Source organism: Nelusetta ayraudi, unplaced genomic scaffold (genome assembly GCF_046127955.1).
Source record: "Nelusetta ayraudi isolate G7.1 ecotype Tasmania unplaced genomic scaffold, CSIRO-AGI_Nayr_v1 ptg000137l, whole genome shotgun sequence".
Classification (NCBI taxonomy): Eukaryota; Metazoa; Chordata; class Actinopteri; order Tetraodontiformes; family Monacanthidae; genus Nelusetta; species Nelusetta ayraudi.
Window position 1 is genome coordinate 67759 of NW_027466187.1, and position 144179 is coordinate 211937.

The 144179-nt window shown below is 44.5% G+C and overlaps 1 protein-coding gene and 1 long non-coding RNA gene across 2 annotated transcripts; both read left to right on the forward strand.

Moving 5' to 3' along the window:
- Positions 1-26852: 26852 nt before the first annotated feature.
- On the forward strand, positions 26853-93535 carry LOC142879621 (NLR family CARD domain-containing protein 3-like). The gene is made up of 2 exons (XM_076013003.1): positions 26853-28711; positions 93328-93535. The coding sequence occupies exons 1-2, from the start codon at positions 27114-27116 to the stop codon at positions 93533-93535; spliced, it is 1806 nt and encodes a 601-aa protein (XP_075869118.1). The 5' UTR covers positions 26853-27113.
- Positions 30822-38799, forward strand: LOC142879626 (uncharacterized). The gene is made up of 3 exons (XR_012925329.1): positions 30822-30883; positions 37996-38173; positions 38562-38799. It is a non-coding gene; the product is annotated as an uncharacterized LOC142879626 (long non-coding RNA).
- Positions 93536-144179: the final 50644 nt, after the last annotated feature.

Below are 144179 nucleotides of genomic sequence, written 5' to 3' on the forward strand. Positions count from 1 at the left end.
CCCCCGAGCGAGAGTCCCCCCTGGTTCCCCCTGTGTCCTGTAAAAGAAGAAGATAAATAATTAAAAAAAAAAGATAAAATTAAATATTCAATCCGTGGGCCCCCGCCCACCATTGTCAGACCCCCGTGTCTCAGGTCGTCGCCGCCCACCCGCCCCCGAGCGGCGCAAGGGGACCACCCGGGCAGCGGCCCAGTCCCGGGATTGGGGGAAGGGGGACCCCGCCACAAGTGGCAAGGTCCCCATAAGCCCAGCCGGTCTCGCACCTCGGGGGCACCGGACTGCACAGGGCCCATCCAGGGTGGGAAAGATGTCGGGTCCGGCCCCCACTAGCAGGCCGACCCCACTGTGTGTAGGAGTGTCAGTGTGTGTATATGTGCACTTGCTGGTGTGTTGGACTATAGTGCGTTTAAAATGGAGGGGTGGTAAGGCCCTGGGGCAACCACACTGCTGCTGAGCAGGGCGGCGGCCGCAGTGCACGAACCCCCCCCCCAGGCCCTAAGTGTCTATAATGTTATTAAAATTGGAGAGGGTCTCGGATGGAGCGGTGGCCGACCCTCATCCAAAGCCCTAGTGATAATGTCAGTGGGTCGTTGGCTGCGTGGGAGCCAGGTCCTTGCCAACGAGGGTGCAGTCGGTGCCCCATGCAAGGGCGAGGAGACCGCACCGGGGGGAGGCCCACCAGGGACCCGGTCGCTGCCCATATCGAGTCCCCCGCGGTGCCCGGCCAGAAGGCCGGGCAGCGACCACCCAAGACACAAATCCCCAAAACAGAAGGAAAAATAAATATATAAATAAATAAATAAATAAATAAAAATAAAAATAAAAATAAAATAAAATAAAATAAAATAAAATAAAATAAAAAAATAAATACACCCATTATGTGACCAGGGGGGACTCCCGGTTAGGACGCCCCCTCAGCGACATCGGGGCCGGGGACACCACAGGGATCCAGGAGCCAAAGGGGGGCCACCCCCCACCGCCCGAGGGCCCCGGGGCAGCGGCAGCGACCAGGGAGACGGAGGGCGAAGGTGGGGCAGAAGGCGCCACCCGGGCACACAGGAGCGGTAGCCGCCGGCCGCGCAGCCCCACCCCAGGCATGTGACCCCACCGTGTACGATCCAGCGCCAGTTCCCAGACACAGGGACGGATCAGTCCCCCCACCAACAGGAGGGCCCCCGGCCCAGAGCCAGGGACCGCCGCCCACCCACCCCAGCCGCCGCCCCCCACCCCGTGGCACCCCCCCCCAACCACCAGGCCCAGCCCCCCGCGTGGAAGACATCCCCCGCCGGGGCGCCCAACCCCCGACCCCCCACCAACCCGCAAGGCAGCCGAGCACCCCACGCCCAGCACCCCCCCCCCAGACCGCACCCAGCCCGCGGCAGCACGACCACGGCCGCCCACATCAACCAGCAGCCTCAGCTATTGATTGTTTATTGCTTAGTTATAGGATGAAGCAGACATTCCTACCAAGGAGGTGTGGTCTAACAGTAAGTTCCTATATTGTGCAATGTGCAGGTGTTGCTTTGTTTTCCAGTTTATGAGGATTGTTTTCTTAGCGATAGATAAGGAGGTGATCAGCATGCGAGATTCTGCCTTATCTGAGGTGATATCACTAAGGTCTCCTAAGAGACAAAAAGAAGGAGTGGCTGTGATGGTGTAACCGACCTGTGCTGATAGATCATTGCATACTATGTGCCAGAATTTATTTACTGGTGGGCAATGCCATACAGCGTGTAAGTAATTATCTGGAACATTAACTGTGCAGTGTGAGCAGGTTTGAGTGGTGGTCATGCCCATCTGAAACATCCGCTGTCCAGTGTAGTGGATCCTGTGGAGTACTTTAAAATGTATTAATTGTAGATTAGGTTGTTTTATCAGTGAAAAGGTGTTCAGGCAGATTGTTCTCCAGAAATTAGAGTGGGGCTGGAGAGACAGGTCTCTTTCCCACTTAGCAATGGGGATAGAAATAGTGCGATCTGTGTTTGTAAGGATTTTATATATCTTGGAAAGTAGTTTAGGAGGTGAGAAATTAAGGACCGACTGTACAGCCGGAGAGACCTCCATGTCTCTCAAACTTGTGTGTTCAAGTTTGAGTTTATTCTTAATTATGGACTTAATTTGCATGTATTCTAAGTAACAACTACTGTTAATTCCAAACTGTGTCACAAGCTCTTGAAATGGTCTAAAATTATTATTCTCTCTTATGTGTTTTACGTGAGTTATACCTTTATCTGCCCAATGTGTGAAGTTAAGTGCTTTTTTATTTTGTAGTAAATCAGGATTGTTCCAGATGGGCATACGACCGCACGGGAGAAGGGAAGAACCTGTGATTTTCAGAAATTCCATCCAAGCCGTCAGAGAGTGACTTATATTAACGCTTTTCATGCAGCTGTGGTGTTTTGGTGTGCTGATAAATGGCAAGTCTGCTAACTGAATATCACCACAATAGGCTTGTTCTATGACATGCCAGGATACATCATGTGGGCTAGGGTTGAACCACTTATGAATATACTTTATTCTGTTGGCAATATAGTAGTAATAAAAGTTTGGCAATTCTAGTCCCCCAGCATCTTTCGCTTTTTGAAGCGTCTTCAGACTGATACGGGGTGGTTTGTTTTTCCATAGAAATATTGTGACGTTTGAGTTCAGGGTTTTAAACCACTGAGCAGGAGGTTGATAGGGAATCATTGAGAAAAGGTAGTTTAGTTTAGGTAAAACCATCATTTTTACTGTTGCAACTTTCTCTAAAAGAGATATGGGTAAGTTTCTCCATCGAATTAGATCATTTTCTATTTTCTTTAATAGCGGGATGAAATTGAGTTGTATTAAGTCTGATAGGTTGGGAGAGAAATTGATACCTAAGTATCGTATGTTACCGGCTTGCAATGGTGCTAGAGTGGTTCGTTTAAATTTACAATTAAGCGGTAGCACCGTGGATTTTGCCCAATTTATTGAATAGTCTGAAATACAAGAGAAATTGTCAATAAGGCTGATAACTTCAGTAAGTGAGGATTGTGTATTTTGAAGAAATAACAATACGTCATCGGCATATAAGCTTATTTTATGGTCAGATGTTGAAGTTTGGACTCCTTTGATATTATCATTTTGCCGAATTGCAGCTGCCAGAGGTTCTATGAACATTGCAAATAGTGAAGGGGAGAGAGGGCAGCCCTGTCTGGTTCCTCGTTGCAGATTAAACCTTTGAGAGGTCTGGCTGTTCGTTCTGACTGAGGCGCACGGAGAGCTGTATAATGTTCGTATCCAGGATATAAATGAATTCCCGAAACCAAATTTTTGTAGTGTTGAGAATAAGAAACTCCAATTGACCCTGTCAAATGCTTTTTCTGCATCTAGCGAAACAATTGTTGTTTGTAGATTGTTGGCGTTAGTATAATCTATCAGATTGATAAATCTACGTACGTTGGAGGTTGAATCTCTACCTTTAATAAACCCTGTTTGGTCAGGATGGATTATATATGGAGTAATTTTTTCTAGTCGTCTAGCTATTGCTTTACAAATAATTTTAAGATCGGTATTGATTAATGATATTGGTCGGTAGCTAGTCGGAAGCGATGGGTCTTTGTCCGGTTTGAGTATGAGGCTAATGTTAGCAGAATTCATGTTTGATGGGAGAAGTCCAGTATTTAGGATCTCTCTAGCCATTCTATTATAGGTCGGACCAATAGTAGGCCAAAGTGCCTTATAAAATTCTACTGGGAAGCCATCAGGTCCTGGGGCTTTATTTACTGGCATTTGTGCCAAGGCTTCTTCAAATTCCTCCTGAGTGAGATCTGCGTCCATTGTAGTAGCCTGTTCCTGATTTAATTTAGGGAGCACAATACTATTCAGGAAGTTATCTATTGAGGCTTCTGAAGGATTATTATCGGAGGAATATAATTTTTTGTAGAAATCTCTGAAGCATTGGTTAATTTCTTCTGGGTTATGGGTTAGTTTGCCATCCAGGTTTTTGATGGAGGAGATTGTTGCTTTTTCTCTGTTTGACTTTAGCTGGCTCGCTAAGAATTTGCTAGAGTTATTATTGCATTCAAAGTTTTCAAGGCGTAATCTTTGCATTTGGAACTTGGTTTTTTTATCTGTCAGTTTGGCTAATTCTGTTTTTAGTTTGCATAGCTCTTTCCATACGTCTTCTTCCTGTTGGATGGCATATGAAGATTCTAATGTTTTAATATTATTAACTAATTCAGACTCCAGAGCTAATTCTTTTTTTTTTTTGTGGCATGAATAAGATATTATTTTGCCCCGCATTACTGCTTTAGCTGTTTCCCATAGAACATGTACAGGAGTTTCATGCAAGTCGTTAATTTGTAGGAATATTGTCCACTCCTTATTAAAGTATTTTATAAAATCTGAGTCTATGAGTAATGACGTGTTCAGCCTCCAATTCCAGATCGGTGCTCTAGGTGCCTTTGTAGAGACGGAGATAGAGGCAGGTGCATGATCACTAATAGTGATGGAGTGGATCCGGGCTTCCCGGATATCTGCCAAGAGTGAGTTGCTGGTGATAAAGTAGTCCAAGCGTGAGTATGAGTGGTGAACAGAAGAGAAAAAGGTGTACTCTCTGTGAGTTGGGTGGTTTGAACGCCAAGGGTCTGATAAACCAAAATCACTCATATACTGTTTTAATGTGTCTGCAGCTAATGAGTGTCGTTGGCTAGCTGAGGTGTTGGATCTATCAATATCAGAGTTTAACACTAGGTTGAAGTCACCCCCTACTATGAGTGTTGTGTTTACATGTGCAGAGAGTGATAAGAAAAAGGCATGGTAGAAAGAGGGATCATCCACATTTGGGCCATAAATACTAGCAATACAGTAATCTTTATTGTCAATGTTAGTGTTGATTATTATATATCTTCCATTAGGGTCAGATATTGTACTATTTATAATGAAATTAAGTCTCTTATTGATCAAGATAGCCACACCTCTCTGCTTCGAGTTGTAACTCGCCGAGTAGATGTTTGGAAAAAGGGTCGATTTTAGATTATGTGCTGTAGTGTTTGTTAAGTGAGTTTCCTGTAGTAGGGCAATGTCGGCTTCAAGAAAATTCAAATGGTTGAGAATTTTAAATTTTTTGTCCCTGGTACCTATACCCCGCACATTCCAAGTGACGAACTTAAGGGAGGTCATGTTTACTATATAGACCTAGAGTGGTGTATGTGTTAGTGTGTGTGTTACGTGTGTGTGTGTGCGTGCGTGCGTGCGCGCGTACAACTGCCAATGTAAACAAACATCGTTGCAATCTGTCACGATGAACATTGTTACCAGAGAGAAAAGAAGTGAGGAAGAGACATTAGTGCAGTTTGAGGGGAGGGATATTGAGGGGGGAGAGTCAGTTTGAAGCTGAAAAGTCATACTTTGACTGAAATGGCGCTTACGTGATTATCATTGACAACAATATTGGCATAAGCTGCGTTAATACGATATTACCTGTTGTCTTGAAGCCTGTGGAGAGAACGGTTAGTACAACCACGGAGTTGACTTGCTATCGCGGTAGAGCTGACCGTTGACAAACAGTTTGTCTACCGCGACAACCGCTTTAGAGCCTTCAGCGAGGAACCTTTTCCGGATCGGGAAGAGGACTCTTCGTCGATCCAGAATCTCCTTTGGAAATTGATCGTTCACTCCAAAATCGGTTCCGCGAAGTTCCCGTCCTCGGCTCTTTACCAGCATTTTTTGCTTGAAATGTTCAAATTTTACCACGATGGGTCTCGGCCGGCGGCTGTCAGGTTTCTTCCCTCCAAGACGATGTACCCGGTGGAAGGTGATGTTCTTGACGGTCTCCGTAGGAAGCTTCAGATGCTTCGTTAAGAAGTCCGCTACCGTCTTCTCCGGGTCTTCTTCCGCCTTTTCGGGGATCCCTGAGAACACCAGGTTGTCTCTCATGCTGCGCGCCTGGAGGTCTAGGACTGTTTCTTTTAAGTATTTATTGTCTTTAGAGAGTTGGCTCATTCCCTCAGTGAGAGATTTAACCGACCCTCGCAGCTCCTTGTTTTCTGCGGCTAGTGAGACAACCTGTTGCTGGCTGAATTCCAGCGACTCGCGCATCGCCTGGAATTCCTTGTGGAGTGTTTCCATTAAGTTTAACCTGGCATCAACGCTGGAGAGCCTTTGTTCGATCGACAATAATATGTCAATCGAGGAATTGCCGGGTGGTGAAATTGTTCCGGGGGAGTCTTCGGGACGGCTTCGCTTGGAAGACGGCGTTGACGTTGGCGTTGGCGTCTTGCCCGTCTTCCCCATAACTCTTCGGTCGAAGATGTCGTCCAGATATTTTTCCAGATCGGCTAAGCTCTCCTCGTCCTCCAGGCTTCTTATCTCTTATAGTTTTTAATCTATTTTATAAATATATGTAATTCGGCAAAATAGTCAGGTAAAGTTTGTTTACTACTGACAGGGTGTCGCCATTTTGGATTGCGCCGACGGTCCGAGAATCTCACAGCATCACGCGAGACCCGTCTTGATGTTTCGGACAGGCTCTGACGAGGTGTCCCTCCGCCCCACAGCCGAAGCATTTTACCTCCGATGATGTGGCAAACAGAGTATAATCGAAGTCATCCACTCGTACGATGAATCGATAGTTGAACTCTTGTGCCCTGTTATTTAATATCATGTAAACCTGCCGCCTGTGCGACACCACATGGCGAAGCAGCGGAGATTTACACCCAGAAAGCAACTTTCTGATCGGGGAGACCACCTTACCGTGCCGGGACAGTTTTTGGAGCAGGAACTTGTCGCTGATGAAAGGGGGGGACGTTGGACAGGGTGATCCGGGCTGCCGGCTGTGTGAGCGGCTGCACCGCCTCGAACAGCCCGATCACCGTCACCCCGGTCTCTACCAGCAACTTTACCTGCTTCACCTTCTCTAAAAACAGGACCACAGCTCAGTTCATTCGGGCTGCCGACTTCACCGAGCTGTGTCCGATCCGCTCCCCGACGGCTAACGCTACATCTTCTACGTTGCACGAGGAGCCGGCACCTAGTTTAATGCCGTGCTTCCTTGACAGGGAGGAGAACCCTGCGGCCGCCATGACGGCGCACCTGGTCTCCTCCTCCCGACCAGACGGCGTCTGGCTGCAAAACACGACAAAACAAACACTAAAAACTAAACTAACTCACACTAAAATAAACTACACAAATACACAAAAACAACCACCAAAGTGTAAAGAATAGAATAAAGTTATAGGTAGCGCAATCGCTTTCAATTTTCTCTCTCCCTCTCACGCTCCTTCCGCTCAGAAGGAGAAGAAGAAGAAGAAGACGACGGAAAAAAAAAGTCCTCTGTCGCTACACAACGATGTACACAAGTAACGTGAAGCCGGGACCGCCAGTCCGGTTGACAAACATCGTAAAGTAAAAAAAAAAAAGTTACGCAACAACGATGTCAATAATCCATAAAAAAGTCTTAAACTAAGACAATAAAATGGTTTCGTAATATTTATATCTTTATTAACTAAGTGTAGCAGTATGAACCCAAATAGTGCGTTGATTACCCGTAATGCCATTGGTGGCAGTGACGGGCCAAGCCGTATAAAAACGCCCATCTTCGCCAGCTCTTGGTTCTGCGCCTTCCGTCATTTGGACGTCATTTCCGGTCGGGGTTTTAGTTTGGATGCTGCAATTGTGACCTGTGCATGCTGCCCGGGCTTTGTGAATTTCTGGAGCTCCCGGCGGTAAACGCCAGTGTTGGAGATTGTCCCCTTAGATTGTCCCCTTCCTGCCTCCTCCTGCATGTGCAATAGAACCTTACTGAGAGGACTGGCTGCAATCACCCCAGTTTCTGCTGCTCTGTCTACCGTCCTGTCAACTGTTTTGTCGACTGCTCCGTCGAGCCCTGTGTCCCGACTCTGTTGCTTCGCCGCTGCTGCCTCGCCGCTGTGCCTCACCGCTGCTGCTGCTGCTTCACCGCCGCTGCCTCACCGCTGCTGCTGCTGCTTCACCGCCGCCGCCTCGCCGCTGCTGCTGCTGCTGAGCCGCCGCCGCTTCGCCGCTGCTGCTGAGCCGCCACCGCCTCCCCGTCGCTTCGCCCAGTGTATTGTGTGTGGGTAAAAGAGAGAGCGTGTGTTCGTGTGAGAGAAGGTGAGCGATTGTTAAAATAAGTTGCCATTGTTGTTCGTTTTTATTGTATTAATTGTTGTTTTTCCTTCTTTTAGTTGTTGGAGACTGGTGGTGGCAGTACCAGTGTGGTGGTGGTGGTGGAGACCCTCCACGTTTGGTGTGCTGTGTCTTGGGAGTGGTTTCCTTTTGTTTTGTGCACAAGTATAACTTTAGACTTTGTTTTTTTTGGATTTGTTATTATTTGTTATTTTCAGCTTCACCCCTCACACTGGTCCATGACCATTCAACCAGCTCCAGCTTTTGTTTGTTTTTACTCAAAAAGAAAAGATTTTATTCACTGTCTCTTGTATTCAATAAAAGTTGTATTTTTCATTATCTGAGAACCACATCCTGCATCCGTTACCGGGTAGCAAACCTGTGTGTCTTTTTTAGTTTAGTTAATGCCTGGGTGAAATTCCCAGGGTGGTGTTGTCGGTCCCCATTTCTCTTGTTTTGCTAATCCATTTTATCATTAGTTCTATTCTGTTCAGTTCACCCCTACCCTCGCCACAACTTGGCGTTGTCGGCAGGATTCTCGGTTTAAACGGTCAAGACGTGTGTTCTCTGTTTGTTTTTTTTGTTTGTTTTGTCTTTCTATTTTTGGGGGGATTTTCTTTTGAATGTGTTTTTTACTTGTATTAATCCTGTTTCTTATTGTGTGTAGATTGGAGCATATTGGTGACAGAGCAGCAGTGACTTCTTGAGGACCCTCGTGAATGGTGGTGAGGTTTTATTCTAGGTGTAACTTTCCCCCTTTTATCTTTTGAGTGCTATTGCATCATAGCAATTGTTTTTGTTTTAGGGAATTCTTTTTTTTAGTCATGGAGGAGGGAATACAAGAGCTTAGGGACTTGATCGCACATTTAAAAGCCGATAACGAGAGGTTGTGAGGGGAACAGGCTGGCCCTAGTGGTTTACCGTCCACCTTGTCTGCCCAACCAGGACTAATTTTTGTATCTAGGGATAGGAAGTGTCCCATTTTTAGGGGATTGTCAGGTATAGGTTTGAGTGAGTGGGTGGAGGAGGTACAGGCGAGCATGAGGGCTCTGCGCTTATCCCGATCCTTCCAGGCGTTCTTCCTGTTTGACCATCTGGAAGGGGAGGCTAAGGAGGAGATACGGTACCGCTCTGCCGCTGAGAGGGAGGATCCTGCAAGAATACTTGCCATTTTAGAGGAGCTCTATGGGTGCACAGAGTCTTATGTGGCACTGCAGCAGGCCTTTTTCTCCAGAAGACAGCAAGAGGGAGAAACTCTTCAGGAGTTCTCTCTTGCCTTGATGGGTCTCATGGGGAAGGTAAAGCAGTGTGCCCCTACTGCCATGCCCAATGCTGAGACGCTTTTGAGAGACCAGTTCGTTGAGCATGTCCTGAACTGTTCCTTGCGGCGTGAGCTGAAGCAGTTGGTGCGTCGGCAACCCGATTCCACTTTGTTGGATGTAAGAGCTGAGGCCATCCGCTGGGAACGTGAAGGTTTGCTTGGTGGTGCGAGGGGCCGCAGTCAATCAGTTTCCACTGTGTATGGTGTTCAGTATGGCGTTTCTGGCAGCCCCCAAGCTGCTGCGCAGTCAGAGATGAGTGAAATGAGTGATATGCTACGGCGTCAGCAGGAGCAGCTTAATCAGCTGATGGCCAGTATCGCTCAACTGCAGAACTCCAGTCAGCACCGCCGTCCACCCCGATCCGGACCTTTAGTATGTAGGCGTTGTAACCAGCCTGGGCACTTTTCGCACGAGTGTGATGGGGTGCGTGTTCCGCCTCGTTCACAGTTCTCTCTTCGACCTCAGTCAAATTCTGGTCAGCAGTCTCAATCCCCTTCTGTGGCGGAAAACTAGTGCCCGTCAAACTGCAGAGCCACAGTTTGGACAGGGCCGTTACTGGCTCACAGGCTGTTTTATCTGACGTGGATGCTTCCGGATTAATTTCATCTTGCTCTCATTTAGATGTGAACATGAGTGGCGTTAGGGTCCCTTGTGTTGAGTGTTTCTTTCCGCCAGCATCTTGAGCCTTTGGGCCAGGAACGCCTCCGTGGCCGCCATTGGTTAGAGGTCAGGGCTGCCAATGGCCTGACTATCCCTTACCTCGGGTACTTGGAACTGGATGTGCAACTGTGTGGTAAAACCATGCCCCGTTGTGGTGTCCTGGTCGTGAGGGACCCACCTGTAGTGATGGTCCGCTGACACCCGAGGCTCCGACACATGCGCTGTTGCTCATGAAGCAAACGTATCGAAACACTGTGCCGAGGTGCGGTTTGGTCACGTGACTAGTGACGTCCGAAGCAGTTGAGCGCTTCGGACGTCAAATGAATCACCTGATTGGTTTGGTTTGTCATGTGAATCGATTGTGTTTAGGGATAGGGCATCCCTATTTAATGGCGCTAATTTCAAAAAAAAATTGCAGAGTAGGTTGGTTTTGTTGCTGTTGGTTGTCAGTTTTTTGAGAGTTAGTAGTAGATAGATCCATATATACACCGTGTGCACAATTATTAGGCAAGTGACTATTTTGACCATATGATCATTTTATCCTTAATTTCCAACCCCAAGCTGTATAAACTTGAATGCTAAGAGGATATAATGCATATTAGATGATGTGTATTTGTATAACGAGGGAGGGTGTGGCCTAAGGACATCAACGCCCTATATCAAGGTGTGCATAATTATTAGGCAGATTCTTCTCCTCGGGAAAAATGGGCCAAAAAAGAGATTTGACTGACTCTGAAAAGTCAAAAATTGTAAAAAGGTCTTTCAGAGGGATGCAGCACACTTGAAATATCTAAGATATTGGGGCGTGATCACAGAACCATCAAACGTTTTGTAGCAAATGGTAAACAGGGTTGCAAGAAACGTGTTGAGAAGAAAAGATGCAATTTAACCGCAAAAAATTGAGAAGAAACAAACTTGAAGCCACCAGGAACCCATTATCCTCCAGTTCTGCAATATTTCACAACTGCAACCTACCTGGAGTGTCAAGAAGTACAAGGTATTTAGTTCTCAGAGACATGGCCAAGGTCAGAAAGGCTGAAACCCGACCACCTCTGAACAAGACACACAAGTTGAAACGTCAAGAATGGGCCAAGAAATATCTGAAGACAGATTCTTCAAAGGTTTTGTGGACTGATGAGATGAGAGTGACTCTTGTTGGAAAGGATTGAAGGGCCCGTGGTTGGATCAGTAATGGCTACAGAGCTCCACTTCGACTCAGATGCCAGCAAGATGGCGGTGGGGTACTGGCAGAGATGCCCACGAGTCTTTGATTTAGAGTCCGAGTCGAGTCACGAGTCTTCGGCCTCGAGTCGAGTCAATTCTCGAGTCTTTGAGGGGCAAGACTCGTCGAGCCGCGAGTCTTTGATTTAGAGTCCGAGTCGAGTCACGAGTCTTTACACACACACACACACACACACACACATATATATAAAATGACATAGCCTCTGGCTGAAATACAGTATATCCAAATTTTTATTCAGACTTTTTTAAAAAAAAACACAAAAATAGATGGCATTTATAATAATAAATAATATTAAATAATAAAATAGATAAAATAAAGTAGTAAAACTGTCTGTCCTTTCCATGGGCCTTAACTATTACTAAACTAACCCATGTGTGGAAAAAAGAAAAGAAAGAAAGCCTCCAAGAAGGTGAACTTAGTTACATTTAAAAAAAAACATTAGGCTGCCTCTCAGTGGCCGAAAGACTGAAAAATTATACAACTGAACTTAAGTTACATTTAAAAAAAATATTAGGCTGCCTCTCAGTGGCTGAAAGACCATCAAAATTATGCAACTGAACTTAGATACATTTAAAAAAAAATATTAGGCTGCCTCTCAGTGGCTGAAAGACTGAAAAATGATGCAACTGAACTTAAGTTACATTTCAAAAATTATTAGGCTGCCTCTCAGTCGCTGAAAGACCATCAAAAATTATGCAACATGCTTGTTACATTTCAGAAAAATTAAGCATGACAGGTTTGTTGCACTAAGCCTGGCTCTGTGCGGGCGCATTATAATACTAATACCTCCGTGAATAAATACCCTCTCTACTGGTGCACTGGTAGCAGGGACACTAAGCACTCTCATAGCCACCCTATGAAGTCTGGGGAAACCCTTAGTATGTCGATTCCAGAATTCCAGACAGTCTGTTTGCGTTTCTTCTTCATCGGCCGCAGTGGACTCCGAATTCTGGATGTAGCGCTTGAGTTCAGCCCTGACAGATGAGGCATGGTCTGGGTTCTTCTTGCTTTTCTTCCGATAGGCTGAGAACAGGCGAGGAACTTTGGCAGGTGTCGGTGACTGCTCCTTGTCATCTTCACCACCGCTGCTGTTCTCTTGACGTACAGTGACTTGAGAAGCATCAGCCAAGACATGATCTGAAAAATGTCCACAAAAAACATGGTTAGTTACATTATGTTCATCAGATCATGATCTTAGTTATACAAATAGTGATGATTAAATTAAGGAATATATAAGTTAAGGAATCTATCACAAGTAAACTTACCCATTACCATCTCCTTCACATCACTCTTGACATCATTTGGGATGGGAACATCATGCTCCAGCCAAAAGAGGCAGTAGTATGGGTCCAGTAGTGCAGCCATCATGTAAACCTTATCTCCAAAGAGCAGGTCTCCTGCAGGCTTGTCCGACTCCTCCATTCTGACATTTACGAACATCCCCTGAAACAAAATCAGATCATCAAATTCAGCTTTACGGTCAGATCACAGGTTTACAGAAGTAAAGAAGTGGGTGAAAATGTTTTGTTTTTATAGCTACCATCATACCTGAAAACGGCGTTGGAGGGACTGCTGTAGGGCTTTCACTAAACCGTGCAGGTAATGAGCTTTCTTCTGCATTCTGTTGAGGTGGCTGTTGAGTGATAGAATGCTAGGGAGAGCCGCATTGAGAGTAACCACCTTCTCTGCTTGTGTGAGATCTGTTGCTTGAAGAAACGGGCCCAGAATTTCCACAAGCTCTTTCCGCTGGCTCAACTCTCTGCCTGTTAGGCACAGGCTTTTGTGTCTTTCATCTTCCAGGAGAGTGTTAAGGCTTTGGGGATCAAGGTCAGTGACTGCCTGTACAAGGCGGAGAGTCGAGTTCCAACGAGTTGCTACAGCAGAGGGGATGCTCCGATTGGCTCCATACGTTTTCTTAAAAGCTTCCTTAAGTCCACAAGTTGTATGAAGTAAACTGCAGAATTTTGTCACCTTTGCCAATGCACAGTTAATAATTTTGGTCTCTTTCAGTCCATCTCGCACGACGAGCTGCAATGAATGGGCAAAGCACTGCAGCCGCTGTTGCCGGCAGCTACTCTGGATGGTGTCCACATCTTCTTGGAGGCTTTCACCTGTATCCTCCCATAAGTCATCATTTTCTAGCTCATCATCATCTTCTTCACCCTCGTCATCCAACTCATGCCTCTCAGCTCTAGTTGTTGAGGGGAAACAAACTGTAAAGGCCTTCTTCATATTTGAAGCGTTATCACTGATAATGTAATCTAATTTGTGTTTTACATTAAATTTGTCACATATCTCCTCAAATTGTTCACTGATTCTGATTCCAGTGTGTGAACCTGTGAATCTATCACAACTTAAGAGAACTGTCTGCAGTCTTGAGACACTGTTCTTCTCCATTTCCATGAAGTGGGCCGTTACACCTAGAAAGCCTCGCATGCTCCTGTCAGTCCAAATGTCCACAGTCACAGACACAGTGTCTGCTTTTTGTAATTTGGATTTGATCTTGTACTCTTTGTCGGATGCTAGATCACTCAGACGTCTGGTAACGGTGTTTCGACTTACTGGGCAGTATTTTTCATCCACCACTGACATGAAGTTCTGGAAGCTGGGTATGTCAACCAAGGACAGAGGAAGGTTGCATGAGATGATGAGGTCATGAATTATGGAGTCAGTAATGGTCTTCTGTCGGGGATGGCCCTGGCTGTATGTTTTCACTCCTTGTTTTAGTCCCACAAAGGAATCGAGGCTGCTCTGAGTCTGACCCTCTTGGGCTTCTCCACAGGAAACTTTTTTGGCTGCCTTATATTCAGCATACCTGTAGATGAACAACATGGGAGGTTGCTCATTTTTGTAACACAAACACTAGTAGGGTTGCCACCTCCTAGAGTTTCAAATCCGGGACATGGGGGGGAGGCGGAGGCATCCCCGAAATATACGGGTAAAAAGTGAAGTGCGTATATTTACGGGAGGGTTGGCAACCCTATCTAGACCACAGACGGAAATCAAATGAGGTTTTGTCATTTTCCCTAAACAACGGGACAAATTGTGTCCCGGGAGAGATTTTATTTTTCCCGGGACAGGTGGTTAAAAAAGAGAACAATTCTGGGAAAAACGAGACGGGTGGCAACCCTAAACACTAGTGTGATAAGCTAGCGCAACAAGCTAGCGCAACAAGCTAGCTTGTAAAACGGCGGTAACCAAGCCGTGGTGTTTGTTTAACGTTACACTGCGGTCTCGTTAAAACACCACGGCCCGACCGTTTCTTCTTGGTAATGCACTAAGCTAAACAATAACTAGACAATGTATGCAAAAACACTATGAGTACAACTTACCTTTCCTTGTGCACCTTTTCAATGTGCCGCAGGAAGTTGCTGGTTGTGGAACCTTTTTCTTTTATTGTCCTTTTGCAGCATTTACATTTTGCAGTTCTGTCTCTGCCGTTCTGTTTGAAGTTTGTGTAGCAGTACGTTAATATAAAGGGTAGCGAACCTGGCGGTGGACTTTCTTTAGCAGCAGCTGCTCCACTTGCACTTGCCATGATGACTGATAATGAAGGAGAGAGGGAGGGATGTGACGCGATGCGTCGCGCATCGGAGGTGGTTTTGTGAAAAATAAATAAATAAATAAAACAACAAAAAAATTAAATTAAATTAAAGATTGCCCACGAGTCTTTGATCTCGAGTCGAGTCAATTCTCGAGTCTTTTAGGGTCGAGTCCGAGTCGAGTCTGGAGTCTCCAAAAATGCGACTCGAGTACGACTCGAGTACGAGTCTTTAACTCGAGTCCCCATCTCTGGGTACTGGTATGGGCAGGTATTGTTAAAGATGAGCAGTTGGACCTTTTTGGGTTGAATATGGACTCAAAATCAACTCTCAGACCTACTGCCAATTTTTAGAAGACACTTTCTTCAAGCAGTGGTACAGGAAAAAGTCTGCATCTTTCAAGAGGACTTTGATTTTATGCAAGACAATGCTCCATCACATGCATCAAAGTATTCCACTGTGTGGCTGGCCAGTAAAGGCCTTAAAGATGAAAAACTAATGACATGGTCCCCCTTTTCACCTGACTTAAACCCTATTGAGAACTTTTGGGCCGTTCTTAAGCAGGACATTTAGAGTAAAGGTAAACAGTGCACCTCTCTGAACAGTGTTTCGGCAGCTGTACAAAAAGTTGATTCTGACCAGATCAAGAAACTGACTAAACTCCGCGAATGGAAGGCTTGTGAATGTTATTGAAAAGAAGGGTGGCTATACTGGTGACTGTTTTTTTTATTTTATTATTATTAATATTCGGGACTGAGCCTCAGCGAAGGCCTGCTCTCATTATTATTATTATTATTATTATTATTATTATTATTATTATTATTATTATTATTATTATTATTTCTGAAATGTTTATTTGTTAATTCTGACTTTAACATGTAAAAATAAACAAGTGAGATGCGAAAATCTTTGTTTTTCATTTAGTTGCATAATAATTGTGCACACTAATAGTTTCCGAATAATGGTGTACATAAAGATATTCTCATAAGAAAGCCAGAACTTCACTTTTACTACTTAAATGTTCAGGTTTGATGGTTTGTTCACATTTTGGATAGATCAAAAGCACTCTAGATGTACAATAGCAAAATTAATCCTCAAAAATACAACTTGCCTAATAATTGTGCACACGGTGTAGACGGTACCGCTGCGGTTCCGACCCGACTCTGTTCATGACAGACAGAATCTTCAGACATCAAGAACCTGATTCTAACTCCACTGGTAGTTTGGTGGCCTGCAGTGCTGGGATGCTTTGTTTTGTCTGTCACTGTGGTCCATTGAAGCAGCTCCAGAGAGTTCTTCCTACACACAGAGATGTGAAGGTGTGAATGGTGTTAGTGAATGGAACTCACTCTGCTGTAGGTAGTACATGGTGGCGACGCCTCCACCAGTCAGCACAGTGGTGAAGATGGTGAGCTGCTGCAGCTGAGAGGTAGACACCCTCATCTTCTGCTTCCTCTGCAGACTCTTCCAGTGAGCTCACAGGACAAACTGTTGCACAGAAGATCATGTGGAGATCCACAGTGGGACATTTCAAAGAGATGGTTGCTTCTTCAAGCCCAGGCCAAGACCATGGTGCTCATCAACAGACACACTACACTATTGATTTTATTATGTTAATGACTTTGTAAAGTGTCTGAGGTTTCTAAAATGTGCCATACAAATAAAATGTATCAATATCTATCTATCTATCTATCATGCTTGATTACTACTATTACTGATGTACTACATCTGCTGAAGTTCCACAGGCTGTCTAATACATTCAATGAGTGTTTGTGACCAGTGTATTCTTTCTAATGATCCATGAAAATACGTGTGAACGAAGTGAAAATACACCAGGCCAGGCAGAAAGTACCGCGCCGCACCGGTAGGGGGCAGTGACGTGCCGGGAGGCTGATGACTAACTGACTGACAGCGCTATCAGGTGCAGTCAGGCACAGACGTAATAAATGAGTGAATGACGGTGGCCAACAGAGGTACAACACCGCCCCCAAGTGGTGAGCACTAAACAACACATGTGTGGGAGCTTTCTGACAGTGGCCACCTCTCTTTGAGCTGCAGCCAGTGATGGTCTTCATCCTCTCCCACACCTCCCTCATATTGTTGTTCTGCATCCTTTCTTCATTTTTCCTTCTGTGCTGCTCCCTCGCCTCCTTGACTTGGACTCTGAGTTCCCTCTGGACCCGCTGGAACTCCTGTCGCTCAGCATCTTTGAAGATCTTCTCCTGGTTCAGAAGGTCCTTGATGTCGCTGGTTCTCCAGGGCTTGTTGTTGGCAAAGCAGCGTCCAGATCCAACTTGAACAACAGCGTCCATACAGAAGTTTCTAAAGTCCGTAGTGCAGTCAACCATCTGGTCCATGTTGTGGTTGTGAGAGCCCTGCAATGCGTCCCAGTCTGTGGAGTCAAAGCAGTCTTTCAGAGGCTGCTCCATGTGACCAGCCTCTCTGTCGTGCCTTGTCTTGTCCAGTGGGTGAAGGGCCTGGGTTCTGGTCCAGGGCCTGGTTCTGGTACTCTCTTGTCCTGGGGGTCCCCATCCATCCGGGGGCCAGGTTGTGCTTCCTGTCCTCCATCCAGGGGTGTCTGCCTCCCAGCCCTCTGGTCCTGGCTCTTCGGGGGGCTGGTGGCCTCTGGCCAGGGGGGCTCACTGCTCTGGACCTCTTCCCCACCAGCTCTGAGTTCATCTGTTTACTATTTGAATGAGTTCATTTTTGGATCATTAATTATGTAAACTAATATCTGTTGTTGTTTGGACACAATACCTGTACATTGTTGCCAGTTGCTCTCCCAAGCCCTCACTTCCATCCAATTTTTTCTCTCTTTTTCTCTCTCTGTCCCTCCCTCAGTCCTGGCCACAATATCACTCATCCATCAAAATAGAATCAAAGCAGTCATCAGGTCCTTCCTGAACCCACCCGTGTCATTCACACCCTGGGCTTGTAGGGGAGGAAATATCTAGACACAAATAGTAATATCTCCCCAATACGTATTCCGTCGTTCCGGTGTCAAGGTGAGGATTTCAAAGTAAAATACATAATAATTAATTTAATCTGACTCCATTTGATAATAATAACTTTACTTTTATACATTGATTGAGATAAAGACTTGATTAACAATTAAGAATATAGACTCAATAATAATAAACTTCTCGTGATCTGACATTAGTCTTCAGTTCAGGGATGGCTTCTATAAATTAACAAAACTATTCAGTTTGTTCATTAAACATGGAAGAATAGAACATGATACCCAATCTTATCTGACCAACTCAGAGGTTAAGGGTTTGAATAATGTCCAGTGAAACTTACCATTTAACTAAGGTCTTTGGGATTCTGATTAATCCCTATCTTAGTTCAGTGATGGCAGATATAGACAAAGCACTCAGTGACCTTCTTAACATAGAAGAACAGCCCAGACATCTAGGTTGAGATGTTCAGAGGTTTATATCTTCCAACTCAATAGTTAGAAAAACATGACACTCAATCTTTTCTATTCAACTCAGAGGTAAAGAGTACAAGCATTACTCAAATGAATTTACCATATAACTGAAGACTAAATCAATATCTGATGTCAGATTGCTCTCCACATAGAAACAAAAGTCTCAACAAGTTAATATTGAAGGGGAATGGATAACATACCAGTTTATTGCGATGTCCAGAGTAAACATGCAGCAAAAATGTAACAGACCGGTTGTGTAAAAATGATGGTAGAAAAAATCAAGAAGTCAAAGAAAAAGAAGAAGAAGAGAGAGAGAGAGAGAGAGAGACAGAGAGAGAGAGAGAGAGAGAGAGAGAGAGAGAGAGAGAGAGAGAGAAAGAGAATCAAGAAAGAGAGTGGGTTCCAGAAAAGGAGAGGAAAAAAGAAGAGAGTTCAGATTCTTGTTCCTTCCCTTCAATATCCTCCCAGAACAGAGACACTGCTAAAATGCATATTTAAAAGATTCAAATCAAATCTACTCTTCCTACTCGGGAACCTTTTGGTCATCAGGGGTAATTTTCCACAGCAACAATAGATCACCAAGACCTTCATACCTCTCGCACTGACACTCACAACATTTCAAAGGAAAGTTCTAAACAAAAGGCAGAGACAGTCCCTGAATGCAAATCCAACAAACACAAGGAGATACCTTTTGGCCCTCTGGGGTTCCTTTCCCGCGACATGTAAATCATGTAAGTTAATTACAATAGGTGAGATTGATACAGTTGTAACCCCTGTCTTTGAAGAACTTCCATTGTTTGAGAAAACACTTCAGGATGTGGATTTGACTGTCTTACAGGCTCACAAGCTCCGCCTTTGAGAATCAAATCTGTCAGCCATCATGAAGACATTCAGACACACTTCTGCTGCTCATGATGGCCAGACAGGACAAGGGAAAAAAAAGATTCCCCTCTGTCATTGTCAAGAAACATTTGAACATTGACACCATCACCTACCCTCACATATATTTGTATTTGTATTGATTTATTGAGCACAATTTAAAACAAGGAGGGAACGAAGCCCAAAGGGCTTGAACAGAGTTCTACTCCCATCATCTACAATCAATCCAAAGTCAAATGTCAACATAGGAAGAGAATCATTTCAAACAACAGACAACAATATAGAATACATTGAACAGTTCAAACATAAGGAGATGTTTTTTCAGTCAGTATATTTGCAGAACACACACAGTGTGTGTTAAGGCCAGTCAGGTTATTGATTCATACACACTCATCCTTTCATTGTTTGCTGAGGGCTTCTGTTAACTGCTGTCTCCCTCCTCCACAGTCACTGGGTCGGAACCAGAGCTGCTCTCAAGTGCTGCTGATAGAGCTAACAGGAAGTAGCCATCTGCACAGGGCTGCTGCTGATAGTGGAGCATCACGTGTGCTTCAGTAATCATCCAATCAGGAGTGTTGTGCTACGACTTTGAGGTTGACTTGTCAGGGGGAAGCAGTGGAATTGTGTGTATTTTTGTTTTGCTTGTGAGAGTGATGGTAGGGAGCCTCTAATGTTGACTGAAGGCCTTCTATTGGCTGCTTTTGTCATTTGCCACTTCATTGTGGGTTGGTCCAGAGGGAGGGGCTTGCTAGTTAAAAGCTGACCACCAAGGCTCAGGTGGTTGTGATGAGGCAATTCAAAGCAGAAACAAGGCATTGAAAGTCTTCAAACAGAATCTTAATGATCAGAGTCTTATTGTATATCAAAGATCACAAGCCAGGGTAGGAAGAATCATAAAGTGTGCAAAGAAAGAGTATTGGCAAAGGTTTTGTCACTCAGTAGGGACTAGTGTTTTCAATTCAAGAGGAGCAATTTGTCATCTCAATTGAAGCATCCAGTATTCAGAGACATTTTGCTTTTCATGCTGAGCTACGTGAAAACTCTGAAGTCACTTCTACTGATCTTTTGGGGCTGTTGGAGTCTCAGTCCATGGTGGAACTCGAACCAACAACCTTGTGATTCAGTTAGTTGTCTTATTAACTGAGCCATCTGTGGGCTGATGGGATGCAGCTCCTGGAGAACTGATTGAAGCTCTTCTCTGAACAGTTGAAAAAATCTGCATACAATGTTGTTTTTTTCCAAGTACAAAGAATTTTAAATACTTTCATTAAAAGTTATTAAAAAAGTCCTGTGGTAGCTTAGCACGAGACGGCGCTACTCCAAGCAAAATCTCAACATGTCTGAAAACCAGAAAAAAACACATGCTATAGTATAAAGTACAAATATACACAGTAGAAACCTGGTCATGTGGTACCAAGTGGGATTTGAAGCCACATCTTCTACAACCACAGCGAGAGATTTAGCCTACTGAGCTAACCACCTTGTTAGCCTGAGCACTGTGGAGGTCAATCGGTCACCCTGTTCATACATCCTATTATACAGCCCACTGCTTCTGGTAAACACGTGACTATAAACTGTGTCATTATATCATATAGTGACCTATATATGATTGATTTGATGCTGATGATCTTCTATTATTCATCACTGATGAGGAAATGAGTTGAAGAATCTTTGGTTTTGGCAACTTGTTGTCCTTTGTTGTGTGTCTGTGTCGCTGCTTGTCAGTGTGTGTCAGTGTGTGTGTGTCAGTGTGTGTCAGTGTGTCAGGTGAAGCACTGAGGCCTCTGTAGTTCTTTGCTTTCTCAGCGCTGAAGACGGTCTTGTGGGGACCAATGCTGACTCCCAACACGGAGCTCCCCCTTCCCTCTTTTCAAACTCTGTTTGAATTCCATTTTCAAAGAGTGAGGAGAATTTTCTTTCCTCTTCATTGTATCTAAAAGGCTTCAGCTCCACTTGTTGTGTTGCACTTGTACAAAGTGACTGTGGCTGTTTGTTTCTCCTGCAGAGTCCAGTGTTGAAACGCACCAATGTCAAGTCACTGCTGTCTATTGATATAGTGACATCCCTGCACAGACCTCAGGAACCTGCTTAGCAGCTTAGCAGCTTAGCTCAGTGGGTTAGCCTGCTTACTGTGGTGCTGAAAACCAGGGTTCCAATCCTGGTTGTTGGTTCAATTCTGAAGCAAAGCCTCTTTTGTTCTCTTGCTACTTTGAACCAAGCCCAACTCCAACACTAAGTGAGCCTCTAATCTGTTTGACTGGTGGGCCATAATGGCTTCCACAATATGACAGAGGGGCCGCTTTCTCATTGGAGGAAGACATATATCAGGGGATGTGTAGACAACATGTTGCTTTAATGGCAATTAAATAATGAACACAACAAAATAATTGTTTTCATTGTTTTCTATTTCATGACTTAATGACTATTAATATAATTCCTTCAAGTTTGGTCGGCCGGATTGGAGAGTGTAATTGGCCGCATATGGCCCCCGGGACGTAGTTTGACTTCAAACCTGGATCCTCTGACATAATTCCTCCCTTCTGAACAGGCCAGAGGAGGAATCATCTTTATATGACCTTCCGTTCCTGAAATACACGTCTTTGACCTATGAATTTGACCTTTGACCCGGTTCCAACCGTCTGACCCCTGATTCAATTGTTCCGTTACAATCAGGCTCCCTGAAACTGGGAGGGTGGGCGGAGTTTCAACTCAACAACAGGAAGGTAAAGTCAGTGAATGTGGATTTGAACAGTGCCACTGATCCCTCTGGCCCTGCGCTTTTCAAAGCCTCCACTGGGGGGCGCCAGAGGACTGCAGGGGAGGCGAGCGTGAAAAGTGCGGCATCCTATTGAAAGTGAAGCCAAAGTTGAACGATGAAGCGGCGGGAAAAGCAACAGTGTCCATAGTGATGATGAAAGTCTCTGACTACAGTTGATGTGTTGATGATTTGATTGGAGGAATTGCACCAGCAGCCTCAGAATGAAGACATGAGTTGACTGGAGAACTGGAGGAGCTTTCAATGCATTGAAAAATATGTTGAAAAACACTGCAATATTTATTAGAATGTGTTTCAAAGAGATGGTAAAGCATGCAGATGATAGAATGTGTTGAAAAAAGACATTGAAGATCAAACACAAAGGATTATTAAAATGTTATTGAAATATACACGTTCAAGAACATACACATGTGAAAGATGCTTACAAAAATACACATGTGTACAACATTTATTGTTGAAACCTTTTTTTAATTAACAAAGCAATGAGAATAACAGTAGTAATGGACCTACCTTGACCTCTGACCCTTGACCTTTGACCCTGAGAGAGAGAGAGATTATTTCAAGTCGAGGCTTTTTAAGGTCAAAGGTGATCAGAGCAATGATACTTCAGCATCAAAGCTTCTCTACAATAAATGCAGCATCCTGAATGCTGCTCATTGAGATGTGTGTGTGTGTGTGTGTGTGTGTGTGTGTGTGTGTGTGTGGCCAGCAGAGGGCAGTGTTACTGCAGCTTGCAGTCATTTGCAGCCATTTTCAAGCAGTGGCTCCAGTGCTTGGATGTTTCCCACAAGCTTCATTTGTCCATCACTACTTTGTCCTGCAGTGTGTTCTGCTCCTTGTGCAGTTTCTGCCACTGTTTTCCTGCCACTGCTTCTGACACAATGTTTGCTGCCCTTGTCTTTTGATGGAGTGAGCAGCTCCTTGAGGACCAGACCATCTTCACCTCTTGCACTCCAACTGCTCCTGGGAGCCACAGCCACACTTGATGCACCCTGGCAGAGAGAGAGGGGCGTGGCTGCACTTCAGCTCAACACAGCGTCATGTGATTTCAGGGAAGTGGGAGCAGAAACACTGATCAGAGAATCTAAGAATCAGAAAATATCCCAAGAGCACCTCAAAGTCCAAGTGCTTCTCCGTCTGGCTGCATGTTGGCTGGAGGCAGCAGCAGCAGCAGCAGCAGGAGTCCTCCTCTCTGTTCACAGAGGGTCGCTCTAGGTGGACACAGGTGGCTTCTTTCACTCCTCTCTTAAACCATCTGTCTTCTGTGTCTAAAATCTGGACCTTTGAGTCTTGGAAGGAGCGGCCTTTGTCCCGGAAATACAGATGAACCGCTGACTCAACAGAGCTGTTGATGACAACACCTGCTTGATCATCAACACCTCATGTTGAAAAATCAACACCTTGCTATTGGTCGGTCCCATCAGCCTTGGCCCCACCCACACCTTCACTGGTAATCTGATTGGATGTTGGTTCTGGGATTGGATGGAATCTTGGAAACGGGTTGAAAAGGGAAAGAAGGATTCTGAAATGGGATTAGATGATGTAATCCAATCCTAATTTTAATCTGGATCAAAGCTTCAGTTTGTGTTGTTGAAAACATTTCAGTAGGATGTGGAGAACTTTGATCCAAAAAGAACTGTATTATCCTGATCCCAACTGGGGGTGGGATTTCAAGGTGAATTTCAGGAAGGAAATGAGCAAAACTTTAACATTGGTCAAATAACCAATTTGTATCATTTTAGCAGAGGCCCTTCAGGCAGGCAGGCAGCAGTCATTCAGAGTTGGAGCATTTCTATCTGGCTGTACCCCAGAGAAACAATGGAAGGCCTCAGATGACTGGAGTATTGATTTGAGAATCCACGTATTGGACGGATCAATATTTTAGTCCTGATCTGCTCAATAGTGTCATTTCCCATCATGCCCCTCTCACCAGTCAAGCCGTCCCGCTGCCAATACTGGTAAAGACACGACATATAAATTTAAATATTGAAGTTTCACATAAAGTATCCAGTTTTTAACGTAGGATTTTACTTATTTGATCATCCAACAGCATTGTTAGATGGCGAACCAATGGCTTGATACTATAAAAACGTCACTTCCGGGGTTGGCCAGCCGGAGGGAACGGTGGTGACGCAACGAGGAAATACACTGAAGGCTAGACCGTCCCCAGTGGTTACCGGGGAGGCGGGGTTTGGTCCGTCCTTCTAGGCTGGGTCCTCGAAGAACGCTTCCTTCAGACGGCGGACACTTGGACTGAAGGGTGCACACCCTGAATTGAGACACAGCACATATGTGACGGAGAGTCTGCTTCTCATCAGCAGTGAATCCATCATCTTCACTCAACAGCAGTGAATGTCTCTGATGATGCGTTCAAGGACTGAAGTGTGAGTGCTGACTTCTGCCGTCTCTTCTTCTCTCCTCACATGGAAGTGATGTGTTCACGTTGAGGGAGGATCACTTGGTCCTGAGGATGGGGGGAGGGCTCTTCCAGAGTGCAGCCAGTAGGGGGCATTAGAGGCTCGGCCTCCTTGTTGTCCTCAGGAGCTGACAGGAAGTGTCACATCCCTCAACAAGTGTCCAGTCTCATCACGTCAGGGAGAAACAGGTGCAGCTCTTCAAAGAGGAAATCACATTTTTCTCACCGTCATCATGGACTGCCAACAAGTGATGGCAACTGTAGTTCTGGAAAGAGCCGCCAGGGGGCGCCCTCGAGTCAAAACTACCTTCTACTGCAGACTTTACAGAGAAATGAACACATGCTGAAAAAATAACACATTGATTAACAGGCAGATATTTCAGACAGGTCACTCTATAATATGTCAATAAGAAACACAATGTGTTCAAATGTGGCCTTGAACCTTCAAACCTTCCTATGACGCGTCGGTCCTCGCAGCTCCCAGTTCTGCCACTGAGGGGCGCTGTTTGACCAGTTTTTGCTTGTTTGGTTTTGTTTGGAGCCACAATGCAACCATCAGTTGTATCATACTGGGGAGTTGATCTTTCTGCCTGGCAACAAGACATTTCCAGCCAATAGAAAAACTATGTCAACATAATAATACTGCTGAAAATCAATCAATCCTCTCTCTCTCTGCCCCCCCCCCTCTCTCTCCCACCCACTCTGTCTCCCCCCCCCCCACCCCACCCAACTCTCTCTCTCTCTCTCTCTTACACACAGCATCATGTGACTTTCTGGAAATGTGGGAGCAGTTGAGGCGGCTGGATGGGAGGAGCCACAGTGAGCAGCAGAAACAGGAAAGCCTGAAGTGAAAGTTGTTCTGTGTCAGGCTCCATTTTGAAGCATAGCAGCAGCAGCACCACCACCACCACCACCAACAGCAGCAGCAGCACCACCACCACCACCAACAGCAGCAGCAGCAGCAGCAGCAGCAGCAGCAGCAGCAGGTGAGTCCTGACTGACTGAATAACTCATTCAGTGTGACGCTAGTCAACAATGTGACTTCAGTCTGGTTGATTTCTTCCTGTTCTCTCGCTCCCAAGTGGAAGTCAGAGTGTTCTGAGCTCACTGCCTCACTTCCTGTTTGACCTCCAGCTCAAGATGAGTGTTCGAGTGGAGGAAGAGGAGGTCGGAGCAGCAGCGTCTCCAGGGTCCAGTGGGGTGTCTCTGAAGAGTGACAGGTCCATGGAACTACCTGCAACCTTCAGTAATGAAGCTGGAGCCTCTGGAAGACAGTAAGAACACTAATGTCCTTGTTTCTCAGTCTAATTCTAGTTTGATTTGACAGTGATAAATTCCTCAGAAGGTGAAAAGGTGTCAGATGTTGTGGTCAGTGGTCAAGAGAAGAGAATCTTTGACATGGTCACATTCATCATGTTGAAATGCAGCAAAGCCTTTTTGAGACTCAACTTTATGCAGTGGCAGGAATGTTTGATGCTCTGTCATAAAGTGCAGCTCAACTCCACTGAGATGAATTTCAATCCAAAGTTAAGTGCAATGTGACTCCACTGTCTCTGTCTGCTGAGAAACAAAGGACCAGTTCCACAGAGCCACTGCTCAACCAGAGCCCACCAGGTGTCAACCACACCAGATAGAAAATATACATTTGATAGATGAATATGTCATCTAATAATATATTAGATGATGTGACAAGACCAGCCTAGAAAACAGCTACAAATCCATGACGGGCGCAACGTGGTGGCTAAAAGACGGCGTCATTAACGGCTGCGCTCCATTCTTTGTGGCTCAAATTCTTTGATTGTGAAGCTGCATGAAGGGATTGAATTTAGAAAAGAGAGCAAAAGACAAGAAGTGATTTGTGAAGAGCCCACTAGGAGGCCAGCAGGCTGTCAGTTAGTGTTGATGGAGACAATGATTCCATCCAACTAATGATGGAGTCAGAAAAACAGCTGACAAGTGATGGACACCAACAACTGATCCACTCACTCAAAGCCAAAGTGTCTCCACAGGAAGACGGAGGGGAGTCCTGGTGGTGAGAAGCAGCAGCTGAAGGAGCTTCTACAGCGGCAGCAGCAGCAGCAGCAGCAGCAGCAGCAGCAGCAGCAGCAGGCCAGGATGAGCTGGACGTCCTCGTTATACAGAAGGTTCATTGGCTCATTCTGGGACCGGTCTGCTCCATCAGGTGAGTCCACGTGTCTTCAGTGTGGAGCAGCACTGCAACCTGCCAGTCACAGCCAGACTGATCACAGTAAGACTGTCCACCGGCACCTCCTTCACTTCTCCCTCTGAGATCACGTCAGGACCTCCAGTGAGAAGATTCACTGAGGGACGTTGAGAGCAAACAGTCACACAGCAGCTTCACCACAGCAGCTGAAAAGTTGTGGAGAGAAAATGATGCTCACACTGTCACACTGATGTTTTCTTCTCCAACCTTTTCTCTGCTCCAGAGGCTGATGATGTCTGCAGTAGCTTCTACAGCAGCAGAAGATCAGTCTGGAGAGGAGATGTGAACGTGCGACTGAAGGTGAAGAAGCAGGAAGTCAAACCCTCCTCAACAGCATCTACACTGACCTCTACATCACTGAGGGACTGAGTGAGGAGGTCAACAGAGAGCATGAGGTCAGGCAGCTGGAGACCAACAAGACCAAGAAGACCACAGAGACCAAGAAGACCACAGAGACAAAGAAGACCAAGAAGACCAAGAAGACCAAGAGGACCACCAAGACCTCTGAGACCATGGAGACCAAGAAGACCAAGAAGAGCCTCCACGACCGTCCAATCAGGTGCAGCCAGATCTTTGAACCCTCACCTGAGCAGCAGGGACTCAGAGTCAGAGTGGTGCTGACCAACGGCGTCGCTGGGGTTGGAAAAACCTTCTCAGTGCAGAAGTTCACTCTGGACTGGGCCCAGGGCCTGGAGAACCAGGACCTTCATCTGGTGCTTCCTCTCTCATTCAGGGAGCTCAACTTGGTCAAAGAGCAGCGCTATAGTCTTCTGGAGCTTCTCCATGTTTTCCATCCAACGTTAGAGAAGCTCACAGCAGAGCAGCTGCATGTCTGCAAACTTCTCTTCATCTTGGACGGCCTGGATGAAAGCAGACTGGCTCTGGACTTTGAGAAGAACCAGGTGGTGACTGACGTCACTAAGAAGAAGTCAGTCAGCGTCCTGCTAACAAACCTGATCAGAGGAGATCTGCTTCCCTCGGCTCTGCTGTGGATAACTTCCAGACCTGCAGCAGCCAATCAGATCCCTCCGTCATGTGTGGACAGGCTGACAGAAGTACGAGGCTTCACCGATGACCAGAAGGAGTATTTCAGGAGGAGGTTCAGAGATAGAGGAGATGTGTCCAGCAGGATCATTTCCCACATCAAGGCCTCCAGGAACCTCCACATCATGTGTGAGATCCCGGTCTTCTGCTGGATCACTGCCACAGTTCTGGAGAGCATGTTGAGCTCAGAGCAGAGAGGAGAGCTGCCCAAGACCCTGACTGACATGTACTCACACTTCCTGCTGGTCCAGACCAAGAGGAAGCAGCACAAGTATGGAGGAGGTCCACAGGAGCTGACGGAGGCTGACAGGGAGCTTCTTCTGAAGCTGGGCCAGCTGGCATTTGAACATCTGGAGAGTGGAAACATCATGTTCTACAGTGAAGACCTGGAGAAGTGTGGTCTCAGTGTGACTGACGCCTCTTTGTACTCAGGAGTTTGTACAGAGATCTTCAGAAGAGAGAGTGTGATCTTCCACAAAACCATCTACTGCTTCGTTCATCTGAGCATCCAGGAGTTTCTGGCTGCAGTCTTCAGCTTCCACTGTCACACCAACTGGAAGAGGACAGAAGATGGTCACTCTGGAGAATCCCTGGATGAGTTCCTTCAGAAGATGATGAAGAAATCCCTGCAGAGTCCAAACGGTCACCTGGACTTGTTTGTTCGCTTTCTCCATGGACTCAGTCTGGAATCCAACCATAGACTCTTAGGAGGCCTGCTGGGTCTCACTGACAATCATACAGGAACCTTGCAGAAGGTCATCAACAACCTGAAGGAGCTGAACAATGGTGATGTTTCTCCTGACAGAAGCATCAACATCTTCCACTGTCTGCTGGAGGTGAAGGATCAGTCAGTGCATCAGGAGGTCCAAGAGTTCCTGCAGTCAGAGAACAGATCAGAGAAGGGACTCTCAGCCATCCAGTGTTCAGCTCTGGCCTACATGCTGCAGATGTCAGAGGAGGTTATGGAGGAGTTGGACCCCAGCAAGTACAACACAACCTGGGAGGGAAGATTGAGACTGATTCCAGCTGTGAGGAACTGCAGGAAGGCTGTGATACGTTCAGTAAGGTATGTAAACACTGTGTGTGTGTGTGTGTGTGTATGTGTGTTGAATTGTGAGTCAATGATGAAGAATAATGTCAAGCATATTTTGTTGAGTTGCACTTCTCTTTTTTTCCTTTTTGATTTTGTCTGACTAATTATTCCAGCTAATCTTATGGACTGTATAGGACAGGCAAGAATCAGCTTGGGCTTCAGCCTGCTGCTTTTTCCTTCACACAGTTGTTATGTTTTTGTTGTTGTGAGTCTTTATAATGTGCACATTTGTTTGGGAAGCTTCTTTTTCATTGTTGTCAGTTGATTGCACAAGATTGATTGAATTTACACTGTCAACCAAAATCAACTCTTCAATCATTCATGATGAAGATGATGGTGATGGTGGTGTTGATGATGTTGATGATGATGATGATTATGATGATGATGGAGGTGATGATGATGTTGATGATGATGATGATGGTGGTTATGATGGTGATGGTGGTTATGATGGTGATGGTGATGATGGTGATGGTGATGATGGTGATGGTGATGATCGTGGTGATGGTGGTGGTGATGATGATGATGATGATGATGGTGGTGGTGATGACGGTGATGGCGATGATGGTGATGAAGATTATGATAATGGTGATGATGATTATGGTAATGATGATGATGATGATGATGATGATGATGATGGTGGTGGTGATGACGGTGATGGCGATGATGGTGATGAAGATTATGATGATGGTGATGATGATTATGGTGGTGATGATGATGGTAATGATGATGATGATGATGATGATGGAAGCAGCAACTTCTCATTCTGCTCTCCTTCATTCAGTGTTCAACTCTCAGATCTTCACTGTGCCAGTGGTGTCTTCAGCTCTGCAGTCCAGCCCCTCCCACCTCACACTGCTGGACCTGAGTTGGACAATCCTGAAGGATCCTGGAGTGAAGCTGCTCTGTGCTGGACTGCAGAGTCCAAACTGCAGACTGGAAGTTCTCAGGTCAGTTCCTGCTTTCTACTGGTGGACAGTGTGTGTCAGCAGATGACAACTGGTGTGTAACGCTGCTCAGTGTGAAGACTTTGAAGCAGATATTAAAGACTCATCTAGACAAAGTGGATGTTGTTGATATTTTCATGTCAACAATCTGCAGCCAGAAAAGACTTTGGATGGTGGAAGAAAGTGTGGAAAATGTCTCCAGTCACTTTGGAGCTCAGCGGAAGTTGTTGATTGGTGATGAAGGTCACATGACTGAGCAGAAGATCCTGTGAAGAAATATTAGAGGCAGATTAATAGTGCAGCAGTATTTCTTCATCTTGTCCTTTGAATGTGTTTGACTTGTAACGAGACTCTGATGACTGAAAACAGCCACAAGCACACAAAGGACTCACTGATTATTTTCCATCTTCACTGCTGATTGGCTGCACACTGACTGACACACTGCTGTTGTTATTGTGTTGACAACACACTGGCACAATGACTCCTTTGAGGGAATGACTCAGTGATCCCAACAGCCGCACATCTGGATCATCAACAGGGAGGAATGACTCTGAATATGACATTTACACCATGGAAGGAATCAAATATTCATTCTTTATTCAGGTTGGAGAGGTGAGTGACAACCAGCTGCAGGATTCAGGAGTGAAGGAGCTGAGTGGTTTTCTGCAGAGTCCAGACTGTAAACTGGAGACTCTGAGGTCAGTTCACCCTCTTCACTCTACAACTTCTATCACTCTTGTTATTGTTGTCATGATTTTCACTTCACTGCTGTTGGAAATTCAATTTGCAGTCACTGGTTTGTGTTTGAAATGAGTGAAACTGGGTTTAAAGGTCCAGTGTGTAAAATACTGCAATCTAGTGGTCAGATTTCAGATTGTAGCGCTCACTCACTCACCCTCTCTCCCTCCCTCTCTGTTTCTGTCGTGTCAGATTCTGAAGTCCACATTTCACTTTGATGTTCAGAGTGATGACACCCTGGAAAAACTCTCCATCATTATAAACTCTCCATCATTTATTCTACATTCAGGTTGGAGAGCTGCAGGTTGTCAGCGCTCAGCTGTGATTGGCTGCTCTCAGCTCTGAAGTCCAACCCCTCCCACCTCAGACACCTGGACCTGAGTCTCAACCAGCTGCAGGATTCAGGAGTGAAGGTGCTGAGTGGTTTTCTGCAGAGTCCAGACTGTAAACTGGAGACTCTGAGGTCAGTTCACCCTCTTCACTCTACAACTTCTATCACTCTTGTTATTGTTGTCATGATTTTCACTTGACTGGGCCCTGTTGCAGGAAACAAGGATGAGGGATTAAGCCGGGATATCTTGGTTATCCTGGATCAATTGATGTTTGATGTGGTTGCACAACAGTGGGATAGGTGGAAGTGAGATATGTTCTGCTAGAAGTTACCGTGGAGATTTATTGTGTGGAGTGAGCTGCTCCAGACCAGGCTGAGTTCCAGGATCTATTTCATCCTTGTCTCAGTCAACAGTCACCACCAGTGGAAGGCAGTGCTTCTTCCACTCAACACTGCACATTGTTATCACATTCATCTCCAGCCACTGTCATTATTTCAAGCTTTGGAATCATTTCATTTCAATCATGATAAAGAAATGAGTTGAGATCATATTGCAATCATTGGATAATTTCTAACATGACTTCTACTTTGCCATGCATCCTATATAAAAATACACATCCCATAGAAAGATGAAGACACATCAAAGAGTAACATGAGGTTGTTGTTGTGACAGTGGACGGTCCTGTCACTATGCCTCCAATTGATCATGCGCCCTGGCTGCTTGGCCAAGGGAAGATCCCTTTGGCTGAATGCTTGGTGCGCATGACTATGACCTGGGAGTCTGGGCTTCCAAGCTCGCGAGCTTTGAAAGTTCGAGAGTCTGGAGACTCATGGAGATGGCAGCTCGATAGAATGGCTCCCGAAAGAACCGAAGAAATCACAGACCTACCCCCATCCAGTTGAGTAATATAATTTCCACATACCACGGTAAACATACAGAGGGGGTAAGACGACAAACGAAGCCCCTGCTTCTATATAACAATCGGCAAGAGAAAGGAAGTAGTTACAGCTGACTCCGTGAAGCCACGGGCTAACGAAGAAGCGAGGGCGAGATGGCTAGCTTAGAAGTGTTACTAGAAGAACTGAGAGGTTTCCGTCAGGAAAACAACAAACAACTGAAGTCTATCAAGGAGGAAATTAATAAAACGAATGCAAGAATCAGCGAAGTGGAGGAGCGGGTGGAGAAAAATGAAGAGAGGACTCTAAACACGGAGGAAGTGTTAACCGGGCTGCTAAAGTTACACGTGAAGCTGGAAGAAAAGCTAACGGACCTGGACAGTCGATCTCGTCGGGAAAATGTCAGGATCTACGGTGTTCCGGAGGGGTCCGAGAAGGACTCGGAGTCGATGACTACATTTGTGGAGACCTTACTGAAAGAGGGGCTCGGTCTGGTCGAGAACGCGGCAGACGTGCGGATAAAAAGAGCACATCGGGCGCTGGGACCGCAACCCCCGAAGAATGTATCACCACGTTCAATACTTGTGAGGTTTTCGAGCTTCAAAATGAAAGAGTCTGTACTGCGCAAGGCTTGGCAACAAAAGGGACTCTTTTGGCGTGAAAAGCGAATAAATCTCGACCACGACTACCCACCAGCCATTCTCAGAAAACGACGAGAGTATACGGAGGTTCGTAGGGCTCTGAAGGAGAACGGGGTCTCGTTCCAGACCCTTTTTCCGGCGAGATTGCGAGTGACATATGAAGAAGGGCCCAGAACCTACGACAACATAGAGGAGGCTACGGAGGACATGGTCAAAAGAGGTTACAAAGTGAAAGTCATCAGTTCACCTGATTCCCTGAAGGAGCAGATCGAGCGGCTGACCTGGACTAGGACAGGAGGGAGAAGAGAGAAAGGCGCCTCCAGCTCTTCAAGAGAAGTCAACTACAAAGAGAGGCTCCGGGCATTTAGGAGAACATCACCACCAGCTCCTTGAGAACTGAAGGATACCACGTTTTTCCTCTTGAGGTACACTTCTCAGATAGAAATTTCTACATAGGCTAAGTTAAAGATGATAGTTTCACAAAAAGGTTCGTCAGGGTCCATCCGGAACTGTGCTGCTGCCACCTGAAGGGCCCTCACCAATAGATTTGGGAGGACATTCCCTTCCGGGCTGTCACCAAGAAGCTCAACAGGGTCTAGGTTATGGACCCCTGTTTGGAAGCCGAGCTTGTTTTGTTTTGTTTTTTGTTTTTTTGTTTTTTCATTGTGCAGTGAGTATGTATATTCTTGCTTTATCTGTTCATGTTCTTTTAGTTCTAGTGGGCTTGAGGGGGCTCTCCAATGTGATTGGTGAAATGGAAGACATCACTTAAATGGAAAGAAAACAACTGAAGGTGGTTTCATTCAATATAAATGGTATACATAATCCGATAAAAAGATGGAAGATTTTATCTAGAGAAAGAAAGAAAAGGTCCAAATAGCTTTTCTGCAGGAAACCCACCTAGACGATTCTGAACATGCCAAGTTGAATAAGATGGGATATAAATATGTGTATTTTTCTTCCCATGCTTCGGGGAGGCGAAGAGGGGTGGCAACTTTAATATCAAGTACCCTGCACTATGAACATATTGCAGAACATAAAGACAAGGAAGGCAGATTTGTTTTGACTACAGGGAAAATTGATGGCGTCCTGATAACTCTTATTAATGTTTATGCTCCACCTGGTAGCGACTGGACCTTCTATAGACACATATTTGAAATGACAGTAACAAAAAGTCAAGGGGTATTGATATATGCCGGGGACTTTAATGTTAGATTAAACCCGAATTTGGATTTGTCTAATGGAAAATCTAATAAACAAACTATCAGTAAAAGAATCAGAAACATGTTAGAAGAAACTGGATTGGTGGATGTATGGAGAGTTAAAAATCCATGTCGTCGGGATTACACGCATTACTCCCCTCCATACAAAGTATACTCACGCATAGATTATTTTTTCATGCTCAAAGATGATATTCATAGGATAGAAAAATGTGAAATCGGCCAGAGCCCTAACTCGGACCACAGTCCAATTTATATGTATTTTTTTCTGACTAAGAAAAACAGATTCACTCTCTGGAGGTTTAACACAAACTTGCTGAAAAATAAAATTATTAAAAAATAATTTGAAAGATGAAATTAAAAGATACTTGGATGAAAACGACAATGAAGAGGTGGGGCCAAGTATACTCTGGGACGCGTTAAAGTCGGTGATCAGGGGTAAAATAATAGCAATCTCCTCAAATGAAAAGAAAATGAGATTACAAAAACAATACAAACTGGAGGAGGAGTTAAGGAAACTCCAACAGGAGCATTCTAAAACCTTCTGGGAGGTAACAAATATTAAAATCAAGGAAATGAAAAGAGAATTGGATGAGTTAAACACACTAGAGATACATTATAGAGCCTTTGAGCCAAAGGATAAGGCAGAGGCCTGACATAACAGGAGTTGCGATGGCCTCTGGTGAACAAAAGCTATCCCTGTTCGCTGATGATTTAATACTAACTATAACAAATCCAACTAAAACTATACCCATATTAATGGAGATGATTGCGGAATATGGTTCATTGTCGGGTTACAAGATTAAGATCAACAAGACTCAGGTTTTAACACTGAATTATGTCCCTCCAAACAAAATTAAGAGTTTGTATAGATGGAATTGGGAGGCGGATTCCATAAAATATTTGGGGGGTTTTCTAACAAAAGAATTTTCCAGGACTTTCGATGCCAACTATGGCCCCCTAACATCAAGACTAAAAATAGACATACAGAGATGGAATGTGATCCCTTTTTTCAATTTACACTCCAGAGTTGAGTCAGTCCACGCTTGTTATATCTATTTCAGTGCTTACCTATCTTGATTCCGGAGAAACAATTTACAGAATGGGACAGATTAATATCACAATATATCTGGCAAGGGAAAAAGGCCAGAATAAGGTACAGAACACTGCAGTTGAAGAAAGAGAAAGGGGGGTTGGGTCTTCCCAACCTACAGGAATATTATCTTGCAGCTCAACTGAAACCATTAATCTATCTATGCTGTCCACAATACAATGCAGGATGGAAAGACATAGAGAGTTCCTCAGTGGAAGGTGTACCTCTCTTATCGATGTTGATGGACAAAGAACTACAAGATGATTTGATGATACCGCATGACTCGATGTTATACACAATGCTAAACTCTTGGAGAAGAATAGTGAAAATTTGCCATTTAGGTAACCAGATCAAAATGTTCAAGTGGTGCGCTTTTGACTCGGCTTTTAAACCAAACAAGAATGACGGGAGATTCAAGGGATGGATCTCAAAAGGATTAACCACCTATTATACATTTATCAAGAGGGGGGTGTTTCAGAGTTTTGAAGAACTTCAAAGGTCAAATGGGTTGGAGAAGGATGACTTCTTCAGATATCTGCAGGTTAGGTCTTACTATAATCATAATCTACAAGAAACTTGGGAAACAGCTGGACCAGGATTCTTAGAAGTGCTTTTGTCATTGTTGAAATCAGGTTCCTGTACTAAAGTTGTCTCCAAGTTATACAATGGTATTCAGCTGTTCAAACAAGTTGACACAGACTACATAAGGAATAAATGGCAAAAAGAAGGAAATTTAATTATTTCAGTTGAAAGCTGGGAAAAGATTCACAAATTTCAATGGAAGACCTCAAGCTCCAATTCATGGAGGGAATTCTGTTGGAAGAACATTGTTAAGTTTTTTGTAACCCCTGCCCAGAAAAAACATCACAGCAACAGTGCTACCTGCTGGAGACAATGTAAGACAGACAAGGCAAATCATTACCATATCTTCTGGGGTTGTCCGGTGATCAAACCATTCTGGGATCAACTGTGCATGCACTTAAATAACATTTTTGTTGAGAAAATTCCTTGTAAATGTGAAGTCCTGTACTTAGGAGACATCTCATGGGATAACTGGAATTTGTCAGATAAAAAACTCATGGCAATGCTTCTGGCAGCAAGCAAAAAAACTATCACAAGAAAATGGTTGAGGACTGAAGCACCTACAATTGATGAATGGATTGATATTGTTCAGAATATTTACATTCTAGAGAAATTGTCATTCTGTCTTAAAGGTTAAAGAGACTCCTTTTTCAGGATATGGACAAAATGGACGGAATATATAAAAGCTGTAATTTCTGTAAACTGAATTTGACTGCTCTGTAAAATCATTGTCATGATACACACTGCTAGACTGGTTCATGAGATGATACACATTTTACTGTGTTTTTTTTTGTTTGTTTTTTTTTTCTTTCTTTTTTATGTTAAAAGGAATGGAGTATTATTAGCAATTATATTTTCATATCCACACTTGATGTGGACTTTATATTGTACGCAAGAGAAATGTCTGTACACTTGCTTCTCCAAATAAACAATAAATTACAAAAAAAAAGAAAGTTCGAGAGTCTGAATCCCCGTCCCAGGCGCAAATCCTCATGGAGGCTTATGAGGAGGTCAAAGATGGCCAATCCGTTAATCCCAGCTCCATAACCGGGGTCTATGGAAGGAAGCCGCGTGCATGGCGCACTGATCCAGGATAGCTTTCACCTGGCTTGATGAATCCGTGTCTTCTCATCCTGGATGGCTTTTAGTGCAACCCATGAAGCCTGGACACACGTGTTGTGGATTGGTTGAACGCTGAAGGCTTAGTGACTCATCTTGGATGACGCAATCCTACTTTGGTGCAAGGGGGCCCAGACACCAACATCATCAAGAGCCAGTAATGGACTCCACAGTGCAGCACTCGTTCGCTCACCCTCCCTCTCCCATTTTATTCTGTAGAGTCAGATTCTGAAGTCGATTTCACTTTGATTTTCAGAGTGATGACACCCTGGAAAAACTCTCCATCATTATAAACTCTCCATCATTTATTCTACATTCAGGCTGGAGAGGTGCAGGTTGTCAGAGCTCAGCTGTGATTGGCTGCTCTCAGCTCTGAAGTCCAACCCCTCCCACCTCAGACACCTGGACCTGAGTGACAACCAGCTGCAGGATTCAGGAGTGAAGGAGCTGAGTGGTTTTCTGCAGAGTCCGCATCACAATCAGTCATAGTCACAGCAGACAGTCCAGTGCTAGCATGATTTTCAGCTAGCGCTAGCATTAGCCACCTGTATGAGCACTTAGATACTGTAGATAGATCCAGCTGGACTCAGCAGAAGGTCAAGGGTCAATGCAGGTTCTATCATCTCAGTCAGTTCAGTATTGATGAGCAAGATGCAGAAAAGATTCCACTGCATTTCAGTCACTTAATAACCATTTGTTCTCAGCACTTGCTTTATTAGAGGATTCCAGCCTCCAACCATCAACATGAAACTGTCTCTCAAACTCATCTTCCCAACCAGCCGCCTACAAACATGGCGGTGCAAGATGGCCACGACCTTTGACCTTCTGTCTGTTTCTAGAAAGAAGCATTCTAATGGCAGGAAAAGCAGAGGACTTTTATTTTCTACTAATCAAAGACTTCAAACTATATTGACGGTTGTATATGAAGCTTTCAGCAATAAATCTGCACTGATTTTACACACTGAACCTTTGAGGCAAAATGAATCAATGAATTCCAACATTGTTAACAGCTGATCAGTGGTCACATGACTAAACAGGTTGATATAAAATATTTTATTGTGGTGATTCATTATTTCAGTATTATTGTTGTGCTTCTGATTGGTTTAATGGACATTACAGTGTTATAGACATTCATATTTTTAATTTCATATAGTGATGAAAACTCCACTCACTCCATCATTTATTCTCTATTCAGGTTGGAGTTGTGCAGTTTGTCAGAGCTCAGCTGTGATTGGCTGCTCTCAGCTCTGAAGTCCAACCCCTCCCACCTCAGACTCCTGGACCTGAGTTGGAACCAGCTGCAGGATTCAGGAGTGAAGGTGCTGAGTGGTTTTCTGCAGAGTCCAGACTGTAAACTGGAGGTTCTGAGGTCAGTACTGGTTTGGAACCAGTGGATGATGGTTTCAGCACCAAACACACTTCATCACACATGTTGAATAAACATTGAACTGAAGGTTGATTCATATCAAAATGACATCCAGAAATATGAAAACTTAATTCTGTTCATCAGTGGTCATGTGACCAAACATCATTTCAACACACATTAGTTTTGGACTGAGGATTTAATTTCAAGGTGACATTTTCTGTAGTGTCAGATTCTGAAGTCGACATTTCACTTTGATTTTCAGAGTGATGACACCCTGGAAAAACTCTCCATCATTATAAACTCTCCATCATTTATTCTCTATTCAGGTTGATTGACTGCAGTTTGTCAGAGGTCAGTTGTGATTGGCTGCTCTCAGCTCTGAAGTCCAACCCCTCCCACCTCAGACACCTGGACCTGAGGTTGAACAACCTGAAGGCTTCATCAGTGAAGCCACTGATGGATCTTGTCCACAGCAGAGACTATCAACTGCAGACTGTGAGGTCAGTACTGGTTTGGAAGCAGTGGATGATGGTTCCAGCACCAAAGCCAGTTGATCCCACAGCAGAGGTCCAGTGTTCCCAGTCACAGTGTGAGAGGAGGATGGTGTCGTCCAGCTGCTCCTCATTCATCCAACATCTGCTGCCAAACTGCTTCTTCTCTCAGTTCACCCCTCAATTATTGATCAGTTCATCTTCATCAGGCCTCAGTATCAGTCCAACACTCCATGGTCACATGACCTTCATATGTTCCACACTTGACATGTGACTGAGAGTCTGCTTCTTCTCACCAGTCACTCCATCATCTCCATCAACAGTCAACGTCTGTGTGATGATGCGTTCAAGGACTGTGAGTCCTGACTCCTGCTGTCTCTTCTTCTCTCTGCAGGTGGGAGAGGTATTGAGGGAGGATGAGGAGGAGAGTGAAGAGGAGCGCTCCATCTAGTGGTGGCTGACAGAACTGCGTGTCACGATCTTTGACCCCAGTGGAGCCTGGTGGCTGGCGGACTGCTTCTCCCTACAAGCTGCTGTGGTTACTGGGAGAGACGTCCCAGAAGCCACTGGTGGAGCTGAATCCTCAGTGGAAGAAGCAGGACTTGGAGCAGCTGCTCAGTGAAGGCAGCAGCAACACAACCACTGCTTCTGCTCTCATCATCCACGGCTGGAACATCTCAGCATGAAGGTTCCACACATCAACAACACACTGCTCTGCTCTCACTTCAGACTTCTATAACATCTTCATTTTCGAGGTGAAAAATACTTTTCAAGAGACTTTATTTCTGCTGCAGGTGGGAGAGGTATTGAGGGAGGATGAGGAGGAGAGTGAAGAGGAGAGCTCCATCTAGTGGTGGCTGACAGAACTGCGTGTCACAACCTTTGACCCCAGTGGAGCCTGGTGGCTGGCAGACTGCTTCTCCCTACACATTGCTGTGGTTACTGGGAGAGACGTCCCAGAAGCCACTGGTGGACCTTGCAGTGCCACATATGGACTCTTGGATTGTTCTTGGCCTTCCAGTGAAGCACTGCGTGAGCACTGGAGGTCAACCATGACTGATAGAGGTCAAAGGTCAGAGGTTTGACCAATTACAAAGACCATAATTAATTAGATTATTTTCTTTAATGGAGTCCCAGCACTAATAAATATATATTTGTATGCGTACCCATATAAGTCCATCAATGTTTAATGCACCTTTTTTCTTGAGCAGTATCTTTAAATCTCCACCTGCTTGTGTTTGCATGTTCAGGTAGATTAATGTGTATGTAGATCTATGTTAGTAGCTTCAATGTGCTGTGAAATGTGGCATCTTCACCAACACTTGTATCATTTGACTCAGGTGTCTCAGTGTTTGCAGAGTCATTGCAATAAAGCGCTCAACACCCTGGTGGTTCTAGATTGTTCTCGGGGGTTCTAAGAGCTAAACACCCTGGTGGTTCTGGATTGTTCTAGGGGGTTCTAAGAGCTAAACACCCTGGTGGTTCTGGGTGGTTCTGGATGGTTCTAGGAGCTTCTAGGGTGTTCTAAGAGCTAAACACCCTGGTGGTTCTGGATGGTTCTAGTACAGACATGGGCAAACCCCGTCCTAATAGAGTTGCCGTATGTGACGTCATTGGCAGTGGCCTCTGTCCGGTGGGCGACTGCCAATGACATCACATACGGCAACTCTATTAGGCCAAACTACATCGGTTGATTAAGGTTATCTTTTTTTTTTCTGTCAATCCCTGGTGTATTTACGGTACTTTGTTTGTATTAATGTTGTATACACAAAATTCTCTCTCTCTCTCTCTCTCTCTCTCTCTATGTATTGTTGGATCAGATTTCCTTGTGCCGTGCTGCTGATCCGCGTGTTGGTTGAATGAAGAGTCACAGGAGAAGAATGCCAATTTAAATATGTCTTTAGTAAAGAAATCAATTGAGGGTACAACTATACAGAGCTCTGGGCCCAGTTCAGAACCCTAGCAACACCAAAGTATTGTCAGGGCATGAAGTCTGACTGCTCTCTGTCCCTTGACCCAGTCCTTTTATACAGAAAGAAAACATGCAAACACTCCCAGGTGTTGTCCTCTTCTGACTGGCTGCCTGGTCTCCAGACCCAAGCCTCATTGGATGTTGGGGCAGCCTTTGATCCAAGTCTCTGATTACTGAGTGCAACAGGAAACAAGTCCTTATTTGGCAGGGAGCCAAATGATCCATCATTGGTTCCAGCGTGACCTGTTGAAATAATACAGTGCACAACATGCCTGAGGTCACAGGCTCCTCCCCCCCGTGCCTCCGATGGATCATGAGTTCTCCCCCCTGTAAATGACCGGGTTATAAAGTCTTATGGTGGTCGCAAAGTCAGTTAGCTCTCTGTCCATCCTCTGGTCCCCCATGGTCACCCTCTGCTCCCCCAGGGTGATCCGGTCCCCCAGGGTCACCCTCTGGTCACCCACTGGTCCCCCAGGGTCACCCTCTGGTCTCCAGGGTCACCCTCTGCTCCCCCAGGGTCACCAGTTAGTGAGGGATGTTCTTCCCTTTGTTCCTTCTTGAGCTCTTTGTGTGACTCCTGCAACAATGCCTTTTCTCTATGAGTAGGTCAGCCAAATGATTAAACAGCTTTATATTAATAATCATGTTATTATAAACAAACATCTAAACTAATTATATTATTCAACACTAACATCTAAACTAAATATATGATTCCAACAGTATAGATATACATACAAGGTAAATCAAAATACAGTGACGAATGTATGTATTCAACACACACTATCTATCACCGGCGAAATAGCGTTTTGACCGCCATCTATCCATATATCACGTTCGACCGCGATGTAGAGGTCTGTCCCAATGGAGTTGCCCCCCCCCCGTCAACATAACTTCGGTGGCCCGCCGACTCGATGCAGGTCTGTCATGTCACCCCTGTTCTCGTAGCTCAACACCCTGGTGGGGCTTCACAGACACTGACTTGGTTCCATTGACATTACAGCAACACGTTTTCTCCATGATATCCCAGGATACATTGTCTCCTCCTATGAGGTGGCTCACCAAAACACTGCATCCATCTGCTGCTGCTCCGCTACCCCCCACCCCCTCTGTCTAGTAAAGCCTTCTCGTGTGTCACAGTTCCACTCATAGCAAGGCTCCATCAGGGTTAGGTAAAAACAAACCCAGTGTTTGAACAAACTGAGTGGAGCTCAGCAGTGACAAGGTCACTACTGTCCTTTGTCAAGGCCAACGTTGAGCCTCCTACTCCCCCTACAGCCACAAGGATCCAGGACTTCCTCTGGAAACACACCAGGACAAACAGCCCACATCAGAAAAACACATTTCAGTCCATAAAATGTGTGTATTTATTGATCTATTTGTAGTAGTTGATAATAGTTGATACAACTCACTGCTGACAAGGTTTACACAACACAACAAACCGTTGAGTTCAAAACCCAAAGAATAATTGTGTACTTTTCACACACATCCCCGCGCCATGTTCACTGGTCAGTGAACGGGTCACGTGACCCCGTACGTCACCAGCAATCCATGGCTGTGTCTCAGTTCAGGCGCTGCATCCTTGGAAGGCTGCAATTTGAAAGGAAGTTGCGTCACCGCACTGCGCTGAAGGCTCCTCCCAATTCCCAATAGTCAGAACGACGCTCCAAATGCTCCCTACTGTTAGCACCAAGGCTACACCACTACTATCCTTCCCCCTACTTCTGTATCCCAGGATGCTTTGCGTGCTGCTGCTGCAAAGCATCCTGGGATCCTGGGAAGTCAGCTGAAATTAGCGCCATCTACTGGCAAAGACACCGCGTATAAATTTAAGTATTGAAATTTCACATCAAATCTTCAGTTTTTAACGCAGGGTTTTTACTGATTTGAACATCCAACCAACCAATGGTGAGCTTGATGCTATGAAAACCACACTCCGGGTTTGGCCAGCAGGAGGGAACGGCGGTGACGCAACCAGGAAGTACGCCCAAGGCTAGACCGTCCCGTGAGGTTACCGGGGAGGCGGGGTTTGGGTCGGTCCTCCTGGGCCGGGTCCTTGGGAGGACGCTTCCTTCAGACGGAGGACGCTTCATTCAGACGGAGGACGCATCCTTCGGACGGAGGACGCTTCCTTCGGACGGAGGACGCTTCCTTCAGACAATGGAGGCTTCCTTCCAAGGATGCAGACCCTGGATTGAGACTTAGTCCATGAACTGCTAGTATGTTTTTCTAGATATACAGCGCTTACTGTCTTGGTGGGAACAACTGGCTGTGTGTGTGTGTGTGTGTGTGTGTGTGTGTGTGTGTGTGTGTGTGTGTGTGTGTGTGAGACGGGCACTAGTAGACAGAGTGTGCGGTCCTCTGGGACGTGGTCCTGCTGCTCTGGCTGCTGAGGCTCATGTGCTTGTGGAGGCACGGCAGCTTCCTGGCCAGCAGCTTTCTCAAGTGGCTCTGGAACTTCTTGCCCACAAACGTGTAAAACACGGGACTGACGCAACAGTACACGTAGGCCACGTTCTGCGTCACGTACAGCGCATAGTCCGTGGCATCCGAGGCGGCACACGATGAGCCGCCCCCCCGGCTGGGGCCGGAGAGCTCGAGGGCGCGCAGGAAGACTATCACGTTGTAGGACGTCCAGCAGAGGAAAAAGGTGAAAACGGTGACAAAGATGAGCTTGACGGTGCGGCACTTGTTCTTCAGCCGAGTGGACAGGACGCGGACGGTGATGCCGGTGTAGCAGTACATCACCATGAAGAGCGGGCGCAGGAAGAAGAGCAGGAACTGCTGGTAGCACGGTGCTCTCGGGGTACCCGGCCTCCTCGCACATCAGCCCGTCGAACGGACTCTCCCACACCGTCTGCAGGACAAACTCCTTGGCGCTGGCCGCCACGCTGACCATCCAGACCGTCAGCGTTCCCGCCACGGCGTTCGCCCTCCTCCTGCTCTTGGCGGCCGGGACCGCGTGCACCACGGTCAGGTAGCAGAAGCCAACAGAGTAGGCGCCGCTGACCAGCTTGCACAGCGCCTCGCCGAAGATCCACTCCGAGAGGTGGTAGGTGGCCCAGAAGGGGAGGCTGGAGGTGAAGAGGACATTGGACAGGACCAGGTTCAGGAGGAAGACGTTGGTGGCGGTGTTGAGCTTCTCGTACTTGTAGATGACAAAGAGCACCAAGCCGTTGCCGAGGTAGCTGAGCAGGAAGTTGACGTAGTAGAAGACTGGGATGATCCTGGCGCCAAAGTGGTTGACGCCGGTCCTGGGACACAGCTGGACCGGGTCGCTGACCACGTAACCCGGCTCAGAGGTGTTGGCGGTGTCGTTGAGAAGCTGCTGGAAGAGCAAGTACTCGTCGTCGTACTCCTCGTAGTCCATGACCCGTACCGGACCTGTGGAAGACACATTACAGACGGTAAGTCTCAGTGGATACATATATATGTATATATATATATATATATGTATATATATATATGTATATATATATATCTGCAATTCATATTTTAACGGTTTATATAGACCCCTCAGGCTCCATTCAAAATGGGGGTTATTGTAGGAGAGTTGCAGTCAACTGAGATTTGGAGAGAGTTTGGATTACTAGATTTTGGATAGTGTTTATAGTTTGGAGTGTTTGAGACTAGATAGCGTTTAGTTTGGAGATAGTTTTGAGAGCTTAGGGAGAGAGTGAGGAGAGGAGAGGTGATAGGATGGAGCCCCCTGTCCTGTACATCAATGTCCATGTTACACAAGCATCTATGCCAGGGGTGCCCATTACGTCCATCACGATCTACTGGTCAATTGCGAAGGGAGTTTGGGTCGATCGCATGGAGAGAGAGAGGGAGAGAGAGAGTGAGTGTGAGAGAGAGAGAGAGAGAGAGAGAGAGAGAGAGAGAGATCCGCGTCAATTACAGCAGGTAGAATCGTTCAGGCAGGATTAGAAAACACGTTCATTCATTCATTTTCCATACCCGCTTAGTCCCGAACTCAGGGTCACGGGAGTCTGCTGGAGCCTCTCCCAGCTGTCTTAGGGCGAAGGCAGGGGACACCCTGGACAAGGGTGTCCAGGGTAAATGTGATCTATGCCCTTTTCCAAGTCCCACAATCACTTTCACTGTCATCTGCCTGATTACACCCATGCCATTTTCAGAAAAAAATTGCACAAACAGAATACATTCAAAAAATGTATCATACACATAGTTATCAAGTCAAGTTATTTATTTATTGTCATTGTTGAACAAAGTTAACAACAAAATTTGTTTGGAGCATCCCCATAACCACTGGCATCAGTACCCATAAAAATAATCATAAATAAGTGAGAAAAAAACCAAAAATATATATATAATTTATGTACAGAAATTATTTGGTCATTCATTTTTTGCAATTCATAGTCATTCCCAACAGACATAACAGACACAAAAATTCAATGCATCACAAGTGGTTCAGACACAGCTTGCCTGTGATTGTACATTTGGCCAGTAGGTGGTTTCGTGTGCACATGAAACTTCGAGAAATGAACCGTTTCTCGAACCAGTTGGCTCAAGTGGTTCAATGCCTCATGAGGCTTCACCTCACCATCACTGCAGTCACTGCATCCTGAATCAGTCACACTCAAAGTCGCACACCACCTCTGCTTTGTTCTGGACTGTGGAATGGGCAATATTAATTTAATCTAATTACATTCTGTTTTATTACTTTATGTCTATTTTAATGCTCTTTATTGGTGCTGAATGGAAGTGTGGTTGTTGTTTTATGAGCTAATGGATAGACAAGTGGCCTATAACATAAGACGCTTAAATGAAGTGAATAGGATATGTCCACAATGTCAAGAAAGGAAGCAGGGTGTCTTTAAAATCGATAACATTTGAATAAGTATTAAAAGTTGAGTTGATGTTATACTTGTATTGACATTATGAGTAATTTATACAACTTTTCCCAGGAACTTTTCCCAATGATGAGGTTGAGGGCCCATCATCTGCAATTCAGCATTCTGCAGGTAGTCAACACCAAAACAAGCGTATTCAGCTGTCATAATCCTGTTTGTAAATAATACATATAAACTGTGTACTTGTAATATAAGTCAAACTTTGGTAACTTGAATATAATTCTCACAAAGGGATTGTTCATGTGTATGCCCCTTGTACCTGTTATGAATTTAAAAAAAAAAAACATTCATAACTAAACTCAGTTGTTGGTTTCCATCTCTATAAGTTAACAAAGATACATAGATACCTATGAAACACTTGTTTATCTTGCTGAAACTAATACTAGGTTACTAGTACTAGATACACCAGTATACTCTCCCGGAGCACAGATCAACCCACTCAAACAAACAAAAAGCATTTTACTCAGTCAGATAAGATTACTAAATGCTGGATGATACACTGTTTTGTGCATTATTTGGGTAAATAAAATAGTTCTATTATTCATACCTCCGCCTACCATTTATTATTACCTAAGGCATAGGACATTTAAAAAAACAAAACAAATGTCATTCCGGTGTGCCACCCGTCTGTGCCCCGAGCTTGCCCCCTCAAGAAAAAAATTCTAGGACCGCCCCTGTTTCCAACACTGTGGATGCTCGGTTGTTTATTGACAGATAAACAATTAAACGGCTAAAGCCATCTATTCCACCGTGAATGACAAATCTCCAGCTTTTGGTAAAAAAGGGAGAGAAGATGGAAAGAGAAATCTAAAATATATAAGGCATCAGATAGCTAATTGAAAAAGGTTCATGCACAGCTTATTTGACACAAAAAAGGTATGGTACAAAGATGAAAAGATTTGGAGTGGGTAGAAAATCTCAATGTTTCATTTGTTCAAGTATTTAAAAACAGTTTTGAAAAATACCGTATTAATTTGTGGTTTCCATCTATGTGCCACATTGCATTTGGTGCAGGAACAGAATACTGCCTCCGTCTTAGTGTGCGATTGGCCAAGGCTCGCACTTCAGTCCCAATTGGGTCCACTCTTCTTAAGGAATCACATACTCTTTGAACTACAACAACAGCAAAAAAAAAAAGAAAAGAAAGACAAACTACATAAAATATTAAAGGCACAAATCCGTGTTAACACAGATAATGCTGACAAAAGGTATGATTTCATTTATTAAATACCCCCCCTTTCTTTTTTTAAAATATACCGCCATTCTTTTTTTAATCATCCATGTAAGCACTTTTAGCTACATTTTGTACGGAAAGCGTTATACAAATGAAGCTAATTATATTTGTTTGTTTGGGTTAAACTGATGCACAATACAGATTACTGAATACATTCATGTGGGGATCAACTTCATATCAAACTTACTTTGCACTCGTAATCCCCTGGCATGAAGGAATGCTCTCATCATTCTGTACCCTGTGTTTGGGTGACTGAGTTGGATTTCTGCAATGACGGCATCCAGCTCTTCATCACAAAGCGCTGAATACATGTCCGACATTCTAAACAAACAAAGAATAATTCCTGAAATTTTACTTGGCAAGAGCCAAAACATATATGATTAAAAGCATCCATTTTCACTGCAACCATTTTGACGTGTATTTGTTGTATCATTAGTGTTATTAGGTACAAGTGTTGCTGCGTTCATTGCAAGGTTAACGTCATTTGCGTCAATAGATATGGAAAACAACTACACTTAAGTTTAAAAGAAATGTGCACGTTTTGTAAATGGCAATTTCTTAATATTATTATTATTATTATTATTATTATTATTATTATTATTATTATTATTATTATTATTAGTGTTCTGTTAAGGTGAAACAACAAAGAAGCCTTTAAGTCTAAATTGTTTAATAAATAGGTTAAGAGCAGTTGGTGTAAGTATGAAAGTCATTTCATTTATTTGTTGCATTAAGAGAAGCATTTATAGAGCGTCGTTGCCACCTACTGGCATCTTTCGGTAGTATTTCTGTTGTAATTTTGAAGCGAACTTTATACCGGAAGTAAGACACGGGAAACACACTGCCAGCGTTTTCTAATGAGCACCCGTTCCTGTAAACCAGTGTTTGTGTGTCGCGAGATATTGTCAGGTGTGCCGTGGGAAATTATCCCATTTGTGTGCCTGTGCAGTCTAGCGCCTGGCAGAGTAATCATGTAGTACTCTTCCATACAAGTAGGTGGCAGCAGCAGGTAGCTAATTGCCTTGCGCTTGGAGACAAGGAGAGAACAATTCTGGGAAAAACGGGACGGGTGGCAACACTACGCTGAACTTGTGGCTAAATCAAAAAAGTCCCACACTGTGGCAGAGCAATTAATACTTCCCGCCTGCAAAGCCATTGTAAATGAGACGCTCGGACCCGAAGCGGCTAAAGAAATAGCCAAAGTCCCTCTCTCAGATAACACAATCTCCAGACGTATTAATGAGATGTCTGCAGACATCGAAAGTGTGGTTTTGGAGAAGATCCCTATCAGTAAGAAATTTGCCTTGCAACTTGATGAGTCTACTGATATAAGTGTTGTTGCAGATTCTGAAGTGGACATTTCACTTTGATTTTCAGAGTGATGACACCCTGGAAAAACTCTCCATCATTATAAACTCTCCATCATTTCTTCTCTATTCAGGTTGGAGTATTGCAGGTTGTCAAAGCTCAGCTGTGATTGGCTGCTCTCAGCTCCGAAGTCCAACCCCTCCCACCTCAGACACCTGGACCTGAGTGAGAACCTGCTGCAGGATTCAGCAGTGAAGGAGCTGAGTGGTTTTCTGCAGAGTCCAGACTGTAAACTGGAGACTCTGAGGTCAGTTCACCCTCTTCACTCTACAACTTCTATCACTCTTGTTGTTGTCGTCATGATTTGCACTTGACTGCTGTTGGAAATTCAATTTGCAGACACTGGTTTGTGTTTGAAATGAATGAAACTGGGTTTAAAGGTACAGCGTGTAAAATCCTCCCATCTAGTGGTCAGCTTGCAGATTGCAGATTCTGAAGTGGACATTTCACTTTGATTTTCAGAGTGATGACACCCTGGAAAAACTCTCCATCATTATAAACGCTTCATCATTTATTCTCTATTCAGGTTGTGGTGCTGCAGTTTGTCAGAGCTCAGCTGTGATTGGCTGCTCTCAGCTCTGAAGTCCAACCCCTCCCACCTGGACCTGGATGGGAACCAGCTGCAGGATTCAGGAGTGAAGCCACTAATGGATCTTGTCCACAGCAGAGACTATCAACTGGAGAGTGTGAGGTCAGTACTGGTTTGGAACCATTGGATGATGGTTCCAGCACCAAAGCCAGTTGATCCCACAGCAGAGGTCCAGTGTTCCCAGTCACAGTGTGAGAGGAGGATGGTGACGTCCAGCTGCTCCTCATTCATCCAACATCTGCTGCCAAACTGCTTCTTCTCTCAGTTCACCACCCAATTATTGATCAGTTCATCTTCATCAGGCCTCAGTATCAGTCCAACACTCCATGGTCACATGACCTTCACATGTTCCACACTAGACATGTGACTGAGAGTCTGCTCCTTCTCACCAGTCACTCCACCATCTCCATCAACAGTCAGCGTCTCTGTGATGATGCGTTCAAGGACCGTGAGTCCTGACTCCTGCTGTCTCTTCTTCTCTCTACAGGTGGAGGTGAGGGAGGATGAGGAGGAGAGTGAAGAGGAGCGCTCCATCTAGTGGTGGCTGACAGAACTACAACAAGTGGAGCCAAACAGCAAGCTGTGTGTCATGACTAGTGATGGTGAGGTGAAGCCTCATGAGGCATTGAACCGCTTGAGCCAACTGGTTCGAAGCTTCATGTGCACACGAAACCACCTACTGGCCAAATGTACAATCACAGGCAAGCTGTGTCTGAACCACGTGTGATGCATTGAATTTTTGTGTCTGTTATGTCTGTTGGGAATGACTATGAATTGCAAAAAATGAATGACCAAATAATTTCTGTACATAAATTATATATATATATATATATATATATATATATATATATATATATATACATATATATATATATTTTTTTTTTCTCACTTATTTATGATTATTTTTATGGGTACTGATGCCAGTGGTTATGGGGATGCTCCAAACAAATTTTGTTGTTAACTTTGTTCAACAATGACAATAAATAAATAACTTGACTTGATAACTATGTGTATGATACATTTTTTGAATGTATTCTGTTTGTGCAATTTTTTTCTGAAAATGGCATGGGTGTAATCAGGCAGATGACAGTGAAAGTGATTGTGGGACTTGGAAAAGGGCATAGATCAGGGGTGCTCACACTTTTTCAACATGCAAGCTACTTTTAAAATGAGCAAGTCAAAAAGATCCACCTCCTATAAAACAGGAAAAGTCATTCAGAAATATATTTGTAGTCTAATGATAAAGAAAGAAAGGATTAAATGGGTCAACATGTTCCCATGTGCATTTATGCTCATCATTGCACAGAAAACTCATGGTTTAAAATTGTTTAGGTTATATCTGCCTATGTTTGATTTTATCAATAAAAGTGTGTTTACGTTAAGATGTTTTGCTGTATATTTTTGTGTTTTCCAGCGCATAGGTTAGGGATAATTGGTGTGTGTGTGTGTGTGTGTGTGTGTGTGTGTGTGTGTGTGTGTGTGATGCAGACGTTTTGCCAGCAGCATCTCCCAGGATCTCCGGCGCGTCTGCAGTGCGTGCGCACTTTGAAGCGCATTTTCCGAGCGAGGCGTCTCCATCAGTTTACGCCAGGATTGCAAGCTCACGCGACAACCCCGGTAGTTTTGCGTGTAAAACAACAGCGAAACTCTTTTTCCTGTCCCTGTCTGGTCTTTATTTGATCTGAATAGTGCCGAAGCCGATACGTCACATTTACGTTTCATTGTAAAGCACAGCACATATAAGAAAAAAATCCAGCACATCGTACATTATGACCAAAATCAACCAGATCCACCGTGTTTTCTAATCCTGCCTGAACGATTCTACCTGCTGTAATTGACGCGGATCTCTCTCTCTCTCTCTCTCTCTCTCTCTCATGCGATCACCCAAACTCCCTTCGCAATTTACTGATCAATAAATGTTTTTGTTGAAAACCGCCAACTGCCGTGAGAAATTAATGAGGCTTGGGAGTGGGGGAAGGTGTCCCACATGTTGCGTCTCGGTCCCCCTAGACGGGACGTAACACAGAATTTTCACCGTGACAGCAGGTTGAGCTCCTACCGTTTTACAAGTGACGTCGTCACGTTAGCCTGTTCCATCCCTGCTAAATTCTTCAAAGAACTACCGTTAGTAAACTTTTAAATTATAATACACTCTACACTAATTGTAATTTCCTGCCCGTGGTTCTATATTGCAACAGTTGACGGCTCATATCAGCAGATAAGCAGCAACAATCTGGGCATTGCGGGTGATTCATAAATATGTCATTTCTTATTAATTAGCCCATAAGTGTTGTACACCAGTGTGACACCAAATGCTTGTTGCTGACAGCAGTGAAGAAATGACACTCTAGTGGTTCTGCACATTAGTATAAATAGAGTGATTCTCTATCATTACATGACAGGACGGCGGCACTCTGACAGATTCCATGAACCTGGACACTGATGATCCAGACTCCGGTCCAGATGAGCCAACAGGCCACAGTGGAAACGGGTCAGAGCATGGACTGGCTGCTGAAAGGATCCAGGTAGGTGGCGCTGTCATCCCAAGGTGTGTGGTGTGGAGGATCAGGGCCAAAGTTCCAGATGCTCACAGATGTGACTCTGGATTCAGGAGGAGTGTTTGAAGGCTGGACTCCCAACAGTGATTGGCTTCTGAGGACCTCTCAATCACAATCAGGTTTTTTAGAGATTGAGATTGAAAGTGAGATTGCATTGTCCAGGTGGGAGGACAGCAGTCAGCCATGTTTCACCTCCAGTCAACACGCAGTGGTTCACATGAAGGTCCAAGAGGCCTACAGACCTACACTGAGTCTGGAAGTGGCAGTACAGTTGGATCATTGTCTTTGTTGTGTTGTTTGGTCATTGTGATCCAATGTAATGTGAGAGAAGGACGAGTGCAGTTATATTGGAGTGAGTTATTTAGAGTGTAATAGAAGTTATAATGCAGAGTCTGTTTTTATGAAATGTTCTATCACCTGGCATCCATCCATCCATCCATCCATCCATCCATCCATCCATCCATCCATCCATCTTCTACTGCCGTGTCCGGAGTCAGGTCTCGGGGGCAGCAGCCTCAGCAGAGACCCCCAGACTTCCCTGGACCCAGTCACCTCCTCCAGCTCCTCCAGTGGGACCCCAAGGCTTCCCAGTCCAACCCAGAGACCTGGTCCCTCCAGCAGGGTCTCCTCCTGGTGGGACATGCCTGGAACACCTCCCCAGGGAGGCGTCCTAAACAAGACCCCGAGATGCTGGAACTCCTCCCCCTGAGGCAGGGCCTCCCCACCGACCCAGAGAGGGCAAACCACCTCATATCCAGCATTGATTTATCTGTTGGTGATTAATTATAATGTATCATTTATTTTATTTAAATTATATTTGAACTGAATTGGATTTGTTTGTAAAAGTGAGATTTATTTTCATTGATTCATGTGGTTTATGTTGAGACCTAGTGGAGAAGTGGGTATGGCCTACAGAAGGTTTGAGTACACAAGTTATTCAGATACAGAGAATCCCCATGGCAGGACTTCAGGAGATATATAATCAAAGTGTTAAAGCAGCAGAAATGAAACGTCAGTTTTTTTTTTTTTTTTTTTTTTCCCTTGTCCGGTCCGGCCATAATGACAAGCAGAAGTGTCTCTGAATGTCTATGATGGCTGACAGATTTTATTCTCAGAGGTAGATCTTGAGAGTGTGAGCCACGTGGGTGGTTTCAGGAGCTACCTCTTTAGTGGTTTTATTATAATGTTCTTGGTGACATTCTGGCCATGACCGGACTGAGGGGGATAGATAGGGAGGTGAGTAGAGGGGAAATGAGTGTGTGGGGGGGGAGGAGGAGGGGGGATGATGAGATGATGAGGGGATAGAGAGAGAGGAGTAGAGGAGGCAACTGGCAACAATATACAATTGTGTTAAGAGAGAACAAAACAGATCGTAAATATGCATAGCTAATTGTCAGATAGTACATATATACCCATACAAACATACATGCGAGTTCATTCAGTGATGTTAATAATAATAGCGATGATAATAATAGCAACGTTAATAGTAATAATAATAATAATAATAGTAATAATAATAATAATAATAATAATGTTGATAGTAATAATAACGATGATAATAATCTACTCATGGATCAATAAGACAATAAGCTATGCAATAGTGTACAACAGTGTACCCGCGCTTGTGAATATTTGTGTGTGTGTGCGTGTGTGCGGGTGTATGTGTATATTTGCATGTGTGTATACTTGTGTGTATGTGCATGTTTGCATCTGTGTATACGTGTGTGTGTGTGTGTGTGTGTGTGTGTGTGTGTATGGATGTGGTGGTGTGTGTATGGATGTGGTGGTGTGTGTACCTGAATGTAGGGGTGGGTGTGTTTAAGTACGTCACTGGAAGTAGGCTGCCAATTAGTGCGGTCTCCGAGGCCGCAACCGCCCCACGCCAGCGACGAGCCGGGGGGGGGGGCCCCGGACACGACATACCCACCGCAAAGCCGGCCAGGAAGAGGCCCGGAGCAGCAGGCCCCCCGGCCGGAGGGCACCCGCCCCACGAGGAGCCAGGGCAGGATGACAGGGAGGCAGATACCCCAAGGAGAAGGGACACCACCCAGGGCGGACAGGCAGCAGAGCCCGGCCCCCGGACGGGGGCCCCCCAGGGCAAGCGAGACCAGACCCATCCCCATGACAGGACCCAGCCCCTTCACCCACCGGGAGGATCGGTACCCAGGGCGGGCCCGGGCACCCAGAGGCCCCCCCCCTACGGACCCAGTATGGCACATCAACCGGCCCCCTCCACCCCCCACACCCCCCAGCCACCCCCACCGCCCCGGGACCCCCCGGCACCAGGGGACAGCCCCCCCCCGGCCCCCGGGGCCACAGCCGTACCCCCGCCCCCAACGCCGGCAAAGCGGGCCCCCGAGCGAGAGTCCCCCCTGGTTCCCCCTGTGTCCTGTAAAAGAAGAAGATAAATAATTAAAAAAAAAAAGATAAAATTAAATATTCAATCCGTGGGCCCCCGCCCACCATTGTCAGACCCCCGTGTCTCAGGTCGTCGCCGCCCACCCGCCCCCGAGCGGCGCAAGGGGACCACCCGGGCAGCGGCCCAGTCCCGGGATTGGGGGAAGGGGGACCCCGCCACAAGTGGCAAGGTCCCCATAAGCCCAGCCGGTCTCGCACCTCGGGGGCACCGGACTGCACAGGGCCCATCCAGGGTGGGAAAGATGTCGGGTCCGGCCCCCACTAGCAGGCCGACCCCACTGTGTGTAGGAGTGTCAGTGTGTGTATATGTGCACTTGCTGGTGTGTTGGACTATAGTGCGTTTAAAATGGAGGGGTGGTAAGGCCCTGGGTCAACCACACTGCTGCTGAGCAGGGCGGCGGCCGCAGTGCACGAACCCCCCCCCCAGGCCCTAAGTGTCTATAATGTTATTAAAATTGGAGAGGGTCTCGGATGGAGCGGTGGCCGACCCTCATCCAAAGCCCTAGTGATAATGTCAGTGGGTCGTTGGCTGCGTGGGAGCCAGGTCCTTGCCAACGAGGGTGCAGTCGGTGCCCCATGCAAGGGCGAGGAGACCGCACCGGGGGGAGGCCCACCAGGGACCCGGTCGCTGCCCATATCGAGTCCCCCGCGGTGCCCGGCCAGAAGGCCGGGCAGCGACCACCCAAGACACAAATCCCCAAAACAGAAGGAAAAATAAATATATAAATAAATAAATAAATAAATAAAAATAAAAATAAAAATAAAATAAAATAAAATAAAATAAAATAAAATAAAAAAATAAATACACCCATTATGTGACCAGGGGGGACTCCCGGTTAGGACGCCCCCTCAGCGACATCGGGGCCGGGGACACCACAGGGATCCAGGAGCCAAAGGGGGGCCACCCCCCACCGCCCGAGGGCCCCGGGGCAGCGGCAGCGACCAGGGAGACGGAGGGCGAAGGTGGGGCAGAAGGCGCCACCCGGGCACACAGGAGCGGTAGCCGCCGGCCGCGCAGCCCCACCCCAGGCATGTGACCCCACCGTGTACGATCCAGCGCCAGTTCCCAGACACAGGGACGGATCAGTCCCCCCACCAACAGGAGGGCCCCCGGCCCAGAGCCAGGGACCGCCGCCCACCCACCCCAGCCGCCGCCCCCCACCCCGTGGCACCCCCCCCCAACCACCAGGCCCAGCCCCCCGCGTGGAAGACATCCCCCGCCGGGGCGCCCAACCCCCGACCCCCCACCAACCCGCAAGGCAGCCGAGCACCCCACGCCCAGCACCCCCCCCCCAGACCGCACCCAGCCCGCGGCAGCACGACCACGGCCGCCCACATCAACCAGCAGCCTCAGCTATTGATTGTTTATTGCTTAGTTATAGGATGAAGCAGACATTCCTACCAAGGAGGTGTGGTCTAACAGTAAGTTCCTATATTGTGCAATGTGCAGGTGTTGCTTTGTTTTCCAGTTTATGAGGATTGTTTTCTTAGCGATAGATAAGGAGGTGATCAGCATGCGAGATTCTGCCTTATCTGAGGTGATATCACTAAGGTCTCCTAAGAGACAAAAAGAAGGAGTGGCTGTGATGGTGTAACCGACCTGTGCTGATAGATCATTGCATACTATGTGCCAGAATTTATTTACTGGTGGGCAATGCCATACAGCGTGTAAGTAATTATCTGGAACATTAACTGTGCAGTGTGAGCAGGTTTGAGTGGTGGTCATGCCCATCTGAAACATCCGCTGTCCAGTGTAGTGGATCCTGTGGAGTATTTTAAAATGTATTAATTGTAGATTAGGTTGTTTTATCAGTGAAAAGGTGTTCAGGCAGATTGTTCTCCAGAAATTAGAGTGGGGCTGGAGAGACAGGTCTCTTTCCCACTTAGCAATGGGGATAGAAATAGTGCGATCTGTGTTTGTAAGGATTTTATATATCTTGGAAAGTAGTTTAGGAGGTGAGAAATTAAGGACCGACTGTACAGCCGGAGAGACCTCCATGTCTCTCAAACTTGTGTGTTCAAGTTTGAGTTTATTCTTAATTATGGACTTAATTTGCATGTATTCTAAGTAACAACTACTGTTAATTCCAAACTGTGTCACAAGCTCTTGAAATGGTCTAAAATTATTATTCTCTCTTATGTGTTTTACGTGAGTTATACCTTTATCTGCCCAATGTGTGAAGTTAAGTGCTTTTTTATTTTGTAGTAAATCAGGATTGTTCCAGATGGGCATACGACCGCACGGGAGAAGGGAAGAACCTGTGATTTTCAGAAATTCCATCCAAGCCGTCAGAGAGTGACTTATATTAACGCTTTTCATGCAGCTGTGGTGTTTTGGTGTGCTGATAAATGGCAAGTCTGCTAACTGAATATCACCACAATAGGCTTGTTCTATGACATGCCAGGATACATCATGTGGGCTAGGGTTGAACCACTTATGAATATACTTTATTCTGTTGGCAATATAGTAGTAATAAAAGTTTGGCAATTCTAGTCCCCCAGCATCTTTCGCTTTTTGAAGCGTCTTCAGACTGATACGGGGTGGTTTGTTTTTCCATAGAAATATTGTGACGTTTGAGTTCAGGGTTTTAAACCACTGAGCAGGAGGTTGATAGGGAATCATTGAGAAAAGGTAGTTTAGTTTAGGTAAAACCATCATTTTTACTGTTGCAACTTTCTCTAAAAGAGATATGGGTAAGTTTCTCCATCGAATTAGATCATTTTCTATTTTCTTTAATAGCGGGATGAAATTGAGTTGTATTAAGTCTGATAGGTTGGGAGAGAAATTGATACCTAAGTATCGTATGTTACCGGCTTGCAATGGTGCTAGAGTGGTTCGTTTAAATTTACAATTAAGCGGTAGCACCGTGGATTTTGCCCAATTTATTGAATAGTCTGAAATACAAGAGAAATTGTCAATAAGGCTGATAACTTCAGTAAGTGAGGATTGTGTATTTTGAAGAAATAACAATACGTCATCGGCATATAAGCTTATTTTATGGTCAGATGTTGAAGTTTGGACTCCTTTGATATTATCATTTTGCCGAATTGCAGCTGCCAGAGGTTCTATGAACATTGCAAATAGTGAAGGGGAGAGAGGGCAGCCCTGTCTGGTTCCTCGTTGCAGATTAAACCTTTGAGAGGTCTGGCTGTTCGTTCTGACTGAGGCGCACGGAGAGCTGTATAATGTTCGTATCCAGGATATAAATGAATTCCCGAAACCAAATTTTTGTAGTGTTGAGAATAAGAAACTCCAATTGACCCTGTCAAATGCTTTTTCTGCATCTAGCGAAACAATTGTTGTTTGTAGATTGTTGGCGTTAGTATAATCTATCAGATTGATAAATCTACGTACGTTGGAGGTTGAATCTCTACCTTTAATAAACCCTGTTTGGTCAGGATGGATTATATATGGAGTAATTTTTTCTAGTCGTCTAGCTATTGCTTTACAAATAATTTTAAGATCGGTATTGATTAATGATATTGGTCGGTAGCTAGTCGGAAGCGATGGGTCTTTGTCCGGTTTGAGTATGAGGCTAATGTTAGCAGAATTCATGTTTGATGGGAGAAGTCCAGTATTTAGGATCTCTCTAGCCATTCTATTATAGGTCGGACCAATAGTAGGCCAAAGTGCCTTATAAAATTCTACTGGGAAGCCATCAGGTCCTGGGGCTTTATTTACTGGCATTTGTGCCAAGGCTTCTTCAAATTCCTCCTGAGTGAGATCTGCGTCCATTGTAGTAGCCTGTTCCTGATTTAATTTAGGGAGCACAATACTATTCAGGAAGTTATCTATTGAGGCTTCTGAAGGATTATTATCGGAGGAATATAATTTTTTGTAGAAATCTCTGAAGCATTGGTTAATTTCTTCTGGGTTATGGGTTAGTTTGCCATCCAGGTTTTTGATGGAGGAGATTGTTGCTTTTTCTCTGTTTGACTTTAGCTGGCTCGCTAAGAATTTGCTAGAGTTATTATTGCATTCAAAGTTTTCAAGGCGTAATCTTTGCATTTGGAACTTGGTTTTTTTATCTGTCAGTTTGGCTAATTCTGTTTTTAGTTTGCATAGCTCTTTCCATACGTCTTCTTCCTGTTGGATGGCATATGAAGATTCTAATGTTTTAATATTATTAACTAATTCAGACTCCAGAGCTAATTCTTTTTTTTTTTTGTGGCATGAATAAGATATTATTTTGCCCCGCATTACTGCTTTAGCTGTTTCCCATAGAACATGTACAGGAGTTTCATGCAAGTCGTTAATTTGTAGGAATATTGTCCACTCCTTATTAAAGTATTTTATAAAATCTGAGTCTATGAGTAATGACGTGTTCAGCCTCCAATTCCAGATCGGTGCTCTAGGTGCCTTTGTAGAGACGGAGATAGAGGCAGGTGCATGATCACTAATAGTGATGGAGTGGATCCGGGCTTCCCGGATATCTGCCAAGAGTGAGTTGCTGGTGATAAAGTAGTCCAAGCGTGAGTATGAGTGGTGAACAGAAGAGAAAAAGGTGTACTCTCTGTGAGTTGGGTGGTTTGAACGCCAAGGGTCTGATAAACCAAAATCACTCATATACTGTTTTAATGTGTCTGCAGCTAATGAGTGTCGTTGGCTAGCTGAGGTGTTGGATCTATCAATATCAGAGTTTAACACTAGGTTGAAGTCACCCCCTACTATGAGTGTTGTGTTTACATGTGCAGAGAGTGATAAGAAAAAGGCATGGTAGAAAGAGGGATCATCCACATTTGGGCCATAAATACTAGCAATACAGTAATCTTTATTGTCAATGTTAGTGTTGATTATTATATATCTTCCATTAGGGTCAGATATTGTACTATTTATAATGAAATTAAGTCTCTTATTGATCAAGATAGCCACACCTCTCTGCTTCGAGTTGTAACTCGCCGAGTAGATGTTTGGAAAAAGGGTCGATTTTAGATTATGTGCTGTAGTGTTTGTTAAGTGAGTTTCCTGTAGTAGGGCAATGTCGGCTTCAAGAAAATTCAAATGGTTGAGAATTTTAAATTTTTTGTCCCTGGTACCTATACCCCGCACATTCCAAGTGACGAACTTAAGGGAGGTCATGTTTACTATATAGACCTAGAGTGGTGTATGTGTTAGTGTGTGTGTTACGTGTGTGTGTGCGTGCGTGCGTGCGCGCGTACAACTGCCAATGTAAACAAACATCGTTGCAATCTGTCACGATGAACATTGTTACCAGAGAGAAAAGAAGTGAGGAAGAGACATTAGTGCAGTTTGAGGGGAGGGATATTGAGGGGGGAGAGTCAGTTTGAAGCTGAAAAGTCATACTTTGACTGAAATGGCGCTTACGTGATTATCATTGACAACAATATTGGCATAAGCTGCGTTAATACGATATTACCTGTTGTCTTGAAGCCTGTGGAGAGAACGGTTAGTACAACCACGGAGTTGACTTGCTATCGCGGTAGAGCTGACCGTTGACAAACAGTTTGTCTACCGCGACAACCGCTTTAGAGCCTTCAGCGAGGAACCTTTTCCGGATCGGGAAGAGGACTCTTCGTCGATCCAGAATCTCCTTTGGAAATTGATCGTTCACTCCAAAATCGGTTCCGCGAAGTTCCCGTCCTCGGCTCTTTACCAGCATTTTTTGCTTGAAATGTTCAAATTTTACCACGATGGGTCTCGGCCGGCGGCTGTCAGGTTTCTTCCCTCCAAGACGATGTACCCGGTGGAAGGTGATGTTCTTGACGGTCTCCGTAGGAAGCTTCAGATGCTTCGTTAAGAAGTCCGCTACCGTCTTCTCCGGGTCTTCTTCCGCCTTTTCGGGGATCCCTGAGAACACCAGGTTGTCTCTCATGCTGCGCGCCTGGAGGTCTAGGACTGTTTCTTTTAAGTATTTATTGTCTTTAGAGAGTTGGCTCATTCCCTCAGTGAGAGATTTAACCGACCCTCGCAGCTCCTTGTTTTCTGCGGCTAGTGAGACAACCTGTTGCTGGCTGAATTCCAGCGACTCGCGCATCGCCTGGAATTCCTTGTGGAGTGTTTCCATTAAGTTTAACCTGGCATCAACGCTGGAGAGCCTTTGTTCGATCGACAATAATATGTCAATCGAGGAATTGCCGGGTGGTGAAATTGTTCCGGGGGAGTCTTCGGGACGGCTTCGCTTGGAAGACGGCGTTGACGTTGGCGTTGGCGTCTTGCCCGTCTTCCCCATAACTCTTCGGTCGAAGATGTCGTCCAGATATTTTTCCAGATCGGCTAAGCTCTCCTCGTCCTCCAGGCTTCTTATCTCTTATAGTTTTTAATCTATTTTATAAATATATGTAATTCGGCAAAATAGTCAGGTAAAGTTTGTTTACTACTGACAGGGTGTCGCCATTTTGGATTGCGCCGACGGTCCGAGAATCTCACAGCATCACGCGAGACCTGCACTGCGTAACTCCTCCAACGTCAGTTGAGGTTCAAGGTCACACAGGTCAGAGCTTGTGATGGCTTTTATTGTCAGAATATTGAATCATTGAAATATAATGTTTGAGCTCGTAACAAAGTTAGGATGATATAACATAATCACATAAAATAAATGATCTGGTTTCCTTCTGATTCATTGACGTCCTTCTGAAATCTCCACACAAACATCTGGCAAGCATCAAAACCATGAATTATTTTGAGGGAATCTTCTTTTGTCTTACTTATAATTCAATTATGATTTGAGTTCCCATCACAGGTGTTGTGAATCACTTTATCTTTTCCACATGATTTCCTTATTTAAGATCATGAAGCAGAAATAAAGTCTCTTGAAAAGTATTTTTCACCTCCAAAATGAAGATGTTATAGAAGTCTGAAGTGAGAGCAGAGCAGTGTGTTGTTGATGTGTGGAACCTTCATGCTGAGATGTTCCAGCCGTGGATGATGAGAGCAGAAGCAGTGGTTGTGTTGCTGCTGCCTTCACTGAGCAGCTGCTCCAAGTCCTGCTTCTTCCACTGAGGATTCAACTCCACCAGTGGCTTCTGGGACGTCTCTCCCAGTAACCACAGCAGCTTGTAGGGAGAAGCAGTCCGCCAGCCACCAGGCTGCACTGGGGTCAAAGGTCGTGACACACCCACACAGTGTTGGTGCGTGCAGCTTGCTGTTTGGCTCCACTGGTTGTAGTTCTGTCAGCCACCAGTAGATGGAGCGCTCCTCTTCACTCTCCTCATCCTCACCACCACCTGCAAAGATAAGAAGAGACAGCAGGAGTCAAGACTCACAGTCCTTGAACGCATCATCACAGAGACGTTGACTGTTGATGAAGATGATGGAGTGACTGGTGAGAAGAAGCAGACTCTCAGTCACATGTCAAGTGTGGAACATCAGAAGGTCATGTGACCATGGAGTGTTGGACTGATACTGAGGCCTGATGAAGATGAACTGATCAATAATTGAGTGGTGAACTGAGAGAAGAAGCAGTTTGGCAGCAGATGTTGGATGAATGAGGAGCAGCTGGACGTCACCATCCTCCTCTCACACTGACTGGGAACACTGGACCTCTGCTGTGGGATCAACTGGCTTTGGTGCTGGAACCATCATCCAATGGTTCTAAACCAGTGCTGACCTCACACTCTCCAGTTGATGGTCACTGCTATAGACAAGATCCATCAGTGGCTTCACTGATGACTCCTTCAGGGGGTTCATATTCAGGTCCAGCTCTCTGAGGTGGGAGGGGTTGGACTTCAGAGCTGAGAGCAGCCAATCACAGCTGAGCTCTGACAAACTGCAGTCAATCAACCTGAATAGAGAATAAATGATGGAGAGTTTATAATGATGGAGCGTTTTTCCAGGGTGTCATCACTCTGAAAATCAAAGTGAAACGTCGACTTCAGAATCTGACACTACAGAAAATGTCACCTTGAAATTAAATCCTCAGTCCAAAACTAATGTGTGTTGAAATGATGTTTGGTCACATGACCACTGATGACCTGTTTTTCCTTTTCCTTTTTCTTTTTCTTTTTTTTTTTTTTTTTTACTTCAAACATGAACAGAATGAAGTTTTCATATTCTGGATGTCATTTTGAGATGAATCAACCTTCAGTTCAATGTTTATTCAACATGTGTGATGAACTGTGTTTGATGCTGAAACCATCATCCACTGGTTCCAAACCAGTACTGACCTCAGAGTTTACAGTTTACAGTCTGGACTCTGCAGAAAACCACTCAGTTCCTTCACTGATGAATCCTGCAGCTGGTTCCAACTCAGGTGCAGCTCTCTGAGGTGGGAGGGGTTGGACTTCAGAGCTGAGAGCAGCCAATCACAGCTGAGCTTTGACAACCTGCAATACTCCAACCTGAATAGACCATAAATGATGGAGAGTTTATAATGATGGAGAGTTTTTCCAGGGTGTCATCACTCTGAAAATCAAAATGAAATCGACTTCAGAATCTGACACTACAGAATAAAATGGGAGAGGGAGGGCGAGCGAACGAGTGCTGCACTGTGGAGTCCATTACTGGCTCTTGATGATGTTGGTGTCTGGGCCCCCTTGCACCAAAGTAGGATTGCGTCATCCAAGATGAGTCACTAAGCCTTCAGCGTTCAACCAATCCACAACACGTGTGTCCAGGCTTCATGGGTCGCACTAAAAGCCATCCAGGATGAGAAGACACGGATCCATCAAGCCAGGTGAAAGCTCTCCTGGATCAGTGCGCAATGCTCGCGGCTTCCTTCCATAGACCCCGGTTATGGAGCTGGGATTGACGGATTGGCCATCTTTGACCTCCTCAGAAGCCTCCATGAGGATTTGCGCCTGGGACAGGGATTCAGACTCTCTACTGTCCAGTGTCACAACAACAACCTCATGTTGCTCTTTGATGTGTCTTCATGTTTCTATAATAATAATAATAACAATAAACTTTATTTATATAGCACTGCTCATACACAACATGTGCAACCCACAGTGCTTAACAAAATAAAACAAAACAAAACAAAGAAAGGTAATAATAATAAGAAGAAGAACAACAATCATAATAATAACAATGAGAAAAAATAAAAAGCTCCACTGCCCCTCCCCCCACCCCATACGGACCCACCCCTGCCCACCAACGCACACAGACAAACGCCCACCCCCATATTCACACAGACATTAGATAACACGGCTTGGCACTGAAGAATCTGATGAGGAAAGGCCACTATGGGGAGCCGTCCACACAAGGGGGCACCATGGCCTGCAGCGCGTTACACCTGAAATCATTGACGATCTTTAAAAGGGCTGTCTCAGGACTGTGGTTCTTTCTAAAACCAGATTGATAATTCTCTAAAATATTGTTTGTATTTAAAAAGTAATTTACTTGGTTAAAAAACAGTTTTTCTAAAATCTTACTTAAAAACGGTAAGTTGGATACAGGTCGGTAGTTATTAAAAATGTTTGGATCCAAGTTGCTCCTCTTCAAAAGGGGCCTCACCACCACCGTTCTAGAGGCAGCAGGGAAAACACCCGTCTGAAGAGAGCAATTGACAATATATAAAATCTGCTCCTCAAAGAACCCATAAAGTGACTTTAAGAGTGACGTGGGAATTGGGTCTAAAAGGCAGGCTGTGGGCTTTACTTGGGAGAAAACTCGACCAAGTGTCCTTGCATCAACTCGAGCAAAACTCTCCAGTGTTTCCTCAGATAAAAGTGGTTGTCCAGATGTGTAGAAAAATTGATTTTGATTAATTAAAATACTGGACCTAATGACATCAATTTTACTTACAAAGTGGTCTGCAAAATCCTCACAGAGGGCATCTGTTGGTGTCTGTATGTCCTGATTAAAATTTGTATTGGTTAAAAGATTGAAGGTAGAGAAAAGAAATCAAGGGTTTTTGCTATTGTTTGTGATGAGGTTGGAGAAATGGGTTATTCTTGCCTGTTTGACAGTTTTATTGTAAGATTTGAGTAGATGACATTATGAAATGTTTCATAATGGACAGTGTTACGAGAGTTAACCACTAGATGGCAGCCAAGTTCCATGCAATATGCAGAGACATCCAGTGCGAGTTGATGACGTTGGCTTCCGGGTGTTTTACCTGATGAGCACAAACCATAGATATATACAGAAGGCGAGATGTCTTATCCACGCTGCTGGCCAATGTACACTTTGCACATGACAAACGCTCAGAGATGTGCCCCTCATTTGCACCTCAGCATAATTACAAAGAGCATATGGGACATGCAAACAAAGATAAACGCCCAAATAATAACCTCTGTCGTTACTGTGGAGCAGTGCATGACAGAATGAAATGCCCTGCATTTGGCGTCATCTGCAAAGCCTGTGGAAAGAAAAACCACTTGCCACTGCAAGAGTGTGCAAACAAGCCCAGCGCAAGACACGGGTGAACTTTCTTGGAGAAGACAGAGTAGAGGAGGAAGAAGAAATGGAAGAGGTGTGGTTCCTATCAAACATAAACGCTATGGAACAGGGAAACCAGAAATGGCTTGTCAACCTCAAAGTAACACCGTACATGACTGAACCAGTATCATATGACCCTAGCCATACAATCACATGTCAATTGGAAACAGGAGCCACAACCAACGCCATAAGCTTCAGAGATCTACAGCTCATCACACAAGATGGTAATCCAGACATACCAGCCAGCAAAGCCACCATTAAACTGTATGATGGGTCACAAGTGAAACTAGCTGGGTTGTGTCACCTCAAAGCTGACCATGATGGACAAACACACGACCTGAAGTTTCAAGTTATACACACGTCACAAATGCCTCTGCTTTCTGCAAAAACATGCAAAAGACTCAACTTGCTATTTCATACACCACACAGATATGTCATCTACAGCGGTCTCACGCAGCACAACAGGGACAGATATGCATTTCACAACCACCACAGAGGACATCATCTCAAAATACAACAACGTGTTTGAAGGCCTTGGCTGTCTTCCTGGTGAACTACACCTCGAGGTGGACCCCGACATTAGGCCTGTGCATCAGGTGCCACGACGAATTCCCATTCCGCTCAAACACAAAGTCACTGAAGCCATATGATGCATGGAGAAGAATGGCATCATCAAAAGAGTCACAGAGCCAACACAATGGATCAGCAACATGGTTGTCATAGAAAAGCCAGGAAAGCGGCACACCTGCATTGATCCCAGCGCACTCAATAAAGCTCTACGGCGGTCACACTACCAGATGCCAACAATAGAGGAGATACTCCCAGACATTGCAAAAGCAAAAGTATTCTCCGTGCTTGATGCCAAAGATGGCTACTGGCAAGTCAAACTTGAAGAAGAGAGCAGTTATCTGACCACCTTTTGGACCCCGCTTGGCAGATTCGGGTGGCTAAGGATGCCTTTCGGCATAAAACCAGCTGCAGAAGAATATCAACGCAGGCAACATGAAGTGTTGCAAGGCCTGACCGGTGTAAGTGTCATTGCAGATGACATTCTTCTCTACGGCTGTGGAGACACTTCAGAAGAGGCACTAACTGACCATGACAGAAACCTGACTGCCTTGCTGCAGAGGGCCAGGGAGGTCAATCTAAAGCTCAATAAAAAGAAGCTGAAACTAAAACTATCCAGTGTCCAATACATGGGACATCTTCTCACCACAGAGGGCCTTCGCCCTGACCCAGAGAAGGTGGCAGCGTTTCAACACATGCAAACACCCACTGATGTTAAATCGCTACAGAGATTCCTGGGGTTTGTAAATTATCTTGCCAAATTTCTTCCTCATCTCTCAGATGTGTGCGAGCCTCTCCAACGCCTGACAGATAAGGACGTGGAGTGGACATGGCTATCACAACATGAATCTGCCGTTGACACTGTGAAGCAATTAATCACATGCCACCCAGTACTCAAGTACTACAACCTGCAGGAAGAAGTCACACTACAGTGTGACGCCAGCGAGACAGGCCTAGGTGCAGCTCTTCTCCAGAATGGGCAACCTGTTGCATTCGCCTACTGAACAGAGATATGCGCAAAGGTGGTGTACAAGCAAGGGAAGGATCTTCATGTGGCAGATTTTCTGTCGAGGACTTAACAGCCAAACACACAGCATGCCCACATGCAAACACCTGCCACCATCTATGCCATGGGCCTCACCACCGAAGACCTACAACGAGTCGACCACCTCGCAGACACGAATATTTCAACAGCTACACTGGAGTCCATTAGAACTGCCACCATCAAAGATCCACTATGTTGTGCACTGCAGACTTACATATTGAAAGGGTGGCCCACAGCTACACAAGCAGTAGCTCCAGAACTGCGACCTTTCTACTACTCTGACGACTGGGAACTAGATGAACTTTCAGACACAACTAGTGATGTTCTCTCTGACACGGGGCTTCGAACCACGCCCCACAACTCGGTAGGGTTTTTTTCTGAAGCACTGCTCCGGAGCTTGCTTCAAATCACGTGACTGATGACGTTTGAACCACTTCACTGCTTCATTCAGACTGAATCAGCTGGCTGGTTTGGTTCAGTGGGCGAGGCTTTGAAAGACTGGCAGGTCTCAGTTGAGTTTAAAATGGATGAAACGGCGCAATGCGTTGCCTATCTGGTCGATACCTTTTGGATTGATTTGATCAGCTTTCGTATTGCTTTCGGTTTGCTTTCTTATTGCTCTGCAACGGAACCAACCAGGAAGAGATCTCAAGTCTGGGAGCACTTTTAAATCGTGCCGCCGAACAAGGTCATTTGTTACAAGCGTATTACTCAACTTATTCATACAATAACAAATAAAAGCCCTGAAAATGCTGAGTCAGCTGTGCGCCGGTTAAAATCTGAGTGTGCGGCATTGTTGCGGAATGTACCGCATGAAGAGGAGCCGCCATCCACTTCGAGTGCACAGCCAGAACCAGCTGCATCTTCCCAAGGTACAAAAATTATAGAATTTGGATCAATAGACTTTATTTGTATTTTTTCATGTACGGACTAAACTTTATCTAATGTTTAATTTTCAGCCATTGACCTGTGGAAGCTGTTGGACCGGGACGCTGAAGAAGCGAGGGCATCCAGCAATGCTACTGCTGATGCCATAGTGGAGGTGCAGTGTTATCACAGGACCCTCTGGTGTACTGGATGACACACAAAGCTGTATACCCAAACCTATACAAGCTAGCAAATGAGTACCTGCCTGGCAACACCAGCATCCTCTGTGCCCTGCGAGAGGGTGTTTTCGAAAGCTGGGGAAATAGTTTCCGAAAAGAGAAAGACCCAAGCACCTTAAGCCCATACACCCCATCTGTACATAAAATATATAGAAAAAAGAAAAAGGAAAAAATGTATGCATATATATATATATGTATATATATATATATATATATATATATATATATATATATATATATATATATATATATATATATATATATATATATATATATATATATATACATATATATATATATATATATTCCCTGGTGGAAGATGACTGGGACAACAGTCAAACAGACAGCAGACTCGAGCACATAGTTGGTGACAGGAGGGAAGGGGCTTCAGAACTAGAACGGGCTCCAGTGTTGACTGATGTGCCAAGTGTCCTCCAATCTGGACATTTAGGCCTCAAGCAGACCAGAACCAGATCCAACATAAAACCTCCTGAGAGGTACCGCAAAGACTTTGTTGTTTAAACTTTCTGAAGAAGGAATGTCATCTCTTGTTTATTTCTGTGCCACTTTGTTCATGTGGACTGTTCATTTTTTTCTAATGTTTAGGAGAGTGAACTAGTCATTTCTGTTTAACCTGTAGCCAGCTATTGTTGTTGCTGGCCACGTAACTCTCATCCGGTCACTATTGTCCATTTTCAACTGCTTTCTTTCCATATGTTAAAGGAGATGTTACGAAAGTTAACCACTAGATGGCAGCCAAGTTCCATGCAATATGCAGAGACATCTGGTGCGAGTTGATGACGTTGGCTTCCGGGTGTTTTACCTGATGAGCACTGTTATAACTTGCGGCCATACAATAAAAGTAGCGTATCTACAAAGATTGCCTGACTGTATAAAAGAAAGAACGAAACAAGGACAGGAGTTGGGGAAAGAACACCTCACCCCATCAACAACCACAGAATCAACGAGGCAAACGTCCCTGTCACTGTCCCGCCACAAGGGGCGAAACGTCAAGGAATGGTAGTTCATGGTTGATGACCCTGCAGCTGACCCGTGGGCACCGAAAGAAGTGCGACAGGCAGCAATGCCAAGCAGGAAATGTCTCCTACCTGTACATTTACAGTAAGTCATAAAATAGCTATATTGCATTTATTTTTCAGTGTTTTAAGAGTCCTTTCATTAAAAAGCTAAATACCATGAAGACACATATTTTGTGGAAACACACCCACTCCCACATTCAGGTGGAGGTCCTCCACCCCCGCGAGATGTCCCGGTGTTGAAACTGTAGGAGGCGGCGACTCTCACTGGAAGTGTCGGGACTGTTCTTCGCTGTAGGGGAGCGCTCCTCGTGGAGCAACTCTACTTCCGGTGTAGGGAATGCGTTATGCAGCGTTTTCTTGCTTTGCATCGCTCCTCTGATGAAGTGAATGTTTTTATGTCCTGCAGCGTGTTGTTTTTTTGTTTTGTTTTTTTTGCGTTCGCACCACGATCCTTTTTTTGTACCGTTTTAAACTTGTATTTGTGTTTGTGACTTTGCGTCGTTTCCGTGCTCAAATACGCGATTGTCCCGTATTTGGCAACTAAAAAAGCTGTCCCGTAATGAACTGAGACGGGACGCACTTGACTTTGTCTCCACTCCGCCGCTCCGGCAACCCCAGTGTCCACGCTGAGAACTCTGTCCTCCGCAGTTCTTGGCATTTCGGCTCGCATTCCCAGAGGTTGGCAATGGGCATTCATTGGATCAGGACTAGGTTGACAAGATGGCCGCCGTGAGGCACACTCAGCACACTCGGCTCTGACCTATATTGCTACGCCGCGGTTTGTACCTCCACCCTGAGCACAAATACCATCCAGAGTTTTTACCAGAGACTAATATAACAGAGCACCAACAGTTGCTCACATTCTGTTCCACTCCTGGACACCGGAGTATCTGCAGATACCTGGCAAAGTTTTATCCAGGATACGTTTTCACCTCAACGGGCCCAGAAATGGGCCCGCGCTGGTAAGTTTCGCTGTTTGCCGGACCTAAACCCACTCTGATCCAAGACAACAAAACGCAGCGGACTCCTCTTTGGAGTCCTCGCGTGTAAGTTTTCCACTGCGGCCCACAGCCATAAACACCAGTAAAAGAGCTACGAGCTCCGCCGTTTTGCACTACACTGTTGCTGCCGGAGTTTCTTTTCTGGTTTCCAGATTGTCCCGCCTGCCCCCCGCATGGCTCCACTTACCTCCCCACACGAGTGTGACAGCTGCATCCACAAATCGCAGAAGATCGCGGAGCTGGAGCAGCGTATCTCCAACCTCTACTGGATCAGGGATGAAGAGATGAGGCTGGATTCTGTTGTTAGCCTGGGTCCTACTGGTCCCGATTCAGTCGGACTCGCGGATCTGGATTCAACCATCCCGATGCTCGGTCCCGGTTCCATGGACACAGATCCCGGGCTCACTGGCTCAGCTCCGGCTGAGGGATCGGCCCCCAGCTCCGCGCCGACGAACCGCCTGCCGCAACGACACCTGGGTTAGCGTCTTCAATTCCACCACTTAATTCCATCCGGGAGGATACGTGGCTGGTGCAGGGGGCTAAGCCTAAATGGCTGAGCGGCAGTGCGAGGGCAGCTTTCACTTTTAGCCCCAATCCGAGGCTCCGAGCTAACAACTCCACTCCCAACCAACAGCCCTGGTCCACAGTGCTGGGAGGGCGGCGGACGCGACCCAGTCCGTTACCTGCTCCGCCTTGTGAGCTTCAGATGGACAACAAATATGACATCTTGAGTGTTGAGGACTTCCCTCCCCTCCAAAATGACCATCTCGCCTCCTCTCTGACTGGTCCACTGCCAGCGGCCCGGGCTGTTGGGTCGTCTGCGCTGGAACCTCCAGTCAGGTCCGCAACCTCCACCTCTCGGCGCAGGTTGGTGAAGGAGGCTGCTCTCAGGGCGCGACGACGTTCTGGTGGCGCTCTGGGTCTTGTAGAGTCGTGCGGGACCCCAGCCTCCGCCGATGATGTGACACTGTGGCACCAGCGCTCGGCCCCTCGTCCTCAGCCACTGTTTGCCCCAACCACCGCCATCATTGGTAGCTCCATAATTAGAAACGTCCGTTTCTTCAATGCCACCACTCATTGTTTTCCAGGAGCCACCGTCAATGACATTAAAAACAAACTCCCGGACTTGTTGCAGTCGTTCCCACACTCCATTAAACGTTTGGTCCTGCACGTTGGAGCCAATGATGTGCGTCGTCGGGAATCCGAGCTGCTAAAGTGTCACTTTAACGATCTGTTTGTGGCCCTGAAGAATTGCGGGATGTCAATCTTCATCAGCGGTCCTCTCCCGACACTTGGCCTCGGAGCAGAGCGGTTCAGTCGACTCCTGCAACTTCATTCCTGGCTCCGCGCCGCCTGCACCACCATTGGTTTTAACTTCATTGACAATTTTAATTTATTCTGGAATCGCCCGTCGTTTTATCGTCATGATGGACTTCACCCAAACAAATTAGGTAGCCGCACGTTAACCTCAAACATCCACTACACCATACAATCAGCGTCTCTCACACCTGCGTGACTGTCTTAGCGTCACACCCCCTGCTCAGTGCCGACCACTTCCTCTACGGAGCACCCTGTGGACATTGCCTCCTGCAGCGCCTCCCACAGGGCACACTTCCCTAGTGCTGATAGGACTGAGCTTGCTACTGCTGTTCCACCAACACCTGCTCCCATACCTGTAATAATGAATCATCGACCATATAAACGCAACAAACACATGACCCACAACCGCACAACCCACGCTACAGGCAGACTTTCCCCCGAGACATACAGACAATTTGGTTTTAACAGAAGCAATCTTTTATATTAACCTGGCCGTGCTGAACGTGCGCTCCCTTTTAAACAAATCTTTTATCATAAATGAATTGATTTTAGATAATAAGTTAGATGGTATGCTTTTAATAGAGACATGGCTTGGCACAGAGGCTCCAGCTGTCCTCACCGAGGCTTGCCCACCAAATTTTAGCTTTTTATTTTCTATCAGGGGATGTAAGAGAGGAGGTGGAACTGCATCAATATTTAAAAACAATTTAATGTCAAAGGAAGTTTCTTTTAACAGTTACTCATCATTTGAGTACCATGCTTTTGTTTTTAGCAGTCCACCAATTATTTGCATTAATGTATACAGACCCCCGCATTACTCAACTGCTTTTATCAGTGAGCTCTCCGACCTTTTATCAGTCACACTGACAACTTATGATAGAATTTTAATAACTGGCGATTTTAACTTGCACATCGACAACAACTCTGACCCACTGTCAAGAGAGTTTTTACACCTTTTAAACTGCATGAATTTTAACCAGCACGTCACACGGCCTACTCACAACAGGGGACACACCCTGGACCTAGTCATAACCTATGGCTTGTCCACTGGTGTGTCCTCTGTTGTTGATCTGGCCGTGTCCGACCATTATTGTGTGTATTTTAACATTGCCAGTTTTAACCAACAGGAAGCCCCGGTGAGAACAGTGAGAAAACGCTGCCTTACCTCTGAGGTGGCTGCAAATTTTATTGAGGTTTTAAAATGCACTCCTGCTGAAATTTTACCTGCACCCTGTGATTTTATTGTTGAAAATTTTAATAGCAAACTTAAATCCACATTAGACTCTGTGGCTCCACTTTTAACAAAAACTGTTAAACCAAAGCAGCTTTTATCCCCGTGGAGACATAAACCAGAGATTTTAAAATCAAAAAGACAATGCAGGAGTGCAGAGAGAAGGTGGAGAAAAAGCAAACTCACTATTCATTATGAAGTTCTTCGTGAACAACTAAAATGTCACAATAATACAATCAAACAGGCAAGAATCTCCCATTTTTAAAAACTTATCATAGAAAACAAAAATAATTCAAAGTATCTTTTCTCCACCTTCAACCTTTTAACTAATAATAATCTTAAAAAATCCCCAGAGATGCCGTCTGACGCTCTCTGCGAGAACTTTGCAGGCCACTTCAGAGGTAAAATCGATGGCATCAGGTCCAGTCTTTTAGCGCATCAAAATGTATCTTTTAATACATCTGGACTGTCATTTTTATCCAAGGAAACACTGGAGAGTTTTGCCCTGGTTGATGCAAGGACACTTGGTCGAGTTTTCTCCCAGGTAAACCCAACAACCTGCCTTTTAGATCCAATTCCCACATCACTTTTAAAGACATTTTATGGATTCTTTGAGGAACAGATTTTATACATCGTAAATTGCTCTCTTCAGACGGGTGTCTTCCCTGCTGCCTTTAAAACGGCAGTGGTGAGGCCCCTTCTGAAGAAGAGCAATTTAGACCAAACTATTCTTGACAATTACAGACCTGTATCCAACTTGCCATTTTTAAGTAAGATTTTAGAAAAATTTGTTTTTAACCAATTAAATTATTTTTTAAGTACAAACAACATCTTAGAGAAATATCAGTCTGGATTTAGGATGAACCACAGCACCGAGACAGCCCTTGTAAAGATTTTAAATGATATGAGGTGTAATGCGGACTCAAATAAACTCACAGTCCTGGTGCTACTGGATCTAAGCGCTGCCTTCGATACAGTAGATCACCACATTTTATTAAACAGACTCAGAAACCTGGTGGGCCTCTCTGGTGCTGTTCTTAACTGGTTTTGTTCTTATCTCACAGATCGCTATTTCTTCGTAAGTTTGGATGCGTGTTCCTCCGGAAAACATAAAATTAAATGTGGGGTTCCCCAAGGGTCAATTTTAGGTCCAGTACTTTTTAATCTTTACATGCTTCCCCTTGGGGATGTCATCAGGAGACACAGCGTCACCTTCCACTCTTATGCTGATGATACACAGCTTTACATTGCTGTGTCTCCTGATGACACAGGGCCTATTGATACCCTTTTAAAATGTATTTTAGATATTAAGTCATGGGTGGCAGCGAACTTCCTACAGCTCAACCAGGACAAAACAGAGGTTTTAGTTATTGGTCCTGAAGGCAAGAGAGAGAAACTTTTACCAAAACTTCATCATTTTAAACCAACACAATCTGTAAAGAACCTGGGCGTCATTTTTGACTCTGAGCTTAGTTTTATTGCGCATATTAAAAACGTCACAAGGACGGGTTTTTATCATCTTAAGAACATAGCTAGAGTCCGCCCGTTTCTCTCCCAGGCAGACACAGAGGTGCTGATGCATGCTTTTATTTCTTGTCGGATAGACTACTGCAATGCCCTGCTCTCTGGTCTACCGAAAAAAACTATCTGTAACTTACAGGTACTTCAGAACTCAGCCGCTCGTGTGCTTACTAGGACCAGGTGGCGGGATCACATTACTCCAGTTTTAAAATCACTGCATTGGCTCCCTGTGCGATTGAGGATCGATTTTAAAGTGCTTTTATTAGTTTTCAAGTGTCTTAACGGTCTTGGACCATCTTATTTATCAGATATGCTTTTATCTTATCAGCCCTCGCGGATCTTGAGGTCCTCTGGAACCGGCCTATTAATTGTTCCAAGTGTTCGGACCAGAACCCATGGAGAGGCTGCGTTCAGCCACTACGGTCCGAAACTTTGGAACAGCCTGCCAGAGGGAATCAGGACTGCAGAGACTGTTGATGTTTTTAAGGGGAGGCTTAAGACTCACCTTTTTAGTTTGGCTTTTAAGTGATTTATTTAATTTGTATTTTACTTGTCTTGCTTTTTAGCTTTAAAGCTTTTAGGATTATTGAATATTTTATCTTATTTTTATCTTTACTATCTTATTTCCTGTATATCTTTTTACTTTTTACAATCTTATAGTTTTTTAATTTAGTTTAGTTTATATTATTTATTTTATTTTTTATTTATTTTCATTATTGTTACTATTATTATTCTTTTAACTTCCTTTTCCTGCATTGTTTTTAGCTCCAGTGTTTCCTTGTAGGGGGCCTGCTCACTGGGAGGGGTCTCATCGTTCTAGGGACCCTCTCGGTATGGATGATCCCCGTGGGTGGCTGTTTCCTACTACAGGTCTCTCAGTGCCTTGCCATTTCAATTTTTATTGTGCTGATTGACTGACATTTTTTATGTATTTACTTATTTATTTTTAAACTGTTTTCTGGGATGTTTTGTGTGTGTTTGTATGTGCGCGTGTGTGTGTGTGTGTGGGGGGGGGGTGGTAACCTGTATGTGATTTGGGAGGACATGGGTGGATGGTATTTGCTCTATTTTTCTTTTATCTTCACTAATATTTGATTTTAATTTCTGTTAAGCACCTTGAGTTGCAAGCCTTTGTATGAAAGGTGCTATATAAATAAAATTTGATTGATTGATTGCTGAATGTTTTAAAAAGCTTCTGGCGCGTGGTGGTGGGGCTTAAAGCGGGTGCACTGGGCTTGGACATTAGCGCAGCCGGAGGAAGAACCCTGGTTGCGGGTGCCCGTTCATCGGCAGGTGGTGCTGTGTGTGCGTGATGGTTGTGTGTTCACCGCTTGGCTGTTAAAGCCTGGAAACTTTCTCTGCCTTTTGGACTCATACGGTGCAGCTGGAAGAAAAAAAAAAAAATCATCATTCTGAAGGCGTAGCAGTGCGCCGCCTAATAAAAGCTCTAAAATTATTAATTAATACGTTTCTGTTGAATTTTATTTTATGTGCTACATAGATTTCCTTGTGCGCTGAGAATGTGCAAGTAGTGCGCGATTGCGCAAGCAAGCAGCTTAGAGGGAACATTGGTTATGATGCAATAAAGTAAATACACTATGAGTCAGTAAAGTACCCGTTTTCTACTTGTTCTGTAAAATAGTGGTGTGTTTGTGTGTGTGTGTGTGTGTGTGTGCCAGATAAATATCAGCTGTTTCCCACATTGACTGATGTGCTTTTGAAACTTTGATCTTGTCTTCATGGTGTTGACTTTCTAAATGTCTGTGGTGAATACATGGAGATCTTGACAGAAGAGAAATCTACCAACAAGCAGAGACTTTATCTGGATTGTCTTGTTGCTTTATTGCTTCAATTCAACACTTGATCATTGACTTGACATTGTTATGCAGTATAGACTGATGGTATATTTCATGACTTATTGATTGACTGTTGTCACATTGAGCCAACAAGCAGAATCAAAAGACAAAATTCTCTCACAATATTTACATGCATTCATCTGATTGTTGACAAACGGATCAACAGTCAGAAGGTTGATCAGATGGATGAGTTGTTGAAAGGTCAAAGCTCAGGGTGGAAAGGTCCAGAGTGGAAACAGACCTCAGCTGTGTTTCCACAGTAATAAAGTTGTCATGTGGACTAATGACACATTATTAATCTGCGGGATGAATGGGCTGCAGAGGAAGAGAAAGAACGTGGCACAAACATCCAGCAGGTGGACAACAGTCACCAGGAGCACCAACAGGAAGTGGCGTCCAGGCCCCGCCCACCCTGTGATTGACAGCCGGAGACACTGGGTAACAAACGTGAAGACAGAAGAAGAATCAAAGGTGAGAATTCATCTCAGAGTCTCTCTGACGACTTCAGTCACACTTTCATCAACTCAGCTGAAGAACCTGAAGGAACATAAAGTCCAACATGTAGCGGCTGAGTGAAGGAGGTCTGGACTCTGTGGAGGAGCTCCATGGTTCCAGAGACGCTGTAGAAGGACAGAAGACCTGCTCTGTGGTCCAGGTACACTCGCACTCTGGAGGACCGAGGACCTGAGACACGAGTACTCATGTTGTTGTGACGAAACCAATATTCACCTGGGTAACAATATAAACTCCAGGATTTGTCATTTGCTGTGTCTCAATTCAGGTTCTGCACCCTTGAGGCCGAGTGTCCTCCGTCTGAAGGAAGCGTTCTTAGAGTTCCCAGCCTAGAAGGACGGACCAAACCCCGCCTCCCCGGTAACCACTCGGGACGGTCTAGCCTTCGGCGTATTTCCTCGTTTCGTCACCGCCGTTCCCTCTGGCTGGCCAACCCCAGAAGTGACGTTTCTATAGTATCACGCTAACCATTGGTTTGCCATCTAACGATGCCGTTGAATGTTCAAATAAATAAAATCCTACGTTAAAAACTGGATACTTTATGTGAAACGTCAATATTTAGATTTATATGTCGTGTCTTAACCAGTACATGCCGCTAATTTCAGCTGACTTCCCAGGATCCCACGATGCTTTGCAGCAGCACGCAAAGCATCATGGGATACCCAAGTACGCAAAGGATAGTAGCGGTGTATCCTTGGAATCGGCTAAAACGAGTGCGTATTTACGAGTGCGCATTTTCCTAAACACCCTCAGGAATTGGGACAAGCCTTTGCGCAGTGCGATGACGCAACTTCCTTTCAAAATGCGCACTTCAAGGATGCCGAGGAACCTGAATTGAGACACAGGAATTGAATCCAAATCTACTTTCCTCTGACCTTCCTGCTCTGCCAATGTTCCTGTAGGCCACTGCTACACCAACCCCCTAAAATAAACCACAGAAGTCCCTCCCCCTTCTCCACTCAACCTCCCAGTAACATCGTCCAGTCAGACCTTCTCTACTCAGGACCTGCTTCTTGTCAGTGAATCTGTCTGGATGATCACAATAAGACTGAACTTCCTCCATGAATGTCACTTTTCTGTTCTCCTCAGATAATAACAGACGTTTGTGCACTGTGCAGAACTTGCTGTATTTCATCTCTCAGCTTGGTCCAGCTGCTGCCACGTCCTCAAAGTATCTCAGAGGACGGATCTCCAGGCTGGAGGAGTCTGGAGACGCACTGAGTGCTGGCAGTGAGGAGAACCTGTGGAGAAACTGGCTGTGGTCCATTGTGTGTGAGATCTTCTCCAGCTCAGCGTCTCTCCTCTTCAGCTCCATCATCTCCTGCTCCAGCTTCTTCTCAAGCTCTTTGACTCCACTCACTGCTGCCCCCTGTGTGGATCTGACCTGCTGCTGCACCTCAGAGCGTCTTTTCTCCAGCAGACGGATCATCTGGGTGAGGATCTTCTCGCTGTCCTTCACTGCTTTATTAGCAGAGCCGTTGATAGACTCCACCCCCTTCAGGTCTTCCTCTGTGTGCTGGATATTCTGCTGGATCTTCTGCCTGGTCTCCTCCAGCTCTCTCTGCCTCCCAGGCCTCTGTACTGCTGCTGACACTGTCTGATGACCTTTATGTTCATCCATACAGCATAAAGCACAGATGATCTTCTGATCAGTGCGGCAGAACATCTTCATCACCTCATCATGACGAGGGCAAATGTTCTCTTGGAGCTGCTGGCTGGGTTCCACCAGCTTGTGTCTCTGTAGGGGAGCAGCATCACGATGAGGCTGGAGGTGAGAGTCACAGTAGGAGGCCCGACAGACCAGACAGGACTTGAGGGCCTTCAGTTTCCTCCCAGTGCAGACATCACAGGCCACATCTCCAGCTCCAGCATAGCAGTGATCAGCAGGAGCATCTTGGAGTCCAGTCCCCCCCCCCCCCGCAAAGAAACTTGGCACGTTAACTTTGCCGACACGTTAGCGTAGCGCGACAGCGATAGCGTGCTCCCCCCCCTGTCAACGTTAACGCAATTTCCAACCAGCACTGCAGAGAGAAAGGCAATATCCAGGTGGAGTGAAAATACATCCCAGTGCCCACCATCACAGGCATATAGACGTAGATAAGATAAATTTACATAAAATACCAGAATGTTTGTCAATTTTTCATTAAAAGATATTTTATTTATTTAGTTAGATAAAAATGTTTCCTCCCAGCACAATATGTATTTGTTAATTTAACTCACATTCCTGCCATCATCTTAACACAATTCAGTGTCACTTTTAAGTTGGAAAAGCATAATAATTAAATTACTTAAATGGCACATTTCAAGTAAAACAGTTGCTATTTAGTCTATTTGTGGTGGTATGTGAGTTATACTTCCCATAAAAAGACTTCCTTTTACATCAAGAATATTTAAATTTTTCATCGATGACTCCCAAAGAGACAGACATATTCTGTCAAGTTCTAACCTGAAGACCACTCTGTCTGGTCCAAAAAGAATTATATTGAATTGAGCAGCTGTTCTTATTTTCTCTTTTTTGAGAGAGATTTGCTCAGATTTTCAGTTGACCTGTTGATTTGATTTCTCTGATTAAAATTAAAACAAAGTCTGATATTTGGCAGCTTGTTTAATTCTTATACATAGGTATAAAATACATTTTTTATAATAACATTCACGAGTTTTCGTTGTAAAAGTCATCATTTTCATATACACAAGTTGGACATCTAAAAGTATCGGTATCTGTATTGGTATCGGGATACTAGCGTTGGTATCACCTGGTATCGTATCGAAAGGAAAAATAGTGGTATCGCACATCCCTACTTACACACACACACACACTATACTGTAAATGGCTGCAGTTTCCTTTACAAAAGTGCTACAGACGTCATTCAAACATCCATGTGTTTGTCTCATCAAGACCTATATTTTACATTTGACAGCCACTTAAAAAAAAATGCAGGTCAAAAATATGCATCATTTGCATACACAGGCATATGATGATTAGACCTCTTCTCCCTCTTTGTCAACACACAAATGCCTGCAGTTTCCTTTAGAAAAGTGCTACAGACGTCATTCAAATACCTACGTGTTTGTCTCATCAAGGCCAATATTTTACATTTGACAGCATCCTCCAAAAAAAAAAATGGAGGTGAGAAATCTGCATCATTTGCATAGACTTCTTTCAGCAGATGTCGCCGGGCGTCGGCAGAGGACGGGGGTCAATTGCGGGCGTCGACAGGGGTCAGGCGTCATCGGGGGTCATCGGGCATCGCGTCGGCCACGGCGGCTCAGTCCCGCAAACGCTGCTTGCAGCTTTAATTTATTGTTTTGATTTAATTTAATTTATTAGTGTTAATGGCTGCTGAAAAAAGGGGATGAATAGTTCAAATTCGAGTTGAAAGTAAAATATACAAATGTTGGTAGTACTAGTAATCATTACTAAGTACAGTTATGCCCATCTGTTATCTTTGTTGGGCTTGAGTTTATGATTATTTTTTTTACCCTGTGCATCTTTTTTTTTGTTAGTAGTACTTGTCATTGCTCCAACACGAGTAAACATGTTGCGTCCCACTAGATGGCGCATTTGCCTTATTTACAAGCACCACGGTCATCGGAGCTGATCGCTGCCACTCTCAGCAGCGTGCATCTACTAAGGTCTACTAAGATTCCACAATCTATTACACCTCGTGAGCAAAACAGGCGACAGGTAAAATTAAACATCTTCAGTTGAGCAACTCAGGCAATTTAAAGTGATTTAAAAACAAACAAACACTATAATACTAGGAAAAGAATCCTCTATATGTCAATAAATACAACAGATTGAGTATTCATAAAAAAAAAAAAATGCTTACTTTAAATAAGAAAATCCAACAAACCAACAAGTGCACGAACGTGTTGGTCCTGGAGCTTCCTGGTCAGGATGTTCGGGAGATCCCTCGGGCTCAATGTCTGCAGCGCCAACATATTTTAGAATTGCTCCTGCAGAGACAAAGCTCACTAGATCATCAAGCAAAACAGATCAGAAGCACATTTTCCTATTTTATTATTACAGTGATGTTGCAGTAATATAGGAAAATTAAAAATGTATTTGTTTTTAAATTAAACATTATGATTGCAGTGTCCCTTTAAAGCTTTTACCCAATTACAAAACTGTCACTTTTAAGAGTTTTTGGCATTACTTTACACACTGTACTAGTTAAAGTAATAAAACTAAGATAAATGACCCACTACCACAATAGTCTAAAATAGTCAACACCATGCCAAATAAAGTATTTCCATAAAATATTTCTTTGAATTATAAAACAGTAGCCCATTTCTAATGAAGGGCCTACAAAATACAAACTAAGCTTAGTAAATTCATCCTAAGTTAAGGCTAAAATAACATTAAGAGTCAAATATGTGAGAGACAACTTCCACTGAACAATAACAGGGGACTGGCTACAACAACAACTACAACATGCCCTCCCTCCCTCCCTCCCTGTTAGAATGTGAATGAACGGGTGTGGAGTCACTCATTCCCATGGCAGGATTGGCCAACATGGCAGGATATGGTCAACTTTCATAAAACAAACAAAAACGCTGATTCATGACGAACAAATATTAGCCAGCCAGCTAACATTTATCCGCCGCTAGCTAGCTGGCTAGCAGGACAAATAAACAAACTTGGGGGGGGACAACAGCGTTTCACCTCCACCTCTCCAGCCCACATCACAAACAAATAACTTACCTTTCCCCTTTGCAAGTTTTTCTTGATCAGTTTTCTTTTCCTTCTGTTTTTCCGCACCGCTGGGATAACTCCTTTTTGATGCCATTATGGTGTCTGTTTGTTTTTAATCCTCTCGCTAACGGGAACGAATGGTAGCTATCAATCATTCACATCATACCTGTCGGCGTCGCCGACCCGCTACGTCACAACCTGCGTGACAGTGCGGCAAGCCCCCAGAGTCCAAGATGGCGTCCCATTCCTTTCAATGAAGTTGCTCACCCAGCGCATGGCTCCCAAAAACCTTTTGACTTCCGCATTGATGGGATAATAGAGCATGCGCAGTTGTGTCAGTGTGGAGATCGTCACTGACAGACGTGCGCGCTCACGAACCGTACAAAATTCAACATGGAAATCAATGTATTTTTTACGGAACAACTGACGATTGTTGTTTCAAAATTTTATCAAGAATAATGATTATTATTATTATTATTATTATTATTATTATTATTATTATTATTATTATATTAATAAAATAGTATTATTATAATAATATACTATTATTTGTGTATTAAACAAGTGAGCAATGTGCCACTGAATAATAAATGATAATTCTTTGAAGCAACTCTCTATGGACCATAACAGCACTGCCACACATATTTTTTTAATTAATAACCTCTTTGGAAAGCAGACAAAGTAATAAAATGATTGGTCTATTTATTTCATCAGAACTAAAAAAATAAAAAATAAAAATTCAACGATCTTGAAAGTTCCTCCCTTTCTCTTGCACCTGTCGATGTGTGTAGCTAACACAAATTTGCAAATATTTTGTCGTCCTCATTGAATTAAACAGCACACCATGTTAATTTATCAGCGAGTGCTCTCTCTTTTCATGCAATTCATCACTCTTAACATGTAATGCTGAATCATGAAAGCTATGGAGCAAAAAATAATAATTACATAAACCACGAGTGAAATAAAATGTGTCATTCATTCAATAAAGATTTCATTCATTCATTCATTCATCTTCTATACCCGCTTATTCCTATTCAGGGTCACGGGGGTCTGCTGGAGCCTATCCCAGCTGTCTTAGGGCGAAGGCAGGGTGACACCCTGGACAAGTCGCCAGTTCATCGCAGGGCCACATAGAGACAAACAACCATTCACACTCACATGCACACCTACGGACAATTTAGAACGTTCAATTGACCTCACATGCATGTTTTTGGAGTGTGGGAGGAAGCCGGAGAACCCGGAGAGAACCCACGCAGACACAGGGAGAACATGCAAACTCCACACAGAAAGGTCCCAGGTCCGGGCCCCGGAATCGAACCCACGACCTTCTTGCTGTGAGGCGGCAGCGCTTTTATTTCATTTAACAAAGCATATCATTATTTCATCATGCATTTAATTGTTTTGTGGTCCTGTGTTTTAGTGCTTCATAATTGTATTCTGTTGTCAAATTTGCCCATCAAAGTCAGATTAGTAATCCTGTACATCAGTTTAAGGAAAACCAATTCTAGGTAATGGATTGCAGATCTTGTAGTGACCTGTTACAATGGAAAGAAATGTATACATAATAAGTACGTCTGTGTGCCCGATATTTTAGCTAACACTAAACTTTCTGCACAACTGTCTGCATTGTGTTTAAGTTTAAATTAGTTAAATATGTTTGCATACCCAATTTTAAGTAAAATTACACAAAAAAAAATTTTGTACATTTATTTTTGGAATGTTTTGCTTTTTACAGCTTTCCTTTTGGGGACAGAAAAAGGTTGCACAAATGGGTGGAAAATGTGAGAAGAAAAAACTGGACACCCAATGACAACTCCAGGCTGTGTGCTCTTCACTTTGAGGAGAAATCTTTCATTTTGCGTGGTGAGAGAAAGTGCCTAACTTCAACAGCTGTCCCAACCATTTTTAGTTTCTTCAAATCAGGTAAGAGCATGTCTACCAAACAAAAGGTAAGTGAGTCACACACACACCCACACACACACACGTGATTTTGATCAAATCTTTGACCACACATATTCTAAAAAATGTAAAGAGGTGTCAGAGATCTTGGAAGAAGACAGTTTTCTCGTGATTCAGGAACCATGTGACAGCCATACTGTGTCTGATGTAGATGTAGAGGTCACAAATGATGTACAGATCACCAATGATGAAGAGGTCACAAATGATGAAGAGGTCAGAGCAACAATGAAGGGATTTTACATTGACTGTTCAGTTAACATGTTCAATGTTAAAATATTCACATGAAAAAAACTTGAAAATCATTACGGCAGACGTAAAAAAAAATTTGTAAGAAAGTGTTGAAAGTTATCTTGAAATCATTTATGAGGATACGCATTATAATAATGATGAAGTGTTATTTCATGTTTTGTTGGCTGTTTCAAGGGTTTATTTCGTTTGTTGTGACACAATCTAAGGTTCAATTTGTAAAGAAATAAAAGTTCTTGTGAAAAAAGATAGTGGTCAAAGTGATATTAGTGTTATTTGTGTTTGTGTTTTTTGTAGTCGTGTCTGGATTTGTCCTGTTCGTTTCTGGTCTGTGTTTGTGTTCCCACTCTTGGCCTGCACCTTGTCGTGGTGAGTGGGCTTTTAACTAAGACAGGCCAATTATATATATTGTGTGAAGCCAGCAAAACAGTCATTATTATGAGAATTACAACTGAAGCACACTAAATAATACACCATAAGTCACATTTTGCTTTTCTGTTATTAATCTAATGTGTGTTATGTCAAGCCTCCACAGTGGCGCTGCAGTCAGGATGAGACGAACAAGGTGAATGGATGGACGGATTGATGAGCCCAGCGAGCCTCCACCATCCACAGACAAGCCAGTCCCATTTTCCACCCAGAAGGATGTCTCTTCCATCTATCTTTGCCTGCCAGGGAAATGCAACCAAACATAGTAATTACAGATGGTGTTGTCTCTGTTAAAGTGACACATGAGAAAAAAAAAATATATATAAATATATATATATATATATATGTTTTGTGATTCATGTTCATGACAATAACAATCGAACAGATTTTCTTCATTCTTCCAATGAGTTTCACAAACAAACATGGAATTTTCCCTGGATCATACTAATACGTTTGTAGATTATATAAAGAAAATTATAAAACACATTTTTTGTGGTTTTATATTAAAGCAGATAGTCAAACGTAAATGTAGCGTGGTAATGTTGCGAAGACACATTTATTTTTGTTTTTCTTTGTTTCTTTAGAAGCTTTTATTTTGGTTTTCTGTGGAAGCACAACAGACAACACACATGTTAACGTCCGCTACTACGGTTCGCTCCGTATAGGTCTCACGAGCCACTTGAGAGACTTCCTCTCGAGCATTATCTACTTTTTACATTTCAAAACACAGATCCATACTCGACTTCGACTTGAACTTATTAATCATGTCGTTTCCCACATTCAATCTTACTCGTATACATTTAAATATTCACATTTTTACTGAATAAACATCCCATAACGTTAAACGAACACTAACGTAACCGAGCGTCAACCCCGCCTCCTGGTAACCTAGCAACGGGCTAGCCGTTGTTTCCTCTTCGCTAGGTAATCACTCGGAGACGATACATTCAAAACGTAAATTTAACTCACATACCCTCGATCTCAGACTTCAATTACGAAACAGCCACACATACATTTGCTCTTATTTTCAACCATTTCCCCTTCTCACCTGTGGAAGCACAACAGATAACACACACGTTAACGTCCGCTACGACGGTTCGCTCCACATAGGTCTCACGAGCCACTTGAGAGACCTCTCTAGCGTTATTCCCCGGGGCGAACACGACCTCCACTGGTAGAAGTGGGTAACTGCACCCTGCTCACTGATCACTCTCACACACGCCACAAACCACAACAAAAGCAGGAACAGTGCTTTGCCACAATTATGCTACATAAACACGTCCTGGTCCCCTCTGGATCCTCTTTTCCGGTCCTCGCGATCACTCTCTTGGCTGCGGTGGGCATGGTTCTGCCCGCGGTGTCTTCCTTTGTCAGGGCATTCTCTGGCCCAGTGACCCATGCGGCCGCAGATGTGGCACGCCCCCTTTTCGCCTCTGTCTCCGCTAGTCGCCCTTCGTCGGTTGTCGTTGTTCCTGTAGGGCCGTCTCGCCGTGTCACTGAGGTGCTTCATCATGGTGAGGGAGGCACGCTTTATCTTCTTGTCCTCTGCATTGCTGGCCTCCTGCAGAAGCCTCTCAGCGTGCACTGCATGACGTCGGACCTCTGTCAGCCGGGCATCTTCAATCCCCACGCAGCAGCTTCTGTTAACTGCTTTGGCGATCTGGGGGAGCAGCCCTTGTCTGAAAGCAGTGATGAGGCTGGCCGTTTGGTTGACGGCAGTCCTGATGAACGTGGCGACGCTGCGGCGTCGGTGCTGGAGTGCGCAGGGTTGTACGGTGGTAGCGTTGGATGAGGGCAGGCGGGAGGAGGGAAGACAGGCATGTCCAGGAGAGGGTCCCTCAGGCCTGTAAGAGAAGGATACAGACGATTTGGTGCATTTGAATGCTCGTGTGTGAGTGGCTCCTTTTCTCCCTCCTCTGGGGAGTGTGTGTGAGTGTGTGCACCCTCTGCCGTTATCTCTGTCACCCCTGTGCTCCAGCGCCCAGCGCTGTTCACACCTTTCTTTACTTGTTTCCTGTCCCTGACCTCTGCTTCAGGTTTCCAGAATGAAAAACACCTTTCATGATCTTTGATGATTTGAATCTCCCACCTGTTTGGGTTTTTCTTTTTTGTAACCTTTCCCTCGGCTATATTCAGTTTATCCCGGAGGTTTCTCAATTCCTCCATACTCAGTGATCCCCCCTCTGGGAAACCATACTTTTCAACCCAAACATCCAACATATCAAGACAATCTGGACCGTATTTTTTCCGCATGTCGTCCACAATTTGTCCCCCCTGGGGAACTGCAGCAGCCACTTTGCTCTGGTTCTTCCCCATCCCTGTCTAGACTTATTACTTGTAGCTGCACAGGCGTCCCTGTGCCCCCTTTTTTTACTCAGGCGCAAAAAGGTAGAGAAAGAATTCACCCCTTCAGTACTTAGTCACCAAAGGTTTTGCCCGCTCAGCCCTCACCAACCTTCTTGGATATCTGGTGAGCGGGACAGGCCCGCGATATGACCTTGACTGGCACGATATTATGATTTAGCGTACGTTACGCTCAACGTCATTCCGTGCGGCAGGTAAAAAAAAGGTGCTGTTGTCCTGGGTGTCCCAATTCCATCGCAAGCCGATCGGAGCCGATTATCACCCGGCTCGTTTGTCGGGTTGGTTGACCCGTTTTGTCGTGCAACAGCTGCAACTGCAAACTGCAGGCTTCAATTTACAGACGCCTTACACATGTGATGGCATGGAGACTGTGCATTGTAGCAACATCAGTCCCCTCAGAGAGAATCTTCTCCAAAACAGGGCAGATATTTACAGAGAGAAGAAACAGGATCAGCCGCACAAAGATGAGGCTCTTGGTTTTTCTCATTGTCAATCTTCACTAAAGGACAAAACTGTTATCTGAATGCTGATTTTTTTTTCTTTTTGTTTTACACATTTTAATTTATATTTTGTTGTGTGAGTTTCTGTAAGCGTATGTTGTTTGACTTTACATTTGTGTAGTAGTAAAAAACTAAACGTTTAAAATTGGTAATAGTTATTTAGATAGAGGCACCTAGACCCACCTGTGGGTCATAACACCCCCTCTCTTAAGAACTAAACCCTATTAACATACCTACAAACAAAACTAAACAAGAAAAACCTCAGTTCCCCTGAAATAAGAATTCCGCAGCTAGTCCACATGTACACGTGATAACGCATCTGCCAACACATTATCAACCCCCCTTCCTGTGGCAAATCTGGAGATTGAAGTCTTGCAGGAGCAGAGACCACCGCATCTACGGCTGGTTTGATTGCGCATCCTATCCAGGACCACGAGGGCATCATAGTCTGTAAAAACCTGACCCCAAATTAACATCAAGATGGGCATTGTCAGAAGGAGAGCCAAAGCTTCTTTCTTAACTTCCCAGAATTGACTCTGTGTGCGTGCTGCTTAGTTGTGGCATGTCCCTCTACTTCTATGTCATGGTGCAAAACTGACGTACGGCGGGGGTGGTCAGAAAACAATAGTGGGTGGCTCTCAATTAATTTAACAATATCATGACGGGCTGATGCAGGCAAATGGGACAAAAACAAGCTTAAGTTATTCATAATTTCAGAGTTTCCCTGGCGCGCCGAAGGAACACCGATTTTTTTTTTTTTTTTTTTTTCATGAGCCCTCCCTTCGCCAATGGGCACGGAGGGGGCGGAGGCTCAGGCGACACATTTTTCCTAGCGACGTAACGCCCGGTTCACACTGGACGCGGAAGCGCCACAAAGCGCCGCAAAGTGCCGAGCGCTTCCATTCGGCGCCCATGTTAAGCAATGTAGTAGTTCACACCAGACGCGAACAGGCGCGCGGCTCCCCTCGCGGATAGCGCCATGCATTTAACGTCAGTTCACTGGACGTGGAAGCGAAGCGCCGCCGAGCGCTTCCATTCGGCGCCCACGTTAATCAATGTGGTGGTTGCGCGGCTCGCGGCATGCATTTGTTGTTTCGGCGTCTGCTCTATTTCGTGCGCGAGCCGCGAGCGGTCCTCGTCAATAGTACAGGAAGTCGCTCAATAAAAACGAGAAAATCCGGTGAATTTTCTAAATAAACTAATTTCAAAATTAAAAACCCAATGACAAATTCGATCATATATCATATTTGTATGTTATATTTGTCAGTACATTGTATCAGAGTGCGAGAGAGTTTAAACACACACACACACACACACAGAGGAAGACTTGATCAAAATACGTCTGTTTGATCCTAGAGATGCCGGTCAATGATCATTATGAAAGAGGTCTTGTCTTGAGATGGACACCTGAGTGCGTGTTTCTATTTATTTACACACACACGCACAAAAGTGAGCTATGGAGCGGGCTGGCTACGGGGTGAGGGGGGGCGATGACGAAAATGATTTTTTTTATTTTATTTTTTTTAAAGAAAAACAAAAGTGAAAAAGTGGGAGTGAAAAAAAGAGTGCAGCTGAGCAGAAGCGCTTGTCGACCGTCGCGGAGCTGTTCGCGTCTGGTGTGAACCAGTTGGAGCCTTGCTCGCGAAATTCGTTGGCGCGGCGCTTCCGCTTCCATTGAAATGAATGGCACGAGCCGCGCGCCTGTTCGCGTCTGGTCTGAACCACTACATTCAGTGCGTTTACATGGCACTAGAGAAAATCGAACTATTGCCTTAGTCCGATTATGATCGGAGAACTCACGTGCATGTAAACACCTTACTCCGATTATGATTGGATTGGATTATGATTGGAGTTTGAGAACTCCGATTGGAATCGAAGTGTTGTTGTAGCCCTCCAAATGCAAAAAACGTTCTTGTCTGCCTTTTAAAATAACCAGGAGCACAATAAATAGGGTACACCTTATCTGCAAAGCAAGTAACACGTACATTATGAACTATCGTTCCATATCATAATAGATTTAATATGTCAACCGAAAGCAGCTGACCGGCTGAAAAGACTCACTCCACCCCCTAGTGTTGGGAGGAGGACCCGTCAATAATTTGAATTTCTCAGCTGCATGTATACGGGGACCAAGGTGAGAACTCCGATTGGACGAGAAAACCGAATGATTGCTTAGTCCGATTAAGCTCTGCATGTAAACGCACTGATTGATTAACATGGGCGCTGAATGGAAGCGCTCGGCGATTCGCAGCGCTTCACTTCGCAGCGCTTCGCTTCGCGACGCTTCCGCGTCCTGTGTGAACCGGGCGTAACTTTTCAACATTTTGACGTGGCAGACGCGGGACGATCGTTTTCTATCAGGAGTGTGCACTACATAATCTGTATCGGAAAGTTTGCGCTCCACGACATACGGACCAGAAAAACCAGCCTGCAAACCGGAAACGGGTAACGGCAACAATACCAACACACAACGCCTGTCTCAAAAACTCGAGCCACAGCTTTCTTGTCAAACTGCCGCTTCATTTTAGACTGGCTGGCGACAAGAGTTTGGTGAGCAGTTTCACAAGCACGATGCAAGCGTTCACGGAAAAAAAATGACGTAATCTAACACATTATTCTCTACTCGTTTAACATCGGAAAGCCACTTACCCCTTAACAGACGCAAGGGTCCTCTCACCGAACACTAAATCAGCTGGGCTGAACCTGAGGGACTCCCACACATACAATCGACGACTGAAGATACACTTTATGCTGCAGAACCATCACTGTGCTCCTTTTAACCCCCCCCCCCCCACACACACACACACACACACACACACTAAAATATACGAATTGCAGTAGGTTGGTTTTGTTGCTCTTGGTTGTCCGTTAGTTTTTTGAGAGTTAGTAGTAGATAGATCCCTAGATAGTAAGTTTGATAGATGGATAGAAATAGATAAGTTAGTTAAAGTTACACACACGCACATATATATATATATATATATATATACATATATATATTAACCTCTTTCAATGAACTCCAAAACATACATGGTCAAAATCCATATTATTATTATGTTGTTGTTTTTTTTAAATGCTCATACAAAACAAAAAAAAAGTGTGACATCCACTTGTAGTGCATTATTTTTGCCAGCAAGCTTCTCTTGTTACGACTGACCACATTGACCCATATTTTCCATATACTCACCTGAATCAACGACCTTCCCCGAGGTGATCGGTGGAGTGACACTCAACCAGCACGTGACCTCTACGACGAGCTTCCACCCACGGACGTGCCATAGGAAGACACGGTTTAAATAGTATGGCTTGTCCACCAGAAGGCTGTATTATGGTGTACATAATATAAAACTTCGGCCCAGTTCTGCTTGTATTGCAATGGTTGGTGTTCCTGAAGTTTCATTTTTCGTCCCTTTTTATTTTTTACATCCATGTTTGTGATGGAATAGTATTGTGAATCGCTAGCTCGCATTGCATGCTGGGAAACAGCGTCACTCAAGGAAGTTTTGGCTTCGCTGACACGGTCCTGAAGGGAAGTGGGTTTTATTGCACAGGAACGGGATGAATGTGTTTAATCAAGCAGTACAAACCTGATTAATTGTCTTAATACTTCACTTGGAATGGCCATATTGTTTAGGATTAGAATTAGATGACAACTTCTTCACAATATTTGCAACTATTCAATTTGACCAGCAGGTGTCAGTAGAAGACGAAATTTCATGTTGACTATTTCCTAATGGAAGTGCTCTCTTTACGTTGGGTTTTTCTCATAATTATTTGAAGTGTAGGCCTGTAGTTGATGAGGAATCACGGTGTGCTAACGCTACTCAAACAGCTTCGATGAAAAAAGGGAGTGTGATTTGGGTTTGTGGTACATTATGACAATCTTGGACTTGCAAGACTGAGGCGACGGTTCAATTCCCATCAACGTGTATTATATATGTGTTATTTAGCTCATCTATTCTACATTTTAAATAGATCACATTTGACATCTGACCCACTGAACACTTACTATTGAACATATTTTTAAACTATGGGCTATTTAGTCTTGTTTTAGGATATAATATAATTCATTGCACAAACTGTCAGGCTAAGTATAGAGCTATAGTCTACTACAATCAGTCGTGCCAAAAAAGAGACATTGTCTTTATTTTTCATTTTTATTTTATTGTGTCAGCATTGAACCGTATAACCATGTAGTGTTGTCCAACAAGAATGCATGGCGAATCAAATCCCAAACAACCTATGAAACAATGAACATGTTTCTATTGCACTTCATTTTATTGAGCACTAGATGACCTCCTCGAGCACTGTGTCATTGAAGCCTCGAGTAATGAACCATTTTTTGAAACAAGTGTCGAAGCTTCAACAAAGCCTCGATCGGCCATCACTACCTACGGCTGCGTGCTCTAACACCATTTCAGAAGTGACTAACTGCAGACTTGGGAGCGGAGGAGGGATGACAGTCAGGCTGGCTCGACTGCTCCTCCTTCTCAGACGTGGCGCGTCCAATCAGTAGCCGACATCCAGGACCGCACCTGCAAGGCGTCATCCACTCTCTCTCTCTCTCACGCACTCACAAAATAAATTGTGTTCAATCATGTTAAACTTGGTTGGGGCACAGCCATGGCTCTTTATATTTTATTTTTATTTTATTTTGTATTTTATTTTGAAGTTAGCGCTTTGCATTCTGGGCGATCCTCAGTACAGAGGAAGCCCATGAAGCAGGTGAGACGGTCTCCTCCCTGCTGAGACAGAAATTAATGCAATAAGTTGAGCTATGCTTCATGTAACTGTGTTTCAGTGTTTAAATGTGTGCTGGTGTCTTTCATTTAATTTTTTTTGTTTGTTTGTTTTTTGTTTTAGCAAAGTTCTTTTTTTTTTATTGCTATTAAAAACGATTAGCATGCTAGCATGTCCATTAGCAGGACACAGCTCTCATACGGAGCACGTTGTCTCTGCAGGAGGTGACCAAGTTTCACGGAGCAAGTTATGGTTGTGTCCCATTCTGTTTCAGGTATGTGTGTGTAACTGGAAGAATGTTACAGTGTATAAAAATGGAGCCTTAGGGAGCGAATTATTGAAATTGCGAATGTCATTTTTTTGTATTTTGTAGAAAAATGTATTTTATTTTTAATATTATTTGTATTGTAGAAACAACAACTATACGATCACTACTTCAGTACAGAGGAAGCCCATGAAGCAGGAGGTGACCAAGTTTCACGGAGCAAGTTATGGTTGTGTCCCATTCTGTTTCAGAGAATAAACTGCTGCTCCACACCTGACTTCTGCAAGTCTTCATTATACAGCAAGCAGGACAGAATAGGAGAGGTCACATTGGTGCCGTGACTCGAGACTCTTTTGTTGTGCTACCGATGCTGCAGAGCGACCCGGGGACTGTTCTGCTGCTGCTGTTCATCTGCGGTCACTGAAGTCGGTCAGATGTGTTGCTTTTGTGCAGTGTTAGACATCAGATAGAGGGTTTATGTACTTTTATTTGATTTTTTTTTTTTTTTTTTTTTTTTTTTTTCAGTTTCCAGTCTAGGCCTTTTATGGTTTCATCCTTTTGTTTTGTGGTATTGTGTTTTGTTAACTTTTTGGAAAGATGAGTAATCCTCAGGGTAATGTTTTTGTAACTCCTTTTGGTGTTATTGCTGCTAGTATTGTAGGTCAGATGGGTGATGCATTGATTCAACAGGTCAGCCAGCGGGTGGCACAGGACATTATCTCTCACCTCAGTGCATCTGTCACTACCCCTTTACTCAGTGCTGCCCCTTCACCTGCCCATGCTGATATGCTAGCCAGTTCCCCTTTACATAGTGCTACCCCTCGACCTAGCCATGCCAATGTGTCTGCCACAAATGCTTTTGACGTGTCCCATTTGCAATATGTCCCTCATCGAAAGCTGAAGGAGTCCCCCTGCTTCAGAGGAGACAACTCAGACTCTGTTTCCGTCCAGGAGTGGGAGGAGCTCATGAGGAGTTTCATTAAGAGGGGGATTCTGCAACCTGAGGAACAAGCGGAGGAGATCCTTGTTCATCTTGGTGGCAAAGCAAAGGATGTTGTCAGGTTTGGGACCAGGAACAGTGGTATTAACATCACCTGTAACCCCGATGCTATTTATGGTCTCTTGCGGAAGCACTTTGATTCTGTTCCGTGTTCACCACTCCCATTAGCAGACTTTTACACCACTCTTCCTGGGAAGGGTGAGGATGCCTTTGACTACTGGCTTAGACTGAACCGCGCTGTTGACTTGGCCATTGAACGTCTGAAGGAGCAAGGAAAGTCACTGGACAGCCCCAGCACTGAGGTGACTCGAATGTTCATAAAGAACTGCCCGTCTACTGAGCTCGCCATGACCTTCAGGTCGAAGACGATAGACAAGTGGACTGCTCGTGAAGTCCAAGACATTCTGAACGAATATCATTCTGAAATGATGTCAGTGAACAGAACTTCCAGAGAAAGGGTGTCAGTGAATGCTCTTGCTGCTGTCTCGCCACCTGCACCACCTGCTGAAGAACAGAGCCCACTGCAGCCACAGGCCACTGACCCTGATGCCCTGAACCGCCTTATTAACATGCTGGAGAAGGTGCTCCTGCAAAGATCTTCCCCAGCTTCAAACAGTCCTGTTCATGGTCCGACTCGACGGCCTGGCCCAAGGCACCCCAGGATCGGTGGGTTGCACTTGGAGGAAATGTCTTCTTCTCCACCATGGACTTGACGTCTGGCTTCTACAATGTGCCACTCCATGAAGAGCACAAAAAATACACAGCTTTCTCTTCACCTTTTGGCCTCCACTAGTACAACAGAATGCCACAAGGTCTGTCCAACAGTCCTGCAACATTCATGCGAATGATGATGTCAATCTTCGGGGATGAAAACTTCACTAGTCTGCTCTGCTATCTTGATGACCTGATGGTCTTTGCCCCAACTGAACAGCAGGCGCTTGAGCGTCTAGAGATGGTGTTCTCCCGTCTGAAAAGTCACAAACTCAAACTGGCCCCCAAGAAGTGTCATCTCTTGCGGAGGTCAGTAAGGTCCCTGGGACATGTCATTTGTGGGGACGGGGTGATGAAGGACCCTGACAAGATGAAAGCCATCATGGATGTGGGAGAGGCTGACCTGATGGAGAGTGATGGTGTGACCCCTTCCTGGAGGAAGATTAATTCTTTCCTGGGCCTAATCTTCTACTATCAGCACTTCATAGCTGACTGCTCTGCTAAAGCAAAACCCTTGTTCAGACTCCTCTGGAAGGCAGGTGCAGCATAAGGCCATGAGAGGCAGGAAGGTGAAAAAGCGATCATCTGCTCCACCAGCGCTTATGGCAAGCGACTGGACTGCTGCATGCAAAGAATCGTTCCAGACCCTGAAGAATGAATTAGCTTGCAATTTCACCTTATTCCACCCCAACTTCAGTGAGCCCTTCGTTCTCGCTGTTGATGCGTCGTTTGATGGCATTGGCGCAGTCCTGTCTCAAGTGCCACCAGGTGAGACTGTTGCTCGACCTGTCGCTTTCGCCAGCAAGACACTGTCCCGATCACAAATTAACTATCCAGCGCACAGGTTGGAATTCCTGGCGTTAAAATGGGCCATTTGTGACAAGTTTGGTCATTGTCATTGCCCATTGTCCTACATCTTAACAAAGCCATGTTTGGACGCATGTGAACAAAGATGGGTTGCTAAGCTTGCCGCATTCGATTTCGATCTGAAGTATGTCCCTGGCGTTAAGAACGTTGTCGCTGATGCGCTAAGCCGCGAGCCATTCGTTCAGTCATCTATCAGTCAACGTCTGATGAAAGAGCCCTACGTTGCACTGCTGGACGAAGTTAATGGCGTCGTCAGGGGTACAGCGCAAGATGCCTTCCGGCTGACAACTGCCAAGTTCTTCAAGAAAGGGAACCAAGACCATCCGATTCTGATGCTGAAGCCGTTATTTTATTTTGAAAGGTGACCCGCAGCTATTTTAGGTCGAGAAAAAAAAATGGCCGAAATGTTTGTTTGATGGAAAGCGGGTCAAGCCGGAGTGGTTGGTGAGCCAAAAATTCTTTTGACCTCACGTTGTCTGTGTTGCCTCGAACCAAAAACTCAAGAAGGAAAATAAACGAGTTAAATGGAACCCACGTCTCATCAATTTATGAATGATGTAGTGGTGCTGGTATGACGGACGGACATTGAAGACATGATGATGTTTGTTGATGTATGTTTGCATACCACTGCAGTGTCCCGGCACCACGCACCACAGATGTAAACACATGCTGCACCACCGCGGGACTTCCCTCCATTTACATGATGATGGTGATGGTGATGATGATGATGATGATGATGATGATGATGATGATCAGACATTAATGAGTCTTGATTCACTTTCACTGTCTTTAGAATCTCACATGTCGACCACAACTTCTCTCTCTGCTCTCCTTCATCCAGTGAACTCTCAGAGCTTCAGTGTGCAGTGGTGTCTTCAGCTCTGCAGTCCAGCCCCTCCCACCTCACACTGCTGGACCTGAGTGAGAACTTCCTGAGGGATCCTGGAGTGAAGCTGCTCTGTGCTGGACTGCAGAGTCCAAACTGCAGACTGGAAGTTCTCAGGTCAGTTCCTGCTTTCTACTGGTGGACAGTGTGTGTCAGCAGATGACAACTGGTGTGTAATGCTGCTCAGTGTGAAGACTTTGAAGCAGATATTAAAGACTCATCTAGACAAAGTGGATGTTGTTGATATTTTCATGTCAACAATCTGCAGCCAGAAAAGACTTTGGATGGTGGAAGAAAGTGTGGAGAATGTCTCCAGTCACTTTGGAGCTCAATGGAAGTTGTTGATTGGAGATGAAGGTCACATGACTGTGCAGAAGATCCTGTGAAGAAATATTAGAGGCAGATTAATAGTGCAGCAGTATTTCTTCATCTTGTCCTTTGAATGTGTTTGACTAGTAACGAGACTCTGATGACTGAAAACAGCCACAAGCACACAAAGGACTCACTGATTATTTTCCATCTTCACTGCTGATTGGCTGCACACTGACTGACACACTGCTGTTGTTATTGTGTTGACAACCCACTGGCACAATGACTCCTTTGAGGGAATGACTCAGTGATCCCAACAGCTGCACATCTGGATCATCAACAGGGAGAAATGACTCTTAATATGACATTTACACCATGGAAGGAATCAAATATTGATTCTTTATTCAGGCTGGAGAACTGCTGGTTGACAAAGCTCAGCTGTGATTGGCTGCTCTCAGCTCTGAAGTCCAACCCCTCCCACCTCAGAGAGCTGGACCTGAATATGAACCCCCTGAAGGAGTCATCAGTGAAGGAGCCACTGATGGATCTTGTCTACAGCAGTGACCATCAACTGGAGAGTGTGAGGTCAGTACTGGTTTGGAACCAGTTGTTGATGGTTCCAGCACCAAAGCCAGTTGATCCCACAGCAGAGGTCCAGTGTTCCCAGTCACAGTGTGAGAGGAGGATGGTGACGTCCAGCTGCTCCTCATTCATCCAACATCTGCTGCCAAACTGCTTCTTCTCTCAGTTCACCACCCAATTATTGATCAGTTCATCTTCATCAGGCCTCAGTATCAGTCCAACACTCCATGGTCACATGACCTTCTGATGTTCCACACTTGACATGTGACTGAGAGTCTGCTTCTTCTCACCAGTCACTCCATCATCTCCATCAACAGTCAACGTCTCTGTGATGATGCGTTCAAGGACCGTGAGTCCTGACTCCTGCTGTCTCTTCTTATCTTTGCAGGTGGTGGTGAGGATGAGGAGAGCTCCATCTACTGGTGGCTGACAGAACTACAACCAGTGGAGCCAAACAGCAAGCTGCACGCACCAACACTGTGTGGGTGTGTCACGACCTTTGACCCCAGTGCAGCCTGGTGGCTGGCGGACTGCTTCTCCCTACAAGCAGCTGTGGTTACTGGGAGAGACGTCCCAGAAGCCACTGGTGGAGCTGAATCCTCAGTGGAAGAAGCAGGACTTGGAGCAGCTGCTCAGTGAAGGCAGCAGCAACACAACCACTGCTTCTGCTCTCATCATCCACAGCTGGAACATCTCAGCATGAAGGTTCCACACATCAACAACACACTGCTCTGCTCTCACTTCAGAGTTGTATAACATCTTCATTTTGGAGGTGAAAAATACTTTTCAAGAGACTTTATTTCTGCTTCATGATCTTAAATAAGGAAATCATGTGGAAAAGATAAAGTGATTCACAACACCTGTGATGGGAACTCAAATCATTATTGAATCATAAGTAAGACTGCTGCGTGGGGATTGAAGATGCCCGGCTGACAGAGGTCCGACGTCATGCAGTGCACGCTGAGAGGCTTCTGCAGGAGGCCAGCGATGCAGAGGACAAGAAGATAAAGCGTGCCTCCCTCACCATGATGAAGCACCTCAGTGACACGGCGAGACGGCCCTACAGGAACAACGACAACCGACGAAGGGCGACTAGTGGAGACAGAGGCGAAAAGGGGGCGTGCCACATCTGCGGCCGCATGGGTCACTGGGCCAGAGAATGCCCTGACAAAGGAAGACACCGCGGGCAGAACCATGCCCACCGCAGCCAAGAGAGTGATCGCGAGGACCGGAAAAGAGGATCCAGAGGGGACCAGGACGTGTTTATGTAGCATAATTGTGGCAAAGCACTGTTCCTGCTTTTGTTGTGGTTTGTGGCGTGTGTGAGAGTGATCAGTGAGCAGGGTGCAGTTACCCACTTCTACCAGTGGAGGTCGTGTTCGCCCCGGGGAATAACTCTAGAGAGGTCTCTCAAGTGGCTTGTGAGACCTATGTGGAGCGAACCGTCGTAGCGGACGTTAACGTGTGTGTTATCTGTTGTGCTTCCACAGGTGAGAAGGGGAAATGGTTGAAAATAAGAGCAAATGTATGTGTGGCTGTTTCGTAATTGAAGTCTGAGATCAAGGGTATGTGAGTTAAATTTACGTTTTGAATGTATCGTCTCCGAGTGATTACCTAGCGAAGAGGAAACAACGGCTAGAACGTTGCTAGGTTACCAGGAGACGGGGTTGACGCTCGGTTACGTTAGTGTTCGTTTAACGTTATGGGATGTTTATTCAGTAGAAATGTGAATATTTAAATGTATATGAGTAAGATTGAATGTGGGAAACGACATGATTAATAAGTTCAAGTCGAAGTCGGGTATGGATCTGTGTTTTGAAATGTAAAAAGTAGATAACGCTCGAGAGGAAGTCTCTCAAGTGGCTCGTGAGACCTATGACCATAGTAGCGGACGTTAACATGTGTATTGTCTGTTGTGCTTCCACAGAAAACCAAAATAAAAGCTTCTAAAGAAACAAAGAAAAACAAAAATAAATGTGTCTTCGCAACATTACCACGCTACATTTACGTTTGACTATCTGCTTTAATATAAAACCGCAAAAAATGTGTTTTATAATTTTCTTTATATAATCTACAAACGTATTTGTATGATCCAGGGAAAATTCCATGTTTGTTTGCGAAACTCATTGGAAGAATGAAGAAAATCTGTTCGATTGTTATTGTCATGAACATGAATCACAAAACATAAATATAAAAAAAAAAATATATATATATATATATATATATATATATTTTTTTTTTTTTTTTTTTTTTTTTTTCATGTATCACTTTAACAGAGACAACACCATCTGTAATTACTATGTTTGGTTGCATTTCCCTGGCAGGCAAAGATAGATGGAAGAGACATCCTTCTGGGTGGAAAATGGGACTGGCTTGTCTGTGGATGGTGGAGGCTCGCTGGGCTCATCAATCCGTCCATCCATTCACCTTGGTCGTCTCATCCTGACTGCAGCACGCCACTGTGGAGGCTTGACATAACACACATTAGATTAATAACAGAAAAGCAAAATGTGACTGATGGTGTATTATTTAGTGTGCTTCAGTTATAATTCTCATAATAATGACTGTTTTGCTGGCTTCACACAATATATATAATTGGCCTGTCTTAGTTAAAAGCCCACTCACCACGACAAGGTGCAGGCCAAGAGTGGGAACACAAACACAGACCAGAAACGAACAGGACAAATTCAGACAAGACTACAAAAAACACAAACACAAATAACACTAATATCACTTTGACCACTATCTTTTTTCACAAGAACTTTTATTTCTTTACAAATTGAACCTTAGATTGTGTCACAACAAACTAAATAAACCCTTGAAACAGCCAACAAAACATGAAATAACACTTCATCAATATTATAATGAGTATCCTCATAAATGATTTCAAGATAACTTTCAACACTTTCTTACAAATTGTTTTTTACGTCTGCCGTAATGATTTTCAAGTTTTTTTAATGTGAATATTTTAACATTGAACATGTTAACTGAACAGTCAATGTAAAATCCCTTCATTGTTGCTCTGACCTCTTCATCATTTGTGACCTCTTCATCATTGGTGATCTGTACATCATTTGTGACCTCTACATCTACATCAGACACAGTATGGCTGTCACATGGTTCCTGAATCATGAGAAAACTGTCTTCTTCCAAGATCTCTGACACCTCTTTACATTTTTTAGAATATGTGTGGTCAAAGATTTGATCAAAATCACGTGTGTGTGTGGGTGTGTGTGTGACTCACTTACCTTTTGTTTGGTAGACATGCTCTTACCTGATTTGAAGAAACTAAAAATGGTTGGGACAGCTGTTGAAGTTAGGCACTTTCTCTCACCACGCAAAATGAAAGATTTCTCCTCAAAGTGAAGAGCACACAGCCTGGAGTTGTCATTGGGTGTCCAGTTTTTTCTTCTCACATTTTCCACCCATTTGTGCAACCTTTTTCTGTCCCCAAAAGGAAAGCTGTAAAAAGCAAAACATTCCAAAAATAAATGTACAATATTTTTTTTGTGTAATTTTACTTAAAATTGGGTATGCAAACATAATTAATAATTTAATTTAATAATTTAACTAATTTAAACTTAAACACAATGCAGACAGTTGTGCAGAAAGTTTAGTGTTAGCTAAAATATCGGGCACACAGACGTACTTATTATGTATACATTTCTTTCCATTGTAACAGGTCACTACCAGATCTGCAATCCATTACCTAGAATTGGTTTTCCTTAAACTGATGTACAGGATTACTAATCTGACTTTGATGGGCAAATTTGACAACAGAATACAATTATGAAGCACTAAAACACAGGACCACAAAACAATTAAATGCATGATGAAATAATGATATGCTTTGTTAAATGAAATAAAAGCGCTGCCGCCTCACAGCAAGAAGGTCGTGGGTTCGATTCCGGGGCCCGGACCTGGGACCTTTCTGTGTGGAGTTTGCATGTTCTCCCTGTGTCTGCGTGGGTTCTCTCCGGGTTCTCCGGCTTCCTCCCACACTCCAAAAACATGCATGTGAGGTCAATTGAACACTCTAAATTGTCCGTAGGTGTGCATGTGAGTGTGAATGGTTGTTTGTCTCTATGTGGCCCTGCGATGAACTGGCGACTTGTCCAGGGTGTCACCCTGCCTTCACCCTAAGACAGCTGGGATAGGCTCCAGCAGACCCCCATGACCCTGAATAGGAATAAGCGGGTATAGAAGATGAATGAATGAATGAATGAAATCTTTACTGAATGAATGACACATTTTATTTCACTCGTCGTTTATGTAATTATTATTTTTTGCTCCATAGCTTTCATGATTCAGCATTACATGTTAAGAGTGATGAATTGCATGAAAAGAGAGAGCACTCGCTGATAAATTAACATGGTATACTGTTTAATTCCATGAGGACGACAAAATATTTGCAAATTTGTGTTAGCTACACACATCGACAGGTGCAAGAGAAAGGGAGGAACTTTCAAGATCGTTGAGTTTTTATTTTTTATTTTTTTAGTTCTGATGAAATAAATAGACCAATCATTTTATTACTTTGTCTGCTTTCCAAAGAGGTTATTAATTAAAAAAATATGTGTGGCAGTGCTGTTATGGTCCATAGAGAGTTGCTTCAAAGAATTATCATTTATTATTCAGTGGCACATTGCTCACTTGTTTAATACACAAATAATAGTATATTATTATAATAATACTATTTTATTAATATAATAATACTATTTTATTAATATAATAATAATAATAATAATAATAATAATGATAATAATAATAATAATAATAATCATTATTATTGATAAAATTTTGAAACAACAATCGTCAGTTGTTCCGTAAAAAATACATTCATTTCCATGTTGAATTTTGTACGGTTCGTGAGCGCGCACGTCTGTCAGTGACGATCTCCACACTGACACAACTGCGCATGCTCTATTATCCTATCAATGCGGAAGTCAAAAGGTTTTTGGGAGCCATGCGCTGGGTGAGCAACTTCATTGAAAGGAATGGGACGCCATCTTGGACTCTGGGGGCTTGCCGCACTGTCACGCAGGTTGTGACGTAGCGGGCCGGCGACGCCGACAGGTATGATGTGAATGATTGATAGCTACCATTCGTTCCCGTTAGCGAGAGGATTAAAAACAAACAGACACCATAATGGCATCAAAGTGGACTTATCCCAGCGGTGCGGAAAAACGGAAGGAAAAGAAAACTGATCAAGAAAAACTTGCAAAGGGGAAAGGTAAGTTATTTGTTTGTGATGTGGGCTGGAGAGGTGGAGGTGAAACGCTGTTGTCCCCCCCCAAGTTTGTTTATTTGTTTGTATTCCTGCTAGCCAGCTAGCTAGCGTCGGATAAATGTTAGCTGGCTGGCTAATATTTGTTCGTCATGAATCAGCGTTTTTGTTTGTTTTATGAAAGTTGACCATATCCTGTCAAGTTGGCCTATCCTGCCATGGGAATGACTGATTGACTCCACACCCGTTCATTCACATTCTAACAGGGAGGGAGGGAGGGCATGTTGTAGTTGTTGTTGTAGTCAGTCCCCTGTTATTGTTCAGTGGAAGTTGTCTCTCACATATTTGACTCTTAATGTTATTTTAGCCTTAACTTAGGATGAATTTACTAAGCTTAGTTTGTATTTTGTAGGCCCTTCATTAGAAATGTGCTACTGTTTTATAATTCAAAGAAATATTTTATGGAAATACTTTTTTTGGCATGGTGTTGACTATTTTAGACTATTGTGGTAGTGGGTCATTTATCTTAGTTTTATTACTTTAACTAGTACAGTGTGTAAAGTAATGCCAAAAACTCTTAAAAGTGACAGTTTTGTAATTGGGTAAAAGCTTTAAAGGGACACTGCAATCATAATGTTTAATTTAAAAACAAATACATTTTTAATTTTCCTATATTACTGCAACATCACTGTAATAATAAAATAGGAAAATGTGCTTCTGATCTGTTTTGCTTGATGATCTAGTGAGCTTTGTTTCTGCAGGAGCAATTCTAAAATATGTTGGCGCTGCAGACATTGAGCCCAAGGGATCTCCCGAACATCCTGACCAGGAAGCTCCAGGACCAACACGTTCCTCAGAACCTCCTTCTGTCCAGGTGAATAATGTGTGTTATTCTTAGTAGCTAAGCTGATAAGTGTGGGACAAAGCTAAGGTAATTAAGCATTATTTTAATTGTTGGTTTGCTTTTTAGTGTTGCACTTGTTGGTTTGTTGGATTTTCTTATTTAAAGTAAGCATTTTTTTTTTTTAATGAATACTCAATCTGTTGTATTTATTGACATATAGAGGATTCTTTTCCTAGTATTATAGTGTTTGTTTGTTTTTAAATCACTTTAAATTGCCTGAGTTGCTCAACTGAAGATGTTTAATTTTACCTGTAGCCTGTTTTGCTCACGAGGTGTAATAGATTGTGGAATCTTAGTAGACCTTAGTAGACACAAGCTGCTGAGAGTGGCAGCGATCAGCTCCGATGACCGTGGTGCTTGTAAATAAGGCAAATGCGCCATCTAGTGGGACGCAACATGTTTACTCGTGTTGGAGCAATGACAAGTACTACTAACAAAAAAAAGATGCACAGGGTAAAAAAAATAATCATAAACTCAAGCCCAACAAAGATAACAGATGGGCATAATTGTACTTAGTAATGATTACTAGTACTACCAACATTTGTATATTTTACTTTCAACTCGAATTTGAACTATTCATCCCCTTTTTTCAGCAGCCATTAACACTAATAAATTAAATTAAATCAAAACAATAAATTAAAGCTGCAAGCAGCGTTTGCGGGACTGAGCCGCCGTGGCCGACGCGATGCCCGATGACCCCCGATGACGCCTGACCCCTGTCGACGCCCGCAATTGACCCCCGTCCTCTGCCGACGCCCGGCGACATCTGCTGAAAGAAGTCTATGCAAATGATGCAGATTTCTCACCTCCATTTTTTTTTTTGGAGGATGCTGTCAAATGTAAAATATTGGCCTTGATGAGACAAACACGTAGGTATTTGAATGACGTCTGTAGCACTTTTCTAAAGGAAACTGCAGGCATTTGTGTGTTGACAAAGAGGGAGAAGAGGTCTAATCATCATATGCCTGTGTATGCAAATGATGCATATTTTTGACCTGCATTTTTTTTTAAGTGGCTGTCAAATGTAAAATATAGGTCTTGATGAGACAAACACATGGATGTTTGAATGATGTCTGTAGCACTTTTGTAAAGGAAACTGCAGCCATTTACAGTATAGTGTGTGTGTGTGTGTGTGTGGAAGTCGGGATGTGCGATACCACTATTTTTCCTTTCGATACGATACGAGGTGATACCAAGGCTAGTATCCCGATACCAATACAGATACCGATACTTTTAGATGTCCAACTTGTGTATATGAAAATGATGACTTTTACAACGAAAACTCGTGAATGTTATTATAAAAAATGTATTTTATACCTATGTATAAGAATTAAACAAGCTGCCAAATATCAGACTTTGTTTTAATTTTAATCAGAGAAATCAAATCAACAGGTCAACTGAAAATCTGAGCAAATCTCTCTCAAAAAAGAGAAAATAAGAACAGCTGCTCAATTCAATATAATTCTTTTTGGACCAGACAGAGTGGTCTTCAGGTTAGAACTTGACAGAATATGTCTGTCTCTTTGGGAGTCATCGATGAAAAATTTAAATATTCTTGATGTAAAAGGAAGTCTTTTTATGGGAAGTATAACTCACATACCACCACAAATAGACTAAAACGCAACTGTTTTACTTGAAATGTGCCATTTAAGTAATTTAATTATTATGCTTTTCCAACTTAAAAGTGACACTGAATTGTGTTAAGATGATGGCAGGAATGTGAGTTATATTAACAAATACATATTGTGCTGGGAGGAAACATTTTTATCTAACTAAATAAATAAAATATGTTTTAATGAAAAATTGACAAACATTCTGGTATTTTATGTAAATTTATCTTATCTACGTCTATATGCCTGTGATGGTGGGCACTGGGATGTATTTTCACTCCACCTGGATATTGCCTTTCTCTCTGCAGTGCTGGTTGGAAATTGCGCTAACGTTGACGGGGGGAGGGAAGCACGCTATCGCTGTCGCGCTACGCTAACGTGTCGGCAAAGTTAACGTGCCAAGTTTCTTTGCGGGGGGGGGGGGGACTGGACTCCAAGATGCTCCTGCTGATCACTGTTATGCTGGAGCTGGAGATGTGGCCTGTGATGTCTGCAATGGGAGGAAACTGAAGGCCCTCAAGTCCTGTCTGGTCTGTCGGGCCTCCTACTGTGACTCTCACCTCCAGCCTCATCGTGATGCTGCTCCCCTACAGAGACACAAGCTGGTGGAACCCAGCCAGCAGCTCCAGGAGAACATCTGCCCTCGTCATGATGAGGTGATGAAGATGTTCTGCCGCACTGATCAGAAGATCATCTGTGCTTTATGCTGTATGGATGAACATAAAGGTCATCAGACAGTGTCAGCAGCAGTACAGAGGCCTGGGAGGCAGAGAGAGCTGGAGGAGACCAGGCAGAAGATCCAGCAGAAGACCCAGCACACAGAGGAAGACCTGAAGGGGGTGGAGTCCATCAACGGCTCTGCTGATAAAGCAGTGAAGGACAGCGAGAAGATCCTCACCCAGATGATCCGTCTGCTGGAGAAAAGACGCTCTGAGGTGCAGCAGCAGGTCAGATCCACACAGGGGGCAGCAGTGAGTGGAGTCAAAGAGCTTGAGAAGAAGCTGGAGCAGGAGATGATGGAGCTGAAGAGGAGAGACGCTGAGCTGGAGAAGATCTCACACACACTGGACCACAGCCAGTTTCTCCACAGGTTCTCCTCACTGCCAGCACTCAGTGCGTCTCCAGACTCCTCCAGCCTGGAGATCCGTCCTCTGAGATACTTTGAGGACGTGGCAGCAGCTGGACCAAGCTGAGAGATGAAATACAGCAAGTTCTGCACAGTGCACAAACGTCTGTTATTATCTGAGGAGAACAGAAAAGTGACATTCATGGAGGAAGTTCAGTCTTATTGTGATCATCCAGACAGATTCACTGACAAGAAGCAGGTCCTGAGTAGAGAAGGTCTGACTGGACGATGTTACTGGGAGGTTGAGTGGAGAAGGGGGAGGGACTTCTGTGGTTTATTTTAGGGGGTTGGTGTAGCAGTGGCCTACAGGAACATTGGCAGAGCAGGAAGGTCAGAGGAAAGTAGATTTGGATTCAATTGCTGTGTCTCAAATTGGGTTCTGCATCCTTGAAGTGCGCATTTTGAAAGGAAGTTGCGTCATCGCACTGCGCGAAGGCTTGTCCCAATTCCCGAGGGTGTTTAGGACGCTCAAAATGCGCACTCGTAAATACGCACTCGTTTTAGCCGATTCCAAGGATACACCGCTACTATCCTTTGCGTACTTGGGTATCCCATGATGCTTTGCGTGCTGCTGCAAAGCATCGTGGGATCCTGGGAAGTCAGCTGAAATTAGCGGCATGTACTGGTTAAGACACGACATATAAATCTAAATATTGACGTTTCACATAAAGTATCCAGTTTTTAACGTAGGATTTTATTTATTTGAACATTCAACGGCATCGTTAGATGGCAAACCAATGGTTAGCGTGATACTATAGAAACGTCACTTCCGGGGTTGGCCAGCCGGAGGGAACGGCGGTGACGAAACGAGGAAATACGCCGAAGGCTAGACCGTCCCGAGTGGTTACCGGGGAGGCGGGGTTTGGTCCGTCCTTCTAGGCTGGGAACTCTAAGAACGCTTCCTTCAGACGGAGGACACTCGGCCTCAAGGGTGCAGAACCTGAATTGAGACACAGCAAATGACAAATCCTGGAGTTTATATTGTTTCCCAGGTGAATATTGGTTTCGTCACAACAACATGAGTACTCGTGTCTCAGGTCCTCGGTCCTCCAGAGTGCGAGTGTACCTGGACCACAGAGCAGGTCTTCTGTCCTTCTACAGCGTCTCTGGAACCATGGAGCTCCTCCACAGAGTCCAGACCTCCTTCACTCAGCCGCTACATGTTGGACTTTATGTTCCTTCAGGTTCTTCAGCTGAGTTGATGAAAGTGTGACTGAAGTCGTCAGAGAGACTCTGAGCTGAATTCTCACCTTTGATTCTTCTTCTGTCTTCACGTTTGTTACCCAGTGTCTCCGGCTGTCAATCACAGGGTGGGCGGGGCCTGGACGCCACTTCCTGTTGGTGCTCCTGGTGACTGTTGTCCACCTGCTGGATGTTTGTGCCACGTTCTTTCTCTTCCTCTGCAGCCCATTCATCCCGCAGATTAATAATGTGTCATTAGTCCACATGACAACTTTATTACTGTGGAAACACAGCTGAGGTCTGTTTCCACTCTGGACCTTTCCGCCCTGACCTTTGACCTTTCAACAACTCATCCATCTGATCAACCTTCTGACTGTTGATCCGTTTGTCAACAATCAGATGAATGCATGTAAATATTGTGAGAGAATTTTGTCTTTTGATTCTGCTTGTTGGCTCAATGTGACAACAGTCAATCAATAAGTCATGAAATATACCATCAGTCTATACTGCATAACAATGTCAAGTCAATGATCAACTGTTGAATTGAAGCAATAAAGCAACAAGACAATCCAGATAAAGTCTCTGCTTGTTAGTAGATTTCTCTTCTGTCAAGATCTCCATGTATTCACCACAGACATTTAGAAAGTCAACACCATGAAGACAAGATCAAAGTTTCAAAAGCACATCAGTCAATGTGGGAAACAGCTGATATTTATCTGGCACACACACACACACACACACACACACACACACACACACACACACACCACTATTTTACAGAACAAGTAGAGAACGGGTACTTTACTGACTCATAGTGTATTTACTTTATTGCATCATAACCAATGTTCCCTCTAAGCTGCTTGCTTGCGCAATCGCGCACTACTTGCACATTCTCAGCGCACAAGGAAATCTATGTAGCACATAAAATAAAATTAATCAGAAACGTATTAATTAATAATTTTAGAGCTTTTATTAGGCGGCGCACCGCTACGCCTTCAGAATGATGATTTTTTTTTTTTTTCTTCCAGCTGCACCGTATGAGTCCAAAAGGCAGAGAAAGTTTCCAGGCTTTAACAGCCAAGCGGTGAACGCACAACCATCACGCACACACAGCACCACCTGCCGATGAACGGGCACCCGCAACCAGGGTTCTTCCTCCGGCTGCGCTGATGTCCAAGCCCAGTGCACCCGCTTTAAACCCCACCACCACGCGCCAGAAGCTTTTTAAAACATTCAGCAATCAATCAATCAATCAATCAAATTTTATTTATATAGCACCTTTCATACAAAGGCTTGCAACTCAAGGTGCTTAACAGAAATTAAAATCAAATATTAGTGAAGATAAAAGAAAAATAGAGCAAATACCATCCACCCATGTCCTCCCAAATCACATACAGGTTACCACCCCCCCACACACACACACACGCGCACATACAAACACACACAAAACATCCCAGAGAACAGTTTAAAAATAAGTAAGTAAATACATAAAAAATGTCAGTCAATCAGCACAATAAAAATTTAAATGGCAAGGCACTGAGAGACCTGTAGTAGGAAACAGCCACCCACGGGGATCATCCATACCGAGAGGGTCCCTAGAACGATGAGACCCCTCCCAGTGAGCAGGCCCCCTACAAGGAAACACTGGAGCTAAAAACAATACAGGAAAAGGAAGTTAAAAGAATAATAATAGTAACAATAATGAAAATAAATAAAAAATAAAATAAATAATATAAACTAAACTAAATTAAAAAACTATAAGATTGTAAAAAGTAAAAAGATATACAGGAAATAAGATAGTAAAGATAAAAATAAGATAAAATATTCAATAATCCTAAAAGCTTTAAAGCTAAAAAGCAAGACAAGTAAAATACAAATTAAATAAATCACTTAAAAGCCAAACTAAAAAGGTGAGTCTTAAGCCTCCCCTTAAAAACATCAACAGTCTCTGCAGTCCTGATTCCCTCTGGCAGGCTGTTCCAAAGTTTCGGACCGTAGTGGCTGAACGCAGCCTCTCCATGGGTTCTGGTCCGAACACTTGGAACAATTAATAGGCCGGTTCCAGAGGACCTCAAGATCCGCGAGGGCTGATAAGATAAAAGCATATCTGATAAATAAGATGGTCCAAGACCGTTAAGACACTTGAAAACTAATAAAAGCACTTTAAAGTCGATCCTGAATCGCACAGGGAGCCAATGCAGTGATTTTAAAACTGGAGTAATGTGATCCCGCCCCCTGGTCCTAGTAAGCACACGAGCGGCTGAGTTCTGAAGTACCTGTAAGTTACAGATAGTTTTTTTCGGTAGACCAGAGAGCAGGGCATTGCAGTAGTCTATCCGACAAGAAATAAAAGCATGCATCAGCACCTCTGTGTCTGCCTGGGAGAGAAACGGGCGGACTCTAGCTATGTTCTTAAGATGATAAAAACCCGTCCTTGTGACGTTTTTAATATGCGCAATAAAACTAAGCTCAGAGTCAAAAATGACACCCAGGTTCTTTACAGATTGTGTTGGTTTAAAATGATGAAGTTTTGGTAAAAGTTTCTCTCTCTTGCCTTCAGGACCAATAACTAAAACCTCTGTTTTGTCCTGGTTGAGCTGTAGGAAGTTCGCTGCCACCCATGACTTAATATCTAAAATACATTTTAAAAGGGTGTCAATAGGCCCTGTGTCATCAGGAGACACAGCAATGTAAAGCTGTGTATCATCAGCATAAGAGTGGAAGTTGACGCTGTGTCTCCTGATGACATCCCCAAGGGGAAGCATGTAAAAATTAAAAAGTACTGGACCTAAAATTGACCCTTGGGGAACCCCACACTTAATTTTATGTTTTCCGGAGGAACACGCATCCAAACTTACGAAGAAATAGCGATCTGTGAGGTAAGAACAAAACCAGTTAAGAACAGCACCAGAGAGGCCCACCAGGTTTCTGAGTCTGTTTAATAAAATGTGGTGATCTACTGTATCGAAGGCAGCGCTTAGATCCAGTAGCACCAGGACTGTGAGTTTATTTGAGTCCGCATTACACCTAATATCATTTAAAATCTTTACAAGGGCTGTCTCGGTGCTGTGGTTCATCCTAAATCCAGACTGATATTTCTCTAAGATGTTGTTTGTACTTAAAAAATAATTTAATTGGTTAAAAACAAGTTTTTCTAAAATCTTACTTAAAAATGGCAAGTTGGATACAGGTCTGTAATTGTCAAGAATAGTTTGGTCTAAATTGCTCTTCTTCAGAAGGGGCCTCACCACTGCCGTTTTAAAGGCAGCAGGGAAGACACCCGTCTGAAGAGAGCAATTTACGATGTATAAAATCTGTTCCTCAAAGAATCCATAAAATGTCTTTAAAAGTGATGTGGGAATTGGATCTAAAAGGCAGGTTGTTGGGTTTACCTGGGAGAAAACTCGACCAAGTGTCCTTGCATCAACCAGGGCAAAACTCTCCAGTGTTTCCTTGGATAAAAATGACAGTCCAGATGTATTAAAAGATACATTTTGATGCGCTAAAAGACTGGACCTGATGCCATCGATTTTACCTCTGAAGTGGCCTGCAAAGTTCTCGCAGAGAGCGTCAGACGGCATCTCAGGGTTTTTTTTAAGATTATTATTAGTTAAAAGGTTGAAGGTGGAGAAAAGATACTTTGAATTATTTTTGTTTTCTATGATAAGTTTTGAAAACTGGGAGATTCTTGCCTGTTTGATTGTATTATTGTGACATTTTAGTTGTTCATGAAGAACTTCATAATGAACGGTGAGTTTGCTTTTTTTCCACCTTCTCTCTGCACTCCTGCATTGTCTTTTTGATTTTAAAATCTCTGGTTTATGTCTCCACGGGGATAAAAGCTGCTTTGGTTTAACAGTTTTTGTTAAAAGTGGAGCCACAGAGTCTAATGTGGATTTAAGTTTGCTATTAAAATTTTCAACAATAAAATCACAGGGTGCAGGTAAAATTTCAGCAGGAGTGCATTTTAAAACCTCAATAAAATTTGCATCCACCTCAGAGGTAAGGCAGCGTTTCCTCACTGTTCTCACCGGGGCTTCCTGTTGGTTAAAACTGGCAATGTTAAAATACACACAATAATGGTCGGACACGGCCAGATCAACAACAGAGGACACACCAGTGGACAAGCCATAGGTTATGACTAGGTCCAGGGTGTGTCCCCTGTTGTGAGTAGGCCGTGTGACGTGCTGGTTAAAATTCATGCAGTTTAAAAGGTGTAAAAACTCTCTTGACAGTGGGTCAGAGTTGTTGTCGATGTGCAAGTTAAAATCGCCAGTTATTAAAATTCTATCATAAGTTGTCAGTGTGATTGATAAAAGGTCGGAGAGCTCACTGATAAAAGCAGTTGAGTAATGCGGGGGTCTGTATACATTAATGCAAATAATTGGTGGACTGCTAAAAACAAAAGCATGGTACTCAAATGATGAGTAACTGTTAAAAGAAACTTCCTTTGACATTAAATTGTTTTTAAAAATTGATGCAGTTCCACCTCCTCTCTTACATCCCCTGATAGGAAATAAAAAGCTCAAATTTGGTGGGCAAGCCTCAGTGAGGACAGCTGGAGCCTCTGTGCCAAGCCATATGTCTCTGTTAAAAGCATACCATCTAACTTATTATCTAAAATCAATTCATTTATGATAAAAGATTTGTTTAAAAGGGAGCGCACGTTCAGCACGGCCAGGTTAATGGTCGTGCCAGACGTGCGCGCGTGACCACGGGGAGATAAAATGCGTGGATATAAAAGATTGCTTCTGTTAAAACCAAATTGTCTGTATGTCTCGGGGGAAAGTCTGCCTGTAGCGTGGGTTGTGCGGTTGTGGGTCATGTGTTTGTTGCGTTTATATGGTTGATGATTCATTATTACAGGTATGGGAGCAGGTGTTGGTGGAACAGCAGTAGCAAGCTCAGTCCTATCAGCACTAGGGAAGCGTGCCCTGTGGGAGGCGCTGCAGGAGGCAATGTCCACAGGGTGCTCCGTAGAGGAAGTGGTCGGCACTGAGCAGGGGGTGTGACGCGAAGACAGTCACGCAGGTGTGAGAGACGCTGATTGTATGGTGTAGTGGATGTTTGAGGTTAACGTGCGGCTACCTAATTTGTTTGGGTGAAGTCCATCATGACGGTAAAACGACGGGCGATTCCAGAATAAATTAAAATTGTGTATGAAGTTAAAACCAATGGTGGTGCAGGCGGCGCGGAGCCAGGAATGAAGTTGCAGGAGTCGACTGAACCGCTCTGCTCCGAGGCCAAGTGTCGGGAGAGGACCGCTGATGAAGATTGACATCCCGCAATTCTTCAGGGCCACAAACAGATCGTTAAAGTGACACTTTAGCAGCTTGGATTCCCGACGACGCACATCATTGGCTCCAACGTGCAGGACCAAACGTTTAATGGAGTGTGGGAACGACTGCAACAAGTCCGGGAGTTTGTTTTTAATGTCATTGACGGTGGCTCCTGGAAAACAATGAGTGGTGGCATTGAAGAAACGGACGTTTCTAATTATGGAGCTACCAATGATGGCGGTGGTTGGGGCAAACAGTGGCTGAGGACGAGGGGCCGAGCGCTGGTGCCACAGTGTCACATCATCGGCGGAGGCTGGGGTCCCGCACGACTCTACAAGACCCAGAGCGCCACCAGAACGTCGTCGCGCCCTGAGAGCAGCCTCCTTCACCAACCTGCGCCGAGAGGTGGAGGTTGCGGACCTGACTGGAGGTTCCAGCGCAGACGACCCAACAGCCCGGGCCGCTGGCAGTGGACCAGTCAGAGAGGAGGCGAGATGGTCATTTTGGAGGGGAGGGAAGTCCTCAACACTCAAGATGTCATATTTGTTGTCCATCTGAAGCTCACAAGGCGGAGCAGGTAACGGACTGGGTCGCGTCCCCCGCCCTCCCAGCACTGTGGACCAGTGCTGTTGGTTGGGAGTGGAGTTGTTAGCTCGGAGCCTCGGATTGGGGCTAAAAGTGAAAGCTGCCCTCGCACTGCCGCTCAGCCATTTAGGCTTAGCGGCTGGTGCAGCCACGTATCCTCCCGGATGGAATTAAGTGGTGGAATTGAAGACGCTAGCCCAGGTGTCGTTGTGGCAGGCGGTTCGTCAGCGCGGAGCTGGGGAGCTAGGGCCGATCCCTCAGCCGGAGCTGAGCCAGTGAGCCCGGGATCTGTGTCCATGGAACCGGGACCGAGCATCGGGATGGTTGAATCCAGATCCGCGAGTCCGACTGAATCGGGACCAGTAGGACCCAGGCTAACAACAGAATCCAGCCTCATCTCTTCATCCCTGATCCAGTAGAGGTTGGAGATACGCTGCTCCAGCTCCGCGATCTTCTGCGATTTGTGGATGCAGCTGTCACACTCGTGTGGGGAGGTAAGTGGAGCCATGCGGGGGGCAGGCGGGAGAATCTGGAAACTAGAAAAGAAACTCCGGCAGCAACAGTGTAGTGCAAAACGGCGGAGCTCGTAGCTCTTTTACTGGTGTTTATGGCTGTGGGCCGCAGTGGAAAACTTACACGCGCCAAAGAGGAGTCCGCTGCGTTTTGTTGTCTTAGATCAGAGTGGGTTTAGGTCCGGCAAACAGCAAAACTTACCAGCGCGGGCCCATCTCTGGGCCCGTTGAGGTGAAAACGTATCCTGGATAAAACTTTGCCAGGTATCTGCAGATACTCCGGTGTCCAGGAGTGGAACAGAATGTGAGCAACTGTTGGTGCTCTGTTATATTAGTCTCTGGTAAAAACTCTGGATGGTATTTGTGCTCAGTAATTGAGGACGAGCTAAAGCTAAGCATCTGGCAGTGTGAGCAAGAAAAGACGGGAGGAGAGAGAGGAGGGACAGAGGAGAGGTGAGAGGGAGAAGCCATGGCTTCGACTGTGCTTATGCAAACAGATAGAGATAGGTGTATTGAGAAGATACTAAATAATTTGGAGAACGATCACCTTTTAAGAGAAAACAGTCCAGTGGTTCGCTCAGTCAGAGCTCAAGCTCAGGAGCGGCGTGGCTGGCTGGCCGGCTGTGCTGTCGCCTCCTGTGTGACGCGCTGTCACACAGGAGGTTATATGTGTTATATGTGTTTTTTTCTGGTTTTCAGACATGTTGAGATTTTGCTTAGAGTATCGCCATCTTGTGCTAAGCTACCACAGGACTTTTTAATAACTTTTATTAAAGTATTTAAAATTCTTTGTTCAATTGTGATGACAAATTGCTCCTCTTGAATTCAAAACACCAGTGTGCCTGTGCCGGGTCTTGAACCAGCAACCTTGACATTCAAAGCTCTTCCTATGATGCAGTGAGCTACCTGGCCGCTCTTCAAACCTTCTGATGGTTCACTGGTCCTTTGGAAGTCTTGGTTTGCATCCTTCCACTCTGTCTCAACCATGACAGGACACTCATTGACCTCAGTTTCAGCCTCATTCAAGGACTTTGAGGAAAAAAATGTCCCAGAAAAAAAAGACAAACTGCAAATTTCCCCAATGTGGGATTAATAAATGCTTCTTCTTTGGATTTTGCTTGGAAATCCCAGCAAATTCAAGTTTTGGGTTTTTTTGGACATTAGGGGGAAAAAAAAAAAATCAACATTCTATGTTGTGTATATTTTCTATGTGTGTATTGTATCAGTGAGTGGAAAGAGTCTCTGTGGTCTGGTGAAAGATGACAGGAAGTGACGGAGCAGGAAGTTGACATTGTCTGTTGAAATCCATTTATTTCCTCATCTATATTTTCAGATGCACTGTGTGTTAATGAACCTTCTTCACGTGACTGATCCAGTCTCACATGCCACTGGCCACAGAGACTGATTCTGTCCCAGCAAAAACACAACACACTGTGTTCAGAGTCTGTTGGGTTTTTTCCAGTTGTTTCAGACATGATGAGATTTCGCTTTCTACCACTCATGCTGAACTGTGATTGGACGGTCGACATTTAGTGGATTTATTCGGTTCTTTTGACCGAGGAGGCCTGCTGGAGACTGAAGGGAGTAAAAACAACACAAGGAATACATTTGTCAAAAACTTTATTCAGAAAATTCTTCAACCAACCAGGAACAACCAATGAGCTCAGGAGCAACATTAAAAGTGATGGCACACAACCAGAACCTTTGATCCAAAGTGAAAAGGAGGCTTCATGCTGAGAACCATCTGCTCCGGCCTCCATCTCCAAGTCCTGCTTCTTCCACTGAGGATTCAGCTCCACCAGTGGCTTCTGGGACGTCTCTCCCAGTAACCACAGCAGCTTGTAGGGAGAAGCAGTCCGTCAGCCACCAGGCTCCACTGGGGTCAAAGATCGTGACACGCCCACACAGTGTTGGTGCGTGCAGCTTGCTGTTTGGCTCCACTGGTTGTAGTTCTGTCAGCCACCAGTAGATGGAGCTCTCCTCTTCACTCTCCTCATCCTCACCACCACCTGCAAAGATAAGAAGAGACAGCAGGAGTCAGGACTCACGGTCCTTGAACGCATCATCACAGAGATGTTGACTATTGATGGAGATGATGGAGTGACTGGTGAGAAGAAGCAGACTCTCAGTCACATGTCAAGTGTGGAACATCAGAAGGTCATGTGACCATGGAGTGTTGGACTGATACTGAGGCCTGATGAAGATGAACTGATCAATAACTGAGTGGTGAACTGAGAGAAGAAGCAGTTTGGCAGCAGATGTTGGATGAATGAGGAGCAGCTGGACGTCACCATCCTCCTCTCACACTGTGACTGGGAACACTGGACCTCTGCTGTGGGATCAACTGGCTTTGGTGCTGGAACCATCATCCACTGGTTCCAAACCAGTACTGACCTCACACTCTCCAGTTGATAGTCTCTGCTGTGGACAAGATCCATCAGTGGCTTCACTGATGATTCCTTCAGCTGATTCCAACCCAGGTCCAGCTCTCTGAGGTGGGAGGGGTTGGACTTCAGAGCTGAGAGCAGCCAATCACAGCTGAGCTCTGGCAAACTGCAGCTCCTCAACCTGAATAGAGAATAAATGGAGAGTTTATAATGATGGAGAGTTTTTCCAGGGTGTCATCACTCTGAAAATCAAAGTGAAATGTCGACTTCAGAATCTGACACTACAGAAAATGTCATCTTGAAATTAAATCCTCGGTCCAAAACTAATGTGTGTTGAAATGATGTTTGGTCACATGACCACTGATGACCTTTTCTTTTCTTTTTAATTTAGACACTGAATGAAGTTTTCATATTTCTGGATGTCATTTTGATATGAATCAACCTTCAGTTCAATGTTTATTCAACATGTGTGATGAACTGTGTTTGGTGCTGAAACCATCATGCACTGGTTCCAAACCAGTACTGACCTCAGAGTCTCCAGTTTCCAGTCTGGACTCTGCAGAAAACCACTCAGCACCTTCACTGATGAATCCTGCAGCTGGTTCCCACCCAGGTCCAGGAGTCTGAGGTGGGAGGGGTTGGACTTCAGAGCTGAGAGCAGCCAATCACAGCTGAGCTCTGACAAACTGCAGCAACTCAACCTGAATAGAGAATAAATGATGGAGAGTTTTTCCAGGGTGTCATCACTCTGAAAATCAAAGTGAAATGTCGACTTCAGAATCTGACACTACAGAAACAGAGAGGGAGGGAGAGAGGGTGAGTGAATGAGCGCTGCAATCTGAAATCTGACCACTGGATGGCAGGATTTTACACACTGTGCCTTTAGACCAGTGGTTCTCAAACTTTTCTCTGTCACCCCACACCTTGGAGGAAGGAAAGTTTTCATGCCCCCCCAGACAAAATCGTGGCAAAATTTTTTTTTTCAAATTGACTGAAACAACATAAAAGATGAACATTCCTCTCACCAGCTTTACGCATTTCTGCTGTGCAAATAATGTTTGACCTTTGACAATTTTTGTGACATCAAAACCAACATTCTTTTTTTATCATTAACATTCATTTCACATTCAGTTCACTTTTCTCTTCATTTATGAAATCATTTATGTTGTTCAAATAAACAACTTTAGCAAATCACTCTTTGTGGCATCAAATCCTGAACATTACTTTTTAAACAAGAATACTTTCACTGTTCTGCTGTGCAAAGATCTTTTCTGGCAAAGCACTTTTGTAATAATAATAATAATAAACTTTTATTTGTACAGCGCTAAATCACAACCAAAGGCGTCTCAAAGCGCTTTATACAATCAGAGAGAACCAACCGGGCCCCCGGAGCAAGCAAGATGCGACAGTGGCTGGGAAAAACTCCCCTGTGGGAAGAAACCTAGGGCAGAACCAGACTCCAGAGGGCGATCATCTGCCTATGAGCAGTTGGGGTGAAGTAGAAAGATAGAGGAGAGACAGAGAAAGAGAGAAAGGAGCAGAGTGAGCCAGGGTGGCAGACAGGACAGAGTGAAAAACAGATACACCAACCAGGCAAAACGGATATAAACAAAAAGAATAGGAACTAATTCAAGGCTGCTGTCCATGTGGAGTGTAAGTGTCCATGCTTTGGAAGGCAAGAGCCTAGCTCGATGGACAATCTGCCGATAGGACTAGTCCAGGTCTTAAGCATGGTGGTGGGATGAAGCGATGACAGCAAGACCCCCAGGACAGCACAATCCAGCTCCTGGCGCAGTGGTCATCACCTGCCGGGGACACAGACACTGCGGCAGTATCATGCATATCGAGCATACTGTACAAAGCATAATGAGAGCCTGGACAGAGTGGATAGAGTAAAAGATTGATTGGGTGAGGAGAGTGATAAAGGCTCCGCCTGCACAGAGCAATGATCCCTGTAATGGGAGCGAAAGATCTCCCTCCACGGCGTAAGCCTACAGCAGCTTAACTGACAGTGGATGGAGTCTAACTATAAGCTTTAAGAAAAAGGAAAGTCTTAAGTCTACTCCTAAATAAACTAACTGTGTCTGCCCCCCTCACCGAGGCTGGATTGTAAAATCCAATAAAGAAAATGAACTTTTTATCATCAACATTCCCTCTGTTTTCTATCAAGTTATTCTGTTGTGCAAATAACCATTCATTCACTTCACTAATACACTAACAATGGAGTTGAATATGTAGATAAAATAAGAAATGCAGGTATTTGGCAAGAGTAGTGAGAGTGTGTGAGAGTTACTGTATGAGGGCGTTTACCCACAGGCGCTCTAGGTAACATCTCGGTACGGTACGGGTCGGTATTCAGGCATTTCCACGAGCCCCAGCACGGTCCCAGGGGTTACGATTTTGGTACCTGCCTCCTTGGGGTTCGACGCGAGCAGAGCTGACACCGTATGGGTGACGTAGCAACGTGCAGGGCACTGATTGGGTAAAAGTTTTGATGAAAGCCAAAGGCAGTCTCTCATGAAAGACCAAAACCGCCATTTTTTAAATGCCCCGCATGTGGATTTTTACAGTTTCACGTATTAAAAACTGAAAAGATTATGAAACTTTACCATGGGCGAACGTAGAAATGCAGACATTTCTGTTCTCTGTGGCCGAAGAAAAAGCTCATAGAGAGCTGGATGGACGGAGCGACACGCAATGAAAAGCCTTCCTGGTTTCGCAGCCGGTGGCCGTCGCTGTACAGCGAAACAGTGTCCGGAGAAACAAAAAAATAAAAATGCCGAGCGACTACCGACGCACCAAGGACTACAACAGTCGGAGTGGAACGAACAGAGAAAATGTTGGAGGTTTGTTCAGCCTAATTCGGATGCGATGGAACACCGCCGCGGTGTCCAACGGGAGTGAGACGGGCTCGACTCGGCCCCCTGGTGGACGACGAGAGAATAGTCGGCCACAACGCTATTTGAAAACATGCTTGAGGACTGTAAATGTGTTTTGTAACATCAAGCAACTTTAGTTTGAAGGCTATTTGCAAAGTAGAGCCGTTGAATCGTGTCGATAAACCGCTAGCCACCACCGCTAACTCCGTGCTCTGCTTGTGTTGTGTTTGCTGGCAGCGAAAGTGGCGATTCTGGCTCGCAAGTTTCCTAAGTTTCACTCCCTATAGCGATTTTTAAACGCTGCTCGCTTGTTAACGCTGGTCGAATAGAGTTGTTGCTGTTTTGTGCTTTGTGTGGACTTAAGTTGTGCGGATATTCTTGTCTAATAATAAACGACTGTGAGACTCAGGTGATCGTTTCAGCGTCTACGTTTTCTCTTCTAGGAAAGTGTTTTGATACAAGTCAACAGTATGAAACAAAATCATTCTAAGACCTACGAAAATGTCTCGCACAAAACAAAACAAAACCACGGTTAATACAAAAAGTGAACCCTATGGTTTCCGGGACACGGGAGGCACAAAGAAACCTTTGGTTCGCCTTGCAACCGTGACTCCGCCCACGCTCAGGTACTAGTCAGGCTTATGGAAATACATTTCAACCGAGCTGTCCCGTACCGTGAAAGGCTGGCACTAGCCGCACAGGGCTAGTGGGTAAACGACCTTAGCTGTGAAAGTGGGACACCTTGTGATGCCATGAGTTTAATTTTTACAGACAAAGCAAGGCCATTTTGGTTTACTGCTGAATGCTTCTTGTCTTTCTTGGGGGAAACTCTTTGTTTGTGTGTTTGTGTTGAAGGCCTTAGCTCTCTTTGGGATTCTATCACCTTTAGTTTTAAAATTTATCATCAGTGGAGAAGCGACAGGGTTACAGGCTTTCCTTGCTTCTCTACTCAAGAACTCTGTGAAACGTGCAAAATCTGGATAGCTGCCTGATGTGTTGAGTTCATCTACGACAACTCTACTCCACTTTCTCACAATCCATTCTGGCAGTTTTTTGAGCAATTTGTGGTTTTCCTCACAATCATTAAGGATAGCCAGTCCTTGAACGTGTGGAATTGCTTCAGTGCAGCTTCGGAGGAAATCAGAAAACTCTCGTAGTGCTAGTGGGTCATTTGTGCTGATCTTTGGCCATTTCATGAGCTTATAACGGAAAGCCTTTGATATGATGAACAGATTTCCATACCTGTCCTGTAGAACTTTCCACGCTCCGTTGTATGCGTTCTCTGAATCTCGATAAAAGACAGCTTTGCGTGCCTCTCCGGCAAGATAATTTTTGAGATAAAACATCTTCTCACTCACTGGTAGGGGCTTTTTGTCAATAAGAGTAATGAATGACATCTTCCAATCTGTGAATCTTAAAGGGTCGCCACTGAATGTGGTGGGTTCAGGGACTGGCAAGCGATTCATACTCAATGAACTAGCAATTGCTTGTGCTAGATTGGCAGACTCTTGGTTCAGTGTTCTTGCAGAAGCTGCTTGGCTAGGTTGGAATGATGCGATATCTGGATTTAAAGGAGCTTCTTTTTTCTGTCTTCTGTAGCAAGCAGAACCAATTTGAGTGTCAATTCCTTCATTATGGTCCTCAAAACTTTCATAGGCTCTGACAGGGGCTGCTGCTATAGCAACCTCCTTTTCTGCTTGTAACTGCTGCAGCTTTGCTCTCTCTTGTTCCAACTGTTGTTGCATTTCCACCTCTCTTTGTTTCATTTCTGCCAACAGTTTTGCTTCTTTAAGTTTCCATTCACTTTCTAAATTGTGGACATGTGCTTGCTCTGCTTGAATTTCTTCGATGGCCTTGGATTGCTCCATTTTAACAGCGAGCTCTGCCTTTGCATTAACTATGCTGCTGTGAGTACTGCTTGAGCCAGAGTGATTGCTTAATTGCTCTGATGGGCTTGTGGTTTCAGTTTCGGTGTGACCAAAGACAGACCCATATTCCCTTTTGTTTAAAATTTCTCTAACTCTTTCCTTTTCAAGTTGATTATTATATTCTTTATCAATGGTTTCTATGCGGTTGCTTACAAGTTCACAGATTTCCTTTGTTAGTGTACCACAGGCGTCCATTTTGTTCACAATCTCAGGTGTAGTGTCGCTGTTACATAGAATTGGTTCATATTGCTGTTTTACGGTTTCATGCCTTGTTTCAATATTGTAAGACAGTCAAATCCACATCCTGAAGTGTTTTCTCTAACAATGGAAGTTCTTCAAAGACAGAGGTTACAACTGTATCAATCTCACCTATTGTAATTAACTTACATGATTTACATGTCGCGGGAAAGGAACCCCCGAGGGCCAAAAGGTATCTCCTTGTGTTTGTTGGATTTGCATTCAGGGACTGTCCCTGCCTTTTGTTTAGAACTTTCCTTTGAAATGTTGTGAGTGTCAGTGCGAGAGGTATGAAGGTCTTGGTGATCTATTGTTGCTGTGGAAAATTACCCCTGATGACCAAAAGGTTCCAGAGTAGGAAGAGTTGATCTGATTTGAATCTTTTAAATATGCATTTTAGCAGTATCTTTGTTCTGGGAGGATATTTAAGGGAAGGAACAAGAATCTGAGGGTCTCTTCTTTCTTCTCTCTCCTTTTCTGGGACCCTCTCTCTCTCTCTCTCTCTCTCTCTCTCTCTCTCTCCCTCTCTCTCTCTCTCTCTCTCTCTCTTCTTCTTCTTTGACTTCTTGATTTTTTCTACCATCATTTTTACACAACCGGTCTGTTACATTTTTGCTGCATTTTTACTCTGGACATCGCAATAAACTGGTATGTTATCCATTCCCCTTCAATATTAACTTGTTGAGACTTTTGTTTCTATGTGGAGAGCAATCTGACATCAGATATTGATTTAGTCTTCAGTTATATGGTAAATTCATTTGAGTAATGCTTGTACTCTTTACCTCTGAGTTGAATAGAAAAGATTGAGTGTCATGTTTTTCTAACTATTGAGTTGGAAGATATAAACCTCTGAATAGCTCAACCTAGATGTCTGGGCTGTTCTTCTATGTTAAGAAGGTCACTGAATGCTTTGTCTATATCTGCCATCACTGAACTAAGATAGGGATTAATCAGAATCCCAAAGACCTTAGTTATATGGTAAGTTTCACTGGACATTATTCAAACCCTTAACCTCTGAGTTGGTCAGATAAGATTGGGTATCATGTTCAATAACCTCTGAATACTCCAACCCAGACATCAGGCTATTCTTCCATGTTTAATGAACAAACTGAATAGTTTTGTTAATTTATAGAAGCCATCCCTGAACTGAAGACTAATGTCAGATCACGAGAAGTTTATTATTATTGAGTCTATATTCTTAATTGTTAATCAAGTCTTTCTCTCAATCAATGTATAAAAGTAAAGTTATTATTATCAAATGGAGTCAGATTAAATTAATTATTATGTATTTTACTTTGAAATCCTCACCTTGACACCGGAACGACGGAATACGTATTGGGGAGATATTACTATTTGTGTCTAGATATTTCCTCCACTACAATATCTTTCTGTAAGTCATTTAGGTCTTCTAAGAAGCACAGGGTTTTTAGTTTTGTCCTTGCCTCCCTTGCTGTAACTTTCCAAGAGTTATAAGTCTTGTGAAATGTTTTTTCACGTTTTTTGGCATTTTCATGATGCATTTCTTGACCTTTCTCTGTTCGTTTTCTCTGACGTGAGCTAGACTCGAGTGGGGTGTCCACAGGATTGTCTATTTTTTCCGTTGGGAGTGACATTTTTCTTGCCTTGCAACTGTTTTAGTTCAACTGTCTACTATGCCTAAATCTTTACTTATAAGGTGTAGCTATCTTCACCACAGAGTAACAATATGTCATGCATTCACAGACCATGAAGATATATAGACCCTTTCATAAACATGAATTATTATTCCATTGACACGTTTGACAAACACCATGAAATATCGTCAATATCAGTTCACTTTTTCAATTTATTTGACCTCAGAATATGTTCAAGACACTTTAGTTGCATTGTGAACTTATGTGGATAAAGTCTCTTTGGCTCCTTCACACTCAATGTCTCTTTCTTTACCTTCTGTAGTTGTACCATTAGTATATTGTCGTTTTAATCTTGCCTGAGCATCATGAGAAGAGCGAAGTCGTCTGGCTTGTAGCAGGTCAGCAGATGAATCTAGAACCGGATGGCGCCAACTTCTCTGCAGGGATCCGTTGCAGCTGGGGCTTTCGCTGATCGTCGTCGGGGGAGTTTTCACTGTAGCAGCCCACTTGGAATTACTCGCAAACGCAGAGGGTTTTTACGGGTGTTCTTTTATTCTTCTCCTCCTCCTAATCCTTCACGTTTGACACAGTGAAAACTAATAAATAAACAAAACAACAAAACAAAATACAATGACGTGGTGTCATGCTTCAGCAAACAATACAAATCATATTTACATCTTTTGAATCAATCAACAATTATCCACCATAAACTCAATATTTCACATTAAATACGTCAATAAACTTTGCCAACCTCCTTCCGCTTTCCAAGGGTGATAAACTTGAACTCAGTCTGCTAAACCTTTAGCTTCGACACTTCGTGATGATGCTCCTTACATAAGATAACCAACAAAGAAAAACGTAAGGCAAGCCACAGTGACACAAACTTTCACAAGATTAACACATTACGTTAGAAGTAGATTTTACATGTTTTACCGACTCTGAAGTGAGATGGCGCATGTTGCTTTCCGAGGCAGGAGCAAACTTTCTTCGGCAAAAAGGAAATAGGCGGTTTTCAAAATAAAGGCACAAACGAAAAACGGTAACACAACAACACTTTAAAATAAAATCACTGCCATTTACAGTTTTTCCTTATGATGTTGAAAAAGAATAAAACTTTTTATTATTATTTCAATTATGGAATCCAGCGACAGTTCAAGAGGAGAGACCCCACCCCCACCCCCACAAGTTCAGTTAAGCCATTGCACACAAATGGAAGCATGTACAAAAACAAAATATTCTATTCAATATCTTTATCGTACATTTTTGCATTAAAACAAGCTTCATTTTGGTGTGAGAAGTTGTGTGTTTTATCCGTTCCGACAAAGGTCTCGGCTTGAATACGTCGAATGCTTCCGTATTGAAAAAAAGACACTTGGAAGATGTTTTTTTAAGAAATGTCCACTGGCCTTTGAGTAGTAGTGGGATGAGTTCGGAGCAAAGATTTCATCATTTTTTTGTACTCAGAAGGAGAAGTACTTGGTAAACCACTCCTGTTTCAGCTCCTCTCGCCCCCTCTGCTCCAGATATGGGCCCCTACAAAAACAAATAAACATTTATTTAGAGTGTCTTAATTTGAAATGGTTGCAAACCAAAATGTGAGCCATTGGCCGTTAAATAAAATGTTTTTCTTTATAGTGTTTTCTTTGATTCTTTCTAATTCAAAAAAGAACTGCATGTTCTCCGAAAATGTAAACCTTGCAAGGGGTGGACCACCTTGCCAACTTGCAATAAAAAAGCATTTTCAGTCAGTCTCAGCATACCCTGACCAATCAGCCTCTTTAACATTTTGCTATAATCAGGTAGCAGCTGCCGCAAGCTGGCCCAGTCCCAGTAGAAGATGGAGGAAAACAGGAATTGACTGTGAGCTGAGCTGCTGCTGAAGAAACTTGGAGAAACTTTTGTGTATACGCGGTGGTTTTTATCATATTAAAAGAAGTCTTGGGATTCACTTTACATTGAGTTATAAAGAAACTGGGAACAAAGATGGGAAATAACAAAAAAACATGCTTGTTACTTTTGTATTTAAAAGATACAAATTCTCTGCAAAGTCATTACCCTATCGTTATTTCAGTTCTATTTCTTGAAGTGGAGCTATTTGAACTATGCTGTTGTGTAGTTAAATATAAAGATAGATGATATTTCAGAGGGGGATTATTTAGAGTTCCTTCATCTTTTGGGGTAAAAGTTCAGTTTTCAGTACAGACAAAAATAAGCATGGAGAAAATGACATTGGTTATTGTTATTAAAAGTGTAAGCATTCAATAATGACTCCTTGGTTGTAAGCATTAGTGATTACAGTTTGGTTGTGCTGCCGTTGAAAAACAAAAAGAAACTATAGTATCAAGAGAACCAAAAAATGATCCAGGTGCTAATGCAACACCTCTGGTCAGTTCAGTCCAGATGATTCTGCTACAACTTTGTCCTTTTTGCAAAAACTAATTGCAAATGTATTTTTTCATTAAAGGCAATGAAAAAAAAGAGAACTTTTTAATTTAAGTACATTTCAGAGCTTTTACTTTTGTATCTTTACTTAAGTAAAGGAGTTGAATCAGTACTTTTACGTTTACCAGACTATTTTTCTACATACGAATCCATACTTTTGCCATCTATAACTAGGAAGCAGTTGCTTTCAGCTGCTTTTAAGAAACAAACAACGCTCAGAAACACTAGAAACATCCTGTATCAGTACCAGTAGATTAGGCTCTTTTGATCTGTGTTGATGCAACGAGGCTCCTCCTACCTGTTTGAGTGGCTCTGCAGGTACGTGTGTGGATCCTAGCAGGAAGGCGACACGTAGCGGATGCCCGTCTGTGGCGAGGGGCAGACGGGCAGCGGGGCGGTGGGCGCCGGGGTCGGGGGGATGCAGGAGGTGCGGGACCTGGACGAGCGGAAGATGGAGGGGGAGGAGGGCTGGCCCAGCGATAGGGAGGTGTGCATGTGCGGCAGGGAGGAGGTGGAGTAGTGCGGGGAGGGGTGAACGTGGGAGCTGGACTGGTGGGGGAGGGTCGAGGAGGAGTGCTGATGGAGGGAGGCGGGGGAGGGGGAGGAGGAAGAGGTGGAGGAGGTGTAGGAGCGGAAGGTGCTCCGGTCGAAGGTGGTGGCGGTGGCGCTCGGGACGCTGGTGGGACACGCGGGAGACTCCGTCTGCTTCCGCTGTCGATGACAAACAGCAGAGTCCAGGGCGACTTGTAGGACTTTGCATTTCATGAACACGGCAATGATCCTCAACCAGCGAGTCAAAGGTGTGCAATAAATGTTATGTGAGTAATATTTGGAGATTCTGAAGAAGAAAGCGACATCAATGCAGCACCCAAACCTGGATACCGCAGCCCCGTTCTAAACTAGCATGAGGCTACCTGGCTAAACTAGTGAGAGATGGGATCAGGCAGCTTGAAAGCAACCTGGACTGACTGGACACGAGAAATAAATCAAAAGGATTCAGACAGTGTGAGGTTACCGGTACACAGAACTCAGGAGATTATTTACACTGTACTGTAGTAGGTGATTCACTTCTGCCATTCATCTTTTAATCAGGTCCATTTGTTTTGAGATAGTAGCGGTGGTTTTGTATTTTTTATCTAATTTTATTACAATCATTATTCAGAAGGACAAATGATTTTCAGTGTTGCATGCAGCCGTCAGATTGTCAGTCTTCTGACTCAGGAGTGTGTTTGATATTTGGAAGAAGAAGAAGAAGAAGAAGAAGAAGAAGAAGATTTTTACAATCACATTTATTTACAAAATACAGGCTAAAAACTTATGCACCTTTTCCTAACATAAATAACTGATTAAACAAAGAATTAAATGAACTAAAAAAATATAATAATGAACAACAACACAAAATCAAAACCAAGACAAAAGAGACAACCCATTCAAAACAAAACGAAAATAAAAATAAAATATTAAATAAATAAATACATAAATAGACAAATAAAAATAAAAACACAAAAAAAAAACACAAACACAAATCAAAAGCCAAAAAAAGAAAACATTCAACCTTTTAGTGCATCAGAAAAAAATAACTTATTGTTTAAAATAGCACACAAAGTATTCTTGTGGCACCAGATTTTTTGGAAAGCGTCAAGGTCTTTCACCATTTTAAAAAAAGAAAACTCTAGGTGGATTCGGGAACGCAGGTTGCGGCGCCACACCATTGTTGCATCATCGCTACCGAGACATTCTATTTTATTTTTCCTTGAGATGTAAATTGCCATTTTCGCTTCTCCAATAATAAAATTTAAAAGTTGCCACATTTCCTTGTTTTTTTTGCTGTAGCCCCTACAATAAATAAAATTTGTGATTGTAAAACTCTGATTAAAAGAACTAAAAACATTTGTTAAAACAATAAAAAATGCAGTGAGTCTAAAACAATCAATAAAAATGTGAAAAACCGTTTCGCTGGAGTCGCAGAAGGGGCACTGGTTGGACACAGAAGGGTTAATGATGGAGATAAAAGCATTGGAGGCAATGGCCCCATGCAGGATCCGCCACTGAAGATCTCCTGTTCTTTTCTTCAGTGGCGGCTTGTACAGGACCCTCCAGTGGGGTGTACCGTCCAGTCTTTTACTCCAAGCACACGTTGTTCTTTTCCCCAGAATCTTTTGGTTAAAAACTTGGACGCACACTTTATAGAGGTCCTTCTTCTTAGTGTGACCAAGGTGAAGGGATGTGGTCTTCAGTAGAGGATTCTTAAAGCCGGGAAGGGTTCTGTGGTGTCTGGCTCTGTGCCTGACTCCAGCTGCACGAGGAGACTGCGTTCTCCAGGGGATAGTCTCTCCCTCCACAGCTGGAGCAGTCTCTCCGTCATCCTGGTGGACTGCAGGCCCAGCACACGTCCCACAGTCTGGTGGTCACCAAGGGTCGGTCCTGCCGCTTGAACCAGGCGCTGCAAGTCCACGGTGTTTGTCCTGAGCAGAGCAGCCGTCAGCCCGGGCGTCGCACCACTGGAAATGTCCAATCTGGCACCATGAATGAGTGGTTCTTTTAAAAGCCAGAACAGAGAATCGGAGGTGTTTTTTTCTTTGCTGCTTTTAAAAAAAGCCCATACTTTAAAAACACTTTGATAAAAAGGAGGAATCCCATTTAACTTTAAAAAATTGGAGTCTATTAAAAACAGAGCAGTATCCAGTCCCAGTTGACTCACCTCTCTGAAGATGCAGCTGGCCACACCCCTCCACACCAGGTCTGTTGGACCAGTCAGGAAGCGCTGGAGAAACTGCAGCCTGAAAGCTGCAGTCCTGCTGGCCAGGTGGATGAGGCCCTGTCCCCCCTCCTCTCTTGGTAAAAACAGCACCCCCTGTGGCACCCAATGTTTTTCATCCCAAAAAAAATCTATAACTTTTTCTTGGATTCTGACCATAAGTCCAGCTGGAGGATCCAGACAGGACAGTCGGTGCCACAGGAGGGACACGACTAGGTTGTTTAAAACCAAAACTCTGCCTCTATAGGACTCTCAATGTCACTGTACAACACACGGATCATGGCAATGAAGCCAGGGCTGAACCCAAACCTCCCCATGACTTTCCAGAGGAAGCTGTGTTCAACCCGGTCAAAAGCCTTTTCCTGGTCTAGCGAAATGAGACCAGTGTCAATACCCAATGAGCTGGAGACCTCCAAAACATCCCGAATTAGGTAGACGTTGTCTACCATGGACCTGCCGGGTATTTTATAATCCACGCAGAGAAGGGACACCGGGCGCCAGTTCTTAATCTCCTGCAGTTGTCCTTTTTTAGGAAGGAGAGTCACCACTGCTCTTCGACAGGAGAGAGGGAGGGAACCGCTGTCCAAGCTTTGGTTCAGAACCTGGAGCAGGTCAGCTCCTAGAATGTCCCAGTACTCTTTGTAAAACTCAACGGTGAGTCCATCGATCCCCGGGGATCTCCGTCCCTGCATGCCCTTCAGGGCAGCCGTTAATTCCTCCAGCTGTAGAGGGAGGTCCAGCTGTGCATTTGTGTCAGCTGACACCTGCGGGAGAGTTCTGAGAAAGTCTTCCTCCAGTTCAACGTCTTCCTCATACTCCGACGAGTAAAGCTGGGAGAAGAACTGCGTGGCTCTGCTCCTGATCTCCTGGGGCTCGGTCAGCTCCTGCCCGGTGTTCGTCAGCAGGCAGTGGATGTCCTTGTGCTGTCCGTTCTTCTTCTCCAGGCCGAAGAAGTAGCCAGAGGGAGCATCCATCTCTGAGATGTTCTGGATCCGGGACCGGACCAGCGCCCCTTGTACCCTTGAGTCCAGCAGGCTGGCTAAGGCCATCTTTTTGGAGTTGAGGACTTCAATGCGCCCTCGATTTCCTGTGGAATAGCCAAGCGCTTCTAATTCCACTATTTCACTCTCCAGGTCTTTGATTGATCTACATGTATACTGTGTGACATTGAGAGTGTACTGCTGACAGAGTAGTTTAATTTGTACTTTTCCATGGTCCCACCACTGGCTAAGACTACTAAAATCAGATATTTGATTTTTAAAACCACACCAGAAAATGTTTAAAACTTCTTTAAAACCTTTATCTAAAATCAAAGCAGAATTAAAATGCCAGTAGGCGCTCTTTGGTAAAATATTTTTTAGTATGATGTCACATAAAACCAGAGAGTGATCAGAAAAAAACAGATGGCACAATTCTACAATCTTTAAAAACATTAAAATGATGCTTAAAACATTAAAACCTGTCTAACCTCGCTAGAGAGACTCCGTTCTCTCTCAGGTGGGACCAGGTGTACTGACGACAGTCTGCATGCATCCTCCTCCACACATCCACCAGGTCATGGGAGTAGACCAGCTGCTTCAGAGTGTGCTGGGAAGCTGGATGTGGCTCTGTGGTTGCGGTCTAAAAACTCATCTTCAGTACAATTAAAATCCCCTCCCAAAATTAAATAATCCTCCGAGCCGCAGCTGTTTAATTTATTATTAACAATTTCTAAAAACCTCTTCATCTCTGCTCCATGGTTTGGTGCATAAATGTTCATAAAAAACAGATTAAAATTGTGGACCTTGGCTTTGACCAGCAGGCATCTCCCCTTCACCACCTGCTCCACCTCCACAGAGGATGGAGAGAACCTCTTGGAGAGGAGGATGCCCACTCCTCCACTTGCTGTGGTGTTGTGGTTTAAAGACACGCTGCCCTCCCACTCCTTCTCCCAGCACCCCTCAATACTTGCGTCACTGTGGACCTCTTGAAGAAATAAAGTGTCCAAGTGCTTTCTTCTTGCTGTGTCCAACACAAGTGCCCTCTTTTTTTGGTTCTCTGGCTCCATTCACATTCATTCATTCATTCATTCATTCATTTTCCATACCCGCTTAGTCCCGAGGTCAGGGTCACGGGGGTCTGCTGGAGCCTATCCCAGCTGTCATAGGGCGAAGGCAGGGGACACCCTGGACAAGTCGCCAGTTCATCGCAGGGCCCCATTCACATTGAGCGTTCCAATTTTTAAAACATCCATGTTTGGGATTAAAAAGCACAAAAATAAGAAAATAAAAACACAGATAAAAATAAAATCCCTGTCATCATTTTAAAAATGTATTTCTTTTCGGACTCGTATAAGGTGCTTTTTTAACCTGAAGATTTCTTGCTCAGTTAAATCTGATGAAGATTTGTTTTTATAACAGACAGAAAAAAGGTGACTTTGTCAGGAAAGTGCATGTCAATGTTCAGGTTTTTAACTCCTTTTGTTTTTTGCAAAAAACTTTTTTATCATCTTTGCTGAATAAAAATGTTTCTCTCTATTAGCTAGAGGTGTTGTTAAAACTATTTGTGAGAGCGACAATTCGCTGCAGTCAGATATGGCGCCCTCACTGTCACTGCTGTCTTCTGCAGCAGCTCCAGCCCCCAGTCTACCAGTTTTCCCTCCCCCCCTCATTTGACACTGTCTGTTTCCTTTTGCTGCGTCTCTGAGACACAGCAGTTTTCCATTCCGGTGTTTCACCCAGACCATCAGTTTGTTCAGTCACACAAGAAGACCCACCACCAGTTTTCTCATCCACACCACCCAGTGCTTCAAACACACCTCCACCCACTATCGTGTCCTCTGAAGGATCTTTTTCTTTTCTTTTTCCTTCACCTCACCTGTCTCCCTCACCTCATCTGCTTCCAACACCCCACCATTTTCCCTCACCTCACCGAATTCATTCACCTCACCCGTCTCCCTCACCACACCCGCACCCAGCCCCGCTACCTTCCCTAATTCCTCCACCTCACCTACTTCTAACCCCCCACCTCACCCGTCTCCCCTCCCTGACTCCCTGACTCACCTGTCTCTCCCAACTCACCCTCTTCCATCTCCTTGACCTCTCCACCTTTGTTCACTCTCACCTCCTGCTCCTTCGCTCCCTCTTCCCTGCTCGGGCCAGCGGTGCCCCCCGCATCTCTGGAGTTTCTCCGTCGTGGAGCGGGGACGGGCTTTCCGCTCGGAGCTGCCGCAGCCGCGACTGCCACACCGCCGACCGGACCCGTCGCGTCAGCACCCGCCCGGTTTCGGACAGGCTCTGACGAGGTGTCCCTCCGCCCCACAGCCGAAGCATTTTACCTCCGACGATGTGGCAAACAGAGTATAATCGAAGTCATCCACTCGTACGATGAATCGATAATTGAACTCTTCTGCCCTGTTGTTTAATATCATGTAAACCTGCCGCCTGTGCGACACCACATGGTGAAGCAGTGGAGATTTACACCCAGAAAGCAACTTTCTGATCGGGGAGACCACCTTACCCTGCCGGGACAGTTTTTGGAGCAGGAACTTGTCGCTGATGAAGGGGGGGACGTTGGACAGGGTGATCCGGGCTGCCGGCTGTGTGAGCGGCTGCACCGCCTCGAACAGCCCGATCACCGTCACCCCGGTCTCTACCAGCAACTTTACCTGCTTCACCTTCTCTAAAAACAGGACCACAGCTCAGTTCATTCGGGCTGCCGACTTCACCGAGCTGTGTCCGATCCGCTCCCCGACGGGGACGCTACATCTTCTACGTTGCACGAGGAGCCGGCACCTAGTTTAATGCCGTGCTTCCTTGACAGGGAGGAGAACCCTGCGGCCGCCATGACGGCGCACCTGGTCTCCTCATCCCGACCAGACGGCGTCTGGCCGCAAAACACAACAAAACAAACACTAAAAACTAAACTAACTCACACTAAAATAAACTACACAAATACACAACAACAACCACCAAAGTGTAAAGAATAGAATAAAGTTATAGGTAGCGCAATCGCTTTCAATTTTCTCTCTCCCTCTCACGCTCCTTCCGCTCAGAAGAAGAAGAAGAAGAAGAAGAAGAAGAAGGAGAAGAAGAAGAAGAAGAAGACGACGAAAAAAAAAGTCCTCTGTCGCTACACAACGATGTACACAAGTAACGTGAAGCCGGGACCGCCAGTCCGGTTGACAAACATCGTAAAGTAAAAAAAAAAAAGTTACGCAACAACGATGTCAATAATCCATAAAAAAGTCTTAAACTAAGACAATAAAATGGTTTCGTAATATTTATATCTTTATTAACTAAGTGTAGCAGTATGAACCCAAATAGTGCGTTGATTACCCGTAATGCCATTGGTGGCAGTGACGGGCCAAGCCGTATAAAAACGCCCATCTTCGCCAGCTCTTGGTTCTGCGCCTTCTGTCATTTGGACGTCATTTCCGGTCGGGGTTTTAGTTTGGATGCTGCAATTGTGCCCTGTGCATGCTGCCCGGGCTTTGTGAATTTCTGGAGCTCCCGGCGGTAAACGCCAGTGTTGGAGATTGTCCAATTAGATTGTCCCCTTCCTGCCTCCTCCTGCATGTGCAATAGAACCTTACTGAGAGGACTGGCTGCAATCACCCCAGTTTCTGCTGCTCTGTCTACCGTCCTGTCAACTGTTTTGTTGACTGCTCCGTCGAGCCCTGTGTCCCGACACTGTTGCTTCACCGCTGCTGCCTCGCCGCTGCTGCTGCTGCTTCACCGCCGCCGCCTCGCTGCTGCTGCTGCTGCTGAGCCGCCGCCGCCTCGCCGCTGCTGCTGCTGCTGAGCCGCCACCGCCTCCCCGTCGCTTCGCCCAGTGTATTGTGTGTGGGTAAAAGAGAGAGCGTGTGTTCGTGTGAGAGAAGGTGAGCGATTGTTAAAATAAGTTGCCATTGTTGTTCGTTTTTATTGTATTAATTGTTGTTTTTCCTTCTTTTAGTTGTTGGAGACTGGTGGTGGCAGTACCAGTGTGGTGGTGGTGGTGGAGACCCTCCACGTTTGGTTTCCTTTTGTTTTGTGCACAAGTATAACTTTAGACTTTGTTTTTTTTGGATTTGTTATTATTTGTTATTTTCAGCTTCACCCCTCACACTGGTCCATGACCATTCAACCAGCTCCAGCTTTTGTTTGTTTTTACTCAAAAAGAAAAGATTTTATTCACTGTCTCTTGTATTCAATAAAAGTTGTATTTTTCATTATCTGAGAACCACATCCTGCATCCGTTACCGGGTAGCAAACCTGTGTGTCTTTTTTAGTTTAGTTAATGCCTGGGTGAAATTCCCAGGGTGGTGTTGTCGGTCCCCATTTCTCTTGTTTTGCTAATCCATTTTATCATTAGTTCTATTCTGTTCAGTTCACCCCTACCCTCGCCACAACTTGGCGTTGTCGGCAGGATTCTCGGTTTAAACGGTCAAGACGTGTGTTCTCTGTTTGTTTTTTTTGTTTGTTTTGTCTTTCTATTTTTGGGGGGATTTTCTTTTGAATGTGTTTTTTACTTGTATTAATCCTGTTTCTTATTGTGTGTAGATTGGAGCATATTGGTGACAGAGCAGCAGTGACTTCTTGAGGACCCTCGTGAATGGTGGTGAGGTTTTATTCTAGGTGTAACTTTCCCCCTTTTATCTTTTGAGTGCTATTGCATCATAGCAATTGTTTTTGTTTTAGGGAATTCTTTTTTTTAGTCATGGAGGAGGGAATACAAGAGCTTAGGGACTTGATTGCACATTTAAAAGCCGATAACGAGAGGTTGTGAGGGGAACAGGCTGGCCCTAGTGGTTTACCGTCCACCTTGTCTGCCCAACCAGGACTAATTTTTGTATCTAGGGATAGGAAGTGTCCCATTTTTAGGGGATGGTCAGGTATAGGTTTGAGTGAGTGGGTGGAGGAGGTACAGGCGAGCATGAGGGCTCTGCGCTTATCCCGATCCTTCCAGGCGTTCTTCCTGTTTGACCATCTGGAAGGGGAGGCTAAGGAGGAGATACGGTACCGCTCTGCCGCTGAGAGGGAGGATCCTGCAAGAATACTTGCCATTTTAGAGGAGCTCTATGGGTGCACAGAGTCTTATGTGGCACTGCAGCAGGCCTTTTTCTCCAGAAGACAGCAAGAGGGAGAAACTCTTCAGGAGTTCTCTCTTGCCTTGATGGGTCTCATGGGGAAGGTAAAGCAGTGTGCCCCTACTGCCATGCCCAATGCTGAGACGCTTTTGAGAGACCAGTTCGTTGAGCATGTCCTGAACTGTTCCTTGCGGCGTGAGCTGAAGCAGTTGGTGCGTCGGCAACCCGATTCCACTTTGTTGGATGTAAGAGCTGAGGCCATCCACTGGGAACGTGAAGGTTCGCTTGGTGGTGCGAGGGGCCGCAGTCAATCAGTTTCCACTGTGTATGGTGTTCAGTATGGCGTTTCTGGCAGCCCCCAAGCTGCTGCGCAGTCAGAGATGAGTGAAATGAGTGATATGCTACGGCATCAGCAGGAGCAGCTTAATCAGCTGATGGCCAGTATCGCTCAACTGCAGAACTCCAGTCAGCACCGCCGTCCACCCCGATCCGGACCTTTAGTATGTAGGCGTTGTAACCAGCCTGGGCACTTTTCGCACGAGTGTGATGGGGTGCGTGTTCCGCCTCGTTCACAGTTCTCTCTTCGACCTCAGTCAAATTCTGGTCAGCAGTCTCAATCCCGTTCTGTGGCGGAAAACTAGTGCCTGTCAAACTGCAGAGCCACAGTTTGGACAGGGCCGTTACTGGCTCACAGGCTGTTTTATCTGACGTGGATGCTTCCGGATTAATTTCATCTTGCTCTCATTTAGATGTGAACATGAGTGGCGTTAGGGTCCCTTGTGTTGAGTGTTTCTTTCCGCCAGCATCTTGAGCCTTTGGGCCAGGAACGCCTCCGTGCCTGCCATTGGTTAGAGGTCAGGGCTGCCAATGGCCTGACTATCCATTACCTCGGGTACTTGGAACTTGATGTGCAACTGTGTGGTAAAACCATGCCCCGTTGTGGTGTCCTGGTCGTGAGGGACCCACCTGTAGTGATGGTCCGCTGACACCCGAGGCTCCGACACATGCGCTGTTGCTCATGAAGCAAACGTATCGAAACACTGTGCCGAGGCGCGGTTTGGTCACGTGACTAGTGACGTCCGAAGCAGTTGAGCGCTTCGGACGTCAAATGAATCACCTGATTGGTTCGGTTTGTCATGTGAATCGATTGTGTTTAGGGATAGGGCATCCCTATTTAATGGCGCTAATTTCAAAAAAAAATTGCAGAGTAGGTTGGTTTTGTTGCTGTTGGTTGTCAGTTTTTTGAGAGTTAGTAGTAGATAGATCCATATATACACCGTGTGCACAATTATTAGGCAAGTGACTATTTTGACCATATGATCATTTTATCCTTAATTTCCAACCCCAAGCTGTATAAACTTGAATGCTAAGAGGATATAATGCATATTAGATGATGTGTATTTGTATAACGAGGGAGGGTGTGGCCTAAGGACATCAACGCCCTATATCAAGGTGTGCATAATTATTAGGCAGATTCTTCTCCTCGGGAAAAATGGGCCAAAAAAGAGATTTGACTGACTCTGAAAAGTCAAAAATTGTAAAAAGGTCTTTCAGAGGGATGCAGCACACTTGAAATATCTAAGATATTGGGGCGTGATCACAGAACCATCAAACGTTTTGTAGCAAATGGTAAACAGGGTTGCAAGAAACGTGTTGAGAAGAAAAGATGCAATTTAACCGCAAAAAATTGAGAAGAAACAAACTTGAAGCCACCAGGAACCCATTATCCTCCAGTTCTGCAATATTTCACAACTGCAACCTACCTGGAGTGTCAAGAAGTACAAGGTATTTAGTTCTCAGAGACATGGCCAAGGTCAGAAAGGCTGAAACCCGACCACCTCTGAACAAGACACACAAGTTGAAACGTCAAGAATGGGCCAAGAAATATCTGAAGACAGATTCTTCAAAGGTTTTGTGGACTGATGAGATGAGAGTGACTCTTGTTGGAAAGGATTGAAGGGCCCGTGGTTGGATCAGTAATGGCTACAGAGCTCCACTTCGACTCAGATGCCAGCAAGATGGCGGTGGGGTACTGGCAGAGATGCCCACGAGTCTTTGATTTAGAGTCCGAGTCGAGTCACGAGTCTTCGGCCTCGAGTCGAGTCAATTCTCGAGTCTTTGAGGGGCAAGACTCGTCGAGTCGCGAGTCTTTGATTTAGAGTCCGAGTCGAGTCACGAGTCTTTACACACACACACACACACACACACACACACACACACACACACACACATATATATAAAATGACATAGCCTCTGGCTGAAATACAGTATATCCAAATTTGTATTTTTATTCAGACTTTTAAAAAAAAAAAAAAAAAAAATAGATGGCATTTATAATAATAAATAATATTAAATAATAAAATAGATAAAATAAAGTAGTAAAACTGTCTGTCCACAGTCACAGACACAGTGTCTGCTTTTTGTAATTTGGATTTGATCTTGTACTCTTTGTCGGATGCTAGATCACTCAGACGTCTGGTAACGGTGTTTCGACTTACTGGGCAGTATTTTTCATCCACCACTGACATGAAGTTCTGGAAGCTGGGTATGTCTTTCACTCCTTGTTTTAGTCCCACAAAGGAATCGAGGCTGCTCTGAGTCTGACCCTCTTGGGCTTCTCCACAGGAAACTTTTTTGGCTGCCTTATATTCAGCATACCTGTAGATGAACAACATGGGAGGTTGCTCATTTTTGTAACACAAACAATAGTAGGGTTGCCACCTACTAGAGTTTCAAATCCGGGACATGGGGGGGAGGCGGAGGCATCCCCGAAATATACGGGTAAAAAGTGAAGTGCGTATATTTACGGGAGGGTTGGCAACCCTATCTAGACCACAGACGGAAATCAAATGAGGTTTTGTCATTTTCCCTAAACAACGGGACAAATTGTGTCCCGGGAGAGATTTTATTTTTCCCGGGACAGGTGGTGAAAAAAGAGAACAATTCTGGGAAAAACGAGACGGGTGGCAACCCTAAACACTAGTGTGATAAGCTAGCGCAACAAGCTAGCGCAACAAGCTAGCTTGTAAAACGGCGGTAACCAAGCCGTGGTGTTTGTTTAACGTTACACTGCGGTCTCGTTGAACACCACGGCCCGACCGTTTCTTCTTGGTAATGCACTAAGCTAAACAATAACTAGACAATGTATGCAAAAACACTATGAGTACAACTTACTTTTCCTTGTGCACCTTTTCAATGTGCCGCAGGAAGTTGCTGGTTGTGGAACCTTTTTCTTTTATTGTCCTTTTGCAGCATTTACATTTTGCAGTTCTGTCTCTGCCGTTCTGTTTGAAGTTTGTGTAGCAGTACGTTAATATAAAGGGTAGCGAACCTGGCGGTGGACTTTCTTTAGCAGCAGCTGCTCCACTTGCACTTGCCATGATGACTGATAATGAAGGAGAGAGGGAGGGATGTGACGCGATGCGTCGCGCATCGGAGGTGGTTTTGTGAAAAATAAATAAATAAATAAAACAACAAAAAAATAAAATAAAATTAAAGATTGCCCACGAGCCTTTGATCTCGAGTCGAGTCAATTCTCGAGTCTTTTAGGGTCGAGTCCGAGTCGAGTCTGGAGTCTCCAAAAATGCGACTCGAGTACGACTCCAGTACGAGTCTTTAACTCGAGTCCCCATCTCTGGGTACTGGTATGGGCAGGTATTGTTAAAGATGAGCAGTTGGACCTTTTTGGGTTGAATATGGACTCAAAATCAACTCTCAGACCTACTGCCAATTTTTAGAAGACACTTTCTTCAAGCAGTGGTACAGGAAAAAGTCTGCATCTTTCAAGAGGACTTTGATTTTATGCAAGACAATGCTCCATCACATGCATCAAAGTATTCCACTGTGTGGCTGGCCAGTAAAGGCCTTAAAGATGAAAAACTAATGACATGGTCCCCCTTTTTACCTGACTTAAACCCTATTGAGAACTTTTGGGCCGTTCTTAAGCAGGACATTTAGAGTAAAGGTAAACAGTGCACCTCTCTGAACAGTGTTTCGGCAGCTGTACAAAAAGTTGATTCTGACCAGATCAAGAAACTGACTAAACTCCGCGAATGGAAGGCTTGTGAATGTTATTGAAAAGAAGGGTGGCTATACTGGTGACTGTTTTTTTTTTTTTTTTTTATTATTAATATTCGGGACTGAGCCTCAGCGAAGGCCTGCTCTCATTATTATTATTATTATTATTATTATTATTATTATTATTATTATTATTATTATTATTATTATTATTATTTCTGAAATGTTTATTTGTTAATTCTGACTTTAACATGTAAAAATAAACAAGTGAGATGCGAAAATCTTTGTTTTTCATTTAGTTGCATAATAATTGTGCACACTAATAGTTTCCGAATAATGGTGTACATAAAGATATTCTCATAAGAAAGCCAGAACTTCACTTTTACTACTTAAATGTTCAGGTTTGATGGTTTGTTCACATTTTGGATAGATCAAAAGCACTCTAGATGTACAATAGCAAAATTAATCCTCAAAAATACAACTTGCCTAATAATTGTGCACACGGTGTAGACGGTACCGCTGCGGTTCCGACCCGACTCTGTTCATGACAGACAGAATCTTCAGACATCAAGAACCTGATTCTAACTCCACTGGTAGTTTGGTGGCCTGCAGTGCTGGGATGCTTTGTTTTGTCTGTCACTGTGGTCCATTGAAGCAGCTCCAGAGAGTTCTTCCTACACACAGAGATGTGAAGGTGTGAATGGTGTTAGTGAATGGAACTCACTCTGCTGTAGGTAGTACATGGTGGCGACGCCTCCACCAGTCAGCACAGTGGTGAAGATGGTGAGCTGCTGCAGCTGAGAGGTAGACACCCTCATCTTCTGCTTCCTCTGCAGACTCTTCCAGTGAGCTCACAGGACAAACTGTTGCACAGAAGATCATGTGGAGACCCACAGTGGGACATTTCAAAGAGATGGTTGCTTCTTCAAGCCCAGGCCAAGACCATGGTGCTCATCAACAGACACACTACACTATTGATTTTATTATGTTAATGACTTTGTAAAGTGTCTGAGGTTTCTAAAATGTGCCATACAAATAAAATGTATTAATATCTATCTATCTATCTATCATGCTTGATTACTACTATTACTGATGTACTACATCTGCTGAAGTTCCACAGGCTGTCTAATACATTCAATGAGTGTTTGTGACCAGTGTATTCTTTCTAATGATCCATGAAAATACGTGTGAACGAAGTGAAAATACACCAGGCCAGGCAGAAAGTACCGCGCCGCATCGGTAGGGGGCAGTGACGTGCCGGGAGGCTGATGACTAACTGACTGACAGCGCTATCAGGTGCAGTCAGGCACAGACGTAATAAATGAGTGAATGACGGTGGCCAACAGAGGTACAACACCGCCCCCAAGTGGTGAGCACTAAACAACACATGTGTGGGAGCTTTCTGACAGTGGCCACCTCTCTTTGAGCTGCAGCCAGTGATGGTCTTCATCCTCTCCCACACCTCCCTCATATTGTTGTTCTGCATCCTTTCTTCATTTTTCCTTCTGTGCTGCTCCCTTGCCTCCTTGACTTGGACTCTGAGTTCCCTCTGGACCCGCTGGAACTCCTGTCGCTCAGCATCTTTGAAGACCTTCTCCTGGTTCAGAAGGTCCTTGATGTCGCTGGTTCTCCATGGCTTGTTGTTGGCAAAGCAGTGTCCAGATCCAACTTGAACAACAGCGTCCATACAGAAGTTTCTAAAGTCCGTAGTGCAGTCAACCATCTGGTCCATGTTGTGGGTGTGAGAGCCCTGCAATGCGTCCCAGTCTGTGGAGTCAAAGCAGTCTTTCAGAGGCTGCTCCATGTGACCAGCCTCTCTGTCGTGCCTTGTCTTGTCCAGTGGGTGAAGGGCCTGGGTTCTGGTCCAGGGCCTGGTTCTGGTACTCTCTTGTCCTGGGGGTCCCCATCCATCCGGGGACCAGGTTGTGCTTCCTGTCCTCCATCCAGGGGTGTCTGCCTCCCAGCCCTCTGGTCCTGGCTCTTCGGGGGGCTGGTGGCCTCTGGCCAGAGGGGCTCACTGCTCTGGACCTCTTCCCCACCGGCTCTGAGTTCATCTGTTTACTATTAGAATGAGTTCATTTTTGGATCACTAATTATGTAAACTAATATCTGTTGTTGTTTGGACACAATACCTGTACATTGTTGCCAGTTGCTCTCCCAAGCCCTCACTTCCATACAATTTTTTCTCTCTTTTTCTCTCTCTGTCCCTCCCTCAGTCCTGGCCACAATATCACTCATCCATCAAAATGGAATCAAAGCAGTCATCAGGTCCTTCCTGAACCCACCCGTGTCATTCACACCCTGGGCTCACAAGCTCCGCCTTTGAGAATCAAATCTGTCAGCCATCATGAAGACATTCAGACACACTTCTGCTGCTCATGATGGCCAGACAGGACAAGGGAAAAAAAAGATTCCCCTCTGTCATTGTCAAGAAACATTTGAACATTGACACCATCACCTACCCTCACATATATTTGTATTTGTATTGATTTATTGAGCACAATTTAAAACAAGGAGGGAACGAAGCCCAAAGGGCTTGAACAGAGTTCTACTCCCATCATCTACAATCAATCCAAAGTCAAATGTCAACATAGGAAGAGAATCATTTCAAACAACAGACAACAATATAGAATACATTGAACAGTTCAAACATAAGGAGATGTTTTTTCAGTCAGTATATTTGCAGAACACACACAGTGTGTGTTAAGGCCAGTCAGGTTATTGATTCATAGTGTGTATGAATCAATAACCTGATTCATCCTTTCATTGTTTGCTGAGGGCTTCTGTTAACTGCTGTCTCCCTCCTCCACAGTCACTGGGTCGGAACCAGAGCTGCTCTTAAGTGCTGCTGATAGAGCTAACAGGAAGTAGCCATCTGCACAGGGCTGCTGCTGATAGTGGAGCATCACGTGTGCTTCAGTAATCATCCAATCAGGAGTGTTGTGCTACGACTTTGAGGTTGACTTGTCAGGGGGAAGCAGTGGAATTGTGTGTATTTTTGTTTTGCTTGTGAGAGTGATGGTAGGGAGCCTCTAATGTTGACTGAAGGCCTTCTATTGGCTGCTTTTGTCATTTGCCACTTCATTGTGGGTTGGTCCAGAGGGAGGGGCTTGCTAGTTAAAAGCTGACCACCAAGGCTCAGGTGGTTGTGATGAGGCAATTCAAAGCAGAAACAAGGTATTGAAAGTCTTCAAACAGAATCTTAATGATCAGAGTCTTATTGTATATCAAAGATCACAAGCCAGGGTAGGAAGAATCATAAAGTGTGCAAAGAAAGAGTATTGGCAAAGGTTTTGGCACTCAGTAGGGACTAGTGTTTTCAATTCAAGAGGAGCAATTTGTCATCTCAATTGAAGCATCCAGTATTCAGAGACATTTTGCTTTTCATGCTGAGCTACGTGAAAACTCTGAAGTCACTTCTACTGATCTTTTGGGGCCGTTGGAGTCTCAGTCCATGGTGGGACTCGAACCAACAACCTTGTGATTCACAGTTAGTTGTCTTATTAACTGAGCCATCTGTGGGCTGATGGGATGCAGCTCCTGGAGAACTGATTGAAGCTCTTCTCTGAACAGTTGAAAAAATCTGCATACAATGTTGTTTTTTTCCAAGTACAAAGAATTTTAAATACTTTCATTAAAAAAGTCCTGTGGTAGCTTAGCACGAGACGGCGCTACTCCAAGCAAAATCTCAACATGTCTGAAAACCAGAAAAAAACACATGCTATAGTATAAAGTACAAATATACACAGTATAAACCTGGTCATGTGGTACCAAGTGGGATTTGAAGCCACATCTTCTACAACCACAGCGAGAGATTTAGCCTACTGAGCTAACCACCTTGTTAGCCTGAGCACTGTGGAGGTCAATCGGTCACCCTGTTCATACATCCTATTATACAGCCCACTGCTTCTGGTAAACACGTGACTATAAACTGTGTCATTATATCATACAGTGACCTATATATGATTGATTTGATGCTGATGATCTTCTATTATTCATCACTGATGAGGAAATGAGTTGAAGAATCTTTGGTTTTGGCAACTTGTTGTCCTTTGTTGTGTGTCTGTGTCGCTGCTTGTCAGTGTGTGTCAGTGTGTGTGTGTCAGTGTGTGTCAGTGTGTCAGGTGAAGCACTGAGGCCTCTGTAGTTCTTTGCTTTCTCAGCGCTGAAGACGGTCTTGTGGGGCCCAATGCTGACTCCCAACACAGAGCTCCTCCTTCCCTCTTTTCAAACTCTGTTTGAATTCCATTTTCAAAGAGTGAGGAGAATTTTCTTTCCTCTTCATTGTATCTAAAAGGCTTCAGCTCCACTTGTTGTGTTGTACTTGTACAAAGTGACTGTGGCTGTTTGTTTCTCCTGCAGAGTCCAGTGTTGAAACGCACCAATGTCAAGTCACTGCTGTCTATTGATGTAGTGACATCCCTGCACAGACCTCAGGAAGCTGCTTAGCAGCTTAGCTCAGTGGGTTAGCCTGCTTACTGTGGTGCTGAAAACCAGGGTTCCAATCCTGGTTGTTGGTTCAATTCTGAAGCAAAGCCTCTTTTGTTCTCTTGCTACTTTGAACCAAGCCCAACTCCAACACTAAGTGAGCCTCTAATCTGTTTGACTGGTGGGCCATAATGGCTTCTACAATATGACAGAGGGGCCGCTTTCTCATTGGAGGAAGACATATATCAGGGGATGTGTAGACAACATGTTGCTTTAATGGCAATTAAATAATGAACACAACAAAATAATTGTTTTCATTGTTTTCTATTTCATGACTTAATGACTATTAATATAATTCCTTCAAGTTTGGTCGGCCGGATTGGAGAGTGTAATTGGCCGCATATGGCCCCCGGGACGTAGTTTGACTTCAAACCTGGATCCTCTGACATAATTCCTCCCTTCTGAACAGGCCAGAGGTGGAATCATCTTTATATGACCTTCCGTTCCTGAAATACACGTCTTTGACCTATGAATTTGACCTTTGACCCGGTTCCAACCGTCTGACCCCTGATTCAATTGTTCCGTTACAATCAGGCTCCCTGAAACTGGGAGGGTGGGCGGAGTTTCAACTCAACAACAGGAAGGTAAAGTCAGTGAATGTGGATTTGAACAGTGCCACTGATCCCTCTGGCCCTGCGCTTTTCAAAGCCTCCACTGGGGGGCGCCAGAGGACTGCAGGGGAGGCGAGCGTGAAAAGTGCGGCATCCTATTGAAAGTGAAGCCAAAGTTGAACGATGAAGCGGCGGGAAAAGCAACAGTGTCCATAGTGATGATGAAAGTCTCTGACTACAGTTGATGTGTTGATGATTTGATTGGAGGAATTGCACCAGCAGCCTCAGAATGAAGACATGAGTTGACTGGAGAACTGGAGGAGCTTACAATGCATTGAAAAATATGTTGAAAAACACTGCGATATTTATTAGACTGTGTTTCAAAGAGATGGTAAAGCATGCAGAAGATAGAATGTGTTGAAAAAAGACATTGAAGATCAAACACAAAGGATTATTAAAATGTTATTGAAATATACACGTTTAAGAACATACACATGTGAAAGATGCTTACAAAAATACACATGTGTACAACATTTATTGTTGAAACCTTTTTTTAATTAACAAAGCAATGAGAATAACAGTAGTAATGGACCTACCTTGACCTCTGACCCTTGACCTTTGACCCTGAGAGAGAGAGATTATTTCAAGTCGAGGCTTTTTAAGGTCAAAGGTGATCAGAGCAATGATACTTCAGCATCAAAGCTTCTCTACAATAAAAGCAGCATCCTGAATGCTGCTCATTGAGATGTGTGTGTGTGTGTGTGTGTGTGTGTGTGTGTGTGTGTGTGTGGCCAGCAGAGGGCAGTGTTACTGCAGCTTGCAGTCATTTGCAGCCATTTTCAAGCAGTGGCTCCAGTGCTTGGATGTTTCCCACAAGCTTCATTTGTCCATCACTACTTTGTCCTGCAGTGTGTTCTGCTCCTTGTGCAGTTTCTGCCACTGTTTTCCTGCCACTGCTTCTGACACAATGTTTGCTGCCCTTGTCTTTTGATGGAGTGAGCATCCTTGAGGACCAGACCATCTTCACCTCTTGCACTCCAACTGCTCCTGGGAGCCACAGCCACACTGGATGCACCCTGGCAGAGAGAGAGGGGCGTGGCTGCACTTCAGCTCAACACAGCGTCATGTGATTTCAGGGAAGTGGGAGCAGAAACACTGATCAGAGAATCTAAGAATCAGAAAATATCCCAAGAGCACCTCAAAGTCCAAGTGCTTCTCCGTCTGGCTGCATGTTGGCTGGAGGCAGCAGCAGCAGCAGCAGCAGGAGTCCTCCTCTCTGTTCACATAGGGTCGCTCTAGGTGGACACAGGTGGCTTCTTTCACTCCTCTCTCAAACCATCTGTCTTCTGTGTCTAAAATCTGGACCTTTGAGTCTTGGAAGGAGGGGCCTTTGTCCCGGAAATACAGATGAACCGCTGACTCAACAGAGCTGTTGATGACAACACCTGCTTGATCATCAACACCTGATGTTGAAAAATCAACACCTTGCTATTGGTCGGTCCCATCAGCCTTGGCCCCGCCCACACCTCAGAGTTGGAGCATTTCTATCTGGCTGTACCCCAGAGAAACAATGGAAGGCCTCAGATAACTGGAGTATTGATTTGAGAATCCACGTATTGGACGGATCAATATTTTAGTCCTGATCTGCTCAATAGTGTCATTTCCCATCATGCCCCTCTCACCAGTCAAGCCGTCCCGCTGCCAATACTGGTAAAGACACGACATATAAATTTAAATATTGAAGTTTCACATAAAGTATCCAGTTTTTAACGTAGGATTTTACTTATTTGATCATCCAACAGCATTGTTAGATGGCGAACCAATGGCTTGATACTATAAAAACATCACTTCTGGGGTTGGCCAGCCGGAGGGAACGGTGGTGACGCAACGAGGAAATACACTGAAGGCTAGACCGTCCCCAGTGGTTACCGGGGAGGCGGGGTTTGGTCCGTCCTTCTAGGCTGGGTCCTTGAAGAACGCTTCCTTCAGACGGAGGACACTTGGACTGAAGGGTGCACACCCTGAATTGAGACACAGCACATATGTGACGGAGAGTCTGCTTCTCATCAGCAGTGAATCCATCATCTTCACTCAACAGCAGTGAATGTCTCTGATGATGCGTTCAAGGACTGAAGTGTGAGTGCTGACTTCTGCCGTCTCTTCTTCTCTCCTCACATGGAAGTGATGTGTTCACGTTGAGGGAGGATCACTTGGTCCTGAGGATGGGGGGAGGGCTCTTCCAGAGTGCAGCCAGTAGGGGGCATTAGAGGCTCGGCCTCCTTGTTGTCCTCAGGAGCTGACAGGAAGTGTCACATCCCTCAACAAGTGTCCAGTCTCATCACGTCAGGGAGAAACAGGTGCAGCTCTTCAAAGAGGAAATCACATTTTTCTCACCGTCATCATGGACTGCCAACAAGTGATGGCAACTGTAGTTCTGGAAAGAGCCGCCAGGGGGCGCCCTCGAGTCAAAACTACCTTCTACTGCAGACTTTACAGAGAAATGAACACATGCTGAAAAAATAACACATTGATTAACAGGCAGATATTTCAGACAGGTCACTCTATAATATGTCAATAAGAAACACAATGTGTTCAAATGTGGCCTTGAACCTTCAAACCTTCCTATGACTCGTCGGTCCTCGCAGCTCCCAGTTCTGCCACTGAGGGGCGCTGTTTGACCAGTTTTTGCTTGTTTGGTTTTGTTTGTAGCCACAATGCAAGCATCAGTTGTATCATACTGGGGAGTTGATCTTTCTGCCTGGCAACAAGACATTTCCAGCCAATAGAAAAACTATGTCAACATAATAATACTGCTGAAAATCAATCAATCCTCTCTCTCTCTGCCCCCCCCTCTTTCTCCCACCCACTCTGTCTTCCACCCCCCCTTTGACATGGTCACATTCATCATGTTGAAATGCAGCAAAGCCTTTCTGAGACTGAACTTTATGCAGTGGCAGGAATGTTTGATGCTCTGTCATAAAGTGCAGCTCAACTCCACTGAGATGAATTTCAATCCAAAGTTCAGTGCAATGTGACTCCACTGTCTCTGTCTGCTGAGAAACAAAGGGCCAGTTCCACAGAGCCACTGCTCAACCAGAGCCCACCAGGTGTCAACCACACCAGATAGAAAATATACATTTGATAGATGAATATGTCATCTAATAATATATTAGATGATGTGACAAGACCAGCCTAGAAAACAGCTACAAATCCATGACGGGCGCAACGTGGTGGCTAAAAGACGCCGTCATTAACGGCTGCGCTCCATTCTTTGTGGGTCAAATTCTTTGATTGTGAAGCTGCATGAAGGGATTGAATTTAGAAAAGAGAGCAAAAGACAAGAAGTGATTTGTGAAGAGCCCACTAGGAGGCCAGCAGGCTGTCAGTTAGTGTTGATGGAGACAATGATTCCATCCAACTAATGATGGAGTCAGAAAAACAGCTGACAAGTGATGGACACCAACAACTGATCCACTCACTCAAAGCCAAAGTGTCTCCACAGGAAGACGGAGGGGAGTCCTGGTGGTGAGAAGCAGCAGCTGAAGGAGCTTCTACAGCGGCAGCAGCAGCAGCAGCAGCAGGCCAGGATGAGCTGGACGTCCTCGTTATACAGAAGGTTCATTGGCTCATTCTGGGACCGGTCTGCTCCATCAGGTGAGTCCTCGTGTCTTCAGTGTGGAGCAGCACTGCAACCTGCCAGTCACAGCCAGACTGATCACAGTAAGACTGTCCACCGGCACCTCCTTCACTTCTCCCTCTGAGATCACGTCAGGACCTCCAGTGAGAAGATTCACTGAGGGACGTTGAGAGCAAACAGTCACACAGCAGCTTCACCACAGCAGCTGAAAAGTTGTGGAGAGAAAATGATGCTCACACTGTCACACTGATGTTTTCTTCTCCAACCTTTTCTCTGCTCCAGAGGCTGATGATGGTCTGCAGGAGCTTCTACAGCAGCAGAAGATCAGTCTGGAGAGGAGATGTGAACGTGTGACTGAAGGTGAAGAAGCAGGAAGTCAAACCCTCCTCAACAGCATCTACACTGACCTCTACATCACTGAGGGACTGAGTGAGGAGGTCAACAGAGAGCATGAGGTCAGGCAGCTGGAGACCAACAAGACCAAGAAGACCACAGAGACCAAGAA

What these genes read in the sequence shown, in the direction of transcription:
- LOC142879621 (XM_076013003.1), top strand. Translation starts at nt 27,114, where the DNA reads ATGGAGACCAAGAAGACCAAGAAGAGCCTCCACGACCGTCCAATCAGG. An exon ending in GCTGTGATACGTTCAGTAAG is followed by an intron (nt 28,712 to 93,327) that starts GTATGTAAACAC and finishes TCCTTCATCCAG; the next exon opens with TGAACTCTCAGAGCTTCAGT.